The sequence below is a fragment of the Microchirus variegatus genome, assembly GCF_963457635.1.
Source record: "Microchirus variegatus genome assembly, chromosome: 21".
Taxonomy (NCBI): Eukaryota; Metazoa; Chordata; class Actinopteri; order Pleuronectiformes; family Soleidae; genus Microchirus; species Microchirus variegatus.
Window position 1 is genome coordinate 18,519,919 of NC_139822.1, and position 128,743 is coordinate 18,648,661.

Here is a 128,743-nt window from a genome sequence, read left to right on the forward strand (position 1 = left end):
CGTCAAAAATAAGTCACATTCAAACGCCGCATTTCAGGGGCTTATAGCGTTAGCTTAGCTTCTGCAAGGGCCAAAAAGGCAAATGTGCTGGTGCTTGTAAGTATGAAAGCTCAATTTGTGCAACACCTGAAACCCATAGGTATGGTTGGCGCCGGTATTGGTCCTATGCAGTGGCGGAGCTAGACTCTATCTTTGGGGTGGCCAAGGCTATTTCAGGGGGTTGGGGTCATTAGTCAACCACCACGTAAGAGCTTCTTCATCTACCTCTTTGGCTCTTTAAGGGGGAAATGCGATTTTGCCCTTATAATCAACCAACCCACAAAATGTGGTGAGAAGTGGAGGAGGAAATTACCCATGATGCTTTGCGAATTCAGCGACCTGGCTGGTATTTTTCAACAAAGATGGCTGCCGCGGAACATTTTGGTTGAATTATATTTTCGCAAAATAAGCACGTTACAATGTCGAATTGTGTTGGAATATGTTGGTTTGATATACATCCAAAGGACCGTTAATAACTGACAATTTATGAAAGCAGGTAGCGAACTAGCTAGCTAGCGAACTAGCTAGCTAGCGGCTATTTGCCGAGTGCTTCGAGAGAGTATGCCCGTCATGTAGCTCTCGAAGCACTCGGCAAATAGCCGCTAGCTAGCTAGCTCTGCTACATCTGGGTAGTTTTGTCAGTGTTTTGGATGCGTGTACCAGTGTTTATAGGTCCAGGTATTGGGACGGAGCCTTGGGGTTTGTAAACCGCTCACTCTCCCACCCCAAAGTCCGTAGACTGCCTCGATTTGTAAGTATTTGTCACTTGGCTTAATCCAAATGAAGGATTTCAATCACTGAAGTTTCAAAATAAGACATTTGAACTTACAACAGTGGAACAACAATTTCGTGAGTGTGTGTGCTGTGATGTTAAAATCACTGACTTTCTCTCTGGACTTTGGTGTTGGAGAGTGAGTGACACAAACTTCAGTTTCCATTGGGGGGAAAAAAAAGCTGTCAAACGATGAGAAAAAGGCATCAAAGACAATGAAAGCGATGATATCCAGCACTAGTTCTTGTCCCTGGTCTCTGTCCTCATGTCTTTAATCACATCCTTCCCTTTCCCTGCTCTTACTTTACTGTATTTACATACGAGCCGTCGTCTTAGCTCCAGGGAACAATGGAGGCAGTCGCCTGTAAACGGTTTCAGAGAAACGACGAGCGACGAGCGACGAGCCCTTCATCGATCCTCGACCTCCGAAAACACAACACAGCTGCAGAGGAGTGATTGAAAACGTTCGCCGTGTCCTCAGGACTCGCGCGAGTCCTACAAATGAACGAAGAGACGCGGCACACGTGTGACGTGACGTTCAGAATCGATGGAGACGACGCTGCAGCTTTCTTTTATTAAAGGTCCATCAGTTTGTAGCGTTGAGGCGGGTTTTATTGGAGCGGAATGGGAATCATGATCTTTGTTCTTTGGACATCTTGCGACCGTAAAAGTTCGGACAGAGCTTGGAGAGGAAGCTTTTAAGTTTTTGGCGCCCGATGCTTGGACTAGTTTGCAATCTGATCTCCAACTTCAAAAGTTAGCAACCCTGAACACATTTACTGCGCTGATGATTTCGTCCAAGAGGCTTCTTTGATGAATCCAGACTAAATAACTGCTGGAATAATCCAGGTATTTATCCTCTGTAGTCTGAATACCTGTGTAGAGTCGTCAGGTTGTTCACCCACTTTCAGGTCGTTGGTTTCACCTGAGTTGATAGAGTTCCACGACAGGCGTCAGCGCAACTGTTCGCCAAAGTTGGACAACGTCAACTCAAGTGTCAGACAAGATATGTGCGATAGATGTGTGTCTATTTGCACCCAATCGCATCGGTCTTTGGTGAAAAATCATGCTAACGCGATGGCCGCTCAGCGTTGAGATTCCCCTTAGAACGTCACATACTTGTCAGTGTCCAGACTGTGCTCATAATCGAGGGGGAACTCATACTTTTTCGCATGTGGACACTCGGAGCTCTACGACACGTCTGTGGTTTCCGTCCGTAGTCGGACAAAACTTGGCGAGTTTCACCGTTTACTTCGGCAGCTCTGTACGGACTAAAACTGCTTCCGTAGACACTTTCGCGAAAAATTGACAAAATCATCCCACCGCTTGATAAACGCGATGGACGCGAAGCTACATGAACGCAGCGTGAAGGTCACGAAAACATCCAAAATGACTCCACGTACGCTGCCGTTTACCTGCCGGCTGAATCCCAATTCCACCCGTTTCCCCTTCCCTTTAATCGGAGTTCCCCTTGGCTCTCAATACTGTGTTGAGGGTGCCAGGGGTAAGAACGTTCCCCTAAGAAATGAGACACCCCTACATCACCTACCTCACGCGACGCTCGCGGACCGCTACATCAACAATCGAGTCGGCAAGCGACGTCAAAGCAGTGCGCCGGTATAATCAACCAAGGAGTAGTAATAGTAACAAATTCACTGCGCACTAATTTCACTTAAAACCTCAAAAAACGTGTCATGTCGAGGGTTATCGCATATATCTCATCTAAACAAATAGCGATAGCAGCTAGCTAACCACGTACGAAAGGAACACCGGGATATTAGCATCGGCTACGACTAGCTGGTAATTCATAACAAGCTTATACTAGTGATTCAGAAACACCGTTGACAATTCGAAAAGACCGCAATAGTATTGTAGTAGTAATTAAAACGCTGAAAATACATTTGTGCGAATCCTTGGCTTGAGCCCTCCTTTTCAAGTGCGGGCTACGTAGCCCTAGCCCTTAACCCAAATGAGAAACGAGACAACCCTACCCCTCACACGAACGCGCAAAAACAAGGGAAGGGGGTGGAATTGTTGGATTGAATGGATTGTTCCTCCAAAGTTCTCATTGTATAAATGAGAATGCGAGGGTATTTTTCAGTGTGGAACGATCCAAACCTTCTGAGGGTTCTGCTGAACTTGTTCTCCTGAGGCCATGTTCTCTGTTTTCAGTGATAGTTTCTCCCAGGTTAACGTGGATTTCTTTTGTCCCCGAGTGTCCTTTCGTCCGTCAGATTGAAGTGGACAGCTTTTGGTTTCCCCGTTATAAAGTTCAGGATGACCCTCGTTTACCGTGCATGAATCGGACATGTTTTCTGGTATGTAAAGGCCACCGTAGTTGCAGGTTTTCTGATGATGGTGATTGGATCATCAGCCAAGGATAGTGGCAAATGTAAGAATTTATAAGACGTTTTGTGTTCACTGGGGAAAAGATTAATTTCAGAGATTCTCCGTGTGCAGAACACCACGGAGACGCTTGTGGGGGTTTTTTTTTAGCGCAGCACATCTGGACTTCCCTCAGATTAAACATCCCAAATGTGACCTGAGCTGGAAACGATTTGTTCACCAGCAGTGCCGTCACTCCTGCCAAGAGGCAGAGGCAGTAGAGGGGTGGAGTTATGGGGGGGCTGCGACGACGGTGTGGGGTAATGGGTGATGATTCCTGTGAAAGGATATGGAGAGTATACAGCGTTCCACTCCCCCCACCCCCCCACCCCCCCGGCATTGGGATTTCAGTGCGTCGTAGTATGATACTCGGACGTGTGTTTGAAGATGTAATCTCCCGTTTGAGTTTCATTCAGCAGGCAGGATGGGAGGGTGCCGCTCGCTGCTCCCCTGGGCGACCACATCCAAACCCGTATCAGGGTCAGGCGGAGCCTCTTGTAAACACTGCTTTAAACACTGGAAATGAATGAGAACAAAAAAAAAAAAAAAATCCTTCATGCTGACGAGATGCAGCAGGAAGGAGTGATACTGTGGACGAGCATGAAGTGGAACTAAATGAGTGGCTTTGCCCTAAAGAGCAGCAAGACTTCACGGAGTCCACCTTTAAAAACATGCAAAAATGGTACAATAATAGATCAATATGCAGTATTTGAAATCGGGGAAATAATTAATTGATGACTCAATTAATATGTTGAGTATTTTGTCAATTAAAACTTTCTGTTTTCTGCTTTTTCAGCTTCTTAAATGTGAAAAAAATGTTCTGGTTTCTTTGATCCGTTTAACAAAGAAATCACTAAGACTGAAACATTTTGGTTTGTGGGCAAAACGAGACATTTGAGAACATAATTTTGAGGTTTAGGAAACACATTTCATGGGCCAAACAACGACTCAATTACTCGATTTTGAAAATAATCCTTAAATCATGTGATGCATCGACAAGTTAAAATAGTAAAAACAAACACAGTCAAACGTTATTAGCTAACAATGCTAGGTCAGAGCGAGTTTAGTGAACTGAGTTTATATCATTTTACCATCATATTATCAGCTTAATCTCCAGCCTATATGAGCTAACATCGCAAAGCGTTAGCTGGTTTTCAGGAACTATAGATTTATCTTGTGTTACATCAAGTTGTATTAGCTTCAATAGCTAAAAATAAATTTCAGAGCTGTGTTAATGCTACACGTGTGATTTGGCTGTACTTGTTAGCTAATGTAGCTAGAGTGGGTTGTTAGCTAGAGTCTAATGTTGGCGTAATAAGACAATATCACAAATATAATACATTCTGACGTTTTATAGGCCAAATAAAAGACTCAGTTACTTGATTCTTTAATAAGAATCCTTAGTTGCAACTTTAAAAGCTACGTTAGCCAAGTTGGAGCTAGTCAAACCTTATTAGCTAACATTGCTTGGTCAGAGCAGTTTAGGGAACTGAGTTTATATAATTTATATATATATATGAATATATATATATTTATATATATATATATAAATATATATAAAATTTTACCATTACATTATCAGCTTAATCTACAGACTGTATGAGCTAGCATCCATCGCTAAGCAGTAGCAGGTTATCAGGAACTATAGGTTTATTTCTGTGTTACACCAAGCTGTATTAGCTTAAATTGCTAAGTCAGAGCTGTGTTAATGCTACAAACATGTACTAGATAGTACAGCCATGTACTATCTAGTACATGGGTGTACTAGATAGCTAATGTAGCTAGAAGGGGTTGTTAACTAGAGTCTAATGTTGGCTTAATAAGACAATATCACAAATATAACAGCTATCACAGGTTCTTTTAGGGAGACTTTGATTAGATGTATTTGCTATTAAAGGAACAGTTTGTAAGCTTTAGCTTGGTGAAGTAGCGTGTTGCAGTAACATACGTTATTTATAAGTTACGCTTGTTCTATATCTTTATCTCTTCTCTTTGTTAACCCGTCGTAGTCTGTATTCCTAGAGCCACACAGACTCTGGTCTCTGCATCTGAAACAGATGCCACAGGTTCAGAAGTCACTTCTGACTTAATTTCTGCTCTTTTATTGCAAACAGACAGTTTAAAAAAAAACAAAAGAAGGCTGATGTGATCTGTCGCTATCTGCAGAACTATAGCGTATGGAAAATACTGCTGCATTCTCGTGGCATTTCAGGTCACGTATTAAACGTGTGGTTTCATCTGGATAATCTCATTTTCTTGTTGTTTTTTTTTCGCCGTCGACTTCCATTTTTTTCCGATCGCTGGAAATAAAACATGGTTACAGGCAAGAAAAGTGTACATTAACGTGATTTAGTTGTTAAGAATAAAATAAATCTATGTCAGTGTTTCCACATTGGCGGCCACAGTGAAATACTTCAGGCAGGGACACAGTTAAAAACACATGGTTGGAATTCCCCATTACACCCCCCCCCCCCCGTTCATCAGAAATGTGAAAAACAAATCTGCGAAAAAAAAAACATGGGGAAACTGTAATTAGACCAATATCCGTGGCAACGGCAGTGTCACGACACGCAAGTGTTGCTCCGTCAAAAACCTCCAGCCAATTTTTTTTGCGCTGAACAAATGAGGCAACAATTAACCCTGAGAAATAAAAGAATAAATCTATCACAGCTGATGGAATTTTTTTAATTTATTTTACCAGCGAGGGGAAACAGGGCGCGTCGGACCTTCTCTAACCTCGTAACTGCCCCTTTACCCCGCAGGCCAGTGAGCGTTAGCGTTAGCGTTATCAGATCACAGCGATGACAGAAGGACTCATCAGGCTAAAGAGCTTTAAACCAATGACACGGAAATGACTTAATTTGCTTCATCTGTTGTCGATTGGACGGCTCCGGTCGTCATATTTTGTGCATTTGTTTTTATTGTCATACTAATTATGAAATAATTTGGGTGGTATTGTTTCTTATGGCAGAAAGAGTTATTGCAGAGTTTTTCCTCCAAAAAGATCCAATCTAATGATCTAATAATCAAAGCTACACATGGAAATTTCTTTAAAACATTATTTGGGCCACAAAAATGAATCCGTTACCTATCAATCGTCAACTATTTTGAAAATTGAGTGCTTTTGTAAAATCAAAACAACCATTAAAAGTGACAATTTTCTAGTTTCTTATTGATAATAATAATTATAACGTGTACAAATTGGCGTGTTTTTTATGTCGGTACGACAAACTCGCTAGAAACTAGACCAGTTTGCTCATTTACTTCGGGTGCAAATCGCCAAAAATAGGATGCCATAATTCAAAATGGCCGACTTCCTGTTGAGTTGAGGCCATGGTTACGGTGGACTTTTTTGTTCGTCTTGGTCGATAACATCTTCCCACCAAGTTTCGGGAAATTCGGTGGAACTCAATTTTGCCTCTGTTTCTCACCATAGGGGGGGCGCTATAGAGCCCTTGAGCAAGGTGAAGAAAAATAATTTTCTTTTTTTTCCCCTTCTTCCGCCATGACTTGGCGAGCTCGTCACAAACAATCCCGCATTCGCGCTCTGCTTTTATTTATGAATGAAGCTTTCTGTAAATCCTAAGAATCCCTTCCCGCCTCCCTATGGACGGACGACGAGATGACATGTTTACGCAGCTGACATTTTTTTAATGCGATACACAATTACGCTCTGGCTTTACGGAATTTCTGAGGGTTGTGACACGACTTTGAAGCTGAAATCAGAAAATGAGCGGCTTTGACATTTGTGGAGCCGCTGTGGGTTTTGACTTTTCTTTCTGTGTGGATTCAAAGAATCTTTTAAACGATTGCGTTTCTGACTAAACACGAATGAAAAGAGACAAGGGGGGACATTGTTGTTGTTCGTCAGCATCTGTCGGCCATCTTTCACCAGAGAGTGACTTTGCATGGACGATGCAGAAGAACCTTTACAGACAAAAACGTTGTACTTTAAACGGTACAACATGTTTTTTGGCATTTCCGGTAAGAATAGTACCAAAATTACCATCTCCAATGGTTCCATTCTTTGGCACCCGTCCCTTGAGGTACCACAGTAATCCCTTGCGATCGGTGTAAATATCTCATAGAAAGCTTCACGTCTTCTTGGAACGACCCAGGGTTCCCACACCTTGGTTGGCATCAAATTCAAGGACTTTCCAGGACCAAATCCCCCAAAATTCAAGGGCAGAATGTGCTGACAGAGCTTAAGATGGGAGGGCAACTTCTAAGAGCTTGTCTTCGTCCATGGCGTCCATTTTCATTCCATCTGGACAAGTGATTTGTCTCTTGGTCTTTGTCTTTTGTCTTTGGTGAGACGGAGATCTTGGAATTTTAATTTCCCAGGCATCCAGGACATCCATCTTTGTCGTCTCTTTTGGCAGCCATCGGGTACAGTCCACACCCCGTCTACCAAGTAAAGGTACTTGAAACGTTAGCTTGACCTTGTGCTTTACCATCCTGTACCAAACTGAACCATACCAAGATGGAACCCTGGTCTCTCTGTATCTCTGTCAGGGTCTTGAGCCTTTTTGACCATGACTCAAGACCCTGACAACCATATGATTGCATCTCTTTACTTGCCGTATTCAAAGCAGACCTCTTGAATTTTGCCCGATCTCAAATTCCGAGATCGCCATATACCGCCAGTATGTCTGGCCCTCAGCGTACCCTTACGGATGATACGAGGCGTCCTTCCGTGTCTGGTTTATGATATTGGTCGGAACGAGGGTTTGCAAGTTCTGGGCGTCTTCTCATGCGTGGGCTTTCTCCAGGTTCTCCGGGTTCTCCGGTTTCCCTCCCCACAGTCCAAAGACGTGCAGATCTGGGGATGGGCCAAATTGTTGAGAGTGAGTGGATGTTTGTGTCTATACAAGTGTCCCTGTGATGGACAGGCCTATGTCAGCTGGGATTGGCACCAGCAACCCTAGGATATAAAGCAGGATGCAGATATTGTGCAGACTTTTTAAACTGTTTTTAAAGGTTTACGGACGGGCATTAAAATAACGAGCAGGCTTTGACTCCGTTCAGCTGCGTGAAGCAGCCGTTTCCTATTTGGCTGCATGAATTTGCAGAGGTCAAACTTTTTGAAATTTGCTGCTTATTGTTAAACAATAATCTGCTCACCACGTTTCAAGTTTAAGTTGAATCAAAAAATTTCCATTTCTCTGCGACTCAAATCTCAGCGCTGCCAGAGAGGATTTCCACTCTTTTGTCCTCCTCCTTCTCCTTCTCCTTCTCCTTACTCTCTCGTTTCCTTCCCCTGTCGTCGTTTCCTGTTTCCTCATCTCATCGCAGATCGAGCAAACGCGACACATCTGAGGGGGAAGATTAGAAACAGCCTTGTCGGCCATTGTCCTGCAGCGGCTACCGAGATATTTGGTGATGGTAAACCTGAGGAGATCGGGTTGTTCCTGAAGCTTCCTGGAGATGAAACACTCATCGTTTTCTCTCGGGCACCAACGCCCGTCACCGACGCCCGAAGATGGGGTCACGAGGTTAAATGTATGGGAAGCAGTGAATGGACCGTTTAGGAGGAGTTGAAAATATGACGCGTATGAAGTGTCTGAGTTAGCGATTTATATAATTGTGGAATTAAAAACCTGGGTTATTTTTGGCTACTTTTATTAGGCAGCTCAAAATAATAAGTTCCAGTATGTGAGGCCAACTTCCTTAACGTCCCCATAACATCCCACAGATGTGGAACTGGCCTGACATTATATATTCATAAGCATTATCCAAAACACATTGACGCAGCAGCAGCAGCAACTGGACTTAAAGTTAGTTTTTTGGTTGAAAAAGTAAAGTTTTCCGTTACTTTGTTAACCGGCGTGAGCTTCCTGTCAGATATGACGAGTCGATCCGCGCCTCATTGATCCACCGTTGGTATCGGTTACTCTTCTGCGTTTATGACTTCTTGGTATGCTTTTTCTTTTTCGGATCTTGTGCGTCTCTTTTTTTGGATTCTTTCTGGCAAGAAAAGTTTTCGCACTCGTCCGAGAGGCTTCTTCATGTTTACGAACGTGGATGAGCGGTGAAAATGTTTCTCGAAGACGTTTCAGCGTCGTTTCCGTCGTGGTACAGCTCAGTTTGGAACAGTAAAGACCTTTACGCATCAGTGAGAAACGTTAGCGCGTTTTTTTTTCGCCAATAGTGCGATGTTGGTGCGATGATGGCACGGCATTAGTGCGATGATAGCACAACATTAGTGCACGATAGCGCGGGGTCGATAGCGCGGCGTTAGTGCGATGATAGCGCGGTGGCGATATTGCGGCGTCGATAGCGCGGCGCCGATAGCGCGGCGTTAGTGCGACGATAGCGGGATGATATCATGCCGTTAGTGCGGCGTTAGCGAGGCGATAGCACACTGTTAGCTCAACGATAGCCCGCTGTTAGTGCAACGATAGCGCTGCGTTAGTGCGACAATAGCGCTGCGTTAGTGCTACTATTATGCTGCGTTAGTGCAACGATAGCGCTGCGTTAGTGCGACGATAGCGCTGCGTTAGTGCTACTATATGGCTGCGTTAGTGCTACGATAGCGCTGCGTTAGTGCTACGATAGCGCTGCGTTAGTGCGACGATATCGCTGCGTTAGTGCGACGATAGCAGCGCTGCGTTAGTGCGACGATAGCAGCGCTGCGTTAGTGCGACGATAGCAGCGCTGCGTTAGTGCAACGATAGCGCTGCGTTAGTGCAACGATAGCGCTGCGTTAGTGCGACGATAGCAGCGCTGCGTTAGTACAAGGATATCGCTGCGTAAGTGCAACTATAGCAGCGCTGCTCTAGTGCAACGATAGCGCAGCGTTAGTGCAACGATAGCGCAAAGATGTACCGTTGCGCTAACAACGAAAAACGACATCAAACGCGACACAACAGACAACATTTTTGTCTCGACAAGACGTCAAGATGTGTACGAGAATAGCCTGCGGGCGTTAGCTTAACCCTTGTATTGTGTTCATATTTGTGTTACTCAGCCAGTGTTTGTGGGTCTGGTGGACACGCTGTAAACAGTATTTTTGGGTTTTTTAATTCAACACTATTTTAACGTTAAATAAAACACCCAACAGAGGTTTAATAAGCAAAAATAAACAGCATATAATATGGTTTATATTTGCCTTTTACCTTTGATAGATTTGATAGTCTATTTACAACAGTGTATGTTAACGTTATTTGGTGGTTAACGTTACTGAACATTTGAAAACCACTGCTCTGCGAGAGCTTTTTAAAGAATAAGAAGGAAACACCATAATGGACCCGAGTTTTCATCGTCGTCATCCGAAAAAAGAAGAAATAGACCTCGACAGACTTTAATTACCACTAGAGGAACCCATTAAAAAGAGATTTTATGGGTCAAAAGTAAATCCGTCCACAGCCAAAATGACGACAAAGTGAGTGAATTCTTTGCGTTTGCGGTGCGTTTACAGTACATGAAGCCGGTACCTCTTCCACCCCCCCCACCCCCCCCCCAGGCCCCGTGGCCGCTCAGAGAGCCCAGCAGTTGCAGATTTGCAGATGGCTCGTTTCAGGAAAAAAAAACCCTCACAGGGCCCTGAAGGCATCGTCCTCTCTCTGCTGTGCGTTTAGTGCACAAACTACAAAGGCAGGAGGCTGCGGTCAGCGTTTCACGCTCGTGAAAGCGGCTGAAATAGTGTCAGCAGGACGTCCAGCAGACCCTGAACGCGTCGTCGTCGTCCTCGTCCTCGTCCATAGAGTGAATATCTGTGTGTGTGTTATTGCTGGCAAACGTTATTCTTATAATTGAACATTGTTCGACTGTCACCGATGATGGATGAGCTGGAGCTGTTTGTGATTTTTTTTAAAAAGTGACCCATAAACGGCTGCTGTGAGGAATTAAAAAGTGATCGTTTTCGGGCTTTTCGAAATGTGGTTTTCCTTTTTAACGACGTCGGTGCGTCACAGACTTTTTAAGAAGCAAACAAACGTGAACCCGCAAAATCAAAAGAATACACACAAATTGCAAATAGAATCGTTCGAAAATGATTGTTTTGATTTTATTTGTTTGAAAGTCCACTTTTTCCAGACCGTGGGCGGGGCTTAGGAAGCTCGCCTGCTGATTGGCTACGGACTTTTGTAGTAGCAACAGCTCATCGGATAGGAAGTAGAAGCCTTAACTTGTTCGTAATACAGTATTGCAAAGATAATCTGACAAACTTTACATACTTTTATTATATAATTTAGAATTGGTTAGCTTAGCGTAGCTTGTAGGATGTCGGCGATTAGCGAAACTTGGACGAACAAATTCCAAAATTCCAATTCATCCATCAACTGTTGCTTGCTTTGTGAAAAGTGTTGTATGATAATATTGGAGCAAATCTAATTCCATAGAAAACTTAGCATAAAAACCAGTCCACACAAAAACGAGTAATCTGTAATCCACTCGTTTTTAGCGTTTTGGGAAAAACTCAGCAAAAATTCACGATCTGTCCACCTCTACATTGTGCTTGAATTTGAATTGACGTTAAGAGTCGTTTTGGCGGCGTTTCGTGTGGATAAAAAACAATGCCGTGTTTTACGGAAAACCAAACGGTTCCCTGCCGTACGGCGCGTTAAAAAAAGGCGGGAAATAACCGTGGAAGAAGCCAGAGTTGTTTTTAATCAAAAAAGTGTTGCGTCAATCCTTACCAGCAAAAAGCAGCCAAAACTTAGCAGCCAAAACTTAGCAGCCAAAACCTGGGAGATGCTAACACGACTGAAGTCGCTGCAGCTTCACTGGATTTAAATAAACGCAGTAAACAAGTAAGTAAGACAAAACTTCATTTCAGAGCGGAGAAAGACCAAGTTGACCTACTTTGAAAAGGGTCAAAAGTTGAGATATTTGCAGACGCACTCATAAAAACAAGCGTCAGACATTCGTCCCCAAAACTGTGGACAACACTGCAAGATATTTTTGCGCAATTTTACCCACAATTCTTAGCTGGGCAGAGTCTGCACCTGGCAGCACTAATTTGGGGGCCGTCGTCTGTCGTCGGTGTGAAACTCCGAGTCTTAAATCTCGAAATGGGCAACGACTGTGAAAGTCGTGTCGTGCGTCGCCGTCTTCAGACACAAACTCAGCTCAGTGAAAACACACCTAATAAACCCCACATCTGCGCTGTGTTGTGAAAGTGTTCGCCAAAACACGATATCTCGCAAAAACACGGCTGCCGGCCCCGAGACGCGATGAAAAACACATTAACGGAAAAAAGGCTCACCTCGTAAAAACCCCACGCCCGCGGAAGTTCACAACATCGTAGGATTTAACGTTTTCTACTCGAGCTCAACATTTTCTGCCTGGAAACTGGAGTTTGCGTCGCTTTGTCAACGCCGTTCCCTCCTGCACCAAAGTCCATAGAGAAAATCAATGATTTTTACGTCACAGCAAACAGGAGTTTGTTATTATTCTTTAGTATTTAGTATTTTGGCGTGTGGAGTTATTTTCAGATTTTCAATATTCTTCTTCTTTTACCGACTAATGTCAAAAACAGAGTCCTCCTCCTCCTGCTGCTGCTGCTCCTGCTCCCACACAGGCAACAATGCAGCGTTCTTCCTCCTCCTCCTCATCCTCGTCCTCCTGCTCTGACCCGCTGAGTAGAATCGCATACAGTTGTGTGTGTGTGTGTGTGTGTGTTTGTGTTTGTGTGTGTGTGTGTGTGTGTTTGTGTTTGTGTGTGTGTGTGTGTGTGTGTGTGTGTGTGTGTGTGTGTGTGTGTGTGTGTGTGTGTGTGTGTGTGTGTGTGTGTGTGTGTGTGTGTGTGTGTGTGTGTGTGTGTGTGTGTGTGTGTGTGTGTGTGTGCGTGTGTGCTAGCGTAGCATTTATTTTAGGGCACTTTGAGCTTGACCGACCATGTCATGTTGAATCCAGACTTGACAACAAAAGGCCCTTTAGCAGTGAAGTGTTTCCTTATTATTATCAACTTATTATGCACTTGTAGATGAGTTTGACTTATATTTATGTTTATTTATTTTTATTACATTTGAATGTGACATCGTTCTTTATTTATGGTGGGAAGGAAAAACAGGAAATGAATGATGAGGACATGAGGACAGGTGAATGATGGGGGAAGCTTTCAAGTTTGGTTCAAGCGGGAGCTTTACCAAAATAAAGTAAGTGAATGATGAGGACAGGTGAATGTTGACGACAGGTGAATGATGAGGACAGTTGATAGATGAGGGCATGAGGACAGGTGAAGGATGACATGTGAATGTTGACGACAGGTGAATGATGAGGACAGGTGAATGTTGACGACAGGTGAATGATGAGGACATGAGGACATGTGAATGATGAGGACAGGTGAATGATGAGGACATGATGACAGTTGAATGATGAGGACATGTGAATGATGAGGACATGAGGACAGGTGAATGATGATGACAGTTGAATGATGAGGACATGTGAATGATGAGGACATGTGAATGAGGAGGACAGGTGAATGATGAGGACATGAGGACAGGTGAATGATGAGGACAGTTGAATGATGAGTGAATGAGGACAGGTGAATGATGAGGACAGTTGAATGATGAGGACAGGTGAATGAGGAGTGAATGATGACAGGTGAATAAAGAGGACATGTGAATGAGGAGTGAATGATGACAGGTGAATGATGAGGACATGAGAATGACAAGGACAGGAGAACGTCAAGGACAGGTGAATGTTGAGGACAGCTGAACTTAACTACATCGTCTATAGTCTGTGTTTTTCCCTGGGATTAAAACGTTTAAAATCTCCCACGTTTTTTAAAATCAAAAGTCAGCGTCAGCTTTATGAGGATATTTTATTTCTCGTCGTCAGAGTTGGGCTGTGATCACAGGTATATCATCGATCACCAAGTTTCTGGATTTCATTAAACTGAAGTGACTCAGGGTTAAATTACCGAGCAAACATCTGAGCTGAGGTGCCACAAAAAGAGAATTAAAGAAAGTCCCCGGGCGAAGAATATAAATCCTGGACTAATGCGAGTCGATGTGACCTCAGCTGTTGCTCGAACCGGACTGAAACTCAAGCCAAGTGGGAGTAAATGTGAAAAACATGAGGCTCTGTGCTTTGACTTTGTCTTCACCGCCTCTTTACTCTGAGTCTCCACAGGCTTTTTTTTCTGCGATAAAGAGCAAACGCAAGTCGTCAGCTTTTCTTTAAACACTGCACTGACGGCTCCGTGGGTTTGAAAAAACCAGGGTTCTCAAACTGTGGCGCGCGATCCAACCAGTGGTGCTCGAAAAAGGAAATCAGAAGAAGAAGAAGAACAAGAAACACTGCGGCTCTGTGGAGAAGACCTGGGGTTCACGACCTCTCTGCATGTGTGGGTTTTCTCCAGGTTCTCCGGTTTCCTCCCACAGTCGTACAAAAATGCAGAGGTTAATTTGTGTGAATATGAGAGTCAATGGTTGTTGCTCTCTCTCTATATATATATATATATATATATGGTGTCTTCTGCCTTTTGTCCTGTGTCTACGCTGGGATTGGCTCCAGCTCCTCCTCTTTTTTTTTAGCCCAAAATGTGACCAAAACGTCACACTATACTATGTCGTCGACCTTAATGTCATACTACACTATTTCGTCCAAAATCTGACCATTTTTTTGAAAAAAAAATTTGGTCCAAAATTTGACAATATACAATGTCGTCCAAAATCGGAAATTTTGTTGAATTTTTTTTTTTTACCCCAAAATGTGACTCAAACGTCATACTATACTATGTCGTCGACCTCAATGTCATACTACACTATTTCGTCCAAAATCTGACCATTTTTTTGAAAAAAAAATTTTGGTCCAAAATTTGACAAAAAAACGGCATACTATATACTATGTCGTCCAAAATCGGAAATTTTGTTGAAACATTTTTTTTTTGCCCAAAATGTGACCAAAACGTCATACTACACTATGTCGTCGACCTCAATGTCATACTACACTATTTCGTCCAAAATCTGACCATTTTTTTGAAAAAAAAATTTTGGTCCAAAATTTGACAAAAACGACATACTATACTATGTCGTCCAAAATCGAAAATTTTGTTGAAAATTTTTTTTTTTGCCCAAAATGTGACCAAAACGTCATACTATACTATGTCATCGACCTCAATGTCATTCTAGACTATTTCGTCCAAAATCGGACCATTTTTTTTAAAAAAAAATTTTGGGCCAAAATTTGACAAAAACGACATACTATACTATGTCGTCCAAAATCAGAAATTTTGTTGAATTTTTTTTTTTTAGACCAAAATGTGACCAAAACGTCATACTTTACTATGTCGTCGACCTCAATGTCATACTACACTATTTTGTCCAAAATTTGACCTTTTTTTAAAAAAAAAAATTTTGGTCCAAAATTTGACAAAAACGACATACTATATACTATGTCGTCCAAAATCGGAAATTTTGTTGAACATTTTTTTTTTTAGCCCAAAATGTGACCAAAACGTCATACTATACTATGTCGTCGACCTCAATGTCATACTACACTATTTTGTCCAAAATTTGACCTTTTTAAAAAAAAAAAATTGTTGGTCCAAAATTTGACAAAAACGACATACTATACAATGTCGTCCAAAATCTGAAATTTTGTTGAAAAAAATTTTTTTAGCCCAAAATGTGACCAAAACGTCATACTATACTATGTCGTCGACCTCAATGTCATACTACACTATTTCGTCCAAAATCTGACCATTTTTTTGAAAAAAAAATTTTGGTCCAAAATTTGACCAAAAAACGACATACTATATATGATGTCGGCCAAAAATCGGAAATTTTGTTGAATTATTTTTTTTTACCCCAAAATGTGACTCAAACGTCATAATATACTATGTCGTCGACCTCAATGTCATACTACACTATTTCGTCCAAAATCTGACCATTTTTTTGAAAAAAAAAATTTGGTCCAAAATTTGACAAAAACAACATACTATACTACGTCGTCCAAAATCGGAAATTTTGTTGAAAATTTTTTTTTTCGCCCAAAATGTGACCAAAACGTCATACTATACTATGTTGTCGACCTCAATGTCATACTACACTATTTCGTCCAAAATCGGACCATTTTTTTGAAAAAAATATTGGTCCAAAATTTTACAAAAACGGCATACTATATACTATGTCGTCCAAAATCGGAAATTTTGTTGAAAATTTTTTTTTTAGCCCAAAATGTGACCAAAACGTTTTATTATACTATGTCGTCGACCTCGATGTCATACTACACTATTTCATCCAAAATCGGACCATTTTTTTGAAAAAAAAATGTTGGTCCAAAATTTGACAAAAACGACATACTATACTATGTCGTCCCAAAAACTGAAATTTTGTTGAAATTTCTCCTTTTTTGCCCAAAATGTGACCAAAACGTCATACTATACTATGTCGTCAACCTCAATGTCATACTACACTATTATGTCCAAAATCTGACAATTTTTTTGAAAAAAAAAATTTGGTCCAAAATTTGACAAAAACGACATACTATATACTATGTCGTCCAAAATCGGAAATTTTGTTGAACATTTTTTTTTTTGCACAAAATGTGACCAAAACGTCATACTATACTATGTCGTCGACCTCAATGTCATACTACACTATTTCGTCCAAAATCTGACCATTTTTTTGAAAAAAAATTTTGGACCAAAATTGGACAAAAACGAGATACTATATACTATGTCGTCCAAAATAAGAAATTTTGTTGAAATTATTTTTTAGCCTAAAATGTGACCAAAACGTCATACTATACTATGTCGTCGACCTCGATGTCATACTACACTATTTCGTCCAAAATCTGACAATTTCTTTGAAAAAAAAATTTGGTGCAAAATTGGACAAAAACGACATACTATATACTATGTCATCCAAAATCGATAAAAAAAAATGCTGTAGAAAGTATAAAAACATCACAAATAAACGAGTCGTACAATAAAAACTGAACCAACTCCAATGCTTTGTTTTGGAAAAATGCCAAGAAGGTGGGCTGAGAGGAGGGGACCAAGCGGAGGAGATGAATGAATTTTTCTTACAAAACGTAAATTGCAACCATCTGAAGTTGTAAATCAAACACTTTTTCCCCCCTTCTGTCGATCTGTCACTGCAGTCGCCCGACTCTTCAAACCCAAATACAGTCGCGTGCAGCTGCCGATGTTGACACGAGTCGACGGCGGCGATGACAAGTCACGTTTTTTTAACACTAAAGGCTGAAATCTAGACTTTCAAAAAAAGCAGCAAAAGTTGTCAGAAAACCCTCCGCGTTCTTCTCTGAATCACAGGGAAGTTTGAGAGTTTTGTTTCACACGAGGACCTGTTGAAAGACCCCACGGTGACGATGATGTGATTTATTTGCAGGAAGTTGCAGCTGTCCCGTTTTTTTTTTACTTACTTTAAAACTTACTTAGTGTCCACAGGCTGCACAAAGACACTCAGATGTTTGATGAGGTGACTCAGCGGACGATCTGCTCATGGAGGCAGTAAAAGCATTAGAGTCGGAGCTAAACTCGCTAAAGTGCTGAGCTTTTATTTCCCTTCAGGTCTAAACAACTGTCAGCAATTTCCCGAGCCGCATCGCTTAACTGTTGTTTAGACCCCAAAAAATGTTCCGTTTGCTGCATTTTCTTCAGCATCCTGTTTGGTGTCTTGATTACAGAACAACATCGTACACCATATATGTGTTGTTTTTATTGAGATTTAGAACAAAGTCCCTGGGGTTCATCTGTTCCTGATTCTCTAGGCTAAAGAACTAAAACTTCTCTATAGAAAGTGGATGTAGTATTCAGGGTTTAGCGGTTGAAGCTAACCAGGAAGTAATAGCAGAGAATAACTGACTTTTGATGGAAGTCCACGGGAAGATGGTTCTCTCTTGATTCACGTTCAGGAAATGTTTACGATAAGTAAATGGCCTCAAATGCTATTTTACGCTCTCCTTGAATTGCATATAATGTCAAATTAAGAGTAAACAAGCGTCCCTTAAATGTTCATTTAAAAGCATCAACAAAAAGTAGTAAGTAAGTAAACGCGTGTGACGTTTGCGTGCCGCGACACTGGAGTCCAGGCACCGTTTACCAGTTAGCTCCGTTAGCTACATTAGCTCCTTTAGCACGCTTATAGTGGAACTGGAGCGGCCTGACGCATGTGACGTCATGTTTACGTGATTCCCAAATTGTTAAAATCTGTCTCTAAAGTAGTTTTTCTTCCTGCGGTGCCGGAGCTAGCTGCGTTAGCCCCTTTAGCGCCGTTAGCGTCGCCTACAGTCGTAACTGGAGCGTTCTGTTTACAAATAACACAAATAACTACAAATAACCAGCGTACCTGTGTACTGCGAATGTGTGCCTCTGTTTTAAAAGTTTAGTTTAGTTTTCCAGTCAGTCGTCATGGAAACGTGTCATGCGTTAACGCGGTCAGCACTAGCAAAAAGTTTCCGAAGAGAATTCTGCTGCTAAAACAACATTGTGCGAGTAAAGTACGACGGAAAACGCACACAAAAAAAGCTTCAGAAATGTTATTCTACTGCGCAACAAACATGGTTGTGCAGCAGTTTGACGTTTTCTGCTCTGCCGCTGCATACAAACAAACTCTCCCTCAGGTCAGGTCTGATAGTTTTGCCACACGGAGCCTGTTTTCAGATAAAGGACACGGCAACAAATTCGAGTTACATCATTTCTGAGGCAGAATAATAACATCCAAAAATCACCAAAATGTATGCGCTAAAGCTCTAAGGAGGTGAATAAACTTCATACTTCATAAATTATCACATTAACTTGTCAATAATAGTAATAAAAAACACATTTTATACTTCAGCGCAACTAAAATACTGGCTGCCCACAAATATTTCTCTAATAAGTGACTTTATTTCCTACCGCAGTGGTTTTTCCGCCGAGCTCCTCGGACTCTGACGTGATGTGTGGTCTGTCAGAATATCCACGCTCCGCTGCATGAAACACTGCCGCGCTCCTGTCAGCTACAATGAGCCTTTGCCGGCTCCGCTTGGCCCACGGCGACCCATTTACACAGCGCCTCTGCCAGCAGGACCTGGGCCAGCCTTGTTCTGCGAGCCCTGACAGCCGCAAAAAATAGAGGCCTTGACCCAGAACACAAAAGCCCTGACACAAAAACCCCCGACATGACAAGAGCAATAGATGAGAAGCAGAAGCAGGACCGAGGCAACGGTGACGTGTGGTCGGAGGACGCAAAGATCGAGGCCGTGTAACTGAATCTGTGGCTCAGTGGAAACAGATTTCAGCTCGGTTGTTATGTTCGTCTGTACCAGGTAACAAGGAGTGTAACGTCTTCACATTTTCACCTTCTTTTAACGCTAACGCTTGACGCGTTTCCCTGCCGATTGATAGGAAAAATGACACGCGTGACGTCATGTTTACGTGACTCCCGATTTTTGAAACGAGTCTCTAAAGTAACGCGCAACTTACGCTGCGCACGGGTACGCCCGGTTATTTGTAGCGCTGCTCTTTTCCTTTAATAAACAGACCGCTCCAGTTCCGACTGTAGGCGGCCGCTAAAGGAGCTAACACAGCTAACGGAGCTAACCGATAAGCGGCACCAAAACTGCGTTACTTTAAAAACACATTTTAACAAACGGGATTCACGTAAACATGACGTCACACGCGTCATGGAAACATGGCATGCGCTAACGTTGACGCCGCTAACGGCGTACTACTTTTTTCAAATGTCCAATATGCAAATCTGGAGCGACGATAGTGGTTGCAGCTGAGCTAGCGTGTCACACCAAAACAAAATTGATAGCGACGGCTAATGTCAAGAAGCTATCGTGCCAATCAGAGCCAGTAACCAATGGAAAGAGTCATTTTTGAGCCATTTCACAGGTCGTAGAACTCTCCTTCGTGAGCGTTCTAAACCAAAGTTAAACCTAGTCTTTTCTCTTTCCTTGTCTGAAGAACAAGCTTCTGAAGGTCGGTCTGTCAAGTCATCTTCAAGCGGACGCTTTGAACTACTTTCTGATACAGATTAATGGTTCTTTACTTGAATGGTTCCCTTGTTCCATATCGTTTTGGTGTCCTTTTCAAGATTCTCTTGCCGTACAAACTACGGAGGTAAGTGTCCTGCTTCCTGTTTCTTCAAGCCAGATGCCCACCCCTCTTATCGATGCCCCACTATGTTTATCATATGTGAGCAGGAAACCCTGTAGAGGAACATTCTCCAGAGTTGGTCTGAATCTTCTCAAGCCAATGTCCAAGCTTTGTTTGAAGGTAAATCCCAAGAGTAATCTTCAGGTGGAGGTGTAGAACTACTTCCTGGTTCTTTGCCTGAATGGTCCACTGTTCCTGGTCATTCTGGAGTCCTTTCTTCAGACCAGTATTAACCTTGAAGTCGGTTGATTCTCCAGAGATCGTAGCCCAGAGCTCCAGACTACAATCTCCAGCTCATGTGAGAACACGGCTGGATAAACTCCGGCCAATCCACAGTGAATCAATGAATAAATGAGAGTCCTGATTCATCAAGAGAAGGTCTGGACCCAAAACCACGGACATCCACCAGAGTTCATGTCTGAAAAACGGCTTCTCCTCCTTTTCTGAATCGTTTATAGTCAAAGTCTAAGCTTTCTTTGAAGGTAAATCCAGAGAGTCCTCTTCAGGCGGAGGTGTAGAACTACTTCCTGGTTCTTTGCCTGAATGGTCCACTGTTCCTGGTCATTCTGGAGTCCTTTCTTCAGACCAGTGTTAACCTTGAAGTCGGTAGATTCTCCAGAGATCGTAGCCCAGAGCTCCAGACTACAATCTCCAGCTCATGTGAGAACACGGCTGGATAAACTCCGGCCAATCCACAGTGAATCAATGAATAAATGAGAGTCCTGATTCATCAAGAGAAGGTCTGGACCCAAAACCACGGACATCCACCAGAGTTCATGTCTGAAAAACGGCTTCTCCTCCTTTTCTGAATCGTTTATAGTCAAAGTCTAAGCTTTCTTTGAAGGTAAATCCAGAGAGTCCTCTTCAGGCGTTCTGCTACGATTGAGTGGTTCTTTGCTTGAATGCTCCGCTGTTCCTCGTCATTCTTGAGTCCTTTCTTCAGACCAGTGTTAACCTTGAAGTCCGTAGATTCTCCAGAGATCGTAGCCCAGAGCTCCAGACTACCATCTCCAGCTCATTTGAGAACACGGCTGGATAATCTCCGGCAAATCCACGGTGAATCAATGAATAAGTGAGTGTCCCGATTCCTCGAGCCAGACACCACCTTTTGTCATAATGTCCCGGAAGAAAACCCTTGGAGAAGGTTCTGGACCTAAATCCACGAACATCCACCAGAGTTCATGTCTGAAAAACGGCTTCTCCTCTTTTTCTGAATCGTTTATAGTCAAAGTCTAAGCTTTTTTTGAAGGTAAATGTCCCAGAAGAAAACCTTTAGAGAGAGAAAGTCTGGAGCTAAATCTACCAGCATTACCGGGACTCATGTCTGACAACGGCTTCTCCTCGCCTGAACCTTTATTTAACCAAAGACTGAGCTTTCTTTGGGAGTAAATCCAGAGAGTTATCTTCAGGCGGAGCTTTTATTAAGCTGCTTTCTGCCACGACCGCAGATGGCTTGTCATTTAATGGCTGCATTTATTCAAGGGGGAAAACTCATCGTAAGCGCTAACAGGTCTACCGACAGCCTCCGTTTGTTTGTTTCCCACGGTCCTCGAATGCACCGACTAGCGAGAAACAAAGCCTCGATATAGTGTATATCTTCTTCTTCTTCTTCTTCTTCTTCACGTGCATGGAGAATTTCACATGTCGAAGCACGAGCACGTGCTGAGGAAGCAGCGACATGTGTTTCGCATCAACATGTGTGTGTTCTGTGCAGCTTCGAAACACCTGGAGAGACGAGAACCGCGAGGACCGCGTCGAATGTAATGAGGGATTTCTTTCAGTAAACGCATGTTTTCGACGGTAACAGTGATTATCTTCCTTATCTTATTCTTACTTTTCTTGTTTCTGTCGCGGCAGCTGTGTCGCGGCAGCTGCGTCGCGTCCACGCAGAAAAGTCAGGTATATGTTTTTCCTCTTTTGTTTTTAAATTCTCCCGCAGCTGAGAGTGATTCTGCTGCTAAGTCTGGGATAAACGTAGTCGGGGGGCCGGATTAAGACGACAAACCCATGACGTGAAACCAGATCGCTGCTACGCGGCGTCATTATTAATATGGCGGCGAAGTCGGAGGAACATCAAACCATTACCTTCACTCACACCCCGACAGCACTTAAGAACCTCCGCCGAGTGCACTCGTGTTATGAAATAACGACGGCTCCCTTTCCGACGAAGGCTTAGTGAAGGAGTGAGAATGACTCACTTAGCTCACTCTTCTGTAAACAAAAGGAGTTTCGTGGAATCACTGAGAGCTTTTTTGGAATCGGCAGGGGATCACAGAGTTTGGGTCTCACGTCCGTGGAGGCTCTGTCTTTGTGGTTAATGGCTAATTAATGGCTAAAAAAAATGGTCATTAACATTAACCGTTAGCATTTATCTTTCTTCTTCTTTCTGTGTTAGCGTGACAAATTGCTAAAACCGTACTCAATTGATTTCTTGAATTTGGACGAACACACCCAGATATACTGCATATATATAGAATCTCTAGACAATGGTAACCAATCACAAACAGGTATTTCTTTTGCTGGCATGCTAGAAGTTAGCGTCTTTTAAATATACCCAATATGGCGGCTACGTTTTAAATATTGCTATTTTAAGCCAATATGTTAGATGCCATTACTAGACACACAACGCTCCGAGAAAACGTTTGTTGATATGTTTGTAGTACGTTGGTTGGAGGTCAAATTAGATCGAGATGCCGTCTTGGGTTATAGCTAGGCTAAGCTAAGCTAATGTGAGAGTTTTACTTTGGTTTAACTTGAACCAAAGTGGCCTAAGTGCTTTTCAAACGTTCTACGGTTCCCAAACTGAAGAATCTGATATTTGAAGACGACAACGGCGAGGAAAACATGGTAAAGGTCCGGACTGGAGTAGTAATTCTGCTCTGTTGACTTATTAGAATTAAATATTTTGAGATTATTGGATGGTAGGAAGACACGGAATGGTGCACGACATGTTTGCAGAGTCTGAAACGTTTCATTCAAACAATAAATCAGTTCCTTGCTAGCTTGCGCACCAGGACAAGGTATAATATAGTCCAAAAAGACGGCTTAGCTTAGCTACAACCAAAGCTACACGGAAACATATACTGAATCTGGCAATGGGTAATTATAACTGTTCCAAATTGCAAAAAGTAAGATTGCTGGGTGAGAAGTGGCGTTTTTAGCTAATTTATCCAATATCTCTTGCATTTCTTATCCAACACACTGGTGCCTTTAGTGCGACATCGGTCCATTGAACAGTTTTGTGATTAACGCACTGTACGGTACATGGATTCATAGATAGATGCCGATCAAAGCTAATTAAAAACACATTTTCCAAAAACCAGCTTTGACCTTTTGGAAAAAACGGTGAACACTTGACCTTTGTCGACTTCCTCGTCTCGTCTCCCCCCCCGTTTCCCTCAATCAAGTCTCTGATTAATTTGGAGTTCTATTGTTGCCGTTCCACCGAGAGCACAGGGAATCTGGGAAGCGTTGTAGCCGCTGACAGCTGCTGCACTCGTTGGGCCGAGTCCAGACTCCTATCTCGCGGTCTGCGAAAGCTCCTCCGAAAAAAAGCTCCCAACCCCTAACCCTAATTGCGCGTCAGACGTCGAGCGTTTGTTTTCCCCGCTCCGATCTCACCCAACGTAAACTCTAAACCCGGGCCGTTTCTGAAAAGAACTATTTTACGGGGATCACAAAACCCAGCGCCTGCTGTCTGTTTGGCTAATTAAGGGAGTAACGGCATGTGACAAAGCGTGGTAGTCCAACATGTGTGCCCATCTGGGCCGGGGTCTTGTGTTACCAGTTTGCCCAAAGCATCTCCGGGTGTTTACCCAATTACTGCTGTGGAAGTCCGAGTGTTGAGAGACGCAGGAATTAGACTTTGTTATTATTATTATTATTATAATACAGAGTTTTGCAGCTGAAAATCTCACTCAGAGTTAAATCGCAAACAAATCTTCCTCGCTGCAGAGAAACTGGTCTGCATATGCAACGTTTACAAATTCTTTTCATTTATGAACTCGTAAGGATCTTGCGAGATTTATTTAGTCAACACGTCTCGTGTAGAAAGAATTTGGTCGGATTTCGCACAGGTTATTAAAATGCTTACTTTTTCGGGGTCAGAGCTGGTTATAGAGAGAGAGACTCTCCCTAAGGTCGTCTAAATGTCTATGTGTGAAGCTTTGTTGACGTTTTGTGGCCTTTGTTAAAATAAGAGGTCTGCTCACTCTCTGATCTGCCCCGTGATTGGTCCAAAGCCTCCCGTGATGGTACGGATTTGGTCAACAGAGGCCAGAGGAAGTAGAGGTTGATTCACACGGCCGGTTCTCATTCTGAGAGCGTTGTATACCATCGTATACTGCCCTATATTGTTCTATACCATTGTATACCGCAGTATATCGTTCTATACCGTGGTATACCGCCATATATCGCCATATATTGTTATATACCGCCGTATATTGTTGTATACCGCTGTATAACGCCATATACTGTCGTATACCGGCGCACATTTCGTCCTATACCACCATATATCGTGGTATATTGCCGTATATCGTCGTATACCGCCATCACTTTTAGTGCTCGAGTACGAAAGTGCCAGGGCCCGAAACGGCTCCTGGCACCGTGCAAGGAACGTATTCAAAATATTATTATTATTACGTGACTTTGCGGTCATTTTTGAGAGGTACAGGTGCATTAAAAACTCTGGGAAACTTTGCATGGAGGTCAGGTGCTAACATGCGTTAGCATTACGGCTCAATAGCGCCCCCCCCCCTCCAATTGAAAGTCTTCATTTTCATTTTTTTGGGCTTCAATTTTTGACCAAACTTGACCAAAGAGTTTGGTTTTCTGTTTTTTTTTTTTCTTTTTGAGAATTGTTTTGACCAGACAGGAAGTATGTCGGCCATCTTGGATTTGGCATCCAACTTCGTCTGAGCACGTATTTTTTCGTACCCACATGAATTTGTACTTTAAATTATGAAACGGTTTTGCAGATTCAAAAGAGCGTGGTGGCCATGGCAACCATCGGGAATTATGGCGACTTTTGACCATTCGCCACCAAACAGGAAGTGGGCTGTAACTTCGCCGTACATCGACCGATCGGCTCGAAACTTCATACGTGACACCTTACACATTCAGTGTGTAAATTTAAGTTTTTTTAGGGACTTACGTTTTATATTTTCATATTTTAATGCATGTTACGCATGTTTTTTTTGGCACATTGTCTTACGTGTCTACGATTGTCAGAATCTTATCTTATCTGATCTCAACATGGACAAAAACTCTTTAAACGTTGCCATGGAAATGCGTAAAAGTCCTACGAGCCAACACTGAATGTGCAATAAGCCTAACCTGGATATTTGTCCTGACCCTGACCTTTGGCCTTTTCTTGGCCCTAATCATAACCTCGTTTACGGTACATTGGAGGTCGTTTCTCAGACGGGATTTTTGCCAAATGAAAAATAATTTAACCTCCATTAAAGACACGTTGGACTTTGGAAGCGCCACAATCAAAGTGCGTGTCTTTGAAATCCCAGGCTCAGGCCTCCGGCTTCGTTCAAGCTCTCTCCGCTTCCCATCGGCCCTCTGATCTGATCTGGAGAGGAAACGAAGGTTTTACGGCGCTCGGCGGCTGCCGCTCTGAACGGCGCTGCCCTGTTGCGCGGCTCAGGAAGGGGAGACTCCGATGGCGGGGAACACACGTGGACGCACACACCCACAAACCTACCCACCCATCCACCGGCTGAGTCAAACCACGGTCGTCCATTGAGAAATTCTGCGTCTGAAATGAGGGGCGACTGAAGCAACGCAGTAAAGAGGCGACGGTCGACGCTGTTGCACATGAAAACCAACCCGGGGCCAAGTTCTCCTACCTGTTTTTTTACTCATATTTTTGCCGTAAAAAGACGTCTGATTGTGTAAAAAATGGGCGGGAAATGTCAATTTTTGTATTATTTATCTTGGCAAGCAAGTTTTGCGCTGGAAAAACAATCTCCTTTGCAGGAAAATGTCCAACTCTGCGTTAATGTGACATGACAGCGAACATTAAGCTTTAATTAGCAGCGACGGAGCAACAGGATGCTGAAACGAGACGCACATGGTGACAAATTTACAGTTGAAAGTGCTCGCGATAAACGCAGCTTTCCATATTTCAAAAGAAAGTTTCGTTTCGGCCAGTTTTTTTTTACTACTTTTAAGAAAAATGGACTGCTTTGGCCCGTTTATTTGGACTCTACCTGGAAACAAGAGTGTTTTTTTGTCCGATAAAGCAGCTCCTGTGCATGAGGTTTAGGATGTTTATCTTCGAGCGTTTAGCGTCGCCGAGTATGCGGAGGCCACCGCGACTCCCTCATGTGCATGTAATTCATTACAACCACTCATCTCAAACGCTCACATTTCACTGACCCCCAGGAGCATACCTAATTAGTTCCATCGTACGGGGCGTGGGGGGGGTTAGGGAAATAAGTGCCGTCACTGTGGCCCTCGGGGGGACGTTTGGGAATGAAATATAGTTTTTTGGACAAAAGAAAAATTCATTTTTTTTGGGGGGAACTTTGTTCGTCTCTAAATGTAATGACCATAATGACAAGGACTCGAGGAATTGTTTTCCCTGTAACGACGTCCCGAGGGACGTAAAGCTGCGCTACGTAGCCTGCTGTCGATGTTGTCATTTCTGCCTCCCGTTTTATTTGTTTGCAGAACTACGAGAGCGGACTGAGGGAGCGTTTGTGGGGTATACGGCAGCAGAGCAGGGGGCGGGCGGGGACGACAAATGACACTGCTGAACAAACTTTTTTTTGGTTTTTTTGAGCATTGGAATTCACTTTTATTTGTGTTCTCTGGTGCCGTTTGCAGTCGCCTCGCTTTGCTAGCCCAACGTTGCGGTTGCTTCCTTCGGATTTCACGTAAAAGGAATCACTTCCTGTGTGCAGGGCGGTAATGTCACAGCGCTTTCTATTAAAAAATGTACAGTTAATAAATAAAAAACATACAAACAAATAGAATACGCACTGATAAGAATACAACAACAATATGCAGCGCTAATAGAAATAATAGCTGCGCTAAAACCTGCAGCGTATATTTGTACACTGGCGTCTTTTTTAAATACACTTTATTAATATAAATACGGTGTCAGGGGGACGTTTAGGAATGAAATATAGTTTTTTGGACAAAAGAAAAATTCATTTTTTTTGGGGGGACTTTGTTCGTCTCTAAATGTAATGACCATAATGACAAGGACTCGAGGAATTGTTTTCCCTGTAACGACGTCCCGAGGGACGTAAAGCTGCGCTACGTAGCCTGCTGTCGATGTTGTCTTTCTGCCTCCTGTTTTATTTGTTTGCAGAACTACGAGAGCGGACTGAGGGAGCGTTTGTGGGGTATACGGCAGCAGAGCAGGGGGCGGGCGGGGACGACAAATGACACTGCTGAACAAACTTTTTTGGGTTTTTTTGAGCATTGGAATTCACTTTTATTTGTGTTCTCTGGTGCCGTTCGCAGTCGTCTCGCTTTGCTAGCCCAACGTTGCGGTTGCTTCCTTCGGATTTCACGTAAAAGGAATCACTTCCTGTGTGCAGGGTGGTAATGTCACAGCGCTTTCTATTAAAAAATGTATAGTTAATAAATAAAAAAACATACAAACAAATAGAATCCGCACTGATAAGAATACGACAACAATATGCAGCGCTAATAGAAATAATAGCTGCGCCAAAACCTGCAACGTATATTTGTACACTGGCGTCTCTTTTGAATACACTTTATTTATATAAATACGGTGTACGTTTTAGACACCAGAGGCTCTGTGTTGCACCTGCAGATGCACGTTAGCCTCCGTAGCGGCGGCGCACACGCTCTTTGAACCCCCCAACAAATAAGCTTTTAAAATGATGGCGCTCCAGCTGTTAGCATTTACAGTATCACCACGTTAGGTCTTACAGGGCAGGAAACATCCGCAGACACCTGCAGTGAGTTGGCTCGTAAAGGCGACATAAAGGCCTAAATAAACACTGAAATCGCCCTTTTAATAACCTTGCAATAGACAGAAATAGCAAACCACGGTACCACGGAAATGGAAGCAAGACGAGATGACAACATCTCCACCAAAACTCTTCACCGCGTGCCTTCAGGACGCCATCGTAAAGCACCGAGGCGTCGACGTTTTTTTGCAGATGATATCGTCCTGTTTGTCAAAGTCCTCAGAAGATCTGGTTCAAATCAGGCGTGAACAAGGAAAAAAGACCAAAGTTATGTCCGATGATGATGATTTCCTCAAAGGTCTGCGCTCATCGTTGAAGGTCAAGTCATCAAAGAAGTCAACGGTTATGTAAGACGGTGAAAAGACGGAAGACAAATAGCGATTGTTTTCATGGCCGATGAATCCGTCCGTCGTTTTCTCGATAAATCGAGTCGTCGTTTGGTCCATAAAATGTTGATCTGTGTTCGTCAAACCTGGAAATGAAAATGTCTTTGTCCAAAATCCAAAATGATTCAGTTTTTAATGAGTCCTGAGTCATACGGAGCAACGAAACCAGACAATATTCACGACTTAAGAAGCTGTTCGTTCTTTAGAAAACACTTAAAAACCGAATAATCGATTATCAAAATAGTTGCCGATTCGTTTGGTACGATCGATTAATCGTTTCAGCCCCAGAGATGAGTATTTAAAGCCATATGTGTCACATCTGATGCCTTTTTGATTCGGTAACCCAATAATTTCTTAGAGACATTTGGTAAAAACGTTGTTATACGTATATATAAAAATCTTAACCGAAAAGTTTTAGGCAAATTCTACAAATTTGTTTGGAGGGACCATAAATTTTTTCCCCTCGACCCATCTGTGGGCCCCGACCCAGTCTTTGGGAACCACCCACTCTTTGATCTTCCACATAAAAAAGCTTCTATCCCCCCTAAAAAAAACCATTACCGCTGTCCTAGCTTACAGCAGCCACTTAAAGGCTTCAGATCACAGCCGTAGACGTACGACGGTAACTCCTCGGCAATAAATGCGATAAATAAATTGTGATCGTAACTCCGACTGACTGCTAACGGTCGGCGTGGTGGAGCGTCCGCAGATGTCGTGGTCCGGCGTCTTCCCGGCGAACGTGACGTTCCCGCAGTTCGGCGAGGTTTCGTAGATCGCGACGTCGTGTAGCTTATCCGTTCGGTAACTTGAACGTTAGCGCTCCCAACGACTTTGTATTCTGTCTCTGTGTGATTCTGCGAACTTTTAGAATGTTCCTCAGATTATCTCGATATCTGACATTTCCTGACTGTCATGGCCGACCCAAATAGTCAAAATAAGTCACCGTCCCTCGACGACTTACCCCAAAGCTGCGTTTGTCAATTAGCATCGCACACTGCGCGTATCGTGGCATTTTCAAGATATCTTAAAAATCTGTTTTGCGATGATACACGGCCAACTTTTTTTTGACGCAAGTTTTTCACTCTTCCACACCAAAGTCCATTGAGAAAAATTAGCATTTTTAGCTACCGTAGACCCAGGAACTGCCGCGCTACGTTTTGCTAAGTTTGTGTCACGTTCAGTTTCATGCTAGTGAATCATTTCACAGCCCGAAATCACGAGATAACGCGTAATTAACTCAGTGAACAGCTCCCCTTTGGTGCGGGAGAGTGACTTTAAAACATGCAAACATGTATGTCAATTAGCGTAGCACACGTTTCACCTCGATTATCGTACGTGGTATTTTTAAGATATCTTAAAAATCTGTTAGCGATGTCACACGGACCACTTTTTTTTGACGCAAGTTTCACTCTTCCATACCAAAGTCCATTGAGAAAAATTAGCATTTTTAGCTCCCGTAGACCCAGGAACTGCCGCTCTACGTTTTGCTAAGTTTGTGTCACGATCAGTTTCATACTAGTGATTCATTTCACAGCCCGAAATCACGAGATAACGCGTAATTAACTCAGTGAACAGCTCCCCTTTGGTGCGGGAGAGTGACTTTACAAACATGTAAACATGTATGCGACTTACGTCAATTAGCGTAGCACACGTTTCACCCCGAGTATCGTGCGTGGTATTTTTAAGCTATCTTAAAAATGTGTTTTGCGTTGTTACACGACCAACCTTGTTTTGACGCAAGTTTCACTCTTCCACACCGAAGTCCATTGAGAAAAAATAGCATTTTTAGCTACCGTAGACCCAGGAACTGCCGCGCTACGTTTTGCTAAGTTTGTGTCACGTTCAGTTTCATTCTAGTGAATCATTTCACAGCCAGAAATCACGAGATAACGCGTAATTAACTAAGTGAACAGCTCCCCTTTGGTGCGGGAGAGTGACTTAAAAACATGCAAACAGGTATGTCAATTAGCGTAGCACACGTTTCACCCCGAGTGTCGTGTGTGGTATTTTTAAGCTATCTTAAAAATGTGTTAGCGATGTTACACGGACCGCTTTTTTTTGATGCAAGTTTCACTCTTCCACACCAAAGTCCATTGAGAAAAGTTAGCATTTTTAGCTCCCGTAGACCCAGGAACTGCCGCTCTACGTTTTGCTAAGTTTGTGTCACGTTCAGTTTCATGCTAGTGAATCATTTCACAGCCCGAAATCACGAGATAACGCGTAATTAACTAAGTGAACAGCTCCCCTTTGGTGCGGGAGAGTGACTTTACAAACATATAAACATGCATGCGACTTACGTCAATTAGCGTAGCACACGTTTCACCCCGAGTATCGTGCGTGGTATTTTTAAGCTATCTTAAAAATCTGTTTTGCGATGATACGCGGCCAACTTTTTTTTGACGCAAGTTTTTCACTCTTCCACACCAAAGTCCATTGAGAAAAAATAGCATTTTTAGCTACCGTAGACCCAGGAACTGCCGCGCTACGTTTTGCTAAGTTTGTGTCACGTTCAGTTTCATTCTAGTGAATCATTTCACAGCCAGAAATCACGAGATAACGCGTAATTAACTCAGTGAACAGCTCCCCTTTGGTGCGGGAGAGTGACTTTACAAACATGTAAACATGTATGCGACTTACGTCAATTAGCGTAGCACACGTTTCACCCCGAGTATCGTGCGTGGTATTTTTAAGCTATCTTAAAAACGTGTTAGCGATGTTACACGGCCAACCTTGTTTTGACGCAGGTTTCACTCTTCCACACCAAAGTCCATTGAGAAAAATTAGCATTTTTAGCTCCCGTAGACCCAGGAACTGCCGCGCTACGTTTTGCTAAGTTTGTGCCACGTTCAGTTTCATGCTAATGAATCATTTCACAGCCCAAAATCACGAGATAACGCGTAATTAACTAAGTGAACAGCTCCCCTTTGGTTTAGTACATGTATGTGACTTACGTCAATTAGCGTAGCACACGTTTCACCCCGAGTATCGTGCGTGGTGTTTTTAAGATATCTTAAAAATGTGTTTTGCGATGTTACACGGCCAACCTTTTTTGACGCAGGTTTCACTCTTCCACACCAAAGTCCATTGAGAAAAGTTAGCATTTTTAGCTACCGTAGACCCAGGAACTGCCGCGCTACGTTTTGCTAAGTTTGTGCCACGTTCAGTTTTATGCTAATGAATAATTTCACAGCCCGAAGTCACGAGATAACGGGTAATTAACTAACTGAACAGCTCCCCTTTGGTGCGGGAGAGTGACTTTAAAACATGCAAACATGTATGTCAATTAGCGTAGCACACGTTTCACCCCGAGTATCATGCGTGGTATTTTTAAGCTATCTTAAAAATGTGTTTTGCGTTGTTACACGACCAACCTTGTTTTGACGCAAGTTTCACTCTTCCACACCGAAGTCTATTGAGAAAAAATAGCATTTTTAGCTACCGTAGACCCAGGAACTGCCGTGCTACGTTTTGCTAAGTTTGTGCCACGTTCAGTTTCATGCTAGTGAATCATTTCACAGCCCGAAATCACGAGATAACGCGTAATTAACTAAGTGAACAGCTCCCCTTTGGTTTGGTACATGTATGTGACTTACGTCAATTAGCGTAGCACACGTTTCACCCCGAGTATCGTGCGTGGTATTTTTAAGCTATCTTAAAAATGTGTTTTGCGTTGTTACACGGCCAACCTTTTTTGACGCAGGTTTCACTCTTCCACACCAAAGTCCATTGAGAAAAATTAGCATTTTTAGCTACCGTAGACCCAGGATCTGCCGCTCTACGCTTTGCTAAGTTTGCTAACCCGCTCCCCTTTGGTGTCGGAAGAGTGACTTTACAAACGTCCACGATCACATACCCTGGTGTGTATATATACGGTATAAATACAACAGTATTTCCGATGTGTGTTTTTTTTCCCTCAAAGTACCACCAAAGGGACGCTCGCGTACCACGGGTGGTACACGTACCACGGTTTGAGAACCGTGGAGGGTTTAGAGACCCATACCAACATTTTTTTTTTTTTTTTTTTTTCTTTTTTATAAAGTTACAAATAACTTGAGTTTATAAGAGCAATAAAGTCACTTTAGCACTTTTGTGAAAGTTTGTGATTTTGAATTTCAAGGATCTCAAGGACCGGTGTGTCATCAGGTCACATTGTAGCCAGTGAATGAGGCATAAATCAAACATATCTGACGTGCACATGAACATGGACCACCCTCGTCTCTGCAGCAGTGAGTGTATATAAGAGGGGCGGCTTCACTGTAGCGCCAGTTTACCTTTGTCTGTAGACCCCGCCCCTCTCTGTCTCTCTGTGTGTGTGTGTGTGTGTGTGTGTGTGTGTGTGTGTGTGTGTGTGTGAGAGCTGGTGTTCAGTCAGTGAGTGGAGCTTCAGCAGCAGCAGCTTCAGCTTGAGCAGCAGCAGCAGCAGCAGCAGCAGTTATGCCTGTTGCTGGTCCGGATCTCCACGGAGCTCATGACCCAGCAGAGAAGTTCACCGCCCGGAGACCGAGGATCACGCTCCGTCTGTTCATATTAACATTGGAATAATCATCATCATCATTATTATAATAATAATAATAATAATAACACTAATACTAATAATCACAGTGGAGTGAGCGCAGTTTATTAAGAAGACGAACCGCAGGCTGAACGTGGACAATCATGCATGTGCTGCTCTGCGGTCTGAGTTTCCTGCTTCTCCCGGATTATTTCACCAATGTCGCCGCATCTACGGGGAGATTACGCTCGGATTCCAGCGCAGGTAACGGTCTGCAGACCGTCTGTGTGTCTGTGTCTGTGCTTCTTCTTCTTCTTTGTAGCGCAGAATGAATGAGTTTGCGCTTCAGCCCGTGCACGTGAGCACAGCGGTGGCGCGAGCCGCGGTGTTATATCGCTACTAACGGTTTTACTAACGGTTTTATCGCGCATGAGTTTTCATGTGTGAAGACACAGATTAGTGCGGTTTTTTTGTGTAACACAAGTACGATTTTAGACGTTTTTGAAACTTCTTTTTAATATTTTTGCTCTCGTAAACGTCATTTAACGGTTTTATCGCGCATCGTCTGATGAGTGAGACACAAATTTGTGTTTTGTGACTCCTTTTTTTTGCGTAAAATGTTTTTTTTGTGTGTAACGAGTACAATTTTAGCAATTTTTGAAACTTCTTTTTAATATTTTTGCTCTCGTAAACGTCATTTAACGGTTTTATCGCGCATCGTCTGATGAGTGAGACACAAATTTGTGTTTTGTGACTCCTTTTTTTTGCGTAAAATGTTTTTTTTGTGTGTAACGAGTACAATTTTAGCAATTTTTGAAACTTCTTTTTAATATTTTTGCTCTCGTAAACGTCGTTTAACGGTTTTATCGCGCATCGTCTGATGAGTGAGACACAAATTTGTGTTTTGTGACTACTTTTTTTTGCGTAAAATGTTTTTTTTGTGTGTAACGAGTACAATTTTAGCAATTTTTGAAACTTCTTTTTAATATTTTGCTCTCGTAAACGTCATTTAACGGTTTTATCGCGCATCGTCTGATGAGTGAGACACAAATTTGTGACCACGGTGTTCGGTAATAACGGTTTTATCGCGCATCATCAGATGAGTTTTCACGATCGTGAGACACACATTCATGTTTTGTGACTTCTTTTTTGCGTAAAATACTTTATTTTGTGTAACTCAAGTAAGAGTTTAGACGTTAAGACACCTTCCTGAAACTTTCTGCTCTCGTAAACTTAAGTTATTGACAGTTTTTTGTACCTTTTTACGCAAAAATTGATAAAGTTGTGTTATTTCATACAATTAAGACACTTTTTTTACATTTCGTTCTTATAAATGTACGCTATTGACACGTTTTTGTAACTTTACAAACAATTTATTTGATTTTTTTAGTTTAGACGTTAAGACAATTTTCGTAAACTTTTTGCTCTCATAAATTTCAGTTATTTCAGCATTGACCACGGTGTTCGGTGATAGCGGTTTTATTGCGCATCGTATGAGTGAGACACAAATTTGTGTTTTGTGACTTATTTTTTTGCGTAAAATGTTTTTTTGTGTAACGTAAGTGCAATTTTAGACGTTTCTGAAACTTCTTTTTAACATTTTGCTCTCGTAGACTTAAATTGCCAGTTTTAGTAACTTTTATCAAAAAATTTGACAAGTTAATTGTGTTATGATCCAGTTAAGACACTTTTTTACATATTGCTCTTATAAATGTATGTTATTGACACGTTTTTGTAACTTTACAAACAATAAGTTTTTCTTTGTAGACGCAGAATGAATGACTTTTCACTTTAGCCGCGGTGTTATATCGCTATTAACGGTTTTATCGCGTATCGTCTGATGAGTTTTCACGATCGTGAGACGCACATTTTTTTTGTGTAACATAAGTACGATTTTAGACGTTTCTGAAAGTTAAGTTATTGCCAGTTTTTTGTAACTTTTTACCAAACAATTGGTAAAGTTAAGTGTGTTATGATCCAGTTTTGACACACGTTTTTGTAACTTTACAAACAATATTTTCTTCATTGTAGCACAGAATGAATGACTTTTCACTTCAGCCCGTGCACGTTAGCACAGCGGTGGCGCGAGCCGCGGTGTTATATCGCTATTAACGGTTTTATTAACGCATCGTCTGTTTTGTGACTTATTTTTTGCGTAAAATACTTTTTTTTCGGTAATAACAGTTTTATCGCGCATCGTCAGATGAGTTTTCACGATCGTGAGACACACATTCATGTTTTGCGTCTTATTTTTTGTGTATAATACTTTTTTTTGTGTAACGCAAGTAAGAGTTTAGAAGTTAAGACCATTTTCGGAAACTTTTTGCGCTTGTAAACTTCAATTTACGTTTTTTATCGCGCATCGTCTGATGAGTGAGACACAAATTTGTGTTTTGCGACTACTTTTTTTGCGTAAAATATGTTTTTTTTGTGTGTAACGAGTACAATTTTAGACGTTTTTGAAACTTCTTTTTAATATTTTGCTTTCGTAAACTTAAGTTATTGACCGTTTTAGTAACGTTTTTACCAAAAATTGGAAAAGTTAAATGTGTTATGATCCAGTTAAGACACTTTTTTTACATATTGCTCTTATAAATGTATGTTATTGACACGTTTTTGTAACTTTACAAACAATATTTTTTTTCTTTGTAGAGCGGAATGAATGAGTTTGCGCTTCAGCCCGTGCACGTTAGCACAGCGGTGGCGCGAGCCGTGGTGTTGTATCGCTATTAACGGTTTTATCGCGTATCGTCTGATGAGTTTTCACGATCGTGAGACGCAGATTAGTGCGTTTTTTTGTGTAACATAAGTACGATTTTAGACGTTTCTGAAAGTTTTTTTTGTTTGTTGTTTTTTTACAATTTGCTCTCGTAAACTTAAGTTATTGCCAGTTTTTTGTTACTTTTTACCAAAAATTGGACACACATTCATGTTTTGTGACTTGTTTTTTGCGCAAAATACTTTTTTTTGCGTTACGCTAGTAAGAGTTTAGACGTTAAGACAATTTTCGTAAAACTTTTTGCTCTCGTGAACTTCGGTTATTTCAGCATTGACCACGGTGTTCGGTAATAGCGGTTTTATTGCGCATCGTATGAGTGAGACACAAATTTGTTTTGTGACTACTTTTTTTGCGTAAATTGTTTTTTTTGTGTGTAACAAGTACAATTTTAGACGTTTCTGAAACTTCTTTTTAACATTTTGCTTTATAGACTTAAATTGCCAGTTTTAATAACTTTTTACCAAAAATTGGTAAAGTTAAGTGTGTTATGATCCAGTTAAGACACTTTTTAACACATTGCTCTTATAAATGTATGTTATTGACACGTTTTTGTATCTTTACAAACAATATTTTTTTCTTTGTAGCGCAGAATGAATGAGTGAACGCATCGTCTGATGGGTTTTCGTGATCGTGAGACACACATACATGTTTTGTGACTTATTTTTTGCGTAAAATACTTTTTTTTGTGTAACGCTAGTATGAGTTTCGACGCTAAGACAATTTTCGTAAACTTTTTGCTCTCGTAAACTTCAGTTATTTCAGCGGTGACCCCAACCTTTGGTTGGTATTAACGGTTATGTCGCGCATCGTATGAGTGACACACAAATTTGTGTGTTTTTTGACTACTTTTTTTTGCGTAAAATATGTTTTTTTGTGTAACATAACGAGTATCTGAAACGTCTTTTGAACATTTTGCGCTCGTAAACTTAAACTGACAGTTTTGGTAACTTTTTTTTATCAAAAAATTGGTAACATTAAATGTTTCATGATCCAATTCTGAGACTGACGCATTCTATTTCCCCAGTAAAAGAGGACGTCGGCGCGTATGAGATTGTGACGCCGGTGCGCGTGAACGAAGCCGGCGACACGTTTCCGCCCAGCGTCCACTTCCGAAGGAAAAGGCGGAGTCTGGACGAGAGCGACGCCGCCGCCGATCACTGGACGTCTCGGATCGTCCACTACAGCATTTCTGCGTTCGGACAGAAGTTTCGCCTCAACCTCACGCTGGACTCGGGATTTATCGCACCGTCGTACACTGTGACAGTACTTGGACTACCACCAGGGGGCAACCTAACGGATTATTCTACGGATGTTGGGGTGGACGAGGAGGAGGACGAGGAGGAGGACGAGGAGGACACAGAGTTAAGACACTGCTTCTATAAAGGACACGTAAATGCACAGGAAGAACACGCCGCCGTCATCAGTTTGTGCTCCGGACTGGTGAGTTTACTGAGTTTACCGACCAGTTCATCAACAACATGACAAAAACTAATGAAAATGCTTTAAAGCGTTTGCCTCGGGGAGCTGATTTATCACCACACACACACACACACACACACACACACACACACACACACACACACAGTAATAAGGACAAAGCAGAACAAAAGCACTTTACATACTTTAAGTACTTTAACGCTGATTTATGATGTTTTACCGAATCATTTAAAAACAACAGAAACTGAATAATTAAAGTATTTCTAAAGGTTAGAAAGAGGTAAAAGTGACAAGTTGAATTAATATGTTAGAGGATTAAGGCCACGTGTTTTTGAGAGGAAGTATAGAAGCCTGATGATGCATGAATTCTGATATTAAAGTTAGAATTCTGAGAAAAAAAGGCAGAATTTTCATTCAGATTGAAGTTGAAATTCAGAATTCTGAGGGGGAAAAAAATCTGAATTCTGAGATTAAAGTCAGATCTCAGAATCCTGACTTTAATCTCTGATTTTCTCTCTCTCAGAAGCTGCTGTAACTACTACTTTAGTTAGCTACTACTTCAGTTAGCTACTACTTTAGTTAGCTACTACTTCAGTTAGCTGCTACTTTAGTTAGCTACTACTTCAGTTAGCTACTACTTTAGTTAGCTACTACTTCAGTTAACTACTACTTCAGTTAGCTATTCCTTCAATTAACTACTACTTCAGTTAGCTACTACTTCAGTTAGCTACTACTTCAGTTAACTACTACTTCAGGTAGCTACTACTTCAGTTAGCTACTACTTCAGTTAGCTATTCCTTCGATTAACTACTACTTCAGCTAGCTACTACTTCAGTTAGCTACTATTTAGTTTGCTACTACTTCAGTTAGCTACTACTTCAGTTAACTACTACTACAGTTAGCTACTACTTCAGTTAACTACTACTTTAGTTAGCTACTACTTCAGTTAGCTACTACTTCAGTTAGCTACTACTGCAGTTAGCGGTAGCTACTTCAGAAGGTTTCATCTTCTCTTACGCTGTTTTATTTTGAACTAAAACCGTTTTTTAAGATTGAAGTTTGAACTTTTCCTCCCAGGTTTGAACGGATTATTGGTTAAAAAGTGTTAAGCCCGACTAATATCCTATTATGAGGGGATTTTAAACATAACGTGCGTCGTATATAACGCAGTGTGTCAAACTCAGCCATGACGATTGCGCGCGTGTTCTTTTCACTATTCTCACTAAATACGGCGTGTGAAATCCCTACCATGAAGCATTTAGCACGAGCTTTCACAGTGTTTCTCACAGTGTTTGACCTGATAGACATCACAAATTCACCAATTTCACCTTTTATTTTTGTAAAAATCCCAGAGGTGTCGGCGTTGCTTATTTTCTCTAATGAGTCGTACATGAGCCGCATTTCACCGTGGCTTGTTCTTGGTTGTTTAAGTTAAGTCCTAAAAAGTATTTACAGAAAATGGATGGCGACACATAATAAGTGCTTTTTGGTCCCCCCCCCCCCCAGCTTGGCACTTTCAGGTCTCCAGAGGGGGAGTTTTTTGTGGAGCCCCTGCAAACTTATCAAGGAGAACACTATGAAGAGGAACACACAAAACCTCACATTGTTTACAAGAAGAGTGAACCCAAGAAACAAGAAACACCCGAGGAGGACAACTCTGCCTGTGACACTTCAGGTATGGATTATGACACTATGTTTACACTAGTGCTGGACACGTTAGCGCGCTAACGGCGGTTTAACGGTGTTAACGGCGTCAACGTAAACGCATGACGCGCTTTCACGATGACTGACCCGGAAAAAGACGCGCGTGACGTCATGTTTACGTGACTCCCGGGTTGCTAAAATGAATCTCTAAAGTAACGCTAAACTTTAAAAACAGAGGCACACATACGCAGTGCACAGGTACGCTGGTTATTTGTTAGCGCTGCTCTTTTCCGTTTAATACCGCTCCAGTTCGACTGTATGCGAGCTAACCGTGCTAAAGGAGGTAACGCAGCTAACGGAGCTAACTGGTATGCTGATTATTTAGCAGATATTTCCTTCATTGGGAGTTAAAACCATCAGAAATTTAAAAAATAGATGTTCGTCTAACACTAATACATTTTCATTAGTGTTATACGTGCATCTGTTTCCACCATGTGGCAGCAGTAGCTAGCACATGTGCAATTTATCCACCATATCAGGTGTTATAGATATGGCTTTAAATGAAAAATGTTCTGCGTGAGTGTGGTTGCAGTAGTTGGGCCATTTCTGAGGGTCATTGAACGCACCTCGTAGCCGCTCGTCTAAGCTCAACACACTGTGGGCCCTGCATTACTCTTACTCGCTCTCATGTGTGTCGTTTTGGATTATGAATTGGCTCTAAACGGTTGTTTTGGACAAAAACACTTCGACAAAATGAGGCCTCGAAATGAGGAAATATAACCAATGGACGCATAACTTGGGCTAGCAGGTAAGCTAGCTGCTGTAACTGACCTGCTTCGATGTTTGAGGGTTATTTGGTGGTTATTTGTGTGACTTCGTGAGGTCGTATTGATCATGTCAACATGTCTAAGTGCTTTGAGTGCTGCCACGTGATTGGCTGACAGGGCGTAGACGTCATATTTGTGAGTGTCGGTGTCAGTTGTGCGTCTTGAATCGACTCCTTAAATGAGTTCCCACAGACGTCATCGTTGCATCGCTCCAACGTCTTCCGCTATCACTTTGAACAGGAACAGATGATGTAACAGCAGCTGAGCTTATTGAGCTATTAAAGTAATCGTTCCCTGCTACTGGAGAACTAGTTTGGAGCTTATCTGGTTTAAAAGCCAGACGCTGCATGTGCACGGGGGTCAGGATTCTGAGGATTGAGAAAGAAAGGAAAGGAATGTCAAATAGCAGAGCTGAATTATTCACCGTAAATCATAGAAAAAGGAAGACAAAAAGCTGAATTATGTTTATTGAACAGTAAAATATCATTAACCATGGAACTGCTCTGTACTAATTACTAGGGGTGGGGGAAAAAAATAGATTCACATAGGATTTGCGATTCTAATCATCCATGATTCTGAATCGATTCATAAACTTAAAAAATCGATTTTTGAAATTTTTGAAATTTTGGGAAATTTGTGGAAAAAAATAGAAATTTCGAATTTTTAGAAAATTTTGAATTTTTTTAGAAAATGTTGAATTTTTAGAAAATTTTGAATTTTTAGAAAATTTTGAATTTTTAGAAAATTTTGAATTTTTTGAAATTTTAATTTTTTTAAAAAAAATTTATTTTATTTTTATTTTTAATTTTTGGAAAATCTTGAATTATTTGAAAATTTTGAATTTTTTTTATTTCTTTTTTGAAAAACCACACAAAACACCAGTTTGTTATTTGTGTACAGTTTATTTTTGTCACTTCTGGGAGAAAAAGGCAGCTAGTCTAAGCTTTTATTGATGCTAGTTATTTTTTTGTACACTAAGTAAGTTTCTATTTGTTTTGAATGAATAAATGTTAACTTTTGTCTTAAGTTTGCCTTTGTGTGATCACAATATCACAGTTATATGAAGTTAAACCAGTATATCAACAGATATTGAATCTGTCTTTGTATTTTATTGGTGAAAATTAGAAGAAAATCCAAGGTTGAAGGACGTTTTATTATCCCTGAGGGATTTTCATCCCTGCTGATTTATGACCAGCGGTGAAACGCTCTGATTGCCAATAAAACATCAGAATAATTCACAGTTTTCAGTTTGAAAACTTTGAGTTTGAGTCGTTTAAGTCGCCATAGACGACCGCGCGATTATCGACGTGAAATATTGACGAGAAACCACTGCACAACTGCAGCACAAACACAGATTAAAAACCCCAAAACCCTTGGAGGTCGTCGGGGGGGCCTCGTATCTTGGTCACATCAGAGTTTACGGGCTGAACTTCCTGTTGACTCTTGTTCTTCCTCTGCCTGCAGCGATAAGAGCGCTTAGCGCGGCAGACCTACAGCCGCGAACGTGACGCGTAGAATCTGAAGCCATGCGGACGCCGAAACCGTTAAATAGTTTCGCCGGTCGGAAGCGTCGCCGGTGGTCCTCGGAACTGCTACGTCGACATTTATTGAAATTCAAAACAAAAAGGGGGGAAAAGATGTGGCATTAGAGCGATTTTATGATTAAAATCAGACCTTAATTCCCTTCAGTGTCGACGGGTTTCTGCTGCCCGGTTGTGTGCTCCACTTTTTCTCTTCTATGGCCAAGCGCCAGGTTTACCTAGCGTGAACTCTTTGCCCCCTTTTTTCTTCTCAATGAGGAGGCGAAAAAAGAGAGAGAGGAAGAAGAGGAAGAAGTAGGGAGGGAGGTGGGGGGAAAAGAAAAGGAAAATAAGCCTCTGTTGTTCATTTGTCGACCCGCTCTTTGAGCAACAGTAAACAAAAGATAGAAGCGTTTGTATGAACACAACAACCTGGCTCCGAGTCACAAGTCGCTTCGTGCACGCGTCTTTTTGAAGACGTTTTAAAAAAACGCGCGTTTGGTTTGCCGGTTAAACGCTTCCTCGGGTCGCGTTTGTGAGCGTGTCGGCGTATTTACACGCCTCTGTTTGTCTATTGCTGCAGGACACAAACACAGACAGCAGAAGAAGAAGAGGCAAACGCTGAAGAGAGGCCCCACCGCCGCCGCCGCCGCCGCCGCCGCCGCCGCGTCCACCACCGCTGCCCCTGTGGTCAGCGCCGGTATGTTCGGCGACGTGGAGTCGCTGAGTTCCCGCCTGGCCGGCGTTGATTTACTGGGATCACAGAGCGGTGGCGCCGGCGGCGGCGGAGATGCCGGCGCTCGACCTTCAAACGACAGCAGTGGCGACTCGGGACCTCACAGGAGATCCAAACGCTTCCTCTCCTACCCGCGCTTCGTGGAGGTCATGCTGGTGGCCGACAACAAGATGGTGGAGCATCACGGAGGCAACCTGCAGCACTACATCCTCACGCTGATGTCCATAGTAAGTTCTGCTCTCCGCGCTAAATCATCACTTTCAACAGGGGAAGGAAGTCTCAGGTGAAACCAACGACTAAGACAACATTACCAGGAAATAACCATAAATGTCCATGGAAAGTTTCCCAGTTTAGTCGCCTCTCAACTTAAAGGTTATAGGTTTGATTCCCATGGTGTGAAAGGGTTGAAGACAGTTTAGGATCATTCCCATGAAAAGTTTCTGGTAATTTTCCAGTGATTTACTAGCAAAAATAGCCCGGCTAGCTCAGTCGGTAGAGCATGAGACTCTTAATCTCAGGGTCGTGGGTTCGAGCCCCACGTTGGGCGCGTACAGCTTTTGAGCTGATGTTTGAGTGAGTTGTCTCTCAACTGAAAGGTTATTGGTTTGACTCCCATGTTGTGAAAGGGTTGAGAAGCAAATACTTGTTTGACTCCCAGGTTGTGAAAGGGTTGAGAAGTATCAGACAATCCCTAATGGCCCATTCACACCTTGTCTCAGGTGAAACTAACAACCTGAATCTGGGAGGCCTTCCATTGTTCAACTTGATGACTGACTCACAATCTAAATTCTTATACATACCCATGATTCCTTTGGGAGCATTCCCATGGAAAGTTTCTGGGAATTTACCAGTGATTTACTGGCAAAAATAGCCCGGCTAGCTCAGTCGGTAGAGCATGAGACTCTTAATCTCAGGGTCGTGGGTTCGAGCCCCACGTTGGGCGTGTACAGCTTTTGAGCTGATGTTTGAGTGAGTAGTCTCTCAACTGAAAGGTTATTGGTTTGACTCCCATGTTGTGAAAGGGTTGAGAAGCAAATACTTGTTTGACTCCCAGGTTGTGAAAGGGTTGAGAAGTATCAGACAATCCCTAATGGCCCATTCACACCTTGTCTCAGGTGAAACTAACAACCTGAATCTGGGAGGCCTTCCATTGTTCAACTTGATGACCGATTCACAATCTAAATTCTTATAAATTCCCATGATTCCTTTGGGATCATTCCCATGGAAAGTTTCTGGTAATTTTCCAGTGATTTACAAGCAAAAATAGCCCGGCTAGCTCAGTCGGTAGAGCATGAGACTCTTAATCTCAGGGTTGTGGGTTCGAGCCCCACGTTGGGCGTGTACAGCTTTTGAGGTGATGTTTGAGTCTTATAAATTCCCATGATTCGTTTGGGATCATTCCCATGGAAAGTTTCTGGGAATTTTCCAGTGATTTACAGGGTAAAATAGCCCGGCTAGCTCAGTCGGTAGAGCATGAGACTCTTAATCTCAGGGTCGTGGGTTCGAGCCCCACGTTGGGCGTGTACAGCTTTTGAGGTGATGTTTCTCTCAACTTAAAGGTTGTGGGTTTGATTCCCAGGTTGTGAAGGGTTGAGAAGCAAATACATGTGGTAGTATCAGACAATCCCTAATGGCCCATTCACACCTTGTCTCAGGTGAAACTAACAACCTGAATCTGGGAGGCCTTGCATTGTTCAACTTGATGACCGACTCACAATCTAAATTCTTATAAATTTCCATGGAAAGTTTCTGGGAATTTTCCAGTGATTTACAGGCAAAAATAGCCCGTCTAGCTCAGTCGGTAGAGCATGAGACTCTTAATCTCAGGGTCGTGGGTTCGAGCCCCACGTTGGGCGTCTACAGCTTTTGAGGTGATGTTTGAATGAGTAGTCTCTCAACTTAAAGGTTGTGGGTTTGATTCCCAGGTTGTGAAATGGTTGAGAAGCAGATACATGTGGAAGTATCATACAATCCCTAATGGCCCATTAACACCTTGTCTCAGGTGAAACCAACGACCTGAATCTGCGAGGCCCTGCATTGTTCAACTTGATGACCGACACAATCTAAATTCTTAGAAATTCCCATGATTCCTTTGGGTTCATTCCCATGATAAGTTTCTGGGAATTTTCCAGTGTTTTATTGGCTAAAATAGCCCGGCTAGCTCAGTCGGTAGAGCATGAGACTCTTAATCTCAGGGTCGTGGGTTCGAGCCCCACGTTGGGCGTGTACAGCTTTTGAGGTGATGTTTGAGTGAGTTGTTTCTGGTTGTGGGTTTGATTCCCAGGTTGTGAAAGGGTTGAGAAGCAAAATACATGTGAAAGTATCAGACAATCCCTAATGGCCCATGATTCCCTAATCCCTAATCCCATGATTCCTTTGGGTTCATTCCAATGAAAAGTTTCTGGGAATTTTCCAGTGATTTACAGGCAAAAATAGCCCGGCTAGCTCAGTCGGTAGAGCATGAGACTCTTAATCTCAGGGTCGTGGGTTCGAGCCCCACGTTGGGCGTGTACAGCTTTTGAGGTGATGTTTGACTTTGTCGTCTCTCAACTGAAAGGTTGTGGGTTTGATTCCCAGGTTGTGAAAGGGTTGAGAAGCAGATACATGTGGAAGTATCATACAATCCCTAATGGCCCATTAACACCTTGTCTCAGGTGAAACCAACGACCTGAATCTGCGAGGCCCTGCATTGTTCAACTTGATGACCGACACAATCTAAATCCTTATAAATTCCCATGATTCCTTTGGGAGCATTCCTATGGAAATAGGAATCTCTGAACTTAAACATTGTGGGTTTGATTCCCAGGGTATGAAAGGGTTTGTTTGTGCAATGCGTTTCGAACAGTGTTTACCAACCCTGGTCCTCAGAGAACACTGCACTGCCCTGTTTTAGATGTTACCCTGCTGCAACACACCTGATTCAGATGAACAGCTCGTTATTAGGCTTCTTTGAATCAGGTGTGTTGGAGCAGGGTAACATCTAAAACAGGGCAGTGCAGTGTTCCCAGGGTTGGTAAACACTGGTTTAGAAGCAGATTAATGCGCTGTATGGCAGGGTGAGTAAATGTGTTAATGGGTGAACAAGTGATTTTCAAAACTAATTAATGAAGACGATTGCGGGGATTTGGGATCTCACAGAAACTCTCTGTGTGATTTAACGTGACTTTAGATAATGTAGTGGACTGTCGGCGTCTTCGGGTCATAGATGTTTTGTGTTGAGAAAGGCAAATTGCTACGTTTTGAAATCGGTGAAAATTAAAATCTGTTCGAATCAGCCTAAAACACCCACGATTGTCAGAAGGACCAGATCGGCACTGAAACCTGTCCAGCTCTGCGAGTCCCGCGGCGGAAAGTATTGAAACAATATTTACCGTGTGTGCTCGCTCTTTTAATCAACATGTATCTTACAATTAACGCGGAATTAAATCTGAGACGTTTCCATGACATCAGCGCCAGTAAACACAGTTGCAGACGTCTTAGATCTGCAAACGTCCATCTGCGACCGATTCAAACAAAAACAAAAAATGACCTGTGCGAATAAGAATCTGCACGAATCGTTGATTTTTTCCCTGCATCGATCAAAGATTAAGAGATGCAGGGTTTTTTTTGTGTGTGTGTGTGTGTGTGTTTGCCGTACAGACTCGCACGTGCACATAATGTATGTACCTGTTCTGCTCGCGTTGTAATTTAGCCAGGAGAGGGGGGGTCGGCCTAGGGCAGAGGTAAACACCGCTTTCAAACGGTCAGGAGAGTAGAGAGGGCAGCTGGAGGGAGAGCTGCTGTCTGTCTGACAGCATGATGAATGTTTCAGGAGAAAAAAAAAAAAATAAGCTCAGGTATGTCACACAGACCACATACTCGCCGCCACTTCAAATAAAGGCTTTCCTCGAACCTTCTGGGGCAAACAGTCCTCAGAGGGGAGGCCGCGCTGACCTATATTCTGCTACTTGGCAGCGGCTGCTTTCTCCGCAGGGACCTGGAGGCCGTTATCAGCTTCACTCTCTCTCTCTCTACCAATCAAGCAGAGTTTTTCCCAGCACTCGCTTTAAGAAACTGCAGGGAAGTCGTTCATGATTATTAATGTGTGTCATATTTCATCTGGATTAAGTTCTTTATGTTCGTGTTGCGTCATAAACGTAGTGTTATGTTCGAGTCTCACCCAAGGGTTAGGGTGAAAACAAGTTTTTACATGAGGGAAAACTCAGTTTTGAACTTTAATAACGGACTCTGCACAGGGTTCCCACTGGGCCTTGAAATCCTTGAAAGTTTGTGGATTTGGGAAAAAAAAAGGTTTTTGAAAATAGGTAAATGTCTCCTGCCCATTGATGTTGATGGGTCCTTGAAATCCTTGAAAAACGTTCAAGGCCCTTGAAAGTTTTTGAAAAGTAGCCTCAATAGACATGGGTCCTTGAAATCCTTGAAAAACATTCAAGGCCCTTGAAAGTTATTGAAAAGTACCCTAAATAGATATCGGTCCTTGAAATCCTTGAAAAAAGTTCAAGGACCTTGAAAGTTTTTGAAAATTACCCTAATTTGACAGGGGTCTTGTTGATATTTAGATAAATCCTCCCACTACCAGTGTGCACTTCAGGGTTCACACAGGTCCTTGAAAACCTTGAAAATGTGTGGATTTATAAAAAAAAAAAGTCTTCCTGCCAAAAAAAAGGTTTTCCTAACATCAATTTTCATGGGTCCTTGAAATCCTTGAAAAAAGTTCAAGGTCCTTGAAAGTTTTTGAAAATTACCCTTAATAGACATGGGTTATTGAAGGTGCTTGAATTTTGAAAGAATTGAAGTTGATGTTTAGGTAAATGTCTCCCTCCTTCGATGTGCACTTCAGGGTTCCCACAGGTCCTTGAAATCCTTGATAGTTTGTGGATTTTAAAATAATAGTTTTTTGAAGGTTTTCCTGCCATCGATGTTCATGGGTCCTTGAATAATGTTCAAGGCCCTTGACATTTTTTTTGAAAATTACTCTTAATAGACGTAGGTCATTGAAATCATTGAAATGAATTTGGCTCCACAGTTTGTGATTTAAAAGCTGTGTCGGCGCATTTAGTCCATGAATTTGAGGAAATTGGGCCTGGAAAGTCCTTGAAAAGTCCTTGAATTTGATGTCAACCAAGGTGTGGGAACCTCCAGAGCATGGGGGGGGGGGGAGGGAGAGAGAGCGGGAGTGGGGGGGAATAACGTAGGGTTCACTGTTTGTTGGGCTACGACGAGCAGCTAATAAGATGCATTCAATGACCCTGGTAAATCCTCACTTTTATGGAATCCTACAGTTTATAGGAGCAGTTTTAATACGTATTTTAGTGTGTGTGTATATATACAGTATATTTATGCACTCAAGGCACATAAGTGTAGAGAAGTACAAAGTAAAACAGGAAGCATCGCCAGACACAACACACAAGGACGGCCTTGAAAGACGTAGGACAAAAAAATCCGAGTGTGTCATCGTCAAAAGTCCAAACATAAACATTAATATCTAACTGTGTGCTGTTCTTCTTTTATCCAGGTCTCCTCCATCTACAAGGACCCCAGCATTGGAAACCTGATAAACATTGTGATCGTGAAGTTAGTCATAATAAACAACGAGCCGGTGAGAGAACGACAAGAGAACTTATCGCAGGAAATAAACTCCTGTTATGACGTCTGTTTCTAAATGTGTGTGTGTGTTTTTTTTCTCGTCTTTGCAGGACGGTCCGGCCATTTCCTTCAACGCACAGACCACGTTAAAGAACTTCTGCATTTGGCAGCAGAGCCAGAACTCTGTGGACGACAACCACCACTCGCACCACGACACGGCCATCCTCATCACCAGGTGGGAACGATCTCTTTATAGACCTTTAATCTCAATCCCAAATATTGCAGTTTACGCCCCATTAAAAAAAACTGCTGTTTTTGTAGAAATTCTTGTTTTTTGGAATTGACAAATAAAACCTTTTTGTGGCCACGAACGTGACCGTTAGCATCTAAAGATGTGCGTTTTCGTCACAGACAGGACATCTGCAGAGCACGAGACAAATGTGACACCTTAGGTAAGTGGATTTAAGAACTTATTAAACTGAAGTATCCAATTTGGGATCATTCCCATGGAAAATTTCTGGGAATTTTCCAAACTGAATGGGCCCAACGTGGGGATTCGAACCCCACGTTGGGCCTATTCAGTTTTGGGTGGTCAACAAGACAAGAAACGTGATATATAAACCATTTACCCAGACCAGAACGCTCACCAACTCCGGGAAGCCCAATTCCGGGAATTATCAGAACTGGGAATAAACGGAAATTTGTGGGAATAAACTGGAATAAAACAACAAAAAGCAGACTCTTGCCTCTCGGGTGATCTTCCCGATTGGCCCTTGTCTCAGGTGAAACCAGCGACCTGAGCCTGGCATGCACGACTAACTCACGATCTAAGACAACGTTTCTGGTAAATTCTCATAAATTCCCATAATTCCTAGTTGGAAAGTATCCAATTTGGCATCGTTCCCATGGAAAGTTTCTGGGAATTTTCCAGTGATTTACAGGCAAAAATAGCCCGGCTAGCTCAGTCGGTAGAGCATGAGACTCTTAATCTCAGGGTCGTGGGTTCGAGCCCCACGTTGGGTGCGTATAGCTTTTGAGCTGATGTTTGAGTGAGTCGTTTCTCAACTTAAAGGTTGTAGGTTTGATACCCTGAATGTGAGTGGGTTGAGAAGCAGATACATGCGCTCTATGACTGGGTGAATCCATAACATTTCCAGTAAATTATCATAAATTCCCATAATTCCTATGGATAGTATCCAATTTGGCATCATTCCGACGGAAAGTTTCCGTGAATTTTCCAGTGATTAACAAGCAAAAATAGCCCGGCTAGCTCAGTCGGTAGAGCATGAGACTCTTAATCTCAGGGTCGTGGGTTCGAGCCCCACGTTGGGCGCGTATAGCTTTTGAGGTGATGGTTGAGTGGATCGTCTTATCAACTTAAAGGTTGTGGGTTTGATTCCCAGGGTGTGAATGCGTTGAGAAGTAGATAAATGCGCTCTATGACAGGGAATTTATGATAATTTACTGGAAATGTTATTGATTGGTGAATCAATAACATTTCCAGTAAATTATCATAAATTCCCATAATTCCTATTGAAAGTATCCCATTTAGGATCATTCCCATGGAAAGTTTCTGGGAAGTTTCCAGTGATTTACAAGCAAACATAGCCCGGCTAGCTCAGTCGGTAGAGCATGAGACTCTTAATCTCAGGGTCGTGGGTTCGAGCCCCACGTTGGGCGCGCGCAGCTTTTGAGGTGCTGGTTGAAGGTCAATTTTAAGGTTGTGGGTTTGATTCCCAGGGTGTGAATGGGTTTTGAAGCATATACATGCACTCTATGAACTGATAATTCTGCAGGAAAACGGCATCTTAAGTGAGTGTTTTTGGGTTTCAGGTCTTGCAGAGTTGGGCACGGTGTGTGACCCGTACAGAAGCTGCAGCATCAGCGAGGACAACGGACTCAGCACCGCGTTCACCATCGCCCACGAACTCGGTCACGTGTAAGTGACTCTTTAACCCGTAAAAATCTATGCCTGCCTAAGTGTTTGAGTCCCTGCACCAAAGTCCATAGAGAAAATCAGCGATTTTTAACCCACTGGAGCACAGGAGCTTCTGGTCCCCTGTTGCCTTGTTTGGGTCAGTTTTTGTCATTGAGGTGATTTAAAATAAAGCATTTCAAACGAAGACGTTACACAATAACACAGTAGAACATAATAATGGAGGCAGAAGTGGATTAAAACCTCATGTGCGCTGTGATGTAAAATTGACGATTTTCTCTATGGGGTTTGGTATGGGAGAGTTTGCACTGTACAAATCAATAAATAGTTCATTTTTTTCATGCATAAATGGTAATATAATGTTAAAATCAAAGTGGCAAATATTGCGGGTGTATTTTTTTTCTATAATCTGTGTCCTGGTGTCGCTGCCTCGTCAAACCCCGATCTAAAACCCGCCCCTTGAAGCATGTTTTCTTTTTCGTTTTTTTGGTTTTGTTTTCCCATCGCCAGGTTCAACATGCCTCATGACGACAGTAACAAGTGCAGGGAGGACGGAGTGAAGATTCAGCAGCACGTCATGGCTCCCACGCTCAACTACAACACAAACCCCTGGATGTGGTCCAAGTGCAGCAGGAAGTACATCACGGAGTTCCTCGAGTAGGTCACAGTCTTCTTCTTCTCTCCACTGTTGTTGTTGTAGACATAATGTAGATGATTGTTATGGTTGGTATGGTCCATTGTTGTGGTTACAACTCGCAAAAACTGAAAATCACCACCGGAAATGTCACTTTTTCTCACAATTATGAGATTAAATGTGACGTTTCCTCAGAATTCTGAGCAAATACGACTTTAATCGTAAAGATATTTTTCCACATTAAGGCTCTAATTCTCCTCCTTAATCGGCGTAGTAGTGATTAGACGATGAACGTGACATCACAGACACAAACACAGTGGAGTGGAGGTCATGCTATCTGTACAGTATGTAAATTTAAATGTCAGTAAACCTTCTCAGGCTTCATCCACACAACTATGTTTTCTAAAAAAAATGTACAGCTGAAACTATTAGTTAGTGTTTAAATGCACTTTTTTCCCTCACATCGTGAAACCATGGCTGATAAGAAGCAGTCAGGAAGTGCAAGTCCTGCAGTTTTCAAACAAACTCTAAACCCGCGCTGCTTTGTGTGGATGAAATATCCTGAAAACTGTGCTGCGTTTTACAGAAAACCTTTTAAAAACGACAAAGAAAAGGACCGTTTAATGCTTTATTTGCTTTCTTTTGGGCTCTAAAATGTTGCATTAATGTCGACAGCAGGCGTTAGTGTGTTTTTGCTTTCCTTATTCTTAAAAAAAAAAAAAAATGAAAACAGCGTAGTGTGGATATAGATTTTTATTCTCAAAGTTTTTTAATCCACACCCCAATTTTCCAATTTGCTATTTTGTTATAGCAGCGTAACAGCGCCGCATACAGGCCTGGCATATGTACTGCAGCATTTGGTGTGTTTCGTGTGGATGAAATATTTTGAAAACTATGCTAACCCTTTACGGAAAACCTTTTTAAAAAAAATGACTAAGAAAAGGACCGTTTATGTTTTGTTTAAAAAAAACAAAACCCTGAGCCATTAGTGATTTGAAACTTCTCAAACTTTGGGGTTCTAAAATTTTGAAAACAGACTAGTGTGGATGTCACATGATGGCTCATACAAGTTTTTTAATCATAACAGCGGGCGTTTGTGTTTTTAAAAAAATGAAAACAGAGTAGTGTGGATTTAGATTTTTATTCCCACAGTTTTTTATCCACACAGAATACAGACAATTTGCCAATTTGCTATTTAGGTGTAGCAGCGTGACAGCGCCCCATACAGGCCTGGCATATGTACTGCAGCATTTTGGCGTGTTTCGTGTGGATAAAATGTCTTGAAAACTATGCGTCGTTTACGTACAACTTTTTAAAAAAACGACTAAGAAAATGATCGTTTATGTTTTGTTTCGCTCGACCTGGAGTTTGCAAACAAACCCTGAGCCATTAGTGATTTTAAACTTCTCGATCTCGACCTTTGGGCCCTCGAAAACAGTTGAAAACAGAGTGTAATGTGGATGCAGCCTGACGACTCGCACGCACTAAAGTGAGTTTGAGGAGAATTTGTCAAAGTTTATCCACATGGAAACAGTATTTTTGGGAGCTCTAAAATGTTGTCGTACGAATGAAAACACCAGGAAACAACTTTCTATTCCTTTATCGCCCGACCTTACACAACACAGTGTTCTACACACACACACTCACACACTCACACACTCACACACTTTTATGGTTGTGAGGGATTGGTGCAGCTGAATGACCATAAACAGACACAGAGAGTCTGAGTACAGTAGACGCTCTACAGTAGATATGTGGAGATAAATCACCTCTCCGGCTGAACTGAGTGTGTTTTTTTGTTTTTTTTCTGTCTGTGTCTCTTCTGTTTTCTCTCCCCCCCCCATCCCTCCCCCTCCTTTTTTTATTTAAGTGGTTTTGATTTTTATTTCTTAATAGCACAGGATATGGCGAGTGCTTGCTCGACGAGCCCGTCTCTAGGCCGTACAGTCTCCCGCAGCAGCTGCCCGGACGGATATACAGCGTCAATAAACAGTGTGAATTGATATTTGGGCCGGGGACGCAGGTGTGCCCATATATGGTGAGTGGAGCGGTTTCGCTTCTAAGCTCGTCGTTCGTTGCCGCGTTGCACATGTGGGTCTGCGAGGGAGGGGCCGGGGGGGGGGGGGGGGGGGGGGGCTGGGGGGGCTGCAGCTACATTTAAAGGTCCAGTGCGGAACATTTTATCTCATCGTCAGGAGTCTGTAGACTGAGAGGAAGCCTTTAATAAGAAGCAAATAAAATGTGGATTTAATCATTCAAAAATATTGTATTTTATTGTTTGGAAATGCACTTGTTCTCTGCACTCCCTTATTTGTTCTTTGCACTCCCTCGTTTGTTCTTTGCGCTCCCTCGTTTGTTCTTTGCACTCCCTCATTTGGTCTTTACGCTCCCTCACTTTTTCTTTGCACTCCCTCATCTATTCTTTGCACTCCCTCATCTGTTCTTTGCATTCCCTCATTTGTTCTTTACGCTCCCTCATTTGTTCTTTACACTCCATCACTTGTTCTTTACACTCCCTCACTTGTTCTTGACACTCCCTGATTTGTTCTTTACACTCTCTCACTTGTTCTTTACACTCCCTCACTTGTTCTTTTCGCTCCCTCACTTGTTCTTTACACTCCCTAATTTGTTCTTTTAGCTCCCTCACTTGTTCTTTACACTCCCTCACTCCCTCACTTGTTCTTTACACTCCCTAATTTGTTCTTTTAGCTCCCTCACTTGTTCTTTACACTCCCTCACTCCCTCACTTGTTCTTTACACTCCCTCACTTGTTCTTTGCACTCCCTCATCTGTCCTGGCACTCCCTCACTTGTTCTTTGCGCTGCCTGATTTGTTGTTTGCACTCCCCAATTTGTTCTTTGCACTCCCTCATTTGTTTTTTGCTCTCCCTAACTTCTTCTTTGCACTCCCTCATTTAGTGTTTGCGCTCCCTCACTTTTTCCTTGCTCTCCCTCACTTGTTCTTTGCATCCCCTAACTTGTTCTTTGCACTCCCTCATTTGTTCTTTGCACTCCCTAACTTGTTCTTTGCACTCCCTCATTTAGTGTTTGCGCTCCCTCACTTTTTCCTTGCACTCCCTCACTTTTTCTTTGCGCTCCCTTGTTTGTTCTTTGCACTCCCTCACTTGTTCTTGTTGACAGACTTATGAATTTTTAGTTTTGCCCATTATAGGAGACGAGTATTTCATGAATATGATCATATTTTGTGACGTACATCATTGGGTTAGATTCTTACTCAAATTTAATGGAAACATTCAAACAAAGACGGGATTGATACCCGTTTAGGACGTTGCTACAAATGTACACGCCGATGAAAATCAAAGGTAAGGAGGGAAAGCTCAACAATGCTGGTCACGAAGGACTTGACGTCATTTATTACATATGGTAAATATATTACACAGAGTCACCCTTTGACATTAGATTTTGATAAGGTGTGATATATTCATTCTCAGCCAGTTTGAGTCCGTGGTTCTCCACAGCGAGGTTGATTTCTTGCCCGGATTTTTGTGATGATTTTATCTGGATTTTCAGGGTTAACACTCAGTGTGTGTGTGTTTTAGACTCAGTGTCGCAGACTGTGGTGCACCAGTCCAGAAGGCGCCCAGCAGGGATGCAGGACCCAGCACATGCCGTGGGCCGACGGCACGGACTGCGCTCCTGGAAGGGTGAGTGTCGCGTGGGAATGCTGGCGAAGCTTAAAAAAAACACAGATTTTAGCCACTTAACAAAAGACTCGCCAAAGTTTGACAGACTTTTTTGGGGGGTTTAACCTTGATCAACGGGTGTAAAAACGCTGATTTTCTCTATGGGAGTTGGTACGACCGCATTCTTCACAAGCTATAAAAAGCTTGTTCAAAAACTAGCTAAACTTATGGGTAAAGTAGCCCGGCTAGCTCAGTCGGTAGAGCATGAGACTCTTAATCTCAGGGTCGTGGGTTCGAGCCCCACGTTGGGCGACAACAGCTTTTGAGGTGATGTTTGAGTGAGTCGTCGCTCAACTTAAAGGTTGTGGGTTTGATTCCCAGGTTGTGACAGAGTTGAGAAGCAGATACATGTGGAAGTATCAGACCTTCCCTAATGGCCCGTTCACACCTTGTCTCAGGTGAAACCAACGACCTGAATCTGCGAGGCCCTGCATTGTTCAACTTGATGACCGACTCACAATCTAAATTCTTATGAATTCCCAGAATTCCTTCGGGAGCATTCCCATGGAAAGTTTCTGGAAATTTTCCAGTTATTTGCATGCTAAAATAGCCCGGCTAGCTCAGTCGGTAGAGCATGAGACTCTTAATCTCAGGGTCGTGGGTTCGAGCCCCACGTTGGGCGTCAACAGCTTTTGAGGTGATGGTTGAGTGAGTCGTCTCTCAACTCAAAGGTTGTGGGTTTGATTCCCAGAATGTGAATGGGTTTGAGTAGCAGATACATGCGCTCTATGACTGGGTGAATTTCAAATCTAAGCGATGCTCCATCCATGTTCAATACGTAGACTATGACCTTTGACCTTGTGTTGGATCGCAATATATTGACGATCGCTGTATTGTGATATTATTGGTATCGTGGACCTTGTATCGCAATAAAGTGTCGAATATAACAAGATAAACAAACCAAATCAACAACAACAAGTCGCCCAAATGAGCCATATTGGGATAAATTCCAAAGGTTCTCCATATGAGCAGATTATCGCTAGAATAATTGAATAATCTGACATTTCTTGAGAATAATAATAAGTGTAATTTCAACAATATTATGCCCTAAGTTTGTAATTTACACGTGTGTGCATTACAACAAAGGTACAAAAGGTTTAGTCACAGGTGTCTGGAACTGGAAATTTCAGTATTGGATTCTACCAAATACGTTAAAAATCCCGGGATTCCCCTTTAAGAGCGATGGGGGATTAAAACAGCAAACAGGGGAAACTACTTTTATTGTTTTCTAGAATAGTCTAATAAAAGTCAATTGTGCGAACGCCACGTTTTGTCCATTAAAAAATCACAGTTTTCGCTACGCAAACGTTTCTCGTAACGTGATCTCACCGTCCGTCGCTCCCTCGCGTTCCGTTTTTGATCTTTCGCCCCCGAGAGAAAATTGTTCACAGGCCTTTTTTTTTTTGTTATTGGACGGCTAAAAATGACGACAGTGACACAAAAAAGCAGAGTTTCCCATCGATCAAATCTCCACCGACGGTCGTCGGCTTCAATAAAACGCAGTGCGTTTAATTGCGACGTTAGCGCACACGTGTTGGGGCCACGCTCCTGATCTGGAGCGCGTTTTTTGTCGAAACAGTGTAAGATTATCCCCCACGCGTTACGAGCCGCGATGTATTTATTGAGCGCGTCGCTGACGTTTTCCCTGTCTCGCGTCCAGCCAGACGCAGCAGCGATGAAGCGTCTTTTTCACTCACTCACTCTGTCTTTTTTTCCCTTGCTCCGCCGCGTAATCTATCCCAGATTAGCATCAAAGCGTTTGTGCGAGGGGGCAGATAGATGTGTTGCCAGTTTTATGGATGGAGATTTCATGCGGTTTTTTTTTCCCCACTCTCTCTGTCTCTGTCTCCGTCTGATTCTCCCGCAGCACTGCAAACACGGCGTGTGCATCGTCAAAGAGCATGACGCGGCGCCCGCGGACGGGGCGTGGGGCGTCTGGAGCCCGTTCGGCACCTGCTCGCGGACGTGCGGCGGAGGCATCAAGATCGCCGTGCGCGAGTGCAACCGACCTGTGTGAGCAAACCGAAACCCCACAACCACACACCCGACACACTCTCTTTGTACTCGCTGTGTTCGCGCCCGCTGGACCTTGTCTCCGTCTCAGCCGCCAAAGTCAATGTTCCATAGATCAAACTTCCACGAAGGGGAATTCTTACCATTCTTACCTCGCTCTCGTTTCCCGATAAACACAGATATCGCCGACTGTTTCCATTTAATTCCTGGAGAGATTGAAAAGACCCGTACCTCCTTAATCTCGCAGTTTAGGAGGTTGTAGAGCAGAAAATGCTCCAGCGTTTATTGTTAAGTGCTCACACTTTAGCCTCTAACTGTTTTATACTTTGGATTTGGGGTCTAGTAGCCTACAGAAGGCTTATGTCTCGTTCTAGCTAGCTACATCCACACAAAAAAATGGTTTATGTCACACATAGTTGTTCCTATTTAAACCAAACTTGGTCCACTTGCTGCTCTCGTGATTCCAAACAAATTTCCAACGTACGTCCATTAGCTCCGCCCCCACCCAGACGTCATTCTGGCTAAGCTACATCCACGAAACGCTGTTTTCATTTAAAAATGCGCTGGATTCACCCGGGGGGCCTAGTCCACACATACTGTAGGTGGGTTTTAAAAGGAATCCTTGTCCACACACGTTTAAGATATTGTTGACAATACTGTACGTACTAGCATGTTCAGGTAGCGATGCTAACACTAGCTAACACGTTTGGACGAGGCCTTAGTGTGGACATTTGAGAAGGTTTTGCTTCCTGATTTATTTTTTTTTGTTAATCTGCCATGACTTGACTCTCAGTCATGAACTTAAATCTAAAGTTTTACCCACCTAGCATAAACCTAGCATACGTCTTTGTCTGTAGTATGGACAACGGTTCCCACGGCTCCCTGAATAGACAGTGGGTCCTTGAAAGTGCTTGAATTTTCGATTGAAGACAGAAGTTGATATTTAGGTAAACGCCTCCCTTGTTTTGTTACGACGCCACCTACTGTTTCATACCCTGCATTGCTTGATGTACGTAGACTTGGACAAACGTGGACTCATTATTACTAGCGGCGTGTGGACACTCTATCTCTTGCCGTTGCCGTTGACGTGAGATTCCGCGCGGAACAATGAGCGAGCAAAGTTAAAACAAGCGAGAGAGAAAATGACGACGTGATGTCTGGGAAATGAAAAATTCCAAGATCTGTATCACCAAAGACTAAATTTGACCCAAGATCCCAACAACAATCATTTAAAAACTGAAGATGTCCAATCTTAAGCTGTGTCAGCACATTCTGTCGTTGAATTCTGAGGGATTTGGTCCTGGAAAGTCCTTGAATTCGATGCCAACCAATGTGTGGGAACCCTGTATTTGATGTAGCCTTGAAAAAGCTCTTTAACCCGCCTCCAAGTCTATGATTGGTCAACCAACCCTATGCCATGTGATCACTTCCTGAGAGACTTCCTGATCAGATCAGACACTGCACTGTGGCTGATAGTTGGTCGAATATGAAGCTCCAAAGACCAGAGAAAACACAGATATGACATTCGTGAACGTCCTAAAGTGAATCCCTTCTCTGATTTCACTCTCAGGCCCAGGAACGGAGGACAGTATTGCGTCGGACGCCGGATGAAGTTCCGCTCGTGTAACTCTGAGCCGTGCTCCAAGCAGAAGAAGGACTTCAGGGAGGAGCAGTGCGCCGCCTTCGACGGCCGACACTTCAACATCAACGGTCTACCTCCGAACGTCCGCTGGGTGCCCAAGTACAGCGGAAGTGAGTCTGTCGCGAAACTGTCACAAACAACAACAACAACAACAACACAGAGATGGAGAAAGATAACGAAGATATTATGGCGTTTGGGTTTTCCTGTTGTTGTTGGTGTAAAGTCTTTGTGTCTCTGTTGTGTTTGTCAGTCTTGATGAAGGACAGGTGTAAGCTCTTCTGCAGAGTGGCAGGCAGCACGGCCTACTATCAGCTCAGGGACCGGGTCATTGATGGCACGCCGTGTGGACCTGATACCAACGACATCTGTGTCCAGGGCCTGTGTAGGGTGAGCTCACCCTTATTTTTTAATGCTTTTTAACTTGCAGTACTCGTCTAAATCAATGGTTCTCAAACTTTTTGTACCAAGCACCACGTGAGAACATGTGGTCTTGAAGTAACGCCATGATCACCAATGTTAAAATATGTTTAAAGTGCATAAAAACTCTGGAAATTTGCCACTGAGGTCGGTGTGCGATAGTGGCATAGGGCGCAAACCCGTTCCTAGCCCCAGGGCTCTATAGCGCCCCCAGAAGTCAGGCAATGGTCGGACAAAAGCGTTTGGATCGGGACGAAATTTGGCGATTCCAAACAAGTGTCCAATGTACTTCCATTGGCTCCGCCCACCCAGACGTCGGCCATTTTGGGCTCCGGCAAAGTTGATGTTAAAATGGCAGGAAAACTACTTTAAAAAAACTTTAACGTAAGCAGAACTTCATTAAATTTCATTTTTCAATTTTCTTTGCGGCATTTTACAGTACTCGTTTACATCAGTGGTTCTCAAACTTTTTTGTACCAAGTACCATGACTGAGCTCTTGAAGTAATGCCATGATCATCAATGTTAAAATACGTTTCCGGTCATTTTTGAGGGAGTTAACGATCATAAACACTCTTGAAATTTGCCACTGAGGTCGGATCACCAAAAAATGCGATAGCGGCATAGGGCGCAAACCCCTTCCTAGCCCCAGGGCTCTATAGCGCCCCCAGAAGTCAGTTCATGGTCAGACAAAAGTGTTTGGATCTGGACGAAATTTGGTAAGTTTATTCTACCGTATCTATGTCACACATAGTTTTTCCGATTCAAACCAAACTTGGTACACTTGCTGCTCTCGCGATTCCGAACAAATGTCCAATGTACTTCCATTAGCTCCGCCCATCCAGACGTCGGCCATTTTGGAAAAACAAAAATGGCCTCAGCGCTCCGGCAAAGTTGATGTTAAAATGGCAGGAAAACTACTTTAAAATTCCACTTCCGATTCAGACGAAACTTGCTACACTTGCTGCTCTCGTGATTCCAAACAAATTTCCAATGTACTTCCATTAGCTCCGCCCATCTAGACGTCGACCATTTTGGAAATTAAAATTAGCAAACTCGTCCGAGTGCGTTTGAGCTAGCTGCGTCAAACTACGTCAAAACGCACGGTCTGAGCGCTCCGACAAAGTTGACAAAGTTAAAATGGCGGGAAAACGACTTTAAAATTCCACTTTTTAAAGGTTTAACGTAAACAAAACTACGTGAAATTTATTTTTTGCTGTTGTCGTTATTTGTTAGTACCACCAGAGGAAGCTTGCGTACCACAGAAGGCACACGTGCCACAATTTGAGAACCACGGCAATGGAAAAATGGCAGTTCCTCCAGAAACTCTCCTCTTTTTGACAAAATGGTCAATGTAACTTGGAAAAAACATGGAAAAAATGATGCAAAAAAAAAAGCCAACGCACGCAGCTGCTTTCGCTGCCTTTTGTTTTATCGGAAATCTGTAGTGTTTTGTTTTTTTTACGAGGCGGCGATTTGCGCCGGATGCTTCGGATTTGCTTAAAAATAGCCGGCGCCACCGTGTCACCATATCAACCCTTCACTACTGTACTCTTGGTTTGCACTGACGGTGAAAGTAAAGCGTGGAAGTCTGTGAACAGGTGGACACGGACCCGCAGTTTCCAGGCGTGGGAACCTGCGAATGTTACTGCAAATATTTTTCAGAAAGCCACAACCAGCCGTATTGTTTACGTCCCTAATCCCTGTGACAGATTAGGTTTTCCAGCACGAAAAGCTTGATTACTAACACACCGCGGACATCGGTTTGAAGCCGTGTGTGTGTGTACACGCTGGAGCCACACACGGTGCTTTGGTTAGATTGCGGTTCAGTCCGTTTCCCCCTTCTTCTTCTTCTTCTTCTTCTTCTTCTTCGTGTGGATTCAGATCCGTGCTGTTTGTGCTTCTCCGTCCTTGATAGAGTATCAAAAATGTCAATTACAAGCAGGAGCGGCCTCGTGCCATTTAGTTTTTTTTTTTTTTTTTCCAGGGAAATGTATTTCAGATGGGTGTAGCGCTAAAAAAACTCCGTTGCGTAACTCGTGTGTTACGGGTCAGCGGGTTCAATTCCTCCTCGGGAATAATCAGGATTTCATCAAGGAGTAAATTAACAGCCGAGTGAAAGGCTTTAGATTTATGGGACAAGACACTCCTTTATTTTTTTTCTCTCCCTCCGTCTCTTTCCATCGTCGTTCGTCGTTCGTCGAGCAGCAGGCCGGCTGCGACCACGTGTTGAACTCTAAAGCCAGGAGGGACAAATGTGGCGTTTGCGGCGGCGACAACTCCTCCTGTAAGACTGTGGCGGGAACTTTCAACACTGTCCGATATGGTGAGCGATTTCCTTCAACACACACATACACTTATCTGTGCTTCATCTGCAGGATAAATGTCTGGTGTGTGATGATTTAAACAAAACCACTTTGTCTCTCTCTCTCTATATGAAGGCTATAACGAAGTGGTGCTAATACCCAGCGGTGCTACAAATATAGACGTGCGTCAACACAGCTACTCAGGGAAGCCGGAGGATGACAACTACCTCGGTAAGACCCGATGGTTTTATTAGGTTTCCATGACGACTGACCGTGACGTCTTGTTTACGTGACTCCAGATTGTTAAAGGTGCATTATGTAATAAATCTAAATCAACTGGACCATAAAATCCTCCTAATATGTCACAGAGACTCAGGAATAATGTTCATATAACAAACTGAACTCACCAACAACAACAGTACAGACAAAATATTTGCATTAAAAAAATTTTTTTTTGCAGACTGCAAATCTTGTTTATGTTTTGAAATCATGTTTATTGCAGTCAGTAGAGTCTCAGCTGCCGAGCAACCACGGGTTGCCAGTTAGGTCAGAAAACGAAAAACCTAAAAGACCTCGGTGTTTTGAATTTGAATGTAGTAACTGTTTTTGGCCACATTCTTACATATGGCAACTTTAAAATTAGTCTTTAAAGTAACACCGCCGCACCGGAGTCCGCTCATCGTTTACCAGTTAGCTCCGTTAGCTCTGTTAGCTCCTTTAGCGCCGTTGGTTTTATTACGTTTCCATGACGACTGACCGGAAAAAGGCGTGCGCGACGTCTTGTTTACGTGACTCCAGATGATTAAAATTAGTCTCTAAAGTAACAAAGTTTTTTTTTGTGCCGACGCACCGGAGTCCAGGCACCGTTTACCAGTTAGCTCCTTTAGCGCCGTTAGCACGCCTACAGTCGAACTGGAGCGGTCTGTTTTATTAACAGCGCTATGAAGTTTAGCTTTTAAAGTTTAGCGGTACTTTAGCGACTCATTTTTAACAATCGGGACGTCACGTAAAGATGACGTCAGTCGTCACGGAAACGCGCCACGCGTTAACTTGGAGGACGCTAACGTCGTTGGCGCTGTTAAAGTGCCCAGGATTCATTTTTATGTTTGAACCAGAGTTTGAAAAAATGGCTGCCACTGAATATACGCATTTTTAGCGACAGCGACCTGCTCCTGGTTCCCCACTAGCTAAAACTAGCTAAAAAGAGTTTGGTATGGGGGAAAGGAAGTTCAGTTTTTCAGTCAAAAAAGGCTGTGTAACCAATAAAACAATAATTTTCTTATCATATCATAGACTTGAACTTGCATAAATCTGTACATTTAGATAAGAAAGTAGTATATAGTTAGGTGTCTTGTTGCCGTGCACATGCTAATATTTCTGTGCAGATTGTCACGACACCAAAATGTGTGTTTTTTTTTTTTACCATCATTTTGTGTTTATTTGTGTGCGGACACAGTCATTAGGGGCCCAAACTGGGGTGCGAATTTACCGGAATGAGGGCCACTGTCCACAGCGTATTAGTGTAATGTGTGAAATGGTGAGGAAGGCAAAAGCAGGAAATTAGCTCCGTAATCGCATTAGCGCGCGAACGAGTGCAGCAAATACTGGCTGTGAAACGGGACAGGATGCCTCTGGATGGTTCTTTTCCTGGAACAGAGGATTAGTTTGCGCCGCGGCCGCATGTGCCTTACTGTAAATGAAAAATCTGCAAACAATTGGTGTCGTTTATGATACCCTTGATACCTATTAAAAGTGGTATTTGCCACAAAAACAAGGCTAACTCATCTATTTAGAAGAGATTCACCACTTTTTGTCACTGTTGGGCATCATTTTTTCCGTCTGGAAACTGAAGTTTGTGAACGGCTCACTCTCCTGCACCAAATCCCATAGAGAAAATCAGCATTTTTAGCTTCACGCGGACACAGCAGCTGCTGCGATATTATATAAGTTTGCGTCACTTGGATGAATCAGAATGAAGGATTTTAAACACAGACGTCAACAAATAACTTATTTAAAGAATTAGCGATGTAGAATTAGCAATTTTCTCTATGGGCTTTGGTACAGTGGTCGTGAGTTTGAGGGGGTTTTAACAAAGTGACAGAAACTTCAGTTCCCGGTCTGAAAGAGGTTTTCTAAAAGTGAGAAAAAAATCACATTTGTATGATATCGTAAAGTTAAAGTGACTGTTGTGTTCCGTCCTCCCGCCGCAGCCGTATCAAACAGCCGCGGAGAGTTCCTGTTTAACGGAGACTTGGTCGTGAGCATGTTCAAAAGGGAAATCAAGGTCGGGAACGCCGTCATCGAGTACAGCGGCTCCGACCACGTCATCGAGAGGATCAACTGCACTGACCGCATCGAAGAGGAGCTCACTGTCCAGGTAAAAACCGACCGTGCTAGCTTAGGTTAGCTTAGTTTTTGAAGCGTGGTTGAATGAGTTTCTGACTAGAGCCGACTTAATGACTTAATGAGGCATCGGATGGACGGAAAATACAACCCGAAAATCCTGTACATAACCTTTTTCTTTACCATTTGTGTCACTTCATAAACCTCTCACTCCCCCCACACCAAAGTCCATTGAGAAAATCAGCGATTTTACGTGTTGTCGATCCACTGCTGCCTCTGTCAGTCACTTCAAATGTCTTATTTTGCGACTTCTGTGTTTGAAATCATCTTCTCAGATTAACCCCTGCGACGCAAATGGAGTAGATTAGCGTCTTCTGCTTCCCTGCTAGCTTAAAACGATGATTTTCTCTATGGGGTTTTTGGTGTGGGAAGAGTGAGCGTTTCGCAAAAACTTCAGTTTCCGGCCATAAAGTGCTGTCTAACAATGAAATAAAGTGCTAGACTTTACCATCCTCCGGCTTCCCTGAGTAGCTGTGTTGACGCACGTCGTATATTTGTAGCACCACTGGGTATGCTAAACTTTAAAGTGACGCTAAACTTGAAAGTAACGCTAAACTTTATAGCGCTGCTCTTTTCATTTAATAAAATGGACCGCTCCAGTGCGACTGCAGGCGCGCTAACAGCGCTAAAGGAACTAATAGAGCTAACGGAGCTAACTGGTAAGCGGTGCCTGGACTCCGGGGGGTCGTACCTATGTTCCCCGGGTCCTATGTTCCCCGTTTTTCCCAAAAAAGGTCCACTTTGTATGTGACAGGGGAACATAGGACCCTTTTTTTGAAAAAGGGTAGGGTTAGGATTAGGGTTAGAGAAAGGGTCCTATGTTCCCCCGTCACATACAAAGTAACTGTGTTACTTTAAAGACTAATTTTAAAGGTGCCATATGTAAGAATGTGGCCAAAAACGGTTACTGCATTCAAATTCAAAATACCGAGGTCTTTTAGGTTTGGTTTTCTGACGTAACTGGCAACTCGCGGACTTTTAGACTCGTACAACCGCACCTCAAAAGAGCAGAACATTCCCTTTTAGGGCGTGAGAGAGTTCTATTTTTTGCAGATTTTTTATAGTTTGTAGTTGTTGTTGTTGTAAAATCTTGTTGCACGCTTTAACAAATCCAACACTTGCTTGTGTGTCTGTGCAGGTGCTGTCTGTGGGCAATCTCTACAACCCAGATGTCAGGTACTCGTTTAACATCCCCATCGAGGACAAACCTCAGCAGTTCTTCTGGGATGCCTACGGTCCCTGGCAGGAGTGCACCCGCCTGTGCCAAGGTGAGGGGGAGGCCCGGGGCGGGGGGGGGGGTCGGCGGGGTTGAGTGGTCAGTGAGAAAGAAGTGGTTTAGACTTAACGTGTTAGATGTATAGCTTAAAGCTCGGGCCTTGCGTAGTTGCCGTAGCAGGATTCCTTCTCTGGAGTGCAGAGGCGGATTGCAGGTAAACTCGAAAAAGCCCCGTTCTGCGTACGTTTTTTGACACCGACCTGCTTTTAAACAACCAGCAGTAAATTCCAAAGACAAACCAGCGAGTTCACACGGCCGAGGGTAAACGGCCCAGCTATGCAGCTCCTCGCAGCACCTTTCACTCTCGTGATTTACATGGGTTTTTTCTGCCAGTCTGGGACGCATTAAACCCCTCGCAGCACTGACCTGCGCAAAACCCAGCAACATGAGGTACTGATAGCTAAACTTTGACGCACATGATGAGGTTTAAATCTCTCTCTCTCTCTCTCCCTCCGCCGTACGGAAGGTGCAGTGTGATTTAGTGCAGGGTTAAGCTAACGCGAAGCAGTTGACGTAGCTGCGGTGGCGCTTGAGAAAGGATCAGGCAGCGGAAGCTAGCGGAGTTAGCGCGATGCAATCGCAGAGACCGCGCAATGTTGTGACGCGCGAGTCGAGTCGGCGTGATCGACTTCTTTCTCCGTTCGCTCTTCTGAAACCTCGTTTTTTGTTTTTCGCAGGGGAGCGAAAGCGCAAGATTCTCTGCAACAGGGAGTCGGACAGGGTGGTGGTGTCCGACCAGAGGTGTCACGGTACGGCCAGACCTGCCGTCGTCACCGAGACCTGCAATACTGAATGTGAACTCAGGTTTGTGTGACTGTTTCAACCAGCCAGTCAGTCAGTCTATGATGGTCTCTGACTTAAAGGGATAGTTCCAAATTTTGGACATAAGAACTATTTTCCAACTCGGCCGGTGTGATGGAGACGTCTGGAGACGTTTTCAAGAAATCGGCCGTTACAGTTGATTTGCCTCGGGTGCACTGTGGAGTCGGTATGAGTGTTTCTAATGCCATGCTAGCAGGTTCCATTGACTTGCGCTAGCCATAGCACCAGCGAACTCGGCAACTAGAAGAACTGAATTAAATTTCTTGGAAAACGTCTCCAGACTGTATGTCCAAAATTCCGAACTATCCCTTTAAAGGGAAAGTTTGGGAGTGCAGGAGCCAGTAGCTATGTGAGTACCTCATACAACCACACCCGTACTGTCCCTTTAACCCATCCCTCTGGTCACAGGTGGCATGTGGCCCGTAAGAGTGAGTGTACGGCCCAGTGTGGTCCGGGATATCGCACCCTGGAGCTGTACTGTGCCAAAATGAGCCGTGCGGACGGAAAGACCCAGAAAGTCGACGACCGCTACTGCAGCGGCCAGCGCAAACCCGACGACAAAGAAGGTTGCCACGGAGACTGTAACCCGGGCGGCTGGGAGTACTCGTCTTGGTCCGAGGTAAGATAAGATTGTTATGTGAGAAGCGTAGGTTTTGGTGTTTTTGTGGTCAAAGTTGTGTCCGCGTGCTAACCGCTCAAACGTTTGTGCCTCAGTGCTCCAAGACCTGCGGAGGTGGAAACCGCCGTCGAGGGGCAGTTTGTCGGAAGGCGGCCGAGGCCGGCGGCGACGAGAGCAAGTGCAGTCAAAGGGACAAGCAGACCATCCAACCCTGCAATGAATTCCTCTGTCCTCAGTGGAAGACTGGGGACTGGTCTGAGGTCAGTTCTTGCTGTGTTCTCTCAGAGGCGGGGACAGTGGATCAGTGATAGACTGGGGTTGTCCCTGAAGGGTTGTCCCTGAAGGGTTGTCCCTGAAGGGTTGTCCGTGAGACCCTTGAAGGGTTGTCCGTAAGACCCTTGAAGGGTTGTCCGTGAGACCCTTGAAGGGTTGTCCTTCAGACCCTTGAAGGGTTGTTCTTCAGACCCTTGAAGGGTTGTTCTTCAGGCTCTTGAAGGGTTGTCCTTCAGGCTCTTGAAGGGTTGTCCTTCAGGCTCTTGAAGGGTTGTCCTTCAGACTCTTGAAGTGTTGTCCTTCAGGCCCTTGAATGGTTGTCCTTCAGGCCCTAGAAGGGTTGTCCTTCAAGCCCTTGAAGGGTTGTCCTTCAGGCCCTTGAAGGATTGTCCTTCAGGCCCTTGAAGGGTTGTCCCTCAGACCCTTGAAGGGTTGTCCTTAAGACTCTTGAAGGGTTGTCCTTCAGACTCTTGAAGTGTTGTCCTTCAGGCCCTAGAAGGGTTGTCCTTCAGGCCCTTGAAGGATTGTCCTTCAGGCCCTTGAAGGGTTGTCCCTCAGACCCTTGAAGGGTTGTCCTTAAGACTCTTGAAGGGTTGTCCTTCAGACTCTTGAAGTGTTGTCCTTCAGGCCCTAGAAGGATTGTCCTTCAGGCCCTAGAAGGGTTGTCCTTCAGGCCCTTGAAGGGTTGTCCTTCAGGCTCTTGAAGGGTTGTCCTTCAGGCCCTTGACGGGTTGATCTTCAGACCCTTGAGGGGTTCTTTTTCAAACCCTTGACGGGTTCTTCTTCAAACTGAATCCTTAACCTGAAGCTCCTACAGTTTCACTAGCGTAGCATCACTCTGTGTCTCCACAGACACCAAAAAAAACAAAACACTGCTTCGCTCAGAGTCTTTATCAGCTTTTTGTGGTTTGAATGGGACTGCTTTTTAAGTTAACATACTGCAGCTTTAAAGCCATAACGTACGTCTTATCTTACGTTTATTTGTGTCACAGGGAGACAGAAGAACGAGCGATAAACGTACGTGGTTTTTAGGGGGAAATGGGTGATTTCAGGGTTAAGATTGTAGTAACCGTCGAACAGATGACACCGTGTAGAGGGAGAGAGAGGAGTGTTGGGCTGCATTCCAGGAATGTTTTCAACCTCCCATGTGGTGCACTAAATACAGACACCTACACTTTACTGTACACGTACAGTGCGTGCACTTTATTTCACACACACACACACACACACACAATAAAAAACGTCTTTGGTTCCTGATTATTTGTTTTTATTTTTGTTTTATCACAATTCCAGGCAATGTTGACGTCGCTTCACTTTAAATGTTGAAAATCTGTTTTGTCCACCAGTGTCTGGTGACGTGTGGTAAAGGCTACAAACACCGTCAGGCGTGGTGTCAGTTCGGCGAGGACCGTCTGGACGATCGTTTCTGCAGCTCGTCCAAACCCGAGTCTGTGCAGACGTGTCAGCAGCAGGAGTGTGCGTCCTGGCAGGTCGGACCCTGGGGACAGGTCAGTCGTCCAACTGTGTCAAAACAAGACATATATGTAAGATAGAATTCTGAGAATAAAGTCAGAAATTCTGGTGTGAAAACTCAGAATTCTGGTGTGAAAACTCAGAATTCTGAGTGGGAAAAAGGTCAAAATTCTGACTTTAAACTCTTTTTTTAAATCCATCATACAGTGAACAATAATATCAATGACTTTATACAATAAATTACAAATTACATTGGAATTTGAGATGACATTGATTTTGACTCTTATTTTGGCTTCAAATGTTAGAATTCTGACTTTAATCTGAAAATTCCGAGTTTGTTTTCAGAATTCTGAAGGAAAAAAAGGCCGAATTGTTAGAAAAAATAATCTGAATTATGAGTCAGAATTCATAACCTCACAATTTTCTTACTTTTTCCCCTCAAAGTCAGAATTCTGGGAAGTGGATTTTTGTTCTTTTGGCTTCAAAAATTAGAATTCTGACATTTATCAAATAATTCTATTTTTTTATTTTTTTTTTTTTAATCCGAGAATTCCAATTTTAAAGTCACAATTATGAGATTAGTGTCAGAATTATGACTTTTTGTCATTTCTTGGAAGTTTTTTTTTATTTTAGTTTAGATTTCTGACATTAAAGTCATAATCTCATAATTCTGACTTTAATCTAAGAATTCCAAGATTATTCTCAGAATTGTGAGGGAAAAAAAGTCGGAATTATGAGAATAAACTTGGAATTCTCAGAATTCTGACTTAACAATGACTTTATTTAGTAAATCCCGAATTGAAATGCAATTTGACTGAGATTGTTGACTTTTTTTTCCCTGCAAATCAGAATTATTTTGTCTTAAATAGTTTGAATTCTAACATTAATCTCAGAATTCAAATGTAGTCTCAGAATTCTGTCACTTTTTAAATCAATGACGCTGTGAATAATAATAATTTTGCAAACAGTGACTTTAAAGAGTATTTCACAGATTTCAAAATAGGGCCTTTTTTTTTTTCTTTTCGTTTCTTTTGTTCCTCACATCAGACGACGTTCCCGTGTTTAGCTTATATTTGAAGTGGTTTAATGAAACGTGTCCAAACGTCGGCCGGAGTCGCCGCCGCGAAACTTTGACCTTGTTTCAGTGGAGGCAGCGAGGCAGAAGAGAACGCCGCGCCGTCGCCTCTCGCTGGTGGAAACGAGGACAATGTCGTGTTTGTGTCGGTCGTTTTTGTTTGTATAATATTTATTTGCTGGCTGCTTGGATCTCAGGTTGTTTGTTTGTGAGGAGGAGGAGGAGGAGGAGGAGGAGGAGGAGGAGGAGGAGGAGGAGGAGGAGGAGGAGGAGGAGGAGGAGGAGGAGGAGGAGCCTGGTTTCCAGTTGTTTGCTTTGTTTGTGTTTGTGAGGTTTTGCTTTCATGTCTCTGACGAGCTCTTTTTCTGTGTCGTTTTTTTTATTTTCTGAACCCAGTGCACGACCTCGTGTGGTCCCGGTTACCAGATGAGAGCGGTGAAGTGCGTGGTCGGCTCTTACGGCGCCGTCATGGACGACACCGAATGTAACGCCGCCACTCGACCCACGGACACCCAGGTAAGAACCACCTGTGTCAAAGTGATTTATTCAGTCAGAAGAGTACATCCAGCCGACATGAGGGGGTTAAAAAGGGTTGAACCAAGTGTTTTCCCGCCAATTTCCTGTTGCTCTACATGATAAAAAGTGTCTCATGACGATGTAAAAATCAAACTTTACCCTCTGTACTCAAGAGGATCTATTGTGTCAGGAATTCTATATGAATATGAAGATGTGTTAGCGTTGCTCTAGCGGGGTTAGACGCTAACGCTAACCTTTAAAGAAGTTTAACATCCTCTAGCATCAAAACCGTGTGACATAGAGTGAAGCTTTTCGTCACTTTTAATCCTCGTCTTGTCCAGAGTGACCGGACCAAAGTAGAAGTGGATCGCATTAAAGCTCTAGGAGTAGGCTGTTCTGACACAACGTGTGTGAAATTGGACCAGAATTGGACCGAAATTGGACTGAAATTGGACCAGAATGGCTGTTTTTTTCAAAAATGCCCATCTTTCTTTTGAGTTTAAGTATAATTTCATCAGTAAACACACATAATTACCTCTCTTTTACATACCTTTAATGGCGAGGGTTTTATTTAATATTTTTATGAAGTTCCATGTGTAGATCACACATTTTTTGGGGATTTTTTTTTAATATTCTTTGATTATTTAGGTCATATTTTTTCCTTAAATGCCGGAGCGTGACGTGTGCAGAGCTGCTCAGAGCCACGTTTGTTGCTCTAAGGTTGGCGGCGTGTGGAATGTGAAGCCTGCTCAGATCCTGTGTGACCTGATTAAAGCCCTCATTCCTGGACACTGGGGGTCAGAGGTCACCAGAGGGCATGAGGAGGGAGGGGGGGGGGGGGTTGGAAGGTGAGGGAGGGAGGGGGTGGTGGATTAGGGGGCGGGGCTTATGACCACGCCAGCGTGGGCATTGGAGGCGGTGAATACCACTCCACTGTGACCTGTTATGACAGGGATCAGGACTTTATGCTGAGTGGCTCACGGACACAATCCATAGTTTGAACTGACATGTTCGTGTTGTTTTGATAACGTGGGGGTGGTGAGGGAGCGAGGGGGGGGGGGCAGGGGGGGGGAGCAGTTGTGTTGAAGGGGAAACACAACTGCTCTCTAACGTCGAGCTGAAGGAACGTGGATTTATTATTAACGTTGTTTATGTGTGATGTTGTGGTCGAAGCACAGATGTTGTTCCAGTATATTCACTTTGTGTCCTTCCGTCCTTCCGTCCTCAGGACTGTGAGCTGTCTCAGTGTCCCAGCAGCCACCCTGTCCCCCCCGGAACCAAAGTCCCGTCCGACCTGACTCACAAAACCCAGTGGCGGTTCGGTTCCTGGACTCAGGTTGGTTTTCCCGCTCATTTCGGCCGTCACTTTATTCCAGAAAAAACAAGTTCAAATACATGACACGCAACTAGATTATTGAAACTTATTTAAAAAAAAATTTTAAGGTCCTGAACATACCCCAAAACTCACGGATTTCTTTCGGTGAATGGCCGTCAAAAATTGAAAGTGGGAGGGGCTAACGTTAAATGTTAAATGTAAATGAACGAAACTTGGCACACGCGTTCATGAGGTCGGGACGGTCGAAAAAGTAAATGATGGCTTTCCCGTGAATCCTACAGGAAGGCGGCCATTTTGGATTGAAGGCAAACTCAATTTTGGCGATTTCGCACCAATGGCCGTCAAAAATTGAAAGTGGGAGGGGCTAGCGTTAAATGTTAAACGTAAATGAACGAAACTCGGCACACGCGTTCATGAGGTCGGGGCGGTCGAAAAAGTCGATGACGGCTTTCCCGCGAATCCTACAGGAAGGCGGCCATTTATGATTGAACGGAAACTCGATTTTTTTGGCGTTTTCGCACCAATGGCCGTCAAAAATTGAAAGTGGGAGGGGCTAACGCTAAATGTTAAACGTAAATGAACGAAACTCGGCACACGCGTTCATGAGGTCGGGACGGTCGAAAAAGTCGATGACGGCTTTCCTGCGAATCCTACAGGAAGGCGGCCATTTTGGATTGAACGGAAACTCGATTTCGCACCAATGGCCGTCAAAAATTGAAAGTGGGAGGGGCTAAGTTAAATGTTAAACGTAAATGAACGAAACTTGGCACACGCGTTCATGAGGTCGGGACGGTCGAAAAAGTCGATGACGGCTTTCCCGCGAATCCTACGGGAAGGCGGCCATTTTGGATTGAACGGAAACTCGATTTTGGCGATTTCGCACCAATGGCCGTCAAAAATTGAAAGTGGGAGGGGCTAACGTTAAATGTTAAACGTAAATGAACGAAACTTGGCACACGCGTTCATGAGGTCGGGATGGTCGAAAAAGTCGATGAGGGCTTTCCTGCGAATCCTACGGGAAGGCGGCCATTTTGGATTGAACGCCAACTCGAACGCCGATTTTTGCCGTTTTTGCACCAATGTTTTTTTTCTTTTAATATTGCTCTTACTATTAGTCATTATAATACAAAATTCACATATCTATACTTTACTTTAAAGGTGCTAAAGCATTAACAAACATACAAGTATACGTACAGTATCTCCAAACACCGTATTAAAAACTCTTCTCTCCCTCACACACCAGTGCACGGCCAGCTGTGGCAAAGGCACGCGGATGCGTTACGTGAGTTGCCGCGACAACCAGGGCGGCGTGGCGGAGGAGGCGGCCTGCGCTCACCTCCCCAAACCCCCCGCCAGAGAGGTGTGCTCAGCCGTGGCCTGTGGACAGTGGAAAGTGCTGGAGTGGACGGCGGTAAGAAGAGAAGTCTAATATTATATCTAAAGTAGATGACGTTCTCCTTCTGCACCTTTTATTTGAGCATACCTGAATACATCCAAGATCGACAAAACGGCAGACCGTGGTACAGATCCAGACCCTGAAATGGTTCCTACCCGGACCTGTAATTTATAAATCGTCCCAGCCATCCTGAATAAGTGGTTGATGGATGGATAAATGGGTTAAATACACCCTTAAACTGTTTAAAATCAACTATTTTTGCATTACATTAACAAGCTAAAACAGTTAAATTTAACCCTATTCCAGGGAGTAGTTGGTCCTAATCAGAATTGGTGTTAAAATTGATTCTTTTAGTGCAAAAATTGCAAAAAACGACTTGTTGGTAGTAAAAAAAAAACGATTTCCGCCAGAAGAAAATGTCAGCTAAGAACAGGAAGTAGGAGAATGAATGTATGGGTGAAGCACGAAGCAAAGGAATCTTCCTTGCACGGTTTTTCTAGCCTTTACAGCAGTGAACGTGCAGGAAACACAGAGTCTGCAGCTGTGTGTGTGTGTGTGTGTGTGTGTGCGTGTGTGTGTGTGTGTGTGGAATGAGGCGGGTGAAGCAGGACTTGTCTCTCTCAGTGAAACAACTGCTGTGAGGACGTTTCCACGTCTTTAACGCAGCGTTTGAAGGTAAAGAATGGGCTTTCTGTGGGTTCAAAGTAGGTTTTAACGTGTCCTCACAATGACAGCAAGACCAGTGTGTGTGTGTGTGTGTGTGTGTGTGTGTGAGGGGCTGTAGTGAGGGGCTGTAGTGAGGGGCTCCAGTCTTGTTTACAGATGTTTCTCATCACAGTCCTGATGATACAGTCCAGCCAGACTGCAGGTCTGGTCACCATACACACACACACACACACACACACACACACACACACACACACACACACACGCACACATTCATGGATACACACCCACACACACATGGTTACACACACCCACACATGTACCGCCAAGCCAAAGACACTCATTGACCCCCCGAAAAAGGAAATGGTTCATCCCAAGGCTAAAGAAGACACACACACACAAATAAATCCTAAACATAAAAGGGGCGGAGCCTTTTCTCAGTAATCTACCTCCCGTTTGTTTCGCCATATTTTGTGCACATTACCAGTGTTACAAAAACATTTATTATGTAACCCTAAGGTGTTATAAAATCATGTTATTATCATTACAAAAATGGCTTAGGTAACAAAATACTGCAGAAAAAAAGTTGGAATATTCCAAAAACACGTTATAAAATGTTGTATTGTTACAAAATCATGTAATTGTCATTATAAAAATGGGTTAGGTAACAAAATACTGCAAAAAAAAAAGTTGGAATGTTCCAAAAACACATCATCAAATGTTGTACGGTTACAAAAACACATTACTATGATTACAAAAAATGACTAATGTGACCAAAGAATGCAGGTTACAAAATGTTGCATTGTTACAAAAACATACAATTATCATTACAAAATGGCTTAAGTAACCAAATGCTGCTGGAAAAAAAAAGTTGGAATGTTCCAAAAACACATCATCAAATGTTGTATTGTTACAAAAACACATTACTATCATCACAAAGAATTACTCATGTGATCAAAGAATGCTTTAAAAAGTTGTAATGTTCCAAAAACAGGTTACAAAACGTTGTATTGTTACAAGATCGTGTAATTAGTGTTAAAAAAGTAACCAAAACTGCTACAAAAGAGTTGTACTGTTACAAAAACTTGACTCGTGTCACCAGAGTGGTTAGAAAAAGTGTTAATGTTACAAAAACATTGTGATTAAAATGTTGTAATGTTTCAAAAACATTACAACTGTTACAAAAAATGACTCCAAAGAGTGGTTACAATGTTACAAAAACCTGTCACAAAATCTTGTGATGTTCCAAAAACACGTTACTATCGTTACAAAAAATGCCTCATGTGACCAACGAGTGCTTCAAAAGGTTGTAATGTTACAAAAACGTGTCATTACATAAAAAAAAAAAAGTAACCAAATAATAAAAATGTTACAAAAACATGTTACTATTATTACAGAAAAATGACATAACTCACCAAATAATGCTTAAAAAAAGTTGGGAAAGTGAAACTTTATAAACTAAGATGACTGTAAAGAACACATTGGAATGACTGCAAAGACACAGGCTCCCCCTTGTGGCACTTTAGGATAAATCACTAGGACTGTATGTTGCTGTGTCAAATGAAACATGAGCGTGAAATGACCTAATAATCCGTCACCACGTGCGATAATAATATCGTATTGTCGTCACCGCGCATAAAAAAAACATGCACACGCCGCGTCAACGACAGCATTTAAGCTTCAGTGTAAGTTGCAGCGTCACACGCGTCTGTGATCACGTGAAATCCATAACATTTGGACAGAGAAGTGTAAACCTCTGCAGAGTTTTCCCAGCAGACGCTTCAGCGTAGAAAAGTTACGTAAGCGTCATAGATCACCTTATGCAAGAGAGGAGTCCGGAGGGAGGAGGAGGAGGAGCTCAGAGAGACACCGTCCATCTCTTATTTAAAATAATACAATTCAACCTAAATTTGACTGAAACGGTCACTGTTTTAAATGGAGTGAATTCACAGAGTTAGCATGTGTTTGTTTTTGTCTGTAAAAAAACGACTGACCAGGTTATTTCTCAATTTAAGTGTCATCAAATTCCACCCAAATAACACAGTTCCAACATTGTTCTGCCTGTTGTTACTTTTCTGGGGTTTTTTTTTTGGTCTCCAGCAAATCATAGGATTTTATTTCACTTGAGCGTCAAACGTGGGTTTGAACAGCGGTCAAGAGACGACACAGAAAACAGGTCAACAGTTTAAGGTCCTTCAGATTATATCTGCAGAAATAAACACATTAAAAAAAGATAATCATATTAATCGTAATTATGGCTGCAACTAATGAATAAAGAATGGAATATATGTGATATGTTTGGTCCATAAAATGTCAGAAAAAACCTCTTGTTTTTGTCCACAAACCAAAATGATTCAGTTTGAATGATTTCTTTGTTTATGTGGAGCAAAGAAACCAGAAAATATTCACATTTAAGAAGCTGAAACAATCGGAAAACCTTGTTTTAGTTATTTAAAAACCACTTAAACCAGTTTATTATCAAAAAAGTTGACATTTAATTTATTAGTAGTTATCGATCATTGATCTAATTATCATGCGTTCAACAGTGCCCAGTCTAAAAAGAGTACACTATAACAGGGTATAATTTGAATTTAAGGCCTTAAAATGTCTTAAATTCTCCTAAAATCTCATAAAAAGGTCTTAAATACAATTTTGAAAGGTCTTAAAAATCTATTAACGTTACTTTTATTTAAAACGTGCGTAAACTTCAGTCTCGCTTTGAAATGTTTCTATTTTTGAGGAATGCGATAACGACAATAACTACAACACGGAACTAAAGTAGGTCACCTGTGTTGCCCGGGGAGAGTTTATCCAGCACCACTAGCTAGCGTGCTGTGCGCGCGCCGCGGTGTGCTACAGCTTAGCATAGCTAAGATCTGATATCAATTAATTTCATAGTTGTGAGAGTGAATGAATGAATGAATGAATGAATACCATAGTGTCAAAAGAAAGATGTTACCAAAGGGGAGAATATAAAACAATAAAGAGCAGAGGGCCCAGTATTGAGCCCTGTGGAACTCCGCTATAAATTGTAGATTTTCCCGATTTAATTATACTCATTTTTACAGTTGTATTTAAACAAAACGGTGGGATTTGGTGTCTGTGACGTCCAGAAGAATGAGGATGAGGATGTTTTTGGAGGGCGGTGGAACTGAAAAAATTCCCTGAAGCTGAGATTTGACAATTCTCTCGGAAGTTATCGCGGTCGCTGAGGTTCACAGTTAGACTTTAGGTTTTCTTTGCGGTCTGAGTCGCTGCAGGAAACCCTGAAAGATGAGACGTCTGAGGGTTCGACGGTTTATTTTCTTGATTCCCAGAGGAGCAAAACACGTTGTGGACGTGTTACGTGGTCTTTGGCCGCATCTGTTTCTCGTCATAAATGGATATATCTTGTATTGATTTACACTCTGGGACACATGGTGCTGATTGGCTAGCATTCTTACCTCGCAGCGAGAAGGTCACCGGTTGGAACGGTCGTTGCCTCTGTATGTTGGACTGTTCCACTGCCCTCGTGTGGAGGATAATTGAATGACTTACGTCGTCTCCGTGTGTCTCCAGTGCTCGGTGACCTGTGGCCAGGGCAAGACGACGCGGCAGGTGCTGTGCGTCATCAACGACCAGGAGGTGAACGCCAGCGAGTGCGACGCGGACGATCGCCCGGCCGGCGAGCAGGACTGCGCCATGTCCCAGTGCCCGTCCCGCTCCAGCGACCCGGGCCGACATCTGCCGTCCTCGCCGAACTCCAGCTCCAGGAACCACCTGCCGCGCAGCCAGGCCCACCAATGGCGGACCGGACCGTGGGGCGCGGTAAGCTAATCTTATAATCGTACACAACAACGGCAATGACCTGTTCTCTGAAGGTTGACCAGCGGAGAAATGAGACGGCATCAACGATACGACCATTACCAAAATACTTTTATTTAGTTTTTGTCAATGTTGTCGTTTGTTAGCTAACTACAGGAACGTTCTACATAGCAATGGGGCAAAATCATACACTCACTGAATGGATTAAACCTACAAAGCAACATTTTGTTGGTATTTGAATATTAAAAATGCCAAAAAAGTTAGACTAGACAATGTACATTATTCTAATTGCAATACCAATCCTTGCCAGCAGGGAAAGGGGCACTAGCAAAACCTGATTTTAGCCATTTAAAGGTGGCATATGTAAGAATGTGGCCAAAAACGGTTACTACATTCAAATTCAAAATACCGAGGTCTTTTAGGTTTCGTTTTCTGACTGAGACGTTAGCGCTGAGTCGTTAGCACTGAGACGTTAGCGCTGAGACGTTAGCGCTGAGTCGTTAGCGCTGAGTCGTTAGCGCTGAGTCGTTAGCACTGAGACGTTAGCGCTGAGACGTTATCGCTGAGACATTAGCACTGAGTTGTTAGCACTGAGTCGTTAGCACTGATATGTTAGCACTGAGACGTTAGCGCTGAGACGTTAGCGCTGAGTCGTTAGCACTGAGACGTTAGCACTTAGACGTTAGCGCTGAGACGTTTGCGCTGAGACGTTAGCGCTTAGACGTTAGCGCTGAGACGTTAGCGCTGAGACGTTAGCACTGAGACGTTAGCACTGAGTCGTTAGCACTGAGTCGTTAGCACTGAGACGTTAGCGCTGAGTCGTTAGCGCTGAGACGTTTGCGCTGAGACGTTAGCGCTGAGACGTTAGCGCTGAGTCGTTAGCACTGATATGTTAGCACTTAGACGTTAGCGCTGAGACGTTAGCGCTGAGACGTTAGCGCTGAGACGTTAGCGCTGAGACGTTAGCGCTGAGACGTTAGCGCTGAGTCGTTAGCACTGAGATGTTAGCGCTTAGACGTTAGCGCTGAGACGTTAGCGCTGAGACGTTAGCCCTGAGACGTGAGCACTGAGAGGTTAGCGCTGAGACGTTAGCGCTGAGTCGTTAGCACTGAGACGTTACCACTTAGACGTTAGCACTTAGACGTTAGCACTGAGACGTTAGCGCTGAGACGTAAGCACTGAGACGTTAGCACTGAGTCGTTAGCACTGAGTCGTTAGCACTGAGTCGTTAGCACTTAGACGTTAGCGCTGAGACGTTAGCGCTGAGACGTTAGCACTGAGACGTTAGCACTGAGTCGTTAGCACTGAGACGTTAGCACTGAGTCGTTAGCACAGAGTCGTTAGCGCTGAGACGTTAGCGCTGAGACGTTAGCGCTTAGATGTTAGCACTGAGACGTAAGCGCTGGGACGTTAGCGCTGCGAGTGTGTTTACGCGCCCAGATTAAATGTAAATAATCCAGATTAACGCTCCTCTGGGACTCGTTTCTCACTCCCCTCGCATTCACCGAGCGTCTGTGTTTTTGTTTGTGTTGACGCCGCTCGCTCTCGCTCTTCACCACAGTGTTCCAGCACGTGTGCGGGAGGTTTCCAGCGGCGCGTGGTCGTCTGCCAGGACGAGAACGGTTACCCGGCCGACAGCTGCGAGGACCGCAGTCGGCCCAGCGAGCAGCGATCGTGCGAGTCGGGGCCGTGTCCGCAGTGGGTCTACGGCAACTGGGGAGAGGTAAGACGTCGCGTCACTGCACGTTAGCCGTTAGCTTTTGTGTTTCCCGCAAATACTTCCACTAGAGGGCAGTGCCTCAACAAACATGGTGACCTTTATAGAGGTTATTTTGTTGTGCTTGATCTGAAATAACTGAAACGCAATAGGAACTGACGGCTGCTTCTTCCTCGTTTTCCTGACTGATTTGACTCAATACTGCCCCCATGATTCCTGGTGGTATTGCTCTTTTAACGCAGAAGTGTTCGGCGAGACAGAATTCACCCTTTAGATCAAATTAGAATTGAGTCTTTTTTCACAGAATTCTGATTTTAAAGTGAGAATTCTGAGGGAAATTTAAAGTCAGAATTCATCACAGTAGACTTTTTCTTACTTTAATCTCACAATTCTGGAGAAAAGTCACAGAATTCTGAGTTAAATCTCAGACAGAATTCTAAGGGTTTCTGAGATTTTTAAATCAAAATGTAATCTCAGAATAGTTTTTTTCCCCCCTCAGAATTCTCACTTTAAACTCAGAATTCTGATTTGAGATAGAATTTAGAATCTAATCAGAATTCTTCATATTAAACTTTGTTTACTTTAATCCCACAATTCTATGAAAAGGCCACAACTCGGAGTTTAATCTCAAGAATTCTGATTTGAGACAGAATTCTGAGATTTTTCTCAGATAAAATTCGGATTACGATATTTTTGAATCAAAATTATTATTATTTATTATACTTTAATGTCAGAATGTATTAATTTTTTTTCCTCAGAATTCTGGAAGAAAAAACTTTATTCTCAAGAATTCTGATTTGAGACAGAATTTAGAGAGAGTTTAGCGTTTAAAGTGAGAATTCTGAGGGAAATCAAAGTCAGAATCGTGTCTCAAATCAAATCAGAATTCTTCATATCAAACTTTATCGTTTACTTTAATCTCACAATTCTGTGAAAAGGCCACAATTCTGAGATTAATCTCGGGAATTCTGATTGGAGACAGAATTCTGAGATTTTTCCTCAGATAAAATTTGGAGTATGGGATTTTTAAATCAAAATTATGACAGAATTTTTTTTTTTTTTTTTTTCTCAGAATTCTCTTTAAACTCAGAATTCTGGCAGAAAAAAACCCCTCAAAATTCAGACTTAAATCTCAAGAATTCTGATTTGAGACAGAGTTTTTTTTTTTTCCAGATTGTGAGACTTTTAAATCATAATTATCTTGCCTTTTGTTTCCAAGAAAAAATCATGTGTAGCCTTATTTATTATTACGAATTGTGATTATTTTTAGTTCTCAGAAGCGTGATAAAAGTCTCTAAATTAAATTTTTTGTGATTGAATCACTTGTTAATACCGGGTCTGAACAGACTCCTCAAAACCACATTTATGTCCACGTAAACGCCCTTTTTCCCTCCCCCTGCCTCTCCTCAGTGCACCAAACCGTGCGGCGGCGGCGTCAAGACCAGGCTGGTCGTGTGTCAGCGTCCAAACGGCGAGCGCTTCAACGACCTGAGCTGCGAGATCCACGACCGGCCGCCCGACCGCGAGCAGTGCAACACTCAGCCGTGTTCGTCGAGCCCTCACTGGAGCACGGACCCATGGAGCTCGGTACGCTCGTAAATACGTATTCTATGCCTTGTGTGTTTTTTTTCTCTCCCAAAACCCTCACGTTGTCTTTAACGGTTCTTAAACGGGGGATTTAAAGGGATTTCCTTTTTTCCGTGCTCTGGAGACGTCACACTCCCGCTTCACTTTTTTTAACCTTTAACCCCCCGGTTAAGCCTCTCTGGAGCCTGAGAGACGCTCGTCGAGATCCTTTCAGTTGCACTTAAAAGGCAAAGATGCCAAAAAAAACACACAAAAAGTACTCGACTACACGAGTACAAGTACAAGAACTCTCTTTTTTTATTTGTCTTTTCTTCTCAGTCCTAGTTTCTATCAACTGTTCATGAGCCGTGTGCTAGTGTTTGAAAAAAATTCAGGATCACTTTGTATCGCAAATCAAAGTTAGTTTTGTAAGATATTGTTTTTAAATATAATTTATTAAGATTTTTTTTTTTTTGCCTTTTTTTGTTTTTGTATATAGCATTAACTTTAAAAAAAAAAAAAAAGGTGATTTATTTTGTGTCTTTAGCTCTTTGTATTCGCACATTTAGCCGATCGTTGTTCATATGCAAAATACTGATGAATGTTTTTGTATATCAGGAATCTACAGTTTGATGTTCTTTTATTATCCAAAGAATGGCCTTTAATCTCCTAATCTATGGTGCTACACAGTATAGATGTGTCTTCTGTTACGGACGTGAAAGAGCGCCTGCTGCACACGACTGTTTTTAGTCTGTGTGAGTATCTTTGTAGAGGTCGACCGACGTGGGTTAATCTGAGGCTGAGCATTTTAGGACCAAATATTCACATGATTTTCTTTTTTTACCCTATGTTTTATATATATATACATATATATATATATAAATATAAAATATATCTCTTTAATTATATGAAATAGTACCAAAATTATGTGTTTACATTGAGAAATCAGTTACTGAACAACACTCAATCTGAAATTGGAAAATCCACACTTTAATCCCAGAATTCTGTCACAAATCAGAATTCTGAGATTAATGTCAAAAATCCACAGAATTCCAACTTTAATGTCAAGCATTCTGATATTTTTAAATCAAAATTCTGACTTTAATCTTAGGATTTTCTCTTTTTCCTCATGATTCTGTGGAAAAATCAGAAATTCTGAATTCTGACTTTAATCTCAAGAATTCTGATTTGAGACGATAATCTGTTTTTTTTTCTCAGATACAAATCTGATTGTGAGATTTTTTTAAATGAAATTTATGACTTTAATCTCAGTATGTTGTGTTTTTTTCCTCAGAATTCTCACTTTATTCTCAATAATTCTGATTTGAGACAGAATTTAGATAGAGTTTAGAGTTTAAAGTGAGAATTCTGAAGGAAATCAAAGTCAGAATTCTGTCTCAAATCAGAATTCTTCATATTAAACTTTATTGTTTACTTTAATATCACAATTCTGTGAAAAAGCCACAATTAATTGAGTTAATCTCAGGAATTCTGATACGAAACCGAAATTCTGAGATTTTTCTCAGATAAAATTTGGATTATGATATTTTCAAATCAAAATTATGACTATAATATCAGAATTTATTTATTTTTTTCCTCAGAATTATCTCTTTAAACTTGGAATTCTGGGAGAAAAAAACCCCTCAGAATTCAGACTTAAATCTCAAGAATTCTGATTTGAGACAGAATTCTGAGATTTTTCTCAGATAAAATTTGGATTATGGGATTTTTTAATCAAAATTTTGATTATAATCTCAGAATTTGTTTATTTTTTCCCTCAGAATTCTCTCTTTAAACTCAGAATTCTGGGAGAAAAAACCCCCCCTCAGAATTCAGACTTTAATCTGATTTAAGTTTTTTTTCTCAGAATAAAATCTGATTATGAGATTTTAAAATCATTCAAAAAATTAATGTGTGGCCCTAATTGTCTTCCATACAATTATATTCAGTATTTTCAGGAAAAATGGTGTATAAACTGAATATTAAATACCTGTAAAAGGTCGTCAGAAACTGAAAATTTGAAGTAATTATTATTGTGTAGAAAAATTAATTTTGCGTGACTTGTCAACTTTTATCAAGTTTCGGCCAATTCCCAATTTTTAGAAAATGGCAGACCTGGACCCTGCAGAAGAGTCGGTCGACCTCTACGTCTCTGTACGTTATTTTCTTTACATCGTAGAAATGGCTTCATGTATTAAGAATTCAACTTGTCTCGAGGCACATGTGGTTTTATAGAGAAGTTACTAATCCCCATGCAGACACTTTATTTTACAGATTATGGATTAATAACCCTCTCACTGTTACAGAAACGTCCAGCGTCGGTAGTTAAAGCTGTAAAATAAAGTGTCTCGCAGCGTTTTGTGGTTAGCATTAGCGTTAGCATTGATAGCCGTTGGTGTTTTTTTTATGACGCAGATTGAAACAAAGCTCCAAAGGTGCTTGATACGAGTGTATTTATATTGTGTTAGTTCATGTTTGCTTCTTCTTCTTCTTCTTCTTCCTTTTTTTTTACAGTAAGTTCATGGTAAATATGCTAACTAAGCTCAACAATACCTCACTTGGAACAAAACACAAGTCAAACTAGCCATGAAAAACTAAGATAACCTTCACTTCAGCGGTGCTTCAGCCAACCAAGGGAGACGGGAGATAGAAAAAATATCACATTTTCACAGTTTTTTTTAGTGGGTTAAGTTTTTATTTGTGGCGCAGTGTCGTCTCGTCGCTAGTGCTGGGCACGTTAGCGCGCTAACGGTGTTGACGTTAACGCACGTCAACGTGTTTCCATGACGACTGACTTGAAAAAAGACACGTGTGACGCTGCTCTTTTCCTTTAATAAACAGACCGCTCCAGATCCACTGTCGGCGTGCTAATGCAGCTAAAGGAGCTAACGTAAAGTAAACGGTGCCTGGACTCCGGTGCCGCGGCACGTAAAACAGGACGCTATGCACGTCTTTTTCCCGTCAGTCGTCATGGAAACGTCATGGAAAAGGCTAAACGTCGCCGTGCGCTAATGTGCGCTAACGCTAACTCTGTTAACTGCCGTTAACGCGCCCATCACTACTCAAAAATTCTCTTTGAATGTCCATGAAAGTGACCTTTTAGGGGAAAAATAGGGGGCCTGTTCTAATGTCATGACACCTGTGACCACAGGGGGGCGCTACCAGTCAGTGTTTTTATATCCACGGCTCTTTCTTTCTGAGCCAACCTCATGTGTCTACCTCAGTCTCTGCTGCCGCGTCCTGTCCTGTCCTGTCCGGTCCTCCCCGTCAGCTGGAGGACGGTGATTCAGCGTAAGTTGTTGGCGGCTGCGAGTTCGTCCACTCGTCGGTTAGCGTTCTTTTAAAGGTCCAATATGCAATACTTGAGCGCCAATAGTGCGACGGCGGCTCCTCCGCACATTCAGAGAACCTGTTCTAGATCTGTTCTAGATCTGTTCTAGAACTGAAAAAGGATGCGACATCAACTACAACTTCAGTTGGAAAGTCTGGTCACTTGTTCGCCGGAGCTCCCCCTACAGTTTTGGAGTACATATTTTTCATCCATCCATCCATTTTCGACCGCTTTATCCTCACTTGCTAAGTAATCCGTTAACAAACCTCTGATCCGATACAGCTCATTCGGAAACAAATGTCATTCCGAACTCCAGAGCTGGAATATTCAAACATTCGATCGGATCATGACTTCCTGTTTTGGTGCTATCGCAATGAGACGGCGATCGTGGACAGCGAGGGCGGCGAGCGGACCCGTGCAGCAATTGTTTACTACAAGTGCGTCCATGTAAACAATGGAACTGTGAATTCCAATCGGAAAACGAGTGTTTTTTCGGGAATGAAGACAATTTCCGACTAAAAAGTCACCGCTCCTGGCCGCGTTTTCAACGTAGCCGGCGAACACGAGCCGTGGATCCACGTCCATGCTCTGCCACGAAGAACATCTAAAATAATGCTAGCGCTGCAGCGTTAGTGAGGCAAGGCTGGTTTTACCGCTAACGGACAGTAGGGGGCAAACCACCACAATGACTCTGAAGCTGTTAAATCATACCGTGTTTCCAACGTCTGGTACAGTACGGTACAATTTGGAACGGTAAAGCCCTCGGTCAGTCTTGCCTTTCGACTGAGATCAGTACCTTTTACTTGGTAGACGTTTTGGGTTTTTAGGGTTTGTGCTGTCCGTCGGATATTTACACCGATCGCAAAAAGGGAGCAACGTTTTTCTGTCGCCCAATCAGTTGACCGTACCGTTTAACTCTGGTGCCCCAATGGACAGCTGCCGAAAAAGTAACTGTTGAGGTTATTTTGGTTCCATTCCTAATGGAAATGCAAAAAAAAACACAATGCGTACCGTACCAAACCGAACTTTTGTACCCAGTGGAAAACGCAACTTTAATGTAAAAAAATCTGCTTTAAATGACTAGCTAGCTTGTCTCCAGGCTAGTAGAACTATCGTCAACTCTGGTCCAACACTGAGCTAAAACTGCTTCAGACAAGGAAACGAAGAACAAACCGTCTGATGTTCTGTTCTGCAGAACTCTGCAGAACCCTCCGTCACAACGTCGTGAACTTGTGCTAACGGGTAACGCGGGAATCTTCTAAAGGTCTCGAACGACCGCTTTGGGTCCAGATTTTCCGTGGCTCCTCAAACGTCACATTTAGGTAACTCATATTTCCACTTTCCTGCAGAATGTTGCATATTGAACCTTTAAATTGCTAAAGTAAGAACTGATCCGGAACCACCTGACGGCCGCAGACCAACACAGTACACTCTACCTGGTCACAAACGTCTTATAGTGACATCACGACTTATTTTAAGGGCCTGTTAACGCAGCAGTGAGTACTTTTTCTTTTTCTTTTACCTATCATTTACTAAAACTCCACTAAAACAAACAGTTTTCCGGCTCAGAATCAGTGAAACTAGACCAGCGAATCCACGCAGAACGTCCAAAATTCCTCATTTTAAGCGAAGTTGTGGTCACGCCCTCTCCTGGTAAAGCAGCAGCAGCAGCAGCAGGCTCTTGAATTGAGTCAATTGTTTGTCTCTCATTCAACACAATGGCAGTATTAGTCTGTGTTTCAAGACGATTTTCTGTATATTTATGTAATTACTTGTATTTATTGTTACTTCATTACAATGTTATGCCAGTATTTAAGGTTGTTATTTTTGTTTTTGTTGTTTTTTTTTTTATATGGATATGTTGGATTTCCTGTTCATTTCCAGAAAAAAAGGTTACGATTAAAAGTGAAGTAGAGGTACCATCAAAGGCTTTTCTTCATTTTTATTTGAACATCAAAAAAATAAAACACACCGCAAACCGAGGAGAGCGAATTCGCCAAAATCGCCTAAAAATATTCAAACGCAAAAGTTCAACCCTAGATGGCGGCATTCCTGTAGGATTTACGTCAAAGTCCTCATTGACTTTTTGGACCGTCCTGACACGATAAACATGTGTACCAACTTTCATTCATGTACGTGATTTAAAAAAAAAAAAAAATCATAGAATGAAAGCCTTTTTTCCCGCCATTTTCGTTAGCCACACGGACATTTTCACCAGGTCTGATGCGGTCGCAAAAAAACAGTGAGAAATGTGATTTATTTGAGGAAAAAATTATAATTAATAATAAGAATAACTCAAAACAAACAAAAACATCAGAAAATGAGACAAAATTCATCATATTATGTTTATTCGACTCAACTTTAGGGCTGAACAACTTCAAATGAATCGTGAAATCCCATTTTTTAAACTACACAACGAGCAAAAAAATCACAAAGGCGGCAAATTAGTAATAGTTTTTTGTTTTGTTCGATATTCTGAGCCAAAGAAATATACAAAACAATTAAGAAAGCAGACTTTTCAAACTAAATTTCATTATTTAATACACTGCATACATTTGAATTTACATTTTTAAGATCTTAAAGTTTTTATCCTTTTTCAAACCTTTTTTTTGGAGGATTTTTTTGACCAATTTCGTACATAATTTAAATGGTTTTTGACAATTTTACTGCCATTCCTGTCGCACCTATGTTTGACAAATCAAAACAACATAATTTTATGAAGCAAACCATTAAATCTCACACACATTAAGAGTGTAGAAGTTAATATTTTAGCGTTTAAGCTCCGTCTTGTTTTAAATCTACGATAATTGTTGAGTAAAATGCAAAATTATGTCCAAAAACGTTCTTTTGTGACGTCGGAGAAAACGTGCCGTAAAACCTTGTGAAACATTCTTTTCCTGAATGGAAAGACACGAATCACTGAGCGCGACCTCTGTTATTTTTAGCGGTCAGCGCCTCTTCTGACCTCTGGGCCGTGACTCCGCCCCCCCCTTTTACCGTCTGTGTCGCGAGTTCAAAGCTCCCCCCCCCCCCCCCCGAAGGTAAATCCTGGTTCCCGGGCGACAAAGGTTGGTTTTTCCAGCCGTTTGCGACGCGTGCTCGTCTGTGAAGTTGCCTTCGCTCGACCTTTGGCCTTTTTTATTTTGTCGCGCGGCCTCTCGGCGGCTGACGGCATACCAACGCTGGGGCCGCTGTCGCTCGGCGGTTCTATAGAGAAGGGGGGCGGAGCCTCGGGGCCGGACAATGCGGAGCAGCGGTTGTGGGTCAAGGGTCGTGTTTGATCTGGGAAGAGGCCCCCGTTCCTCATTCCTCATTCCATCAGCGCTGACGGACGGATGGGAAGTTGCCCCCGTGATCCTGGGATAAAACAACACCACATGCACATAAAGGCCTTTAGAAACCTGCGCGGACAGTGGAAGCTGCCGGTTTGTTGGGAGCCGTTAGCCACCAGGGGGCGCCACTAGTAGTTTTAAAAAAAAAAGAACAGCAACTCGGCAGCTGTGACCAACAGGAAATGAATTGAGTGTATTGAAGGTACAACGGTATTTATTTAGATTTCTAAACATTAAAAACCCTTTAAAATATTCATGCCAAGAAGTGCATCAGCCCATCTGGTCCAGCAGGGGGTGCTCTCAGATAAAAACTTGACTTTCCATTTAAAAAGTGAAGTAGCCATTTAGCCACAAGGGGGCGTCTCCACCACTCGCAAAAACCTAAATTTTAATTGTAGTTTATTAGAAATGTAGCTTTTTTGACATTTTCAGTCAACATTTCAGGAATTTTTCTGTAGAATATGAAAATAATTATGTTTACGTTAATAGGAAAATATGTGATTGACGGCTAAACATCGGGTTTTGTAAAAAAAAAAAAAAATTCGAAATAATTGTTTTTTTTGCCGGATTCCGTTGAATGCATGTTGCGGCACGTTGCGGCTTTTTTTTTTTTTTTTTATAGATTTTTGCGTTTAAGTGAAATAACACATGGTGTCAACACACAGGGCTTTTATTCTGAAAATAACCTGGACGCTTTAATGTTGTATCTGTGTTTAATTTCCGGTCTCGCTCGTGCTAAATTCTGCTAAATTGAAGCGTTTTCGTCCGTCATCCAGCAAAAATAGAATGTGATCCTATGCTTCCGATGCTACAACAGAGACGCGGCGCATTGCGTACACCATCAGCGGGATCCCGGGGTCATAAATCGTACGTTTTATTAACAAAAATTGAAAGAAATATTCAAAATCTTGCCTTTATAATCATCTGAAATACGTTTTTATGTCAACTTAAACTAATCAGGTTATTTTTTAAGTCTAAATAAACCCTTAAACCACCTCTCACTCTGCTCTCAGCCCACGTCGATGGCATTTTTCACAATCAGACAATGAGACGTTAGTTAACCTTAGAATAAGAACAGGTTTAGTTCCACTTTAAATGGAAAAAAATTGAGAGAAAGAAGCGAAAAAAACAGACAGAAAAAATAAACGACGTGATTAAAACGTGTTTTTGTTTACGTCGAACAGATTTTTGGTTTAAAAAAAGACCGAAAATCTGTCTTTTATTGCAGCAAATTCTGTTAAAAATAAAGATTTGAACGGACACATTTTAGTTTATTTGTTAATAAAAATAATGCTTAAAGTCAGGTGTGTGTGTGTGTGTGTGTGTGTGTGTGTGTGTGTGTGTGTGTGTGTGTGTGTGTGTGTGTGTGTGTGTGTGTGTGTGTGTGTGTGTGTGTGTGTGTGTGTGTGTGTGTGTGTGTGTGTGTGTGTGTGTGTGTGTGTGTGTGTGTGTGTGTGTGTCTTCAGGGCTTCAGAGTTAATGACGCTCATGGAAACAGGATGTGTTTGAACCGTGTTCTAATAAAACTCAGGGTTTTTCTTTTAATTGACTTCATTTGAGTCCTGAGGTTTTTTCAGGACAAAATAAAATTAAAAATAAAAGGCTCTTAAAAGATGCCTTAACGCTTTCCTTTAGTGATTTAAATGTGTTAATCTGAGTTTTTCTGTACAATAATAACAGATATATGTTATTTTATTCAGTTGTTAGAGTCACTGATCATTTATTAAAGTTAGAATATCTGCTTTAAATGTTGTTACTGTGACGTTCAGTCACTTATTTCAACAACAATGAGATTTTTTATTACAACGTAAGAAAAAAACCGTGGTGTTTTAATGTTATTTCCAGACATTATTATGTTATTTAATGCCTTTATCCACTTACTTGTAGCCACAAAAAAAAAAGAGACAAGAAACAGAATAACGATGTTTTTTATTTTAAGCACAAACTAAGACGAGAATCACAGTTTTTGTCTTTATTGGTCGACTGAAACAAACACACAAGAAACAATCGTTTTATTTATTGTTATTATTATTATTATTATTATTATTATTATTATCGCTCGACATCGTCTCACCCTCGCTGTTCCACCGAATGAGGTGAAAGGTCACGACGTGTTCAGTGTCCCACTGTAGTCACTCGCGGATCAGGACCAAAACCAGGACCAGGACCTGGATCAGGATCAGGATCAGGACCACGTGTCGGTCCACGCACTCTTTCACCTCCGAATCTGTCGCTTCTCGCCCGTCGTCGCACGCAAACGCTGTCTTTTGATGATCTGAACACAAAGAAGCAGCTCGTGTGTGTGTGTGTGTGTGTGTGTGTGTGTGTGCGCGTGTGTGTCTTTCTATGCTTGTGTGGACCACCCCCTGGTAAAGCACCTTCTCTGTGGGGACATTTTTTTCCTTGTGGGGGACGTTATGCCCACACTCCCGACCGTGGTCCCCACAGAATGTGGTTAAAACGTGTGTGTGTGTGTGTGTGTGTGTGTGTGTGTGCGTGCGTGTGTGTGTGTGTGTGTGTGTGTCCGCCCCGTCACACCCGGTTAGCCTCTCGCTAACTCGTTTGAACCCGGAGGTGAAACAAGTCGCCGCCGGGGTCGATCCAACGCGCTCTGGATTCTCGTCTCCACGTGTGAACAGCAACATTTTACCTTTATATATATATATATATATATATACGTATATATATATATATGTATATATGTATACATATATATATGTATATATATATTAAAAAAAGTGACATTTAAATGATAAATAAATCAAAACTAAACCAAAATCAAGCATTCATGGTCATTATTATTGCCTTAAAATGCTGGAAAACTCACTTTATTGATCAATTTTAGAGGGTAAAAAATGACATTTTTAAAGAATACAGATAAGACTCATATATCAATGTTCTTAATATTGTGATTTATTTTCTTCTTTTATTCAACACTTGGCTAAAATAATTGCGATCAAAACGTGATAATCTGAGGTTTTTCCTGCACAATAACAACAAAAAACATGTCATTTTATCCAGTCGTTACAGTCGATGTCGGTACTTTTGTCATTTTTTACACATTTAAAGTGTCATAAATGCTCTTGTTCTGTATAAAAATGACATTATTGCTGTTGGAAACTCACCTCCTTCCTCCTCCTCCTCCTCCTCCTCCTCCTCCTCCTCCTCCTCTGGTGTTTTCAGTGCTCGTCCTCCTGCGGCAGAGGCATCAAAACCCGCAGAGTGAGCTGCGTGACGGGCTCTGGTCGCCCGGCGCCGGAGCAGAACTGCCTGCAGCACCTGAGCTCCAAACCGGGCAAACAGCGGCGCTGCCGGGGCGGACGCTGCCCCAAGTGGAAGACCGGAGACTGGGGAGAGGTAGGACGATATCACCCTCTCCTCCTCTTTTCTCCTCCTCCTCCTCCTCCTCCTCTTTTTCTTTCTCTCTCTCTCTCTCTGTCGTTCTCACGCTGCCAGACTCTCATTCCTCTTTAATCTTTATCAGCTTTGCCGAAGGACGAGTTATTGTGCACATGTGTGTGAGAAAACATCTGCGGCTCAACCTGACGGCGGGTTTTTATTTTTTTTTTTTTTTTTATTAAATGCGTCGTGGCTGAAAAAAAAAAACTAAACCGCTTAACTGAAGCAGGGGGCGCCGACGAGGCTGCAGCTGCTGCAGAGCAGGAGTCTGACGTCCTGAGACTCAGACGGTGACGGGACGATAAAGAGCTTTGGTCCAGTTTGTGTCAAAAGATGATGTTCAGTTTACTGAGAGACACTTTACTTCATCTCTCTGTTGGACACGCTGCGAGACACACAGTGAGACACAAAGTGAGACACAACGAGACACAAAGTGAGACACAAAGCGAGACACATGACAAGACACAAAGCGAGACACGACGCGAGACACAAAGCGAGACACATGACAAGACACAAAGCGAGACACAAAGCGAGACACTGTCCTGTGTCCTCACCTGTGTCCTGACCTGTGTCCTGACCTGTGTCCTCACCTGTGTCCTGTATCCTCACCTGTGTCCTCTCCTGTGTCCTCACCAGTGTCCTGACCTGTGTCCTCACCTGTGTCCTCACCTGTGTCCTGACCTGTGTCCTGACCTGTGTCCTCACCTGTGTCCTCACCTGTGTCCTCACCTGTGTCCTGACCTGTGTCCTCACCTGTGTCCTGACCTGTGTCCTCACCTGTGTCCTGTGTCCTCACCACCTCACCTGTGTCCTCACCTGTGTCCTGACCTGTGTCCTGACCTGTGTCCTCACCTGTGTCCTGTGTCCTGTGTCCTCACCACCTCACCTGTGTCCTCACCTGTGTCCTGACCTGTGTCCTCACCTCCTCACCTGTGTCCTCTCCTGTGTCCTGTGTCCCCTCCTGTGTCCTCACCTCCTCACCTGTGTCCTCTCCTGTGTACTGTGTCCTCTCCTGTGTACTGTGTCCTCTCCTGTGTCCTCTCCTGTGTCCTCACCTGTGTCCTCACCTGTGTCCTCTCCTGTGTCCTCACCTGTGTCCTGTGTCCTCACCTGTGTCCTCTCCTGTGTCCTCACCTATGTCCTGTGTCCTCTCCTGTGTCCTGTGTCCTCACCTGTGTCCTCACCTGTGTCCTGACCAGTGTCCTCACCTGTGTCCTCTCCTGTGTCCTGTGTCCTCTCCTGTGTCCTCACCTGTGTCCTGACCAGTGTCCTCACCTGTGTCCTCACCTGTGTCCTGACCAGTGTCCTCACCTGTGTCCTCTCCTGTGTCCTCACCTGTGTCCTGTGTACTCACCTCCTCACCTGTGTCCTGACCTGTGTCCTGTGTCCTCTGTCCTCAGTGCTCGTCCTCTTGTGGAGACGGTGTCCAGCGCAGAGACGTCTTCTGTCAGAGTTCAGACCAGAGCAGCTGCTCACAGAGATCCAGACCCACGACGAGTCAGAGCTGTCGACTCACAGAGTGTCTTCTGTCCCGATATGGATGGACGGAAGGAGAGTGGCAGGAGGTAAGAGAGGAGGAGAGGAGGGGAGGAGAGGAGGTGAGGAGGTGAGGAGGAGAGGAGGTGAGGAGAGGAGAGGAGGAGGTAAGGGAGGAGGAGAGGAGAGGAGAGGAGGAGGTAAGGGAGGAGGAGAGGAGAGGAGGAGGTAAGGGAGGAGGAGAGGAGAGGAGGAGGTAAGGGAGGAGGAGAGGAGAGGAGGAGAGGAAGTGAGGAGAGGAGAGGAGGAGGTAAGGGAGGAGGAGAGGAGAGGAGGAGAGGAAGTGAGGAGAGGAGGAGAGGAGGTGAGGAGAGGAGGTAAGGGAGGAGGAGGTGAGGAGGTGAGGGAGGAGGAGGTGAGGAGAGGAAAGAGTGTGATGACTTTTCTCTGTCGTGTGGTGAAGTGAAATATGAGTGAATGCATCTGTCAGAGGGTCAGAGAGGAGAGGAGACGAGGAGACGAGGAGACGAGGAGATGAGAGGAGGAGACAAATCTTTATAAGACACTGGTTCATACCTGCACTTTATTAAAGTGGTACATTCCAGTTTCTGTTAGCCTGAGGCTACTCAGCTGCAGCAGGAGTCTCTTCATCTTCTGGTTCTTCTTCTCCTCCTCCTTGTTCTCCTTGATGTGCTTGATGTTCTTGTGGTTCTTCTTCCTGTTCTTCTTGTTCTTCTCCTCCTCTTCCTCCTCCTTGTTCTTCTTCTCCTCCCTCTTGTTTTTCTCCTCCTTGTTCTCCTTGATGTTCTTGATGTTTGTGTTGTTCTTGTTCTTCTTGTTGTTGTTATTGTTGTTGTTCTTTATGTTCTTGTCCTTCTGAGGAGGAGGAGAGGAGGTAAGGGAGGAGGTGAGGAGGGAGGAGAGGAGGTGAGAGGAGAGGAGGAGAGGAGGTGAGAAAGGAGGAGAGGAGAGGAGGTGAGGGAGGAGGAGGGAGGAGGAGGAGAGGAGGTGAGGAGGGAGGTGAGGAGGAGAGGAGGTGAGGAGGGAGGAGGAGGAGAGGAGGAGAGGAGAGGAGGTGAGGAGGGAGAGGAGGTGAGGAGGAGAGGAGAGGAGGGAGGAGAGGAGGGAGGAGGAGAGGAGGTAAGGGAGGAGAGGAGGGAGGAGGAGAGGAGGTAAGGGAGGAGGTGAGGAGGGAGGAGAGGAGGTGAGAGGAGAGAAAGGAGGAGAGGAGAGGAGGGAGGAGAGGAGGGAGGAGAGGAGGGAGGAGGAGAGGAGGTAAGGGAGGAGGTGAGGAGGGAGGAGAGGAGGAGAGAAAGGAGGAGAGGAGAGGAGGTGAGGGAGGAGGAGGGAGGAGGAGAGGAGGTGAGGAGGGAGGAGGAGGTGAGGAGGAGAGGAGGGAGGAGAGGAGGGAGAGGAGGTGAGGAGGAGAGGAGGTAAGGGAGGAGGTGAGGAGGGAGGAGAGGAGGTGAGGAGGAGTTAAGGGAGGAGGTGAGGAGAAGAGGAGGTGAGGAAGGAGGAGAGGAGGAGAGGAGGTGAGGGAGGAGGAGGGAGGAGGAGAGGAGGTGAGGAGGGAGGAGGAGGTGAGGAGGAGAGGAGGGAGGAGAGGAGGGAGAGGAGGTGAGGAGGAGAGGAGGTAAGGGAGGAGGTGAGGAGGGAGGAGAGGAGGTGAGGAGGAGTTAAGGGAGGAGGTGAGGAGAAGAGGAGGTGAGGAAGGAGGAGAGGAGGAGGTATATATAATATATATATATATACGTGTGTGTGTGAGCTGGTAGACAAGGAGTCTGATCATCTGTGGTGTAAATGTTTTCAAGCTTCTGTTTCTCGCTCAATCGCGCTTCAAGAAACCAGAACCGTCCCTTTAATTAAATATCTCATTCGACGTTATTATTTTCTCTTATGATTTTGTCCTCTTTGTTTCCAGTGCAGTAAGTCGTGTGGATCGGGCCACAGGCGGAGAACCCTGCGCTGCGTGGACCACGACCAGCAGCAGGTCCACGAGATGTACTGCGTGAACCAGATCAGACCTCCGAAGATCGAGACCTGCAACACGCACGTCTGCGATTACGTCTGGATCACCGGGGAGTGGACTGAGGTGAGACATCCTCAAACATCAGGAGAACGTTTTCAACTTTTTGTGAAGGAACCCCGCGTTGATGTGGTTCCACAAAAAGGCTAATTTGCGTTTGGCGTCAACGCAGCGTTGCACCACTCTTGCGTGACTGGTTCACCGTTTTGTCGCAATCGTGTCCGATCAAAACAAAGTCTTATTGTCCCTGACTCCGCCCACTTTTATAAACACCGCAGATATGGCTTCTTCTCGGCTCTCAGCCCGCTTCGTTGGCATTTTTCAATTCTTCAGAACTCTGTTTTAGTTGCACTTCTGTTACCACACTCTTAGAAATAAAGGTTCCAAAAGGGTTCTTCTACAAGGGCTGACGTTCTACCGGGAACCATTTGCTTCTGAAAAACCCTTTTTCAAGGGTTCTTGGTAACACTAATGGTTCCAGTAAGAACCATTTTGATCCAGAGAACCCTTTAAAACCCCTTTCCTGAATAAAGGGTTTTAAAAGGGTTCTTGGTGGAAGTGTCCAAAAGGGTTCCAGGTAGCCAAACGAGGGTTCTCCAAGCCGAAGAACCTTATATGCCGACAGGGTTGGGCATGCATACTTTAACCATTATTATGATTATTTGTGATATCTGAAAATTCGCCCACATACTTGTCATGACACTCACCCTCAGGACTTTCCGCGGAACGTCCAATCACAGACAGGAAGCGGTTGAATAACGGCCAGATGTGGAAAATGAACGTTATCTTGTAAAAAGGAAGCAGAAGAACTCACTCATTGGACAATTCTACAGCCACAAAATGCAAATTTGAATTAAAAACTGATTTGTGCTTTGACCTCAGTGTTCAGGCAGCTGTGGCCGAGGTTACCGCCAGCGCCTGATCTCCTGCAGCGAGGTTCACGCGGACGAGGACAACTACGCGTACGGACATCGGTCTCTGTCCAACTGTCCTGGAACTCCTCCAGAGAGCTTCACGCCCTGTGACCTGGAGCCGTGTCGACCCACTGGGGAGTGGAGGGTCGGGACCTGGGGGGCGGTGAGTGATGCCATGAACCGCCATGTCGTCCAATCATTGATCAGGATTTGATCAAGATGGTGGTGGTCTTTGGTCTTCTTCAATATAATGACTAATGACTTCCTGACGTCCAGGGAACGTTCTCTGAAGGTTCTTCCCTAGGCTTTCCTGCGGTTGATATGGAATGTTCTCCTAATGTTAGTTTTTGGTTGCACATTCATTTCCCAGAATGGTAGAAACATTGGGAGGAACCTTCAGGGAAAGTTCTCCTGTGGTTGATACAGAATGTTCTCCTAAGCTTCAGGGAAATGTTCATTGAATGTTCCTCCCTAGTTTTTCCTGTGGTTGATATGGAAACTTCTCCTAATGTTAGTTTTTGGTTGCACATTCAGTTCCCAGAATGGGAGGAACCCAGGGAGGAACCTTCAGGGAACATTCTCTGAAGGTTCTTCCCTAGTTTTTCCTATGGTTGGTATGTAAAGTTCTCCTAATGTTAGTTTTTGGTTGCACATTCAGTTCCCAGAATGGTAGAAACATTGGGAGGAACCTTCAGGGAAAGTTCTCCTGTGGTTGATACAGAAAGTTCTCCTAAGTTCCTCCCAAGGTTTTCCTTGGGTTGATATGGAAAGTTCTCCTCATATTAGTTTTTGGTTGCACATTCAGTTCCTGGAATGGGAAGAACCAAGGGAACCTAGGGTTCTCCTGTGGTTGATAGGGAAAGATCTCCTATTCTTCTGGGAAACGTTCCCTGAAGGTTCCTCCCCAGGTTCTCCTTGAGTTTATATGGAAAGTTCACCTAATGTTTTTTGATTGCACATTCAGTTCCCAGAATGGGGGGAACATAGGGAAGAACCTTCAGGGAACATTCTCTGAAGGTTCTTCCCAAGGTTTTCCTGTGGTTGATATGGGAAGTTCTCCTAATGTTCTCATAATATTAGTTTTTGGTTGCACATTCATTTCCCAGAATGGTAGAAACATTGGGAGGAACCTTCAGGGAAAGTTCTCCTGTGGTTGATACAGAAAGTTCTCCTAAGTTCCTCCCAAGGTTTTCCTTGGGTTGATATGGAAAGTTCTCCTCATATTAGTTTTTGGTTGCACATTCAGTTCCTGGAATGGGAGGAACCAAGGGAACCTAGGGTTCTCCTGTGGTTGATAGGGAAAGATCTCCTATTCTTTTGGGAAACGTTCCCTGAAGGTTCCTCCCCAGGTTCTCCTTGAGTTTATATGGAAAGTTCACCTATTGTTTTTTGATTGCACATTCAGTTCCCAGAATGGGAGGAACATAGGGATCAACCTTCAGGTAACGTTCCCTGAAGGTTCCTCCCTAGGTTCTCCCATGGTTGATATGGGAAGTTCTCCTAATGTTCTCATAATATTAGTTTTTGGTTGCACCTTCAGTTCCAGGAATGAGATGAACCTCGGGAAGAACCTTCAGGGAACATTCTCTGAAGGTTCTTCCCGAGGTTTTCCTGTGGTTGATATGGAAAGTTTTCCTAATGTTAGTTTTTGGTTGCACATTCAGTTCCCAGAATGGGAGGAACATAGGGATCAACCTTCAGGAAAGTTCCCCGAAGATTCCTCCCTAGGTTCTCCTGTGGTTGATATGGAAAGTTTACCATTTTTTGGTTGCACATTCAGTTCCCAGAATGTGATGAACCGAGGGAAGAACCTTCAGGGAACATTCTCTGAAGGTTCTTCCTGAGGTTTTCCTCTGGTTGATATGGAAACTTCTCCTAATATTAGTTTTTTTGGTTGCACACTCAGTTCCCAGAATGGTAGGAACCTCGTGAGGAACCTTCAGAGAACCTTGGTTCACAGTTTGTGGTCTTTTTCCCTCCAGTGTTCGTCGAGCTGTGGTGACGGCGTCTCAGAGAGGACGGTTCAGTGTGTCTCCACAGACGCTCAGGAGAGAGAAGCATGTTCTCTGGACACGAAGCCGGACGACAGGAAAGTCTGCAGAAATCCAAGCTGTGAGTGTTGAGAAGAAAAGACAACAAAAGAGAAGAAAAAGTCAAAACTCTGAGATCAGACCTTCAAAGACTCTGAGTTCTTCTTTCACTGCAGTGATTTTTTTACATTTGACTGAACTGTTGAAACAGTCTGATCTGTTTCTAAACATCACTGTTTTACTTATTTCTAAGACTTTGCATTAAAGCTGCAGTGCGTAACTTTTAGTGACACTTGTTGTTGTTGTCAGGGTTTCCAAGGGTCCTTGAAATCCTTGAAATCCTTGAAAGTTTTCAAAAATGGCCCTAAATAGACACGGGTCATTGAAAGTGCTTGAATTTAGGAAGAAGTGAATTTCACAGAATGGGAAGAACCTGGGAGGAACCTTCATGCAACGTTCCCTGAAGGTTCCTTCCGAGGTTCTCCTGTGGTTGATATGGAAAGTTTTCCTAAGGTTCTCCTAATGCTAGCTTTTGGTTGTACATTCAGTTCCCAGAATGGGAGGAACCTTCAGGGAACATTCATTGAAAGTACCTCCCCAGGTTCCCCTGTGGTTGATATGGAAAGTTCTCCTAACAGTCTCCTAATGTTAGTTTTTGGTTGCACATTCAGTACCCAGAATGGGAGGAACCTTCATGGAATGTTCCCTGAAGGTTCCTTCTGAGGTTCTCCTGTGGTTGATATGGAAAGTTTTCCTTAGGTTCTCCTAATGCTAGCTTTTGGTTGCACATTAAGTTCCCAGAATGGGAGGAACCTTCAGGGAACATTCATTGAAAGTTCCTCCCTAGGTTCTCCTGTGGTCGATATGGAAAGTTCTCCTAATGTTAGTTTTTGGTTCCACATTCAGTTCCCTCAATGGGAGGAACCTTCATAGGAACGTTCATTGAAAGTTCCTCTCTAGGTTTTTCTGTGGTTGATATGAAAAGTTCTCCTAATGTTAGTTTTTGGTTGCACATTCAGTTCCCAAAATGGGAGGAACCTATGGAGGAACCTTCATGCAACGTTCCTTCTTGTTATTTAAATCCTTAAAACACTACAGACATTTGTATATATATATATATATTACAGTTACGTACTGCAGCTTTAAATGGTTGTATTTCCCTGGTCTTTGTCTTAAAGGTGATTTAGCGTCCAGTTGTCAGGACGTCCAGAGCAGGAACGTCGGTTCTCTCACAGACGGCGAACATTTTCTCAACGTTCAAGGAAAAACAATCAAGGTAGAATTTTTATATCTCATTATTCTACAAATGTCACATTTATCACATGAGTCTGAAGATATTGTTTGTTTGTTTATTTTACCTTTGAAACCTGAGATTCTCCTCCTCCTCCTCCTCAGGTGTTCTGTGCAGGGATGCAGACAGATTCTCCTCATGAGTTCGTCACCTTGACGACGGGAGAAGGAGAGAATTTCTCAGAGATTTTTGGCTTCAGGTAAAAACTGTGATTTAACTTTATTTCAAAAACATTATTTCTCATATATTATTATATTTATTTATCGTACAAGAAAAGGTCCAATCCAATAGTTCCATAATAAAACGAAAAGAAAAAGAAAAAAAATCATGCACTATCCCTTTAAGAGCAGAGCGTTTGAAAATGTGAGCGTGAAATAAAGAAATGATTCTCTCAAAATGAAAAACTGCTCTCTGTGATCCACACATGATGAAATTCAGTGTGTGTGTGTGTGTGTGTGTGTGTGTGTGTGTGTGTGTGTGTGTGTGTGTGTGTGTGTGTGTGTGTGTCTCAGGTTAAACGACCCCACTCAGTGTCCGGCGAACAGATCCAGACGATCAGACTGTGACTGTCGCAGAGATTACACGTCTGCAGGAATCACGTCCTTCACCAAAGTTCGTCTGGACATCGACAAGATGACGATCATCAGTGAGTGACGCACACACGCACGCACGCGCACGCACACACCCGCATGCATGCACACACACACGCATGCACGCACACACACGCACGCACGCTAGCATGCACACAAGCATGCACACACACACACGCATGCACACACGCACACACAAGCATTCACACTCGCACACAGACACACACACACACACACACGCACGCATGCACACACACGCACGCACGCACACACACGCACACACACACACACACGCATGCACGCACACACGCACACACACGCATGCACGTACGCATGCACGCACACACACAGGCGCACGCACGCACGCACACACACACACACACTCTCACACAGACGTGCACACACACACACGCACACTCTCTCTCACACACGCGCGCACGCACAAACGCACACACTCTCTCTTACACAAACACACACACTCACACACACACACACACAGACACTCTCACACACACACACACGCACACACACACTCACACACACGCACTCTCACACAGACGCGCACACACAAACGCACACACTCTCTCACACACACACACACACACACACGCACACACACTCTCACACACACACACGCACACACGCACGCACACACACACACTCTCACACACACACACACACGCACGCACACACACACACGCACGCACACACACGCACACACACTCTCTCTCACACACACACACACACTGTTTTAATAGGATCAAGATGTATTTCAGGTTTGTTTAAACTCAACAATCACAATCACTTCAGTGGATTAAGTGAAACTGCTCTAAGTAGATGTTAATTACACGGATTCTCCCTTTAGACTGAGTCTGAAACCAGGTCCAGACCTGAAGAGGTTCAGGTCCAGGTTTTTCTTTATATTTATATTTATAACGAGGTACTGACACACTTTACTGTCCTGAACCAAACCCCATAGAGAAAATCACTGATTTAAGCTCACAGGGAAACTGAAGCTGCTGCTCGTCTGCTGCCTTTTTTGCTAAGTTTATGACTCTTATGTTGATCCAAACAAAGGATTTCAAAAGCCGAATTCACAAATAAAACATGTGTTAACTTAATTATGGAGGCAGCAGTGGATCGACAGCTCCTGAACCCTCCTGTGTGCAGGGATGTAAAAAATTATGATTTTCTCTATGGAGTTTGGTGCAGGGAGAGAGTTGTGCACAAAGTGACACAAACTTCAGTTTCCTGTTGTAAAAGACTGTCTCCAAAAAAAATAGAATGGTATTTTAATAGATGAGCCTGTTGTCAATTGTCTAAAATCACATTTTTCTGGTTTTTCTCTTTGTCAGCAGCAGGTTTTCAGTCTCTTGTCAAAATCATGTCTTGTGGCCACAAAGTTCAAGGTTGTGATTTCCAAGAAAACCGCGTCAGTTATTGTCCTTATCGTCGTGTTTGTTTTGTCTCCTCAGCGACAGACTGGCAGTTTGCTTTCACCCGAGAAGGAAAGAGCGTTCCGTTCGCCACCGCCGGAGACTGCTACAGCGCCGCCAACTGTCCACAGGTGAGCATGACAACAGCTGTTATATATATATAAAATAAATACATAAATAAATAAATAAATAAATAATGTATTTATTTATTTAATAATGTATTTAATTATTTATTTAATTAATTAATTAATTAATTAATTATTTATTTAATTATTTATTTAATTATTTATTTATTTATTTATTTATTTATTTAATTATTTAATTAATTAATTAATTATTTAATTAATTATTTATTTAAGTATTTTATTAATTAATTAATTAATTAATTAATTAATTATTTATTTAATTATTTATTTAAATATTTAATTATTTATTTAATTATTTAATTATTTATTTATTTAAATATTTAATTATTTAAATATTAAATTATTTAATTATTTAATTATTTAATTATTTATTTAATTAATTAATCACTATTTTAAAAAATGCTGTTTTTCCTCATGATGATTTTTCAGGGTCAGTTCAGGATCAACCTCTCAGGGACCGGGCTGAAGGTGACAGAGGAGACGTCGTGGGTCGCACAGGGAAACTACGCTGTCGCCGATGTGCGAAAATCACAGGTAACAGGAAGTTGTCCCGAGATTTAAATTAATAAATAAATAAATGAGTTAAAAAAAACTAATTTAAGAAAACATAACACAGCTTGAGCCGACCAAACCGCCTCGTGTTGCAGCAGCAGTAGTGCCGTCTCATATGATGTAATGTCTCTGTCGTGATTCCCCGTGTGCCCACAGGATGGCAGCAGAGTGTCAGGAATGTGCGGAGGCTACTGTGGGAAATGTACACCGTCCTCTGGCTCAGGTCTGCCTGTGGCCGTGGAAAAGGACTCAACATAAAAACAGGTTTGGAAACAATAAACAATAACTCACTGTCAATAATCTCAGTTAAAATGCACCAAATCCCAGAGAGAAAACCATCTATTTTGCTTCATGGTGCTCAGGACTTGTTGATCCACTGCTGCTTCTATCAGTAACTACAAGAATGTTATTATGTAACTTTGGTATTTGAAATCCTTCATGATGATTTACTTTAGTAATATAAAGTTAACAAAAGACGCAGCAGTAGAGCAGCAGCTCCTGTGTCCCTGTGAGCGAAAAACTGTGATTTTCTCTATATGGGATTTGGTGCAGCAGAGGGAGTGGGTTTTTAAACGTTCCATAAGATGTTTAACTGTGAGATGAAGTGGTGAATATTATCTTTAGATTTACTTTACGCCTTTTTATTAATTTATATATTTAATTATTTATTTATTTAATTATTTATTTATTTATTTATTTATTTAATTAATGTTTTATTTATTTATTTGTTTAATTATTTATTTGATTAATTAATTAATTATTTATTTATGTATTTATTTATTTAATTATTTATTTAATTAATTAATTAATTAATTAATTCATTCATTCATTAATTATTTATATAATTATTTATTTATTTAATTAATTAATTAATTAATTAATTAATTAATAAATGTAAAGGAGTAAAATACACAATAGAATAATAAGGAATACCAATAATATAAGAATCAATAAAATTAGGAAAAATGTGCCATTAAGAACAGAGGAAAGCGTCTTTCTATATAAACATGTTTTAATCTTATGTTACTTAGTTTAAGTTGTTTTAAATTACCCAGGAGTGAGCATTTCATGTTTATAGGTAGATACTTTAATGTCATTGTCAACTTGGCAGCATAGTAAGATAAAATTAAATAAATAAAGCAAATAAATGTATGTAAATATCCGTATTTCTGTCCAGTTTCTGTTAAATGTGTCATTAAAATGTCATCTTTCACCATAATGTTTGCATTTTTCCGTCCAGATTTCACTTCCTGTTCATCTCAGCAGATTCTTCTTCTTCTTCTTCTTCTTCACCTCCTCTCTCTGGTGCTCGACGACCAAACACTCAAACCCCCGTCCGTCAATCGACATCCTCCCTCTACGCCGACCACACTGTGTATAAATATGTAAATGACTCTGGTGTAAGTACTGTACATATCAGGATTACAAGTGTTTTTATTTATTTTACTCCTTGTGTATTATTGTTTTTTATTATTATTATTATTGTGTGTTGTGATGTTGTAAATGGATGCATGTGTTACAGATTATGTCACAGATTATAGATTATATGAATAATCTGGACGTAAACACAGGTGCTACACTGCACAACACTGTTCTACTATAAGCAGCTCTTTGTTTTTAATGAATGTATTTTTGTTGTTGTTGTTGTTTGTGAAAATATCAGGGTACTGTTGTGTTTTTGTTTGTGCGTCTCTTTAATCAGTGTCATGCAGTGTTTTCAATTTTTTCTTAAAGAGACACAAACTTAAATCATTATTATTTACATGTTTGTTTTATACCTGAATAACACGTAGAGTAGAATAATATAGACGAGAAGCCATTTTTTGTCGTAAATAACTGTATTTGTTTTTTTTTTTTTACGGTGCTGTTTTCCGTGCCTTTAGTGTGCTAACGTTAGCACGCGTCAGCCAAAGGGAATTTTTTTAATCTGCAACTACACGATGTATTATATGAAAGTATGGGTTTCAAAGTTAAAACGTTTTTGTGTCTCGATGCACTTCACTCACGGTGAACGTGGTTCAGTTCTCAGGTGTCACACAGGAAATGAAGGGATTAGCAGAATATTTAAGTGTATTTATCGCACACACACACACACACACACACACAGTAAAGTGCCTACGTTTGCATATGCTTTATTTTATATGCAGTATTTATTTGTACCTTTTGTTATGTGAATGTACATAATGGACGTTTGACCATAAATGAATATGAATGAACCATCACATTTTACTATGCCTTTGATTTCATGTGTCATAACGGCGTGAACTGGTGGGAATTATGATTTAATGATGTTCTAAAAATAGGGAAGTAATTATATAATAATTATTTAATAATTTATTTATTTAATTAATTAATTAATTATTCAATGATTTAAGTAATTATTAAATTATTTAATTAATTAATTAATTAATTAATTAATTAATTAATTAAATACATACTTGCAAGGTACTCAAAGTGCTTCACTTAAAACACGCTATACGTTAGCAGGAGTAAAATACACAATAAATATAGTAAGGAAAACCAATATTTCCTGTGTCATAATGGCGTGAACTGGTGGGAATTATGATTTAATGATGTTCTAAAAAGAGGGAAATAAAGTAAAACTGTGAATATATGTATATCTATATACGTATATAGATATATATATATATAGAGAGAGATTTTATAATAACCATTGTTTATTCAAGGAAGATTAGGTAAATATTGCAGCGAAAGGACAGACTGATACCGGTAAAAATATACAAAAGAGACAAAAATAAAGCAATAAATGCAAATGTATGGCTTCTCCACTTCATATATGTTAGAAAATAGTTGCTAAGGACATTTTTTTAAAATTACAAATGTGGAGAAACAGTTTATTTTCATATTTCTGTGAGGATTTTTTGGTTGCATCTAAAAATACATTTCAATAACATAACCCTCTCTCCTCAAACACCTTTTTTAATTATTATTTAACGCCTCGATGCTAACTGAAGGCTACATACAGAGTAAGTTGTGGTGAGTTGCTAAATTTGACGTACTGTACCTTTAATGATGATCTCAGCGCTGTTTTTAATTTAGTTTTGCCGTTCTCGTGCGTATGGATCACGATTTTGTGATAGTTTTTCTTCAAATGATTCTTTAAATATTTCATTATTATAATAATAATAACATATTATAAGGGAAAAAAACGGTGAAAATTAGTGTAAATAATAATACTTTTCATAAACAATGACAGGTTTAGTCAGACTGGACTTTATTCATTGTTGTTTTCCTTCTTTAACAGAATAAATAAGACGAATATATATATATATTATTATTATTTTTCCCCTTATTTTTCCATTGGCTGGGAGGGTAAAGGGGGCGGGGCTTGTGTCCGGGAAGCGCAGGTCCATTCATTAATGAAGGAAGTTGATGTTTTAGGTAACAGTCAGTCAGGCTCGTGCGTCGCGTGGATTGTTATTGTCGCTGAAAAACTGCGTGTTTTGAGTAAACTGCGTGTTTTTACTGCGTGTTTTTACTGCGTGATGTTCAGCCGCAGCTCAAAGACGAGGAGAAACTTCACTCCCACGGCGGTGAGTGAACAAACGACACAACTTTAACACAAACACACAAACAATTGTGTGTTTGTTTGTTTCCATGGTGCGTTTCCTCCGGGGCTTTGTCCTCGCGCTTTGATGCGCGTGACAGTGTTTCATTTGAAGTTAACAAAGTTTCAAATAATTCATTTCAACTTCATGATTTTTTTTTTTTTTTTTTAATGTGTGTAAAATTAGCGAACTGTCATCACGTGTCACGATTATATCGGTCAAAAATCATTAAGATGATGCTGATAATGTTTAAATATTTGTACAGAATATGATTTAAAATTGTGTTTTAAAGGTTCAGTGTGTGATATTTAGTCACATCAGTGTCAGGGACACCACGATACAACTGTGTCACGATATTTAAGTCGCGATAAGATATCATGAGATTTAAGCAGTGATATGATATAGACACAACATTTAAGTCATAATTTTATCACGTGTTTAAATCCCAAGATGATATTATCACGATACCTAAATCTTGACGCAATATCAATATCACGATATTTAAGTCACGATATTATCATGATATTTAAGTCACAATATCATGATATTTAAGTCACGATATTATCACGATATTTAAGTAGCGATATGGTATTGATATTAAGATATTTAAGTCACAATATTGTCACGATATCTAAGTCACAATATGATATTATCATGATATTTAAGTCACAATATTATCACAATATCTAAGTCACAATATGATATTATCATGATATTTAAGTAGCGATGCGGCATTGATATCTAGATATTTGTCACATTAACACAATATTTAAGTCACGATATTATCACGATATTTAAGTCACAATACGATATCAGGATATTTAAGTCACAATATTATCACGATATTTAAGTCACAATACGATATTATCACAATATTTAAGTCACAATACGATATCAGGATATTTAAGTCACAATATTATCACGATATTTAAGTCACAATACGATATTATCACGATATTTGTCACATTATTATCACAATATTTAAGTCACGATATTATCACGATATTTAAGTCACAATACGATATTATCACGATATTTAAGTCACAATACGATATTATCACGATAAAGGGATATGATATCGATGTCAAACATAAATACTCTACGTTTGTCCTCACGTTTGTCCTCACGTTTGTCCTCACGTTTGTCCTCACGTTTGTCCTCAGCTGAATCGTGTGGACGAGTCTCAGCGAGGACAACCCTGCGTCACCTGTGGAGAAAAGTGTCCCGGCTTTGTCCTTCATCAGTGGAGGTAGAGAGACAGAAAAACACAGTAAAAACATACAAAGTATTAACACTGTCTTATAGAAATGTACTTTATCTCCTTAATCACACTAGACCTTTGAAATCAAGGTTATATATATATATATATATAAGTTAAATAGGAACAGACACATGATGAAATGTCAACATCACGTTGATATGGTTCGTTTTTTTTCTCATATTTACGTACATTTTTGAGGCAGGTTGTTGATTATTGTACTTTTTTAAGTGAAAACAAACGAGCACAGAGACAGATTTGATGTATATATGAACATATATAAACATACTGTGTAGTTTATGAGCCGTGTTTGTAACCATTGTCCAGACGATGACGATTCACTCTTGTGTTCTGGACGTAAACTGTTGGAACGTTCCGTTCTTCTGCTCCTTTGATGGAAAAGGCAGATTTTTCCATGTGGGAAAACGATGGAATTTCAGTCTCCACCTGAAATCTGACTTTATTTGCTTGATTTTTTTTCTGTCTGGACGACGTTCTGTACGTCCATCTGCAAATATGCAGGAAGAGGGAATATGTTGTGGGCTTTTGTTGTGGTTAAATTATGATTTATTTTTAAAATTGAGGTTCAAAGAGAGCATGTTTTTAGCGATTCAAGCCCCTGGAGTTTGGGATTTTGGGCGATTCTCCCTTACATTTGTACCTGTATCCTCTTAATATTTCATATTTGTAAAGAAAGAAACACAGAAAGGCTCCTGTGATGCTACATCTTTAGCTGTTAGCCTGTAAACGTGTTCTATCAGGCTTCATCTACACTTACATCAGTGCTGCTGCTCATGTATGGAGGACCAAAAATGACAAAACAATAAATAAATAAATATCTAAATACATAAATGTATAAATATATATGTTTGTAATTAAATATCTAAATAAATAAATGTACAATTAAATATCTAAATAAATAAATATCTAAATTAATAAATGTATAAATATATGTATGGGTGATTAAATATCTAAATAAATAAATGTATAAATAAATATATCATTAAATAAATATATACATAAATATATAAATTAATAAATATATAAATCAATCAATAAATAAATAGACAAATAAATAAATAAATAAATATGTGTAAAAAAAAATACAGAAATAGCCCTTTTCGAGATGAAAATGTATTATTTTTTTTATTTTTTATTTATATCTGCAATTATTTATTTATTGTTTTGTCATGTTTGGTCCTCCATACTGACGCACCTGTCGTCCACACCGTCACTGATAATGAAGAAATATTTTTTTTTATTCACCTAAACCTGTTTCTGCGTGACAGTTTCTCAGAGTTGACGCCAGTTTTCTGGTTTCAAACACGACAAAACAACTGCTTTTGTTACACAAACAGTGTAACGCAATGTAAACAACATCTGTAACGGACGACGACTTCTTCTACATCAGCATCGGGAGGAGACTTTTCTGAGCCTCGTCTGTGTTGAATAGAATTAGTCATGCGTTCTGATGTGAAGGAACCATTGTTCTGCCTGTGTGTGTGTGTGTGTGTGTGTGTGTGTGTGTGTGTGTGTGTGTGTGTGCGCCCTCTCTCTAAAATAATAGTTTTCCCGTAAATGCGGCGAGGATTCTTGGCTATAAAGCTCGCTCCGTCGCTCCGTCTTCACTGGGATAATAAAAATAAAAACATCTATGATTGTTCTGCTGAAAACAAAAGTGAATATTGTTGTGTCGCTGCTGCACGAGCACATGTGGATTGAGTTAGTGTGTGTGTGTGTGTGGTTGTGTGTGTATTTACAGCTCGTGGGAACAAACAAAAAGTCTGAGGCGCAAAAAAAAGTCATAAATCAAATATAATATCAAAATTGTTAATTTTACAATTAATTTAGTCATCATTTAATCATCGAATGATCATTTAAACATTTTTAAAATGACCTGCAATACAGTCACGGTCCACCAGGGGGTCGTGGCTCACACTATGGGAAGCGCTGATGTAGCAAAACTCCATATTATTAGTCTCGTATATGGACATAGTCTTCCTCAGCGAAAGTAAGTAATTTTTTCTTATTGATTTGACTGTGACTGCCCCCTAGTGGCAGAAATAACATGTGAATTCAAAACAATTTAATATTTTTGGCAAAAGAAGAAGAAAGTAAGTGTTAAGCTCCTTTCATCACTGACCACCAAAATGTGCAAATATATAAAAAAGCAAAATAAATTAAGCTATAATATATACTGTATATATAGCTTTTTATTTTATAATTATTATAATATTTGTATTTTCTAAGCTTTCACTCATTATACATATCAAACATGAATCAATTTTTAAACACTTTTAACCCTTAAATTGCCACGTATTTGTCGTGACGATGCATCCAATATAGCGATTTGAATGAGTTTCAATGAGCACATTTTTGTCCTTAGGTGTGTTAGTGTGAGTATTTTTTTCAGATACAAAAATAAATTGAGAACACTGAAAAATTCAATAAATATTTAACGTTTTATTTTCTCGGCTAATATTGATCCAAGGCAACAGAAGGGGGAGGGGCTTGTACATAAATAAATAAATAAATAAACCCTTGCCGCGTTCCAGAGGAAACCCCGCGCTCAGGAATGCGGCTTTTATTGCCCGACTGACAATAAAGAGCAAACTTTCCCTGGAACAAACAGAGGAGTGAAAGACGCAAACGCTGTTTTGTTACTACAGGGTTTGGGTTTTTTGTTCACGAGGAAAAAACTTTGCCAATTTCAGAACTCGGAAGTTCCTGTGTTTAAAAAAAATAAAAAAAATAATGCTCTTCATGCTTATTTTACAAGGTGTGTTTGTAATGAAGTGTTCTGGAATGTAATGAATGAAAATGACCCTGAGGTCGATGCTGTGACCACCTGTGGTCACACACCAGATGTTTGTTAGTCTTCGTATGTTTTCATCAGCGTAGGGTTTTGTTCTTCCTGTCCTGCAGTGTTTGACGGATCAGACTGAATTCTGTGACGTCAGGTGGTCCAACCTAAGCGTGTTCACATTGAATCTACGCGCTGATGGCGCCGAAAGAGTCAGATATGGACAATTTTGGGTTCAATTTGCATTTTAAGATGCAATTAATTGATATTTCAAACCTTCTTTTTGAACCCCACCCCATCACTGAGTTCATTCTATAACTTTAGCCCCAATCATTTGATGGTTTCAAAGCCAAAATGGCAGACTTTCTGTTGAGTTGAGGCCATAGTTACTGTCAACTTTTTTGTTCGCCTTTGTCGGTAACATCTCTCCACCAAGTTTCGGGAAATTCCGTGGAACTCAATTTTGCCTCTGTTTTCACCACCGGGGGGGGGGGGCGCGAAACAGCAAAGCACAGGTCCGGGAACTATGCCAATATCGCTTTTTCGCCAGACCTGACCTCCATGCCAATTTTCAAGTGTTTTTACGCACGTTATCGCCCTCAAAAATGACAGCAAAACCTAAATAATGTGAAGGTTAAGACCTTTACATTTCAAAGCCAAAATGGCCGACTTTCTGTTGAGTTGAGGCCATGGTTACTGTTGACTTTTTTGTTCGTCTTGGTCTCTAACGTCTTCCCACCAAGTTTCGGGAAATTCCGTGGAACTCAATTTTGCCTCTGTTTTCACCACCAGGGGGCGCGATATAGCAACGCACAGTTCCGGGAACTATGCCAATATCGCATTTTCGCCAGACCTGACCTCTATGACAATTTTCAAGTGTTTTTATGCACGTTAATGCCCTCAAAAATGACAGCAAAACCTAAATAATGTGAAGGTTAAGACCTTTACATTTCAAAGCCAAAATGGCCGACTTTCTGTTGAGTTGAGGCCATGGTTACGATTGACTTTTTTGTTCGTCTTGGTCTCTAACGTCTTTCCACCAAGTTTCGGGAAATTTGATGGAACTCAATTTTGCCTCGGTTTTCACCAACATGGGGGCGCTATAGATCAACGCACAGGTCCAGGAACTATGCCAATATCGCATTTTTGCCAGACCTGACCTCCATGCCAATTTTCAAGTGTTTTTATGCTCGTTATCGCCCTCAAAAATGACCGCAAAACCTAAATAATGTGAAGGTTAAGACCTTTACATTTCAAAGCCAAAATGGCCGACTTTCTGTTGAGTTGAGGCCATGGTTACGGTTGACTTTTTTGTTCGTCTTGGTCTCTAACGTCTTCCCACCAAGTTTCGGGAAATTCCGTGGAACTCAATTTTGCCTCTGTTTTCACCACCAGGGGGCGCGATATAGCAACGCACAGTTCCGGGAACTATGCCAATATCGCATTTCCGCCAGACCTGACCTCAATGCCAAGTTTCAAGTGTTTTTATGCATGTTAACGCCCTCAAAACTGACCACAAAACCTAAATATATTTATATTTAAATATATACATTTTCTGATGACATTAAAAAACAAAGCCAAAATGGCCGACTTTCTGTTGAGTTGAGGCCATGGTTACGGTTGACTTTTTTGTTCGTCTTGGTCTCTAACGTCTTCCCACCAAGTTTCGGGAAATTCCGTGGAACTTAAATTTGCTACCTTAAGGGGTTATACAGCCCTTGAGCAATGCACAAGTCCGGGAACTGAGCCAATATCGTATTTTTGACAGACCTGACCTCTGTGCAAAGAGTTTTTATGCACGTTATCGCCCTCAAAAATGACCGCAAAACCTAAATAGGGTTTTAAAAAAGGGTTTTAGGGTTAATGTTAGGCACTTAGTTGTGATGTTTAAGTTCAGGTTAAGGGTTTAGTGATGTCCTCACTAAGTGATAAAACAAGTTAGTATGTGTGTGTTTTATGCTTCAAGCATAAAACACACACATACTAATTTATCTTTAAAACCATGAGTGACCGTCGTGACCTGGATGGTTTTATATAAAAAATAGTGTGGTTTTTTGGCATTAGAGTGGTTTTTTCGTATTTTAAAGCTCTTTGGACAAAGACTTCAGTCACATTTGAAGTCAAACAAACGTCCGGAGAGGATTCTTTCCGGCGAGCGTTTGGGTTTAAGCCTGACTGATTTTCAACAAGCGAACACTGAACGAGAAAATGCTTGAACACACTCAGGCGACTCGGTATAAAAGAGGCGACTGTGAAAGACTCCCAGGAGCTCAGTGATGTCAGACTTTATTAAGACTGAGGAGAAAAGAGCAGATCCTGTTTATTCTGTACGTTAAACTACTGAATATTTACAGAGAACAAACATCAATGTTTTTACTGAATCCAGAGACAAAGTTCACAGAACGGTGAAGCGCAAACTCGTCTTTGTTCTGTTAGCGCTCGCGGCTACGCCTCACAGGAACTCTACGTCCTCATTATTATCATTGATCAAATATTTATGTTATTATTTAATAAAAATGCCTCACATGATAAAATATTGAGCAACTCCTCATGGCCTTAAAATGAAAAAGAGATAGATAGATAGATAGATAGATAGATAGATAGATAGATAGATAGATAGATAGATAGATAGATAGATAGATAGATAGATAGATAGATAGATAGATAGATAGATAGATAGCAAGTTAGATAGATAACTAGCCTGCAAACAAGCAAGATAGATAGATAACTAGCAAGATAGATAGATAACTAGCCTGCTACCTAGCAAGATAGATAGATAGATGACTAGCCTGCTAACTAGCAAGGTAAATAGATAACTTGATATCTAGCAAGATAGATTGATAGATAGAATGCTAATTAGTAAGATAGATAACTAGCCCGCTAACTAGCAAGATAGATAGATAACTAGCCTGCTAACTAGCAAGGTAAATAGATAACTTGATATCTAGCAAGATAGATTGATAGATGGAATGCAATTTGTAAGATAGATAACTAGCCCGCTAACTAGCAAGAACGATAGATAACTAGCAAGATAGATAGATAACTAGCCTGCTAACTAGCTAGATAGATAGATAACTAGCAAGATAGATAGATAGATAGATAGATAGATAGATAGATAGATAGATAGATAGATAGATAGATAGATAGATAGATAGATAGATAGATAGATAGATAGAACACTAATTAGTAAGATAGATAACTAGCCCGGTAACAAGCAAGATAGATAGATAGACAACTAGCTAGCTATCACTCGTACGCTAACTAGCTAGGTATATAGATAACTAGCAAGATAGATAGATAGATACCTAGATCACTAACTAGACAGATAACTAGCATGCTAACTAACAAGATAGATAGATAGATAGATAGATAGATAGATAGATAGATAGATAGATAGATAGATAGATAGATAGATAGATAGATAGATAGATAGATAACTAGCATGCTAAGTAGCAAGAAGTGGGAAGTGACGTTTAATCACTTTAGACCACTTGTCTCATCTCTAGATCTAAGATAGAAGCTTCTGTCTTCGTCCTCATCATCACCATCGTCCTCTTCGTCATCATCGTTTCTTCCTCTAACCTGAAACAGAACCTCTTTCTCAGAGTAACCTGAGTTTAGCTCCGACAGCAGATTCTCTTCACACAACAAGGCTCGGTCTGAATAATTCATCCTGGCCTCAGGCTCCATTGATTTCCCTGGCGCTAATGAGCCTCATTACCAGTCTTATTACACGAGCGCAGAGTGTGAGTTTCCTTTCTGCGACGGCGATCGTGTGACCTGGTCTCTCCGTGCGTCTGTCACTGACCCGAGTCTGTGGCTAAATGTGCTTTAACGAATCAGACGACTGCATTTATGTCACGAGATCACTGACATTTTGCTGTTTAGAGCACAAACGTAAAGTGAAATGTTTCGGCAGTCGCAGAAGTGTTGACTTCAGCTTCAGCCAACGCTGAACAAAGCTGTTTGTGTGCAGTAGAGACTTTAGTCGTGACGAGTTCCTGCAGCAGAAGAAGAAGAAGCTGAGGCAGAGTCGGATTGTTGACGTCTGTCCCCTCGGTAACCCGGCGCTAATCTGCATAACACAGGGCCGACTGTGAGCTACAGAGGCTTTTCACCGTGTTAACAAGACGAGAATAAAGGTGTCACAGCGGCCGGGGCGTGAGCGTGAATGAAGGCCGGAGGGTTTCCTCGGTAAAGACGGGGAAAATCTGGAGGTGGAACGACAAGACAAGAAAGAAAGAAGTCATTGATCACTGAAGCTGTTTCTGGGCGATGACACGGAGACGTTTAAAGCTCCTTCTCTGGACGGCGTCCAAGGATGAAGACACTTTGTCTCTGAAAACAGAAAACAGTTTAGCAGAAAACGTCAGGAGGCAAAACGGCTTTGTTAAGCCTGGGTTTTTCTTTCTTTTGTGCAAATGCCATGTTTTGTCTTTGTTGACATTTGGAGGACTTTTATTGTGAAAGGGCTCTGTTGTTTTGGTCATGTGATGTAGACAGATTTGAAAAACACTCGTCAAGTTCAAAAACAAGTTTTTTGCAGTGCATTCATTTGATTTGTAATCAAGATAAACAGGAAACGGTCGCTTTATTTAGTTAATATTGGCATAAAAAAAATGCATTTATTAATTGCAGAATTACAAACTTCTGCAAATACGCGGAATACATGTTTACCAGCCCCAATTTTTATGTAATAATTGTCACGTTTTTGTAACTTTTTGGGATAAAAATAAGGTCGATTTTGTAATTTTTATGACATTACAACCTTAAAATGGTAACAGAACGTACTGTAACAGCCTAAAATTGGTATAAATATGTCTATATATATATATATATATCTGAATCGTTCCACAGAAAATACACAAAATACAGCATTAGATTACAGTATCATGATTCAGACAGAGTGAGGATTATTCTGGGATTTTCTTATTTTGCTGAAAATGGACGCCAAGATTCCAAATGGTTGACTTCCTGTTGAGTTGAGGCCATGGTTAGGATTGACTTTTTTGTTCGTCCTGGTCTATAACATCTTCCCACCAAGTTTTGGGGAAGTTCCGTGGAACTCAATTTTGCCTCTGTTTTCACCACTGGGTGGGCGCGATATAGCAACGCACAGGTCCGGGAACTATGCCAATATCGCATTTTCGCCAGACCTGACCTCCATGCCAAGTTTCAAGAGTCTTTATGCACGTTAACGCCCTCAAAAATTACGGCAAAACCTAAATAATGTGAAAGTTAAGACCTTTACATTTCAAAGCCAAAATGGCCGACTTTCTGTTGAGTTGAGGCCATGGTTACGGTCGACTTTTTTGTTCATCTTGGTCGATGACATCTTCCCACCAAGTTTCCTTCGATTCGGCGGAACTCAATTTTGCCTCCGTTTTCACCATAGGGGGGCGCTATAGAGCCCTTGAGCAACGCACAGGTTGAGTAACTATGCCAATATAGCCAGACCTGACCTCCATGCAAGGTTTCAAGAGTTTTTATGCACGTTAACGCCCTCAAAAATGACCGTAAATCCACAGATAGAGTAATAATCTGGTGGATTAACTCCCTGATAAAGAGGTCTGTGACAACAGGCCGTTGTAATCTCATCCAGCACAGGAGGGGTCTGGCTCCTGGTTTGTAACAGGAGATTCTGTGAGGTGTCGACTTACATCAGGACTCTGCTGTAATCGCTCGTGATGTCGTGACGTTTATCAAACGCGTTTCTATTTTAGACGTTTATTCTCACGACCGTGACCTAAATTACAGCATAAATCATATTTGTGCATCGTTTCTTTTAGTCCATGTTGTTTAATCGCGTTAATCTCCGTCCGTTTACGTCTCACATATCTGAAATCGTGGCTCTTATGTGGTCTATAATCTTTTTTTCAGCACAACCTATAGACAATCTGATGAAAAAAATACTAATTTTTAAAATGTTCTTTCAATTATAAAAACACAATCTGTGCAAAAAGTACAAAAAACTTTTTAATCGGATTGAATTTGTGAAATTTGGTTCGTTTTTAGGAAGAAAAATGTAAATAAAAACAGTTTATGTTTTGACTTTTGCCTCGTTTTTTTTTTTTTTTAACAAATACGCGATATAAAATCAATCATAACAACAGATGGACACACAAAAAGCCTGGAGATGTGAAATATCAACACACACAGCACAGGAAGTCCATATAAGGAGTTCAAGGGTTAATGAACTGATTCTAATGATTCAATTACGCTGAAAACAACTTTGCTTTGACCATGAATAGTGTCCACGATGAGGAGTTTATATGAAGTCATTTAAAACCAGAGTATCTGACACCAAACTGAGTCGAGTCAGAACTGTTCAGTATAACTGAATATATAATAAAATATATCTCGTCGATCACAGACTGAAGGAAGTGATTTTCTCTTTATTTATCACAGAGAAACGGGAAAAATATGACTTTTTTTTTTTTTTGGTTGAAAATGTGAAATGAATGAAATGTTTCTAGAGGGCGCTGTGGAGCCATTTTTTTTTACCAAACACAGCCCTGTACTGTAGTCAAGTTCCATGAGTTCCTCCTTTATCCCTTAAATGTCATCGTACATGTGTGGAAACCAAAACGAACCTTATTCTGTTGCAAAGATGACGTTGTTTTCTTTAATATTCTGCTCTTTTTAACCTAGAATATCTTAAAGAACTGATTTTAGGTGGATTTTGATGGTTTTGAGAGGGAAACTCTTGATCCTTGATCCTGTATTTTATCGTTTGGATGCTGTGTTATGTTGTGTACGACAGTTGTAGACATCTGTTTGTGTTGTTGTGCTGCCTTCTACCTGATTTACTAAAGAATATATTCAGTATTTGACCTTCCTTTGACGACCAGGACCATCGGGATGAACCGCAAGTTTGTCCAGAAGCTTTTAAGGAACCTTTATCTTCTCCAGTGACGATGAAAACAAGACATATTCTGTCTTATTTCTTCATATTTAGCTCCCTCTGTACTCATGATTCCCTTCCTCCCTTTCTCCATCCATGCATCTCCTGATCGAACCCCGTGAGGTTGAGGCAGTGCATCGCTTCAAAGGCCTCTTTGATTTTCCTCCTCCCTTTGTTTTTATCTGTTCAGCCACCTGTTTTTACCCAGGAGGAGGAGGAGGAGGAGGAGGAAGAAGAAGGAAGGAAGGGTCAAATTTGTACCAACAGTCAGGATCTGAGTTAGATTTCTTTGAAACGTTGGATGAGTGAGGCAGGGCCGGTTCATCGTACCAGTAGCGGCCAGTAGAGGTCAGCGTTGCACAGCAGCACATCATCACTGTAGAATCCTGAGCTCCTGATCATCAGTGTTTCCATGTGAACGGCAGAGTTCTTCAGTACAGACCTCAAAATCCCAGCGGAGCTCGAATCCTCAGTTGGACGAGCTGCCGTTTGATCGCATAAATGTCCAATGGTTCCGTTGACAGACTTCGGACTTGTCAGGTGACTTCGTAACGACCTGTTTCCACTGAGAGGAACAGTTCACTTTGGTATGATGTGTATTATTTTTGCGTTTCCATTAGGAACGGTACCAAAAATAACTGGTCGCAACTGTTCAATTTTTCAGTAGACTTCCCTCGGGGTTTACCAGAGTCGTGGTACGCTTAGGTTCAAGTGAAGCTAGACCCACGGCACTCGGTTTCCACATGTCCACATTCTCACATAAACCTTGACGTCTTGTTGAGACGAACAACCACAAACCGAACGGAGAAAAACGAGCTGCTGGGACGTCCTCCTTTGTTGTCTTTTGTGGTGCGATATAACGTCACAACACAGCGGACTCCCCCCATCCTACCGAGTAAATGCTCTGTTCTCGCAGGGCTTTTACTGGTCTTAAACTGTACCGTACCACGATGGTAACGCGGCTAGCCAACTTTGGCGGTTTTTGGAGGAGGAACGAATGAGATAAATTGCTCATAGGCGTGTTAGCACAGCAACCAGGGTGGTAAATATTACACATTTGAATGTTCTTGGTCAAAATAACTCACCGAGCATTGGATAAGAAATGCAAGACGTGTCTGTCTTTTTAATCGCGTATCTGTCCAAGTTGGATTAGAAATTAAAGATTTTGGTAGAAATGCGACAATGTGGCAGTTAAATCCCGAGATTTGGGTACTGCACCAATGTTTGGGGGGACCGATACTGATACTGGTTCTGCTCACTAATCAATAATAATCCATCTGTCATGGATGTCTGATATCTAATCTGATACCGATATTGCAATCTTGAGTATCTACCGATATTCCTCGTTGCTAGCGTTAGCCGGTTTACTCGTAACTACCATTTTCTTTATTGTACATTTCACAAAATGAACGCAAAATTTGGAAGTGCTTGTCGGCCTTGAAGATAATTGCAGGTTTGTTGACGTTTAGGAATTGGATGCTAGTGATAAATGTAGCATAGCTTTTGTTAAAAAAGTTTTCAGTTTCAGAGTCTTTAGTGCGGACTCACAAGGGAACGGTAACAGTTTAGTACCTGTTTTTCAATGGATGTGAATCTTCGGGCGTCTCACGATTTTCCATTTGATTCCGATTCTTAGGGTCACGATTCGATTCAAAAACGATTCTCGATTCAAAAACTGATACGATGCATAGTGTGTTAAGGCATCAAAACAATAGAGTTTGTATAAGATAATGTGATAATGTGATCACACAAAGGCAAACTTAAGACAAAAACTTACTTACTTACGTACAAAAAAATAACTTTAGCATAAATAAAAGCTTAGGCTAGCTGCCTTTTTCTCCCAGAAGTTACACAAATAAACTGTACACAAATAACACAAACTGGTGATTTGTGCGGTTTCTCAAAATAGAAGCCTAAAAAAAAAAAAAAATTGGACACTGTTTTTGCCACCTATCATAGATTATCATACATATTTTCCTTAAAAAGACTAAGTTCCATCACAGTATCATCACCGTCTCTCCAGCTCTTTTTCCGTCCTCCTGACGTTGACGTCATCAGTGGGCGAAGCGAGGCGTCCTCCAGGTCCTCGCTCACGCTTCTTCTTCTTCTTCTTCTGCATGAGTCAACGCTGCGTTTTACATGCGCGTGCTCGAGTGTCTGAAGTGAAGGCTTTTCATGGACGAGAGAGCGAGGCTGTGTCTGTGCAGTGATGTGGACGAACAGAGGGAGGAAGCAGGAGACGAAGGAAGGATCTGAAGCGTGAGCTGACTTCACTGAGGTCAACGGTCGCACATCATCGCACAAGAGGAGTCAGCGTTCAAAGATTGACAAATCGTCATCGTGCAACAAGTTTCAGCAACGACCTCAAACACGCTTTTGACATTTCAGTGCAGTAGTTTCTGTGTTTTATTCTAAGACCGTATTTAGATTCTGTCTTTGATTTTTGTAGCTCTCACATTTTAAAGGTCTATTTTCTAAAATTTGTTCATCTACTTCTAAGAATTTAGAAGTTCTCTATCACAGTCCAAAGTTCTTTATCGCAATAGTATGAAATTCTTTATCGCAACACTTTGATGTTCTCTATCGCCGCAGTTAGAAGTTCTTTATCGCATGAAATCGTATCGTACGAAATTCTCTATCGCAACAGTATGATGTTCACCACAGTTCGAGGTTCTAAGGTTTAAAGTTCTTTATCACAAGAGTTCAAAGATCTTTATCGCAACAGTTTGAAGTTCTTTATGGCGACAGTTTGAGGTTCTTTATCGCAACAGTTTGAGGTTCTTTATCGGGACAGTTTGAGGTTCTTTATCGGGACAGTTTGAGGTTCTTTATCGCGACAATTTGAGGTTCTTTACCGCGACAGTTCGGAGTTCTTTATCGTGACAGTTTGGAGTTCTTTATAGCAACAGTTTGGAGTTCTTTATAGTAACAGTTCGGAGTTCTTAATCGCGACAGTTCGGAGTTCTTTATCACGACAGTGTGAAGTTCTTTATTGCGACAGTTTAAAGTTCTTTATCGCGACAGTTCGAAGGTCTTTATCGTGACAGTTTGGAGTTCTTTATCGCGACAGTTTGAAGTTCTTTATCGCGACAGTTTGAGGTTCTTTATTGCGACAGTTTGAAGGTCTTTATCGCAACAGTTTGAGGTTCTTTATCGCGACAGTTTGAAGGTCTTTATCGCGACAGTTCAAAGTTCTTTATCGCGACAGTTCGAAGGTCTTTATCGCAACAGTTTGAAGGTCTTTATCGCAACAGTTCGAAGGTCTGTATCGAAACAATTTGAGGTTCTCTATCACGACATTTCAACACTTTATCGCAACAGTTTGAGGTCCTTTTATCAAAGCAGTTCGAAGTTGTTTATCGCAGCAGTCCATAGTTCTTCATTACAGTCTGAAGATCACGGCAGGTCGTCTTACTCTTGCAGGTTCCTGGTTCCTTCCTCTCTCTCAAAGCTCTCTCAAAGAGAAGGATTAACTGGATGAGATAAAAGAATAGATAATCTCCACTTCCACCGAGAGGTGAAGTTCGGTTCAGTTCACTAAGTTACATGATCATTTGCATTTTCGTTCATCCATTTATCCTCCTCATGAGGGTCACTGTGGGAGCTGGAGCCGAGCTCAGCTGACATGTGGTAAAAGGCGGAGTCACATCCACAGGCCAGTCCATAGTTTGGGAATTTTTTAAGATACAAACGGTCTACGGAGTTACGATAATGAGGGTTAGGTACGCATGCCAAATCGGAGAATGTCTGAATATCTATCTAAAGCTGCGTTTCCACCAAGCCGTAGTCGTACAATGGTACGTTTTCAAAGTGTTAATCTTGATCGGGCTCGGAGGATAAATCGGTAGGAGATGGATGGACCGTTTTCGGGAAAGCAGAGAAATAGAGTTTTGTGTTCATATGCTTGTCATTACGACTGTGAAAAAGTGGCAGAAGAACTCACTCATTGAACATGTTTTATCATAATTCTACAGCCATAAAATCAAAATACATCCAGACGGAACTGATTTAAGAGGGTTAAAAAGCATCAGTATTTGACATCAGTAGCCAGTTGAGACACGAGGTTAGCGAGGTGCGTTGACGACTTCCCGTTTTAGTCCTCGTGTTGCAACGAGACGGCGTGGGCATCCGTCGCAGACACTGACTCACTCGGATTACGACGGACGAAAGTGGGAGCCGGTGATGAGCGAGCGTTAGCTCAGCGATCGGATTTTAAGCCGTCATCACCCCTGACTTCACATAATGGTCTCCTCTGTGTTGCACTTAAGAGCGCCGCATGCTTGACTGTTTGTGTTTGCGCTCCTCCTCGTCTTCCTTCATCACTCATCCGTCCGAGTTTGCTCAGAGCAGGTCGAGCCGGTTGCCAAGGCGATGAGAGCGCCGTAAGTTTGCCGTTACCTTGACGACGGGCCAAACGCGCAGTGCGTTATCGCAACGGGACAATGGCAGCCGAGCAAATAAAGAGGAGACGGCGAGCGCGTCAACAAAGAGGCGGTCGCATCACTGTAGACGCCAGACTCCTTTTCCCCCTCCTCTCCGTCTCCTTGTGGTCAGTGTTTTGAGAGTACAGCCGTAAAGGCAGATGCCTAAAGAGAATTAAAAATGCGTCGTTTCTGTGGTTTTTTATTGGCCGCGGTGTGTGGGAAGCAGATTTAGTTTCTAATGAAAAGTGTCAGAGGTCGTTAATGTCGAGTATAGAAAGGAGATCTGGAGCTCGGTGCTGCCTCACCTGGATCTGATAAACATGATCTGAAGCTTTAAAAACAGAGGCGTCGTTTGTTTACTCAGTCAAATCCATCTTTAGTTTGTGACTTTTGAACAACTTCACGAACATGTAGACGATCCTGGTGAAAGAAATCAGACCTTTACACACATATACTGTATATATGTGTGTATATATATGCGACAGTTCTTTATCATGAGAGTTCGGAGTTCTTTATCGAGACAGTTTGGAGTTCTTTATTGCGACGGTTTGAAGTTCTGTATCGCGACAGTTTGAAGTTCTGTATCGCGACAGTTTGGAGTTCTTTATCGCGACAGTTTGGAGTTCTTTATCGCGACAGTTTGGAGTTCTGTATCGCGACAGTTTGAAGTTTGTATTGCGACAGTTTGGAGTTCTTTATCGCGACAGTTTGGAGTTCTTTATCGCGACAGTTTGAGGTTCTTTATCGCGACAGTTTAAAGATCTTTATCGCAACAGTTTGAAGTTCTGTATCGCGACAGTTTGAAGTTTGTATTGCGACAGTTTGGAGTTCTTTATCGCGACAGTTTGGAGTTCTTTATCGCGACAGTTTGGAGTTCTGTATCGCGACAGTTTGAAGTTTGTATTGCGACAGTTTGGAGTTCTTTATCGCGACAGTTTGGAGTTCTTTATCGCGACAGTTTGAGGTTCTTTATCGCGACAGTTTAAAGATCTTTATCGCAACAGTTTGAAGTTCTGTATCGCGACAGTTAGGAGTTCTTTATCGCAACAGTTGGGAGTTCTTTATCGTGACAGTTGGGAGTTCTTTCATGCGACAGTTTGGAGTTCTTTATCGTGACAGTTCAAAGTTCTTTATCGCGAAAGTTTGGAGTTCTGTATCGCGACAGTTCCACTCGTGCATGCATGCAATATCAGGACAAGTAGACAAAAACCTGGTCCTAATGAGGCTGAACCTGAAGATTTGCTTAGTCGGTCCAAAGGATTTGAAGATCATGTGGTGTCCTAAGAAGAATAGCTGTGTGTGTGTGTGTGTGTGTGTGTGTGTGTGTTGCAGTGTTCTTTCCACTGATGTTCTGCACATCAGGTCGAACAGCGAGTCAGCAGTTTTCAGGCCTGTAAAGCTGTGGATGTGCTGAGTCGTGTTTCTCTGCATTCTTCATCAGTGAGCTTAGCTTTGCCACATTTCAACCCCCCCTGTAAAATAATGTGGCCTCTCACACACACACACACACACACACACACAGAAAGATAAATAACTGTTAGGGTTGGGCGACGTCCAACGTTATCTAATAAGTCGCAGTCGCAGTTTCACGACGGTCACAGAAACACAGTGTTGAGTAAAGGACAGTGTGTAAATGTGTGACATCTAAAAAACAAACTTTCCCTTTGGCAACTGTTTTGTCCGCTCAGGCCTTCGCTGTAGAAACAGATGTGTTCTCAATTTCTGTCGATAAACGCGTCCTAGAAAGCCACAAACTTTTGTGTTCGTCCAACTGCGTGGGCGAGTTTCCACAGATGATGTTAATAAATAACGTTTATGGACGTGAAATCGTCAAAAAAGACGTCTAGTTGTGAAAAACACAGCCACAAACTGAGCAGAAGGTAAAAAAGCTGCTGGATGTCCTCCTTTGTTGTCTTTTGTGTTGCGTTCGACATTGTTGTTTCATTGTCACTCCCTTGCGACCGATGTTTCTTCAACGTCCGAAAGTCCATTCTCTTACAAAGTTTGACGTCTTGTTGAGACAAACAGCCACAAATTGAGCAGAAGGGAAAAAAAAGCTGCTGGATGTCCTCCTTTGTTGTCTTTTCAACATCGTTGTTTCGTTGTCACTCCCTTAGCGACCGCTGTTTCTTCAACGCCCGAAAGTCCATTCTCTTACAAAGTTTGACGTCTTGTTGAGACAAAACTAAACGGTAGTTGTTGTGGTACGTCGTCGCGCTACGTAGCGCTACGCTAACACGGCCGTCGGGCGCAAATTCGTTCCCTCCCACATAAAGGCTCTGTTATCAGTCGAAACGCGAAGCCTTCCTTAACGGCGTTAGACCTTAACGCCTAGTGTTTACGATGGAAAACCCACAAATACGCACTGCGGCCCACCTGTGTGAGGACGCTAACGTCGCTAATTATGAGTGCATGGAGTCACCTGCCGTGTTTGAAGGCAGCCAAGAGACTCGTTGGACAGTAACGACACCAATGCTAAATGTTTTCAATAGTGCTGGGCATGCATTATACAGCCACAAACCGAGCAGAAGAAAAAAAAAAAGCTGCTGGATGTCCTCCTTTGTTGTCTTTTCCACATCGTTGTTTCGTTGTCCCTCCTTTGCGACCGCTGTTTCTTCAACGTCCGAAAGTCCATTCTCTTACAAAGTTTGACGTCTTGTTGAGACAAACAGCCGCAAATTGAGCAGAAGGAAAAAAAAGCTGCTGGATGTCCTCCTTTGTTGTCTTTTTCGAAATCGTTGTTTCGTTGTCACTCCCTTGCAACCGCTGTTTCTTCAAAGTCCGAAAGTCCATTCTCTTACAAAGTTTGATGTCTTGTTGAGACAAAACTGAGCGGTAGTTGTTTGTTGTTGGTTCGACGTAACGCTACGTAACGCTATGTAACGCTACGCAACGCTACGTAACGCTACGTAACGCTATGTAACGCTACGCAACGCTACGTAACGCTACGTAACGCTACGTAACCCTACGTAACCCTACGTAACAGACAAATACACACTGCGGCCCACCTGTGTGAGGACGCTAACGTCGCTAATTACGAGTGCAGGGAGCAGAACCCAGGGGAACACACACACACACACACACACACACAAACGCACTGTAACCGATATGTGCTCCTTTTGTCGTCGTGAGATTTTAGAAACCGGATCAGGAAAACAAGGACGACGACGGCGTCAGCGACAGATGTGGATCAAACTCCACCCGAAACAGCCTTAAAACACATCAGAGGACAAACAAACGCAGATCGGAGTTAAAAATGTGCCATGAAAAACATATAAAAGCCTAAAGTGGGTCATCGTGTGAGTTCTGAGTTTCCCAGACGCAGGATTTTTCCACACTCTGTGGGTTTTTGTTTCATCATCATCATCATCATCATCATCTAACACGGAGCCGCGTTCCAAACAGTTTACATCTCACACATTATATATCGATCAGTTCCGAGGACATGAAAGTCTGAAACTGATAATCGGTAAATAAAGAGGCAGATGATGAACGGTGTATTTATTAACTCTTTAGGACGTAAACAAGTCCTCAAAACCTGGTCCTAATGAGGCAGAACCTCATTTCTTGCTTCTATATAGTATAGAAGGACACTATTATCTTATTCTGTGTATTTTTATTTAAAAAACGTTTCTGCTGGTTTTGCGCCTGTTTTTTTGCGCCAACAACCAAAACACGCGAAAGCTAATCAACCAGATTCTGATCCGTTTCAGCACCAATATTTGTTTGAATACGACTTAAATCACTTCTCTTTAGTTTATTATAAAGGGAAAAGAACAAAAAACTCATCAGTTCATGCAGTGAACAAACACTGATCTGAACCTCAAGACTCAGAGATGTGCAGCATCTGCCTAGGCCGGTTGTGGTGAAAGGGAAAAAATGACCATGAGCAGATATGTTAGCTTCAGTCAGGATATCGATCTAAATTGGTAATATTTTATAGAATAAAAATGTCATTTATATAAGCAGTAGCAAAAAAAAGAAATTTGAATTGTGGTTAAGGTTATTAGCGCGCGTACACACACACACGCATAGTTAGCATTATGCTATGTTGTTAAGCGTAATGTTAAATTTACAAATTAGTGTTTAAAAGTCTTTACACACCGGACACGTGGGCGAATATACGGGACAAAAATGTGTATAATTCAGATGCTAATTGCGCACACACCATCCTGCTAAAGCTCCGCCCCCCTCCCCCGCACGTTCTACGTAATAGTTTTAAAGGTTTTTTTTTGTGTATTAAAAAGAACGGGGTTACGTGTAAACAAACGCAATCTCGCGATCGAAGCTCTGAAAATTTTAAACCGACCGCGTTTGGAGAGTCGTATGATGCCTCAATCTCCAGCTCCACAAAAGTGTTTTGCTCTTAGCATATTAGCGTCACCGCGCAGCTGTGTTACTGTGTGTGTGTGTGTGTGTGTGTCTGTGTGTAAATAAGAGCGAGAGCAGGTGTTGTACGCCGACGACTCTTTGTTTAACTGAAGGATGTCCTGAGGCAGGTGTAGCGTGATTGTGCACACCTGTGTTTGTGTGTGTCTGCGCGTGTGTGTGTGTTTGTGTGTATGTGTATGTGTGTGTGTGTGTGTGTGCATCACTTGTAATAATTAATAGCTTGACACCGGAGCCGGAAAGCGTGCCACACTTTTGTCTTTTCATTGGACAGGATGGACACGAGTCAGCCTCTCACCGTGTGTGTGTGTGTGTGTGTGTGTGTGTGTGTGTGTGTTTATGCTCTCTTTGTTCAAGCTAACACATGACGCACTCGCCTCGGTATTGTCCCGACCTTCTGTTATCAACTCACACAAAAGTTATTTTAATCACTCTCAAATGTTTGACCGCAGCCGGCTGCACTCACACGGACGGACGCGCAACAGTGGGCGGGGTCTAGCAGAGTAGCGTCTGTCACGGCTAACTACGTAGCGAGTGTCGCTAACGATGCTAAAACTGCACTTTGACAGAAAATATTGAGGGAAAACAACCTTGTCCGTGAGCTCTGTTTTTTAAGCTAAATGCAAAAAGTGATTTGGTCGTGTTAGCGCCTGTGCTGGATTATCTGCTGCTAGCTAAAGCAGCGAAGAGCGCGCCATTTAACTTTTCTTAACTTCTACACACAAAACGTACGCACATGAAAAAAATACAGACCCAAGACGCATTCAAAGTGAAACGAGAAAACATTTTACTCTATGCGTCACGAGTTAGCTGAAACGGCTACGCTAACCAGCATAATAAGTCTGATTTAGGTTTATAAGAGTTTATGCTCTGTCAAACTAAAATAATTTGATATTTTCAAGTTAGCGGCTGGTAGGAGGACGCAGAATGGCGCCCGACATGCTAGCAACTAGCTGCTAGCTAAACCCAAATGGTTATTGTTGTACATGAAAGTAGAATAAAGATGGAATTGGGTCACAATTATAGTTTGTATGTGTTAGTGCAGTGTTTCCCAAACGTCCTATATAGGAACCCACGTTTATATAATTTTTATATGATGTCGTATCATTTTTATATCATTTATTTATGCTATTATTGCTAAACTACTGTTACCCAAATCACAATAATGAGTCATGGCTAGTGCTGTACCCAGTTTAATTTACATGTCATTTAAAACAAATTTGGGAGAATTCTTGCAAATTCCTTCAAAGGGAGCCTAAACGAAATCTCCCGCGACCCATTTATGGGTCTGGAGCCAGTCTTTGGGAACCTCTGTGTCAGTGTGTGTGTGTGTGTGTGTGTGTGTGTGTGTGTGTGTGTGTGTGAGGCTGCTGTCGGTGGTTTATTCTCACTCAGCTCCACCTTTGGCTCTTTGCAGCTGCAGACGCTGTAACTCAGACAAGCTGTTTATCAAAGAGTCTGAATAATGGATGACATGAGCATGAGGAGAATAGAGGATGATGGGAGTGTGTGTGTGTGTGTGTGTGTGTGTGTGTGTGTGCGTGTGTGTGTGTGTGTGTGTGTGTGTGTGTGTGTGTGTGTGTGTGTGTGTCGTACTTTGTATTCTGTTGCTCCAGATGTTGTTTGAGGGCAGAAGAAGCTGCTGATCTCGACTGTGTGACATTTATATACAAAGATAAGAGCGTGGACACACGTCGTTGAGATGGCGTCAAATCGCAGCCGTCGACGCTAAAATGCTAAAACGCTAAAACACTAAAGAGAGGATTTCCTAACTTCCTGCGGTGATAAATTCCGTGAAAGCAGCTCAGACGGATGCGTTCCGGCACCGTGAGCTCATCGGCTTTCATTGTCGATAAAAATGTCAATCGATATCAACAAGCGGCTTAGCTAGCTGGACTAGCTTAGCTTAGCTTAGCATGGAAACTGGAAACAGGTGAAGAAGCCGGCTCTGTCGCTGCTTAGCGATAGCTTCGGCAAACTGACAGTTTGAGCGAGACTCACTGTTGTTTCTCCTTCTCTTTATTTATTTATTTATTTATATGTTGTTTCTCGTCCTTTGTTCTTAGCTTAGCGCTAAGTGCTCGCTCTGTCAATGCGTCGCGTTTATATCGCGCGCACGTTCGAATGGTATTGGTTTTTGTCTCGCGGCGAGCCAGCGCTCCTTCTGTTTCTGCTTTAAAATCGAGTCCACGGCTAAAACGTTCAATCTTTTTGGTTTTTTTTTTTAAATCAAAATGACAATTTGAGACAATTAGCGCGAGACAAACGCTGCGATTCACGTCTATTTTTGACACTTGAAACTTTCCATGGAGGTCAGGTTTGGCGATAATGCAACATTGGCATAGTTCTCGGACCCGTACGTTGCTCAAGGGCTCTATAGCGCCCCCACCCCCCCCCCCCCCCCCCCAAGGTGAAAACACAGGCAAAATTGAGTTCCACCTAATTGCCCGAAACTTGGTGGGAAGATGTTTCAGACCGAGACGAACAAAAAAGTTGACCGTAACCATGGCCTCGACTCACCAGGAAGTCGGCCGTTTTTGAATTTCGGAGTCCATTTTGGCGATTTGCACCCTACGTAAACGAGCAAACTCGTCTGAGTAAAAAACAACAACACGTCAATTTGTACTTTCGTTGTCGAAAGGTTTTGCGGATTTAAAAAAAAACGTGGTCACGGAAAACCCTTTGCGTTTTGTCGAATTTTGACCATTCGCCACGATACAGGAAGTGCCCTATGACTTCGAGTTCCGCCGAATTTCCCGAAACTTGGTGGGAAGATGTTATAGACCAAGACGAACAATAAAGTCAATGGTAACCATGGATAATCATTTAAAAAAACTTTAAAGAGTTAAAATTTCAAAAAATATAATTCATATTTTATATGTATATTTCAGGTTAAAGATTGAGTCATATAAAGTCGAAACAAATATCAATACATAATATTTTTAGAGCAGTTTTTGGGATGGTGACATTTTCTGCCGCCAGGAACAAATGAGCTATTTTAGGCTAATTTAAGAAACTGAGATGACCGCTCTGAAATTGACCAAAAAGTGAATATCTTCTGGAAAATCTGAGCTATAAACATTCAACACAGCCAACGTGTCTCAAAAATACACAATCGTTCGTTGCAGATGAAACGTCTTCATCGCAGCTTTTACTTTGAAAGGACAGAAGTTTTCCCGCTCGTTTTCTGCGCCGTGTTTAACTGCAGCTAACGACCGTGACTCGGTGGTTTTTAATCCTCAGTGGCTGCCATCTGTTGTTTGACCTCCTCCTCCTGTCAGACACTGTGTGTGTGTGTGTGTTTGTTTGTGTGTGTGTGTTTGTGTGTGTGTGTGTGTGTGTGTGTGTGTGTGTGCGTGCGTGCAGACCATGACAACATGTCAGTCAGGCATCGCCGTGCAGACGAGGCAGTGAGGGAGTGAAGCTGCGATTAGCACCGACCTCGTCGAGGGTTAATAAGGTCGCGATCCTGCACATGTGGCACTTATTTGAGTCCAGAGGTTACAGCCTGGCAGAGAGAGGGGGGCGGGGTCAGGGAGGGGGGGGGCGGGGTCAGGGAGGGGGGGGCGGGGTCAGCGTCGGGTCAGCGTCGGGTCCACTTGCTAAGTGGGCATCCGTCATGATCGGATTACAGAAGCCGAGTTTTCCCGAGTCCTGATTGATATTCAGCTCATGGATGTAAAAATCTGAGATCATGTCGGGGTGGATCAGACGCCTTTCAACCGAAAGTTTGAGGGTTCAATTCTCACCTTCTATCGTCTGTTTGCTGGGATGCCCTTGGGCAAGACACTTACTTGCTCCTGAATAGACATGGGTCATTGAAAGTGCTTGAATTTTGTGCAAGAAAGAAGTGGAAGTTGGTATTTAAATGTCTCCCGCCACCAATGTGCACTTCAGGATTCCCACAGGTCCTTGAAATCCTTGAAAGTTTGTGAATTGGAATTTTTTTTATTCCAGGCCCTTGAAAGCTTTTGAAAATCATCCCTAAGTAGACATGGGTCATTGAAAGTGCTTGAATTTTGTACGAGATAGAACTGAAGTTGATATTTAGATAAATGTCTCCCACCACCGATGTTCATGGGTCCTTGAAATCCTTGAAAAAAGTTCAAGGTCCTTGGCATTTTTTTTTTTTTTTTTTAAATTGCCCTTAAACGACATGGGTCATTGAAAGTGCTTGAATTTTGTTGAGCAAAGAAGCTAAGTTGATATTTAGGTAAATGTCTCCCTCCACCAATGTGCACTTTAGGGTTCCCACAGGTCCTTGAAATCCTTGAAAGTCTGTGAATTAGATTTTTTATTCCAGGCCCTTGAAAGTTTGTGAAAATCGCCTCTAAATAGACATGGGTCATTGAAAGTTCTTGAATTATGCACAATAAAGAAGTGAAGTTGATATTTAGATAAGTGTCTCCTGCCACAGATGTTCATGGGTCCTTGAAATCCTTGAAAAAGTTTCAAGGCCCTTGGCAGTTTTTTTTTTTTTTTAATTGCCGTTAAAAGACGGGGTCATTGAAAGTGCTTGAATTTTGTTGAGCAAAGAAGTGAAGTTGATATTTAGCTCAATGTCTCCCTCCACCAATGTGCACTTTAGAGTTCCCACAGGTCCTTGAAATCCTTGAAAGTTTGTGAATTAGAATAGTTTTTTTATTCCAGGCCCTTGAAAGTTTTTGAAGATCGTCCCTAAGCTAATTGGCACATTTTGGTCCTTGAATTTGAGGGAAATGGTCCTGGAAAGTCATTAAAAAAAGTCTTTAACTTTGTCAACCAATGTGGGTTAGGATTAGGGTTACGATCTGCCGTCTCACCATTAGGTGTCACTATTTCTTACAGACTGGACCTTTAAAGGGACTTTTCCTGCGATTCTTGACAGTAAATACGTTGCGTCGAGATGAAAACGCATCAGCGAGAGCTTTTCGACACGTTTGCCTCGAGCCGGAGAAGTTTGCGAAATAAACTCCTTCGTCGTCCAAGTTACGGCTCCTCACGCAGATCTAAGAGGGGAAAACGTGCTGCTTCTTCTTCTTCTTTGTTTTTGAATCTTCGTTGACTCTGCAGCCTCCACAGGTTCTGGTTGCTTAGCGACGTCAGGAGCGCGACCCTGAAGCGCTGGAGATAAAAAAAACAAAAAAAAACAAGTCGTGGCTTCTCACACACAAATGCGTTTCTTTTCCCACGTTTTCATGCATTTTTTTAGGTGCCGCATGCATGCGACGCCCCCTTAAATCAGTTTATTATCTCAGGGTTACTTTGTACATGAGTCGGGTCAGGACCTCGCAGTATTACAGAGAGGAAGCCAACGGTTCCCACAATGAGCCGTCAATTTGGCGACAGCAGAGAGCGAGGAAAACACTGAAAGTTCCTCCTTTCTGGAATATAAACAATCCTAACCCCAACAGCGGGAGGCTCTAATCCTGACAGTCTCACATCATCTGCTGCTCTGTAATTGCACTCGAAAGTCTTTTAATAGCATAAAAACCCCAAAAGTGGGATTATATGGCCTCTGCATTTTGAGAAATAAGCGCGCTGGCTCGTTTTTTTATGAGAATACTGGTCGACCGCTTTCATGTCTTTAGAGTAACTGTTGACACTCGGGACAGGAAGAGCGACGCAAACCTCTGTAGACGTCGTAAAACTCGCACATTATCACATCGTATCGTGTTTGCTTATT

General features: G+C 42.2%; 1 protein-coding gene across 1 annotated transcript; it reads left to right on the plus strand.

Annotated features, from left to right (window-relative positions):
* Positions 1-33,252: 33,252 nt before the first annotated feature.
* adamts9 (ADAM metallopeptidase with thrombospondin type 1 motif, 9) lies at positions 33,253-99,989 on the plus strand (the record flags this gene model as incomplete). The annotated part of the gene is made up of 39 exons (XM_083908073.1): positions 33,253-33,352; positions 36,892-37,307; positions 38,811-38,979; positions 41,879-42,258; positions 47,547-47,630; positions 47,728-47,852; positions 48,029-48,069; positions 49,451-49,556; positions 50,064-50,210; positions 52,084-52,225; positions 53,747-53,851; positions 55,758-55,903; positions 57,474-57,655; positions 57,796-57,932; positions 60,169-60,286; positions 60,402-60,497; positions 62,477-62,643; positions 63,808-63,937; positions 64,623-64,749; positions 65,176-65,386; positions 65,482-65,646; positions 67,006-67,167; positions 68,604-68,723; positions 69,952-70,059; positions 71,303-71,470; positions 75,680-75,928; positions 77,487-77,648; positions 79,053-79,229; positions 89,055-89,228; positions 90,671-90,835; positions 92,668-92,838; positions 93,655-93,849; positions 95,669-95,798; positions 96,895-96,992; positions 97,112-97,206; positions 97,520-97,653; positions 99,073-99,164; positions 99,609-99,713; positions 99,888-99,989. 39 exons carry the CDS (start codon positions 33,253-33,255, stop codon positions 99,987-99,989), a joined length of 5,901 nt encoding a protein of 1,966 aa, XP_083764199.1.
* Positions 99,990-128,743: the final 28,754 nt, after the last annotated feature.